We start from the raw sequence: 113,981 nt of genomic DNA on the forward strand, positions 1-113,981 counted from the left end.
GGGATTTATACAAAGTTTAAATATAGATAAGCTATCCTAAAATTCAACTTTAAGGAAATTGAACAAAGTTAGGTCCCACCAAGATTTGAAATCAGATTACTGGATTCAAAGTCCAAAGTGCTCACCATTACACCATGGAACCCATTGTTCGAGAGTCTTCCTCTACTCAATATTGCTGATCTTTGAAATACTGAATGTTCTCCTGTTTTAGGTACATTTGGCATTTTTGTGTTTGCTGATGCTTTTATGTTTGGCCGGTTAGCTCAGTTGGTTAGAGTGTGGGTTCATGGGTTCGATCCCCATACGGGCCATGTGCTTTTTCTTGTTGTCCTACAAGAAATGCCAAGAAGGGATTTTATCCAGTGCATGAAGTGTGGGATGAATGCATTGGCTACAGTTAGCAGCCATTGAAGCTTGCTAGAGAACATCATAGACACATACAAAACAGAGAATTTTTAAATCCATGTTAGGAATAAACAAAAATGTCATCTTTTGGCTGATGCAGCATTTCTCTATATGGCATACATAGAAAACTTTTTCTCAAATATAGCAATATGGCAAATCTAAGAAATGCTATGGCAAATTAATCAATCAGGACATTTATTTGGTGATTGAATCTACTATGGGGGACTAAGTTTTAAGAAGAGAAGAAGAACAGACCTTTATGCTCATTAGTGCACACTGAAGAAGAAAATTCTAAAAACCAGAATATCTTAAAACCATAGCACAAGTGATGGATCACTGCATTCTTATTGCAACTTTTCCTATTTCCAAATGTTTGACAAACATCTCTCCAGTTGAAAACTGACTTGAAACAGCTTCAAAATTAGTTTGGAGTAAAAAAAAAACTGAAGATGATGGGATTTATACAAAGTTTAAATATAGATAAGCTATCCTAAAATTCAACTTTAAGGAAATTGAACAAAGTTAGGTCCCACCAAGATTTGAAATCAGATTACTGGATTCAAAGTCCAAAGTGCTCACCATTACACCATGGAACCCATTATTAGAGAGTCTTCCTCTACTCAATATTGCTGATCTTTGAAATACTGAATGTTCTCCTATTTTAGGTACATTTGGCATTTTTGTGTTTGCTGATGCTTTTATGTTTGGCCGGTTAGCTCAGTTGGTTAGAGTGTGGTCCTAATAACGCCAAGGTCATGGGTTCGATCCCCATATGGACCTTGTGCTTTTTCTTGTTGTCCTACAAGAAATGCCAAGAAGGGATTTTATCCAGTGCATGAAGTGTGGGATGATTGCATTGGCTACAGTTAGCAGCCCTTGAAGCTTGCTAGAGAACATCATAGACACATACAAAACAGAGAATTTTTAAATCCATGTTAGGAATAAACAAAAATGTCATCCTTTGGCTGATGCAGCATTTCTCTATATGGCATACATAGAAAACTTTTTCTCAAATATAGCAATATGGCAAATCTAAGAAATGCTAAGGCAAATTAATCAATCAGGACATTTATTTGGTGATTGAATCTACTATGGGGGACTAAGTTTTAAGAAGAGAAGAAGAACAGACCTTTACTCTCATTAGTGCAAACTGAAGAAGAAAATTCTTAAAACCAGAATATCTTAAAACCATAGCACAAGTGATGGATCACTGCATTCTTATTGCAACTTTTCCTATTTCCAAATGTTTGACAAACATCTCTCCAGTTGAAAACTGATTTGAAACAGTTTAAAAATTAGTTTGGAGTAAAGAAACCACTGAAGATGATGGGATTTATACAAAGTTTAAATATAGATAAGCTATCCTAAAATTCAACTTTAAGGAAATTGAACAAAGTTAGGTCCCACCAAGATTTGAAATCAGATTACTGGATTCAAAGTCCAAAGTGCTTACCATTACACCATGGAACCCATAGTTCGAGAGTCTTCCTCTACTCAATATTGCTGATCTTTGAAATACTGAATGTTCTCCTGTTTTATGTACATTTGGCATTTTTGTGTTTGCTGATGCCTTTATGTTTGGCCGGTTAGCTCAGTTGGTTAGAGCGTGGTGCTAATAACGCCAAGGTCATGTGTTCGATCCCCATATGGGCCATGTGCTTTTTCTTGTTGTCCTACAAGAAATGCCAAGAAGGGATTTTATCCAGCGGCAAAGTGCATGAAGTCTGGGATGAATGCATTGGCTACAGTTAGCAGCCCTTGAAACTTGCTAGAGAACATCATAAACACATACAAAACAGAGAAATTTTAAACCCATGTTAGGAATAAACAAAAATGTCATCCTTTGGCTGATGCAGCATTTCTCTATATGGCATACATAGAAAACTTTTTCTCAAATATAGCAATATGGCAAATCTAAGAAATGCTAAGGCAAATTAATCAATCAGGACATTTATTTGGTGATTGAATCTACTATGGGGGACTAAGTTTTAAGAAGAGAAGAAGAACAGACCTTTACTCTCATTAGTGCTCTCTGAAGAAGAAAATTCTTAAAACCAGAATATCTTAAAACCATAGCACAAGTGATGGATCACTGCATTCTTATTGCAACTTTTCCTATTTCCAAATGTTTGACAAACATCTCTCCAGTTGAAAACTGATTTGAAACAGTTTCAAAATTAGTTTGGAGTAAAGAAACCACTGAAGATGATGGGATTTATACAAAGTTTAAATATAGATAAGCTATCCTAAAATTCAACTTTAAGGAAATTGAACAAAGTTAGGTCCCACCAAGATTTGAAATCAGATTACTGGATTCAAAGTCCAAAGTGCTCACCATTACACCATGGAACCCATTGTTCGAGAGTCTTCCTCTACTCAATATTGCTGATCTTTGAAATACTGAATGTTCTCCTGTTTTATGTACATTTGGCATTTTTGTGTTTGCTGATGCCTTTATGTTTGGCCGGTTAGCTCAGTTGGTTAGAGCGTGGTGCTAATAACGCCAAGGTCATTTGTTCGATCCCCATATGGGCCATGTGCTTTTTCTTGTTGTCCTACAAGAAATGCCAAGAAGGGATTTTATCCAGCGGCAAAGTGCATGAAGTCTGGGATGAATGCATTGGCTACAGTTAGCAGCCCTTGAAACTTGCTAGAGAACATCATAGACACATACAAAACAGAGAATTTTTAAATCCATGTTAGGAATAAACAAAAATGTCATCCTTTGGCTGATGCAGCATTTCTCTATATGGCATACATAGAAAACTTTTTCTCAAATATAGCAATATGGCAAATCTAAGAAATGCTAAGGTAAATTAATCAATCAGGACATTTATTTGGTGATTGAATCTACTATGGGGGACTAAGTTTTAAGAAGAGAAGAAGAACAGACCTTTACTCTCATTAGTGCTCTCTGAAGAAGAAAATTCTTAAAACCAGAATATCTTAAAACCATAGCACAAGTGATGGATCACTGCATTCTTATTGCAACTTTTCCTATTTCCAAATGTTTGACAAACATCTCTCCAGTTGAAAACTGATTTGAAACAGTTTCAAAATTAGTTTGGAGTAAAGAAACCACTGAAGATGATGGGATTTATACAAAGTTTAAATATAGATAAGCTATCCTAAAATTCAACTTTAAGGAAATTGAACAAAGTTAGGTCCCACCAAGATTTGAAATCAGATTACTGGATTCAAAGTCCAAAGTGCTCACCATTACACCATGGAACCCATTGTTCGAGAGTCTTCCTCTACTCAATATTGCTGATCTTTGAAATACTGAATGTTCTCCTGTTTTATGTACATTTGGCATTTTTGTGTTTGCTGACGCCTTTATGTTTGGCCGGTTAGCTCAGTTGGTTAGAGCGTGGTGCTAATAACGCCAAGGTCATGTGTTCGATCCCCATATGGGCCATGTGCTTTTTCTTGTTGTCCTACAAGAAATGCCAAGAAGGGATTTTATCCAGCGGCAAAGTGCATGAAGTCTGGGATGAATGCATTGGCTACAGTTAGCAGCCCTTGAAACTTGCTAGAGAACATCATAAACACATACAAAACAGAGAAATTTTAAACCCATGTTAGGAATAAACAAAAATGTCATCCTTTGGCTGATGCAGCATTTCTCTATATGGCATACATAGAAAACTTTTTCTCAAATATAGCAATATGGCAAATCTAAGAAATGCTAAGGCAAATTAATCAATCAGGACATTTATTTGGTGATTGAATCTACTATGGGGGACTAAGTTTTAAGAAGAGAAGAAGAACAGACCTTTACTCTCATTAGTGCACACTGAAGAAGAAAATTCTTAAAACCAGAATATCTTAAAACCATAGCACAAGTGATGGATCACTGCATTCTTATTGCAACTTTTCCTATTTTCAAATGTTTGACAAACATCTCTCCAGTTGAAAACTGATTTGAAACAGTTTCAAAATTAGTTTGGAGTAAAGAAACCACTGAAGATGATGGGATTTATACAAAGTTTAAATATAGATAAGCTATCCTAAAATTCAACTTTAAGGAAATTGAACAAAGTTAGGTCCCACCAAGATTTGATATCAGATTACTGGATTCAAAGTCCAAAGTGCTTACCATTACACCATGGAACCCATAGTTCGAGAGTCTTCCTCTACTCAATATTGCTGATCTTTGAAATACTGAATGTTCTCCTGTTTTATGTACATTTGGCATTTTTGTGTTTGCTGATGCCTTTATGTTTGGCCGGTTAGCTCAGTTGGTTAGAGCGTGGTGCTAATAACGCCAAGGTCATGTGTTCGATCCCCATACGGGCCATGTGCTTTTTCTTGTTGTCCTACAAGAAATGCCAAGAAGGGATTTTATCCAGCGGCAAAGTGCATGAAGTCTGGGATGAATGCATTGGCTACAGTTAGCAGCCCTTGAAACTTGCTAGAGAACATCATAAACACATACAAAACAGAGAAATTTTAAACCCATGTTAGGAATAAACAAAAATGTCATCCTTTGGCTGATGCAGCATTTCTCTATATGGCATACATAGAAAACTTTTTCTCAAATATAGCAATATGGCAAATCTAAGAAATGCTAAGGCAAATTAATCAATCAGGACATTTATTTGGTGATTGAATCTACTATGGGGGACTAAGTTTTAAGAAGAGAAGAAGAACAGACCTTTACTCTCATTAGTGCACACTGAAGAAGAAAATTCTTAAAACCAGAATATCTTAAAACCATAGCACAAGTGATGGATCACTGCATTCTTATTGCAACTTTTCCTATTTTCAAATGTTTGACAAACATCTCTCCAGTTGAAAACTGATTTGAAACAGTTTAAAAATTAGTTTGGAGTAAAGAAACCACTGAAGATGATGGGATTTATACAAAGTTTAAATATAGATAAGCTATCCTAAAATTCAACTTTAAGGAAATTGAACAAAGTTAGGTCCCACCAAGATTTGATATCAGATTACTGGATTCAAAGTCCAAAGTGCTCACCATTACACCATGGAACCCATTGTTCGAGAGTCTTCCTCTACTCAATATTGCTGATCTTTGAAATACTGAATGTTCTCCTGTTTTAGGTACATTTGGCATTTTTGTGTTTGCTGATGCTTTTATGTTGGCCGGTTAGCTCAGTTGGTTAGAGTGTGGTGCTAATAACGCCAAGGTCATTTGTTCGATCCCCATATGGGCCATGTGCTTTTTCTTGTTGTCCTACAAGAAATGCCAAGAAGGGATTTTATCCAGCGGCAAAGTGCATGAAGTCTGGGATGAATGCATTGGCTACAGTTAGCAGCCCTTGAAACTTGCTAGAGAACATCATAGACACATACAAAACAGAGAATTTTTAAATCCATGTTAGGAATAAACAAAAATGTCATCCTTTGGCTGATGCAGCATTTCTCTATATGGCATACATAGAAAACTTTTTCTCAAATATAGCAATATGGCAAATCTAAGAAATGCTAAGGTAAATTAATCAATCAGGACATTTATTTGGTGATTGAATCTACTATGGGGGACTAAGTTTTAAGAAGAGAAGAAGAACAGACCTTTACTCTCATTAGTGCTCTCTGAAGAAGAAAATTCTTAAAACCAGAATATCTTAAAACCATAGCACAAGTGATGGATCACTGCATTCTTATTGCAACTTTTCCTATTTTCAAATGTTTGACAAACATCTCTCCAGTTGAAAACTGATTTGAAACAGTTTCAAAATTAGTTTGGAGTAAAGAAACCACTGAAGATGATGGGATTTATACAAAGTTTAAATATAGATAAGCTATCCTAAAATTCAACTTTAAGGAAATTGAACAAAGTTAGGTCCCACCAAGATTTGATATCAGATTACTGGATTCAAAGTCCAAAGTGCTCACCATTACACCATGGAACCCATTGTTCGAGAGTCTTCCTCTACTCAATATTGCTGATCTTTGAAATACTGAATGTTCTCCTGTTTTAGGTACATTTGGCATTTTTGTGTTTGCTGATGCTTTTATGTTGGCCGGTTAGCTCAGTTGGTTAGAGTGTGGTGCTAATAACGCCAAGGTCATTTGTTCGATCCCCATATGGGCCATGTGCTTTTTCTTGTTGTCCTACAAGAAATGCCAAGAAGGGATTTTATCCAGCGGCAAAGTGCATGAAGTCTGGGATGAATGCATTGGCTACAGTTAGCAGCCCTTGAAACTTGCTAGAGAACATCATAGACACATACAAAACAGAGAATTTTTAAATCCATGTTAGGAATAAACAAAAATGTCATCCTTTGGCTGATGCAGCATTTCTCTATATGGCATACATAGAAAACTTTTTCTCAAATATAGCAATATGGCAAATCTAAGAAATGCTAAGATAAATTAATCAATCAGGACATTTATTTGGTGATTGAATCTACTATGGGGGACTAAGTTTTAAGAAGAGAAGAAGAACAGACCTTTACTCTCATTAGTGCTCTCTGAAGAAGAAAATTCTTAAAACCAGAATATCTTAAAACCATAGCACAAGTGATGGATCACTGCATTCTTATTGCAACTTTTCCTATTTCCAAATGTTTGACAAACATCTCTCCAGTTGAAAACTGATTTGAAACAGTTTCAAAATTAGTTTGGAGTAAAGAAACCACTGAAGATGATGGGATTTATACAAAGTTTAAATATAGATAAGCTATCCTAAAATTCAACTTTAAGGAAATTGAACAAAGTTAGGTCCCACCAAGATTTGAAATCAGATTACTGGATTCAAAGTCCAAAGTGCTCACCATTACACCATGGAACCCATTGTTCGAGAGTCTTCCTCTACTCAATATTGCTGATCTTTGAAATACTGAATGTTCTCCTGTTTTAGGTACATTTGGCATTTTTGTGTTTGCTGATGCTTTTATGTTTGGCCGGTTAGCTCAGTTGGTTAGAGTGTGGGTTCATGGGTTCGATCCCCATACGGGCCATGTGCTTTTTCTTGTTGTCCTACAAGAAATGCCAAGAAGGGATTTTATCCAGTGCATGAAGTGTGGGATGAATGCATTGGCTACAGTTAGCAGCCATTGAAGCTTGCTAGAGAACATCATAGACACATACAAAACAGAGAATTTTTAAATCCATGTTAGGAATAAACAAAAATGTCATCTTTTGGCTGATGCAGCATTTCTCTATATGGCATACATAGAAAACTTTTTCTCAAATATAGCAATATGGCAAATCTAAGAAATGCTAAGGCAAATTAATCAATCAGGACATTTATTTGGTGATTGAATCTACTATGGGGGACTAAGTTTTAAGAAGAGAAGAAGAACAGACCTTTATGCTCATTAGTGCACACTGAAGAAGAAAATTCTAAAAACCAGAATATCTTAAAACCATAGCACAAGTGATGGATCACTGCATTCTTATTGCAACTTTTCCTATTTCCAAATGTTTGACAAACATCTCTCCAGTTGAAAACTGACTTGAAACAGCTTCAAAATTAGTTTGGAGTAAAAAAAAAACTGAAGATGATGGGATTTATACAAAGTTTAAATATAGATAAGCTATCCTAAAATTCAACTTTAAGGAAATTGAACAAAGTTAGGTCCCACCAAGATTTGAAATCAGATTACTGGATTCAAAGTCCAAAGTGCTCACCATTACACCATGGAACCCATTATTAGAGAGTCTTCCTCTACTCAATATTGCTGATCTTTGAAATACTGAATGTTCTCCTATTTTAGGTACATTTGGCATTTTTGTGTTTGCTGATGCTTTTATGTTTGGCCGGTTAGCTCAGTTGGTTAGAGTATGGTCCTAATAACGCCAAGGTCATGGGTTCGATCCCCATATGGACCTTGTGCTTTTTCTTGTTGTCCTACAAGAAATGCCAAGAAGGGATTTTATCCAGTGCATGAAGTGTGGGATGATTGCATTGGCTACAGTTAGCAGCCCTTGAAGCTTGCTAGAGAACATCATAGACACATACAAAACAGAGAATTTTTAAATCCATGTTAGGAATAAACAAAAATGTCATCCTTTGGCTGATGCAGCATTTCTCTATATGGCATACATAGAAAACTTTTTCTCAAATATAGCAATATGGCAAATCTAAGAAATGCTAAGGCAAATTAATCAATCAGGACATTTATTTGGTGATTGAATCTACTATGGGGGACTAAGTTTTAAGAAGAGAAGAAGAACAGACCTTTACTCTCATTAGTGCAAACTGAAGAAGAAAATTCTTAAAACCAGAATATCTTAAAACCATAGCACAAGTGATGGATCACTGCATTCTTATTGCAACTTTTCCTATTTCCAAATGTTTGACAAACATCTCTCCAGTTGAAAACTGATTTGAAACAGTTTAAAAATTAGTTTGGAGTAAAGAAACCACTGAAGATGATGGGATTTATACAAAGTTTAAATATAGATAAGCTATCCTAAAATTCAACTTTAAGGAAATTGAACAAAGTTAGGTCCCACCAAGATTTGAAATCAGATTACTGGATTCAAAGTCCAAAGTGCTTACCATTACACCATGGAACCCATAGTTCGAGAGTCTTCCTCTACTCAATATTGCTGATCTTTGAAATACTGAATGTTCTCCTGTTTTATGTACATTTGGCATTTTTGTGTTTGCTGATGCCTTTATGTTTGGCCGGTTAGCTCAGTTGGTTAGAGCGTGGTGCTAATAACGCCAAGGTCATGTGTTCGATCCCCATACGGGCCATGTGCTTTTTCTTGTTGTCCTACAAGAAATGCCAAGAAGGGATTTTATCCAGCGGCAAAGTGCATGAAGTCTGGGATGAATGCATTGGCTACAGTTAGCAGCCCTTGAAACTTGCTAGAGAACATCATAAACACATACAAAACAGAGAAATTTTAAACCCATGTTAGGAATAAACAAAAATGTCATCCTTTGGCTGATGCAGCATTTCTCTATATGGCATACATAGAAAACTTTTTCTCAAATATAGCAATATGGCAAATCTAAGAAATGCTAAGGCAAATTAATCAATCAGGACATTTATTTGGTGATTGAATCTACTATGGGGGACTAAGTTTTAAGAAGAGAAGAAGAACAGACCTTTACTCTCATTAGTGCACACTGAAGAAGAAAATTCTTAAAACCAGAATATCTTAAAACCATAGCACAAGTGATGGATCACTGCATTCTTATTGCAACTTTTCCTATTTTCAAATGTTTGACAAACATCTCTCCAGTTGAAAACTGATTTGAAACAGTTTCAAAATTAGTTTGGAGTAAAGAAACCACTGAAGATGATGGGATTTATACAAAGTTTAAATATAGATAAGCTATCCTAAAATTCAACTTTAAGGAAATTGAACAAAGTTAGGTCCCACCAAGATTTGATATCAGATTACTGGATTCAAAGTCCAAAGTGCTCACCATTACACCATGGAACCCATTGTTCGAGAGTCTTCCTCTACTCAATATTGCTGATCTTTGAAATACTGAATGTTCTCCTGTTTTAGGTACATTTGGCATTTTTGTGTTTGCTGATGCTTTTATGTTGGCCGGTTAGCTCAGTTGGTTAGAGTGTGGTGCTAATAACGCCAAGGTCATTTGTTCGATCCCCATATGGGCCATGTGCTTTTTCTTGTTGTCCTACAAGAAATGCCAAGAAGGGATTTTATCCAGCGGCAAAGTGCATGAAGTCTGGGATGAATGCATTGGCTACAGTTAGCAGCCCTTGAAACTTGCTAGAGAACATCATAGACACATACAAAACAGAGAATTTTTAAATCCATGTTAGGAATAAACAAAAATGTCATCCTATGGCTGATGCAGCATTTCTCTATATGGCATACATAGAAAACTTTTTCTCAAATATAGCAATATGGCAAATCTAAGAAATGCTAAGGTAAATTAATCAATCAGGACATTTATTTGGTGATTGAATCTACTATGGGGGACTAAGTTTTAAGAAGAGAAGAAGAACAGACCTTTACTCTCATTAGTGCTCTCTGAAGAAGAAAATTCTTAAAACCAGAATATCTTAAAACCATAGCACAAGTGATGGATCACTGCATTCTTATTGCAACTTTTCCTATTTCCAAATGTTTGACAAACATCTCTCCAGTTGAAAACTGATTTGAAACAGTTTCAAAATTAGTTTGGAGTAAAGAAACCACTGAAGATGATGGGATTTATACAAAGTTTAAATATAGATAAGCTATCCTAAAATTCAACTTTAAGGAAATTGAACAAAGTTAGGTCCCACCAAGATTTGAAATCAGATTACTGGATTCAAAGTCCAAAGTGCTCACCATTACACCATGGAACCCATTGTTCGAGAGTCTTCCTCTACTCAATATTGCTGATCTTTGAAATACTGAATGTTCTCCTGTTTTATGTACATTTGGCATTTTTGTGTTTGCTGATGCCTTTATGTTTGGCCGGTTAGCTCAGTTGGTTAGAGCGTGGTGCTAATAACGCCAAGGTCATGTGTTCGATCCCCATACGGGCCATGTGCTTTTTCTTGTTGTCCTACAAGAAATGCCAAGAAGGGATTTTATCCAGCGGCAAAGTGCATGAAGTCTGGGATGAATGCATTGGCTACAGTTAGCAGCCCTTGAAACTTGCTAGAGAACATCATAAACACATACAAAACAGAGAAATTTTAAACCCATGTTAGGAATAAACAAAAATGTCATCCTTTGGCTGATGCAGCATTTCTCTATATGGCATACATAGAAAACTTTTTCTCAAATATAGCAATATGGCAAATCTAAGAAATGCTAAGGCAAATTAATCAATCAGGACATTTATTTGGTGATTGAATCTACTATGGGGGACTAAGTTTTAAGAAGAGAAGAAGAACAGACCTTTACTCTCATTAGTGCACACTGAAGAAGAAAATTCTTAAAACCAGAATATCTTAAAACCATAGCACAAGTGATGGATCACTGCATTCTTATTGCAACTTTTCCTATTTTCAAATGTTTGACAAACATCTCTCCAGTTGAAAACTGATTTGAAACAGTTTCAAAATTAGTTTGGAGTAAAGAAACCACTGAAGATGATGGGATTTATACAAAGTTTAAATATAGATAAGCTATCCTAAAATTCAACTTTAAGGAAATTGAACAAAGTTAGGTCCCACCAAGATTTGATATCAGATTACTGGATTCAAAGTCCAAAGTGCTCACCATTACACCATGGAACCCATTGTTCGAGAGTCTTCCTCTACTCAATATTGCTGATCTTTGAAATACTGAATGTTCTCCTGTTTTAGGTACATTTGGCATTTTTGTGTTTGCTGATGCTTTTATGTTGGCCGGTTAGCTCAGTTGGTTAGAGTGTGGTGCTAATAACGCCAAGGTCATTTGTTCGATCCCCATATGGGCCATGTGCTTTTTCTTGTTGTCCTACAAGAAATGCCAAGAAGGGATTTTATCCAGCGGCAAAGTGCATGAAGTCTGGGATGAATGCATTGGCTACAGTTAGCAGCCCTTGAAACTTGCTAGAGAACATCATAGACACATACAAAACAGAGAATTTTTAAATCCATGTTAGGAATAAACAAAAATGTCATCCTTTGGCTGATGCAGCATTTCTCTATATGGCATACATAGAAAACTTTTTCTCAAATATAGCAATATGGCAAATCTAAGAAATGCTAAGGTAAATTAATCAATCAGGACATTTATTTGGTGATTGAATCTACTATGGGGGACTAAGTTTTAAGAAGAGAAGAAGAACAGACCTTTACTCTCATTAGTGCTCTCTGAAGAAGAAAATTCTTAAAACCAGAATATCTTAAAACCATAGCACAAGTGATGGATCACTGCATTCTTATTGCAACTTTTCCTATTTCCAAATGTTTGACAAACATCTCTCCAGTTGAAAACTGATTTGAAACAGTTTCAAAATTAGTTTGGAGTAAAGAAACCACTGAAGATGATGGGATTTATACAAAGTTTAAATATAGATAAGCTATCCTAAAATTCAACTTTAAGGAAATTGAACAAAGTTAGGTCCCACCAAGATTTGAAATCAGATTACTGGATTCAAAGTCCAAAGTGCTCACCATTACACCATGGAACCCATTGTTCGAGAGGTTTCCTCTACTCAATATTGCTGATCTTTGAAATACTGAATGTTCTCCTGTTTTAGGTACATTTGGCATTTTTGTGTTTGCTGATGCTTTTATGTTTGGCCGGTTAGCTCAGTTGGTTAGAGTGTGGGTTCATGGGTTCGATCCCCATACGGGCCATGTGCTTTTTCTTGTTGTCCTACAAGAAATGCCAAGAAGGGATTTTATCCAGTGCATGAAGTGTGGGATGAATGCATTGGCTACAGTTAGCAGCCATTGAAGCTTGCTAGAGAACATCATAGACACATACAAAACAGAGAATTTTTAAATCCATGTTAGGAATAAACAAAAATGTCATCTTTTGGCTGATGCAGCATTTCTCTATATGGCATACATAGAAAACTTTTTCTCAAATATAGCAATATGGCAAATCTAAGAAATGCTAAGGCAAATTAATCAATCAGGACATTTATTTGGTGATTGAATCTACTATGGGGGACTAAGTTTTAAGAAGAGAAGAAGAACAGACCTTTACGCTCATTAGTGCACACTGAAGAAGAAAATTCTAAAAACCAGAATATCTTAAAACCATAGCACAAGTGATGGATCACTGCATTCTTATTGCAACTTTTCCTATTTCCAAATGTTTGACAAACATCTCTCCAGTTGAAAACTGACTTGAAACAGCTTCAAAATTAGTTTGGAGTAAAAAAAAAACTGAAGATGATGGGATTTATACAAAGTTTAAATATAGATAAGCTATCCTAAAATTCAACTTTAAGGAAATTGAACAAAGTTAGGTCCCACCAAGATTTGAAATCAGATTACTGGATTCAAAGTCCAAAGTGCTCACCATTACACCATGGAACCCATTATTAGAGAGTCTTCCTCTACTCAATATTGCTGATCTTTGAAATACTGAATGTTCTCCTATTTTAGGTACATTTGGCATTTTTGTGTTTGCTGATGCTTTTATGTTTGGCCGGTTAGCTCAGTTGGTTAGAGTGTGGTCCTAATAACGCCAAGGTCATGGGTTCGATCCCCATATGGACCTTGTGCTTTTTCTTGTTGTCCTACAAGAAATGCCAAGAAGGGATTTTATCCAGTGCATGAAGTGTGGGATGATTGCATTGGCTACAGTTAGCAGCCCTTGAAGCTTGCTAGAGAACATCATAGACACATACAAAACAGAGAATTTTTAAATCCATGTTAGGAATAAACAAAAATGTCATCCTTTGGCTGATGCAGCATTTCTCTATATGGCATACATAGAAAACTTTTTCTCAAATATAGCAATATGGCAAATCTAAGAAATGCTAAGGCAAATTAATCAATCAGGACATTTATTTGGTGATTGAATCTACTATGGGGGACTAAGTTTTAAGAAGAGAAGAAGAACAGACCTTTACTCTCATTAGTGCAAACTGAAGAAGAAAATTCTTAAAACCAGAATATCTTAAAACCATAGCACAAGTGATGGATCACTGCATTCTTATTGCAACTTTTCCTATTTCCAAATGTTTGACAAACATCTCTCCAGTTGAAAACTGATTTGAAACAGTTTAAAAATTAGTTTGGAGTAAAGAAACCACTGAAGATGATGGGATTTATACAAAGTTTAAATATAGATAAGCTATCCTAAAATTCAACTTTATGGAAATTGAACAAAGTTAGGTCCCACCAAGATTTGAAATCAGATTACTGGATTCAAAGTCCAAAGTGCTCACCATTACACCATGGAACCCATTGTTCTAGAGTCTTCCTCTACTCAATATTGCTGATCTTTGAAATACTGAATGTTCTCCTGTTTTAGGTACATTTGGCATTTTTGAGTTTGCTGATGCTTTTATGTTTGGCCGGTTAGCTCAGTTGGTTAGAGTGTGGTGCTAATAACGCCAAGGTCATTTGTTCGACCCCCATATGGGCCATGTGCTTTTTCTTGTTGTCCTACAAGAAATGCCAAGAAGGGATTTTATCCAGCGGCAAAGTGCATGAAGTCTGGGATGAATGCATTGGCTACAGTTAGCAGCCCTTGAAACTTGCTAGAGAACATCATAGACACATACAAAACAGAGAATTTTTAAATCCATGTTAGGAATAAACAAAAATGTCATCCTTTGGCTGATGCAGCATTTCTCTATATGGCATACATAGAAAACTTTTTCTCAAATATAGCAATATGGCAAATCTAAGAAATGCTAAGGCAAATTAATCAATCAGGACATTTATTTGGTGATTGAATCTACTATGGGGGACTAAGTTTTAAGAAGAGAAGAAGAACAGACCTTTACTCTCATTAGTGCACACTGAAGAAGAAAATTCTTAAAACCAGAATATCTTAAAACCATAGCACAAGTGATGGATCACAGCATTCTTATTGCAACTTTTCCTATTTCCAGATGTTTGACAAACATATCTCCAGTTGAAAACTGACTTGAAACAGCTTCAAAATTAGTTTGGAGTAAAGAAACCACTGAAGATGATGGGATTTATACAAAGTTTAAATATAGATAAGCTATCCTAAAATTCAACTTTAAGGAAATTGAACAAAGTTAGTTCCCACCAAGATTTGAAATCAGATTACTGGATTCAAAGTCCAAAGTGCTTACAATTACACCATGGAACCCATTATTAGAGAATCTTCCTCTACTCAATATTGCTGATCTTTGAAATACTGAATGTTCTCCTGTTTTAGGTACATTTGGCATTTTTGTGTTTGCTGATGCTTTTATGTTTGGCCGGTTAGCTCAGTTGGTTAGAGCGTGGGTTCATGGGTTCGATCCCCATACGGGCCATGTGCTTTTTCTTGTTGTCCTACAAGAAATGCCAAGAAGGGATTTTATCCAGTGCATGAAGTGTGGGATGAATGCATTGGCTACAGTTAGCAGCCATTGAAGCTTGCTAGAGAACATCATAGACACATACAAAACAGAGAATTTTTAAATCCATGTTAGGAATAAACAAAAATGTCATCCTTTGGCTGATGCAGCATTTCTCTATATGGCATACATAGAAAACTTTTTCTCAAATATAGCAATATGGCAAATCTAAGAAATGCTAAGGCAAATTAATCAATCAGGACATTTATTTGGTGATTGAATCTACTATGGGGGACTAAGTTTTAAGAAGAGAAGAAGAACAGACCTTTACTCTCATTAGTGCACACTGAAAAAGAAAATTCTTAAAACCAGAATATCTTAAAACCATAGCACAAGTGATGGATCACTGCATTCTTATTGCAACTTTTCCTATTTCCAAATGTTTGACAAACATCTCTCCAGTTGAAAACTGATTTGAAACAGCTTCAAAATTAGTTTGGAGTAAAGAAACCACTGAAGATGATGGGATTTATACAAAGTTTAAATATAGATAAGCTATCCTAAAATTCAACTTTAAGGAAATTGAACAAAGTTAGGTCCCACCAAGATTTGAAATCAGATTACTGGATTCAAAGTCCAAAGTGCTCACCATTACACCATGGAACCCATTATTAGAGAGTCTTCCTCTACTCAATATTGCTGATCTTTGAAATACTGAATGTTCTCCTGTTTTAGCTACATTTGGCATTTTTGTGTTTGCTGATGCTTTTATGTTTGGCCGGTTAGCTCAGTTGGTTAGAGTGTGGTGCTAATAACGCCAAGGTCATGGGTTCGATCCCCATATTGGCCTTGTGCTTTCTCTTGTTGTCCTACAAGAAATGCCAAGAAGGGATTTTATCCAGCGGCAAAGTGCATGAAGTCTGGGATGAATGCATTGGCTACAGTTAGCAGCCCTTGAAACTTGCGAGAGAACATCATAAACACATACAAAACAGAGAATTTTTAAATCCATGTTAGGAATAAACAAAAATGTCATCCTTTGGCTGATGCAGCAATTCTCTATATGGCATACATAGAAAACTTTTTCTCAAATATAGCAATATGGCAAATCTAAGAAATGCTAAGGCAAATTAATCAATCAGGACATTTATTTGGTGATTGAATCTACTATGGGGGACTAAGTTTTAAGAAGAGAAGAAGAACAGACCTTTACGCTCATTAGTGCACACTGAAGAAGAAAATTCTAAAAACCAGAATATCTTAAAACCATAGCACAAGTGATGGATCACTGCATTCTTATTGCAACTTTTCCTATTTCCAAATGTTTGACAAACATCTCTCCAGTTGAAAACTGACTTGAAACAGCTTCAAAATTAGTTTGGAGTAAAAAAACACTGAAGATGATGGGATTTATACAAAGTTTAAATATAGATAAGCTATCCTAAAATTCAACTTTAAGGAAATTGAACAAAGTTAGGTCCCACCAAGATTTGAAATCAGATTACTGGATTCAAAGTCCAAAGTGGTCACCATTACACCATGGAACCCATTATTAGAGAGTCTTCCTCTACTCAATATTGCTGATCTTTGAAATACTGAATGTTCTCCTGTTTTAGGTACATTTGGCATTTTTGTGTTTGCTGACGCTTTTATGTTTGGCCGGTTAGCTCAGTTGGTTAGAGTGTGGTGCTAATAACGCCAAGGTCATGGGTTCGATCCCCATATGGACCTTGTGCTTTTTCTTGTTGTCCTACAAGAAATGCCAAGAAGGGATTTTATCCAGTGCATGAAGTGTGGGATGATTGCATTGGCTACAGTTAGCAGCCCTTGAAGCTTGCTAGAGAACATCATAGACACATACAAAACAGAGAATTTTTAAATCCATGTTAGGAATAAAGAAAAATGTCATCCTTTGGCTGATGCAGCATTTCTCTATATGGCATACATAGAAAACGTTTTCTCAAATATAGCAATATGGCAAATCTAAGAAATGCTATGGCAAATTAATCAATCAGGACATTTATTTGGTGATTGAATCTACTATGGGGGACTAAGTTTTAAGAAGAGAAGAAGAACAGACCTTTACTCTCATTAGTGCACACTGAAGAAGAAAATTCTTAAAACCAGAATATCTTAAAACCATAGCACAAGTGATGGATCACTGCATTCTTATTGCAACTTTTCCTATTTCCAAATGTTTGACAAACATCTCTCCAGTTGAAAACTGACTTGAAACAGCTTCAAAATTAGTTTGGAGTAAAGAAACCACTGAAGATGATGGGATTTATACAAAGTTTAAATATAGATAAGCTATCCTAAAATTCAACTTTAAGGAAATTGAACAAAGTTAGTTCCCACCAAGATTTGAAATCAGATTACTGGATTCAAAGTCCAAAGTGCTTACAATTACACCATGGAACCCATTATTAGAGAATCTTCCTCTACTCAATATTGCTGATCTTTGAAATACTGAATGTTCTCCTGTTTTAGGTACATTTGGCATTTTTGTGTTTGCTGATGCTTTTATGTTTGGCCGGTTAGCTCAGTTGGTTAGAGCGTGGGTTCATGGGTTCGATCCCCATACGGGCCATGTGCTTTTTCTTGTTGTCCTACAAGAAATGCCAAGAAGGGATTTTATCCAGTGCATGAAGTGTGGGATGAATGCATTGGCTACAGTTAGCAGCCATTGAAGCTTGCTAGAGAACATCATAGACACATACAAAACAGAGAATTTTTAAATCCATGTTAGGAATAAACAAAAATGTCATCCTTTGGCTGATGCAGCATTTCTCTATATGGCATACATAGAAAACTTTTTCTCAAATATAGCAATATGGCAAATCTAAGAAATGCTAAGGCAAATTAATCAATCAGGACATTTATTTGGTGATTGAATCTACTATGGGGGACTAAGTTTTAAGAAGAGAAGAAGAACAGACCTTTACGCTCATTAGTGCACACTGAAGAAGAAAATTCTAAAAACCAGAATATCTTAAAACCATAGCACAAGTGATGGATCACTGCATTCTTATTGCAACTTTTCCTATTTCCAAATGTTTGACAAACATCTCTCCAGTTGAAAACTGACTTGAAACAGCTTCAAAATTAGTTTGGAGTAAAAAAAACACTGAAGATGATGGGATTTATACAAAGTTTAAATATAGATAAGCTATCCTAAAATTCAACTTTAAGGAAATTGATCAAAGTTAGGTCCCACCAAGATTTGAAATCAGATTACTGGATTCAAAGTCCAAAGTGCTCACCATTACACCATGGAACCCATTATTAGAGAGTCTTCCTCTACTCAATATTGCTGATCTTTGAAATACTGAATGTTCTCCTGTTTTAGGTACATTTGGCATTTTTGAGTTTGCTGATGCTTTTATGTTTGGCCGGTTAGCTCAGTTGGTTAGAGTGTGGTGCTAATAACGCCAAGGTCATGGGTTCGATCCCCATATGGACCTTGTGCTTTTTCTTGTTGTCCTACAAGAAATGCCAAGAAGGGATTTTATCCAGTGCATGAAGTGTGGGCTGATTGCATTGGCTACAGTTAGCAGCCCTTGAAGCTTGCTAGAGAACATCATAGACACATACAAAACAGAGAATTTTTAAATCCATGTTAGGAATAAACAAAAATGTCATCCTTTGGCTGATGCAGCATTTCTCTATATGGCATACATAGAAAACTTTTTCTCAAATATAGCAATATGGCAAATCTAAGAAATGCTAAGGCAAATTAATCAATCAGGACATTTATTTGGTGATTGAATCTACTATGGGGGACTAAGTTTTAAGAAGAGAAGAAGAACAGACCTTTACTCTCATTAGTGCACACTGAAGAAGAAAATTCTTAAAACCAGAATATCTTAAAACCATAGCACAAGTGATGGATCACTGCATTCTTATTGCAACTTTTCCTATTTCCAAATGTTTGACAAACATCTCTCCAGTTGAAAACTGATTTGAAACAGTTTCAAAATTAGTTTGGAGTAAAGAAACCACTGAAGATGATGGGATTTATACAAAGTTTAAATATAGATAAGCTATCCTAAAATTCGACTTTAAGGAAATTGAACAAAGTTAGGTCCCACCAAGATTTGAAATCAGATTACTGGATTCAAAGTCCAAAGTGCTCACCATTACACCATGGAACCCATAGTTCGAGAGTCTTCCTCTACTCAATATTGCTGATCTTTGAAATACTGAATGTTCTCCTGTTTTAGGTACATTTGGCATTTTTGAGTTTGCTGATGCTTTTATGTTTGGCCGGTTAGCTCAATTGGTTAGAGTGTGGTGCTAATAACGCCAAGGTCATGGGTTCGATCCCCATATGGACCTTGTGCTTTTTCTTGTTGTCCTACAAGAAATGCCAAGAAGGGATTTTATCCAGTGCATGAAGTGTGGGATGATTGCATTGGCTACAGTTAGCAGCCCTTGAAGCTTGCTAGAGAACATCATAGACACATACAAAACAGAGAATTTTTAAATCCATGTTAGGAATAAACAAAAATGTCATCCTTTGGCTGATGCAGCATTTCTCTATATGGCATACATAGAAAACTTTTTCTCAAATATAGCAATATGGCAAATCTAAGAAATGCTAAGGCAAATTAATCAATCAGGACATTTATTTGGTGATTGAATCTACTATGGGGGACTAAGTTTTAAGAAGAGAAGAAGAACAGACCTTTACTCTCATTAGTGCACACTGAAAAAGAAAATTCTTAAAACCAGAATATCTTAAAACCATAGCACAAGTGATGGATCACTGCATTCTTATTGCAACTTTTCCTATTTCCAAATGTTTGACAAACATCTCTCCAGTTGAAAACTGATTTGAAACAGCTTCAAAATTAGTTTGGAGTAAAGAAACCACTGAAGATGATGGGATTTATACAAAGTTTAAATATAGATAAGCTATCCTAAAATTCAACTTTAAGGAAATTGAACAAAGTTAGGTCCCACCAAGATTTGAAATCAGATTACTGGATTCAAAGTCCAAAGTGCTCACCATTACACCATGGAACCGATTATTAGAGAGTCTTCCTCTACTCAATATTGCTGATCTTTGAAATACTGAATGTTCTCCTGTTTTAGCTACATTTGGCATTTTTGTGTTTGCTGATGCTTTTATGTTTGGCCGGTTAGCTCAGTTGGTTAGAGTGTGGTGCTAATAACGCCAAGGTCATGGGTTCGATCCCCATATTGGCCTTGTGCTTTCTCTTGTTGTCCTACAAGAAATGCCAAGAAGGGATTTTATCCAGTGCATGAAGTGTGGGATGAATGCATTGGCTACAGTTAGCAGCCATTGAAGCTTGCTAGAGAACATCATAGACACATACAAAACAGAGAATTTTTAAATCCATGTTAGGAATAAACAAAAATGTCATCCTTTGGCTGATGCAGCATTTCTCTATATGGCATACATAGAAAACTTTTTCTCAAATATAGCAATATGGCAAATCTAAGAAATGCTAAGGCAAATTAATCAATCAGGACATTTATTTGGTGATTGAATCTACTATGGGGGACTAAGTTTTAAGAAGAGAAGAAGAACAGACCTTTACGCTCATTAGTGCACACTGAAGAAGAAAATTCTAAAAACCAGAATATCTTAAAACCATAGCACAAGTGATGGATCACTGCATTCTTATTGCAACTTTTCCTATTTCCAAATGTTTGACAAACATCTCTCCAGTTGAAAACTGACTTGAAACAGCTTCAAAATTAGTTTGGAGTAAAAAAAACACTGAAGATGATGGGATTTATACAAAGTTTAAATATAGATAAGCTATCCTAAAATTCAACTTTAAGGAAATTGAACAAAGTTAGGTCCCACCAAGATTTGAAATCAGATTACTGGATTCAAAGTCCAAAGTGCTCACCATTACACCATGGAACCCATTATTAGAGAGTCTTCCTCTACTCAATATTGCTGATCTTTGAAATACTGAATGTTCTCCTGTTTTAGGTACATTTGGCATTTTTGTGTTTGCTGATGCTTTTATGTTTGGCCGGTTAGCTCAGTTGGTTAGAGTGTGGTGCTATTAACGCCAAGGTCATGGGTTCGATCCCCATATGGACCTTGTGCTTTTTCTTGTTGTCCTACAAGAAATGCCAAGAAGGGATTTTATCCAGTGCATGAAGTGTGGGATGATTGCATTGGCTACAGTTAGCAGCCCTTGAAGCTTGCTAGAGAACGTCATAGACACATACAAAACAGAGAATTTTTAAATCCATGTTAGGAATAAACAAAAATGTCATCCTTTGGCTGATGCAGCATTTCTCTATATGGCATACATAGAAAACGTTTTCTCAAATATAGCAATATGGCAAATCTAAGAAATGCTAAGGCAAATTAATCAATCAGGACATTTATTTGGTGATTGAATCTACTATGGGGGACTAAGTTTTAAGAAGAGAAGAAGAACAGACCTTTACTCTTATTAGTGCACACTGAAGAAGAAAATTCTTAAAACCAGAATATCTTAAAACCATAGCACAAGTGATGGATCACTGCATTCTTATTGCAACTTTTCCTATTTCCAAATGTTTGACAAACATCTCTCCAGTTGAAAACTGATTTGAAACAGCTTCAAAATTAGTTTGGAGTAAAAAAACCACTGAAGATGATGGGATTTATACAAAGTTTAAATATAGATAAGCTATCCTAAAATTCAACTTTAAGGAAATTGAACAAAGTTAGGTCCCACCAAGATTTGAAATCAGATTACTGGATTCAAAGTCCAAAGTGCTCACCATTACACCATGGAACCCATAGTTCGAGAGTCTTCCTCTACTCAATATTGCTGATCTTTGAAATACTGAATGTTCTCCTGTTTTAGGTACATTTGGCATTTTTGAGTTTGCTGATGCTTTTATGTTTGGCCGGTTAGCTCAATTGGTTAGAGTGTGGTGCTAATAACGCCAAGGTCATGGGTTCGATCCCCATATGGACCTTGTGCTTTTTCTTGTTGTCCTACAAGAAATGCCAAGAAGGGATTTTATCCAGTGCATGAAGTGTGGGATGATTGCATTGGCTACAGTTAGCAGCCCTTGAAGCTTGCTAGAGAACATCATAGACACATACAAAACAGAGAATTTTTAAATCCATGTTAGGAATAAAGAAAAATGTCATCCTTTGGCTGATGCAGCATTTCTCTATATGGCATACATAGAAAACGTTTTCTCAAATATAGCAATATGGCAAATCTAAGAAATGCTAAGGCAAATTAATCAATCAGGACATTTATTTGGTGATTGAATCTACTATGGGGGACTAAGTTTTAAGAAGAGAAGAAGAACAGACCTTTACGCTCATTAGTGCACACTGAAGAAGAAAATTCTAAAAACCAGAATATCTTAAAACCATAGCACAAGTGATGGATCACTGCATTCTTATTGCAACTTTTCCTATTTCCAAATGTTTGACAAACATCTCTCCAGTTGAAAACTGACTTGAAACAGCTTCAAAATTAGTTTGGAGTAAAAAAAACACTGAAGATGATGGGATTTATACAAAGTTTAAATATAGATAAGCTATCCTAAAATTCAACTTTAAGGAAATTGAACAAAGTTAGGTCCCACCAAGATTTGAAATCAGATTACTGGATTCAAAGTCCAAAGTGCTCACCATTACACCATGGAACCCATTATTAGAGAGTCTTCCTCTACTCAATATTGCTGATCTTTGAAATACTGAATGTTCTCCTGTTTTAGGTACATTTGGCATTTTTGTGTTTGCTGATGCTTTTATGTTTGGCCGGTTAGCTCAGTTGGTTAGAGTGTGGTGCTATTAACGCCAAGGTCATGGGTTCGATCCCCATATGGACCTTGTGCTTTTTCTTGTTGTCCTACAAGAAATGCCAAGAAGGGATTTTATCCAGTGCATGAAGTGTGGGATGATTGCATTGGCTACAGTTAGCAGCCCTTGAAGCTTGCTAGAGAACGTCATAGACACATACAAAACAGAGAATTTTTAAATCCATGTTAGGAATAAACAAAAATGTCATCCTTTGGCTGATGCAGCATTTCTCTATATGGCATACATAGAAAACGTTTTCTCAAATATAGCAATATGGCAAATCTAAGAAATGCTAAGGCAAATTAATCAATCAGGACATTTATTTGGTGATTGAATCTACTATGGGGGACTAAGTTTTAAGAAGAGAAGAAGAACAGACCTTTACTCTTATTAGTGCACACTGAAGAAGAAAATTCTTAAAACCAGAATATCTTAAAACCATAGCACAAGTGATGGATCACTGCATTCTTATTGCAACTTTTCCTATTTCCAAATGTTTGACAAACATCTCTCCAGTTGAAAACTGATTTGAAACAGCTTCAAAATTAGTTTGGAGTAAAGAAACCACTGAAGATGATGGGATTTATACAAAGTTTAAATATAGATAAGCTATCCTAAAATTCAACTTTAAGGAAATTGAACAAAGTTAGGTCCCACCAAGATTTGAAATCAGATTACTGGATTCAAAGTCCAAAGTGCTCACCATTACACCATGGAACCCATTATTAGAGAGTCTTCCTCTACTCAATATTGCTGATCTTTGAAATACTGAATGTTCTCCTGTTTTAGCTACATTTGGCATTTTTGTGTTTGCTGATGCTTTTATGTTTGGCCGGTTAGCTCAGTTGGTTAGAGTGTGGTGCTAGTAACGCCAAGGTCATGGGTTCGATCCCCATATTGGCCTTGTGCTTTCTCTTGTTGTCCTACAAGAAATGCCAAGAAGGGATTTTATCCAGCGGCAAAGTGCATGAAGTCTGGGATGAATGCATTGGCTACAGTTAGCAGCCCTTGAAGCTTGCTAGAGAACATCATAGACACATACAAAACAGAGAATTTTTAAATCCATGTTAGGAATAAACAAAAATGTCATCCTTTGGCTGATGCAGCATTTCTCTATATGGCATACATAGAAAACTTTTTCTCAAATATAGCAATATGGCAAATCTAAGAAATGCTAAGGCAAATTAATCAATCAGGACATTTATTTGGTGATTGAATCTACTATGGGGGACTAAGTTTTAAGAAGAGAAGAAGAACAGACCTTTACTCTCATTAGTGCACACTGAAGAAGAAAATTCTTAAAACCAGAATATCTTAAAACCATAGCACAAGTGATGGATCACTGCATTCTTATTGCAACTTTTCCTATTTCCAAATGTTTGACAAACATCTCTCCAGTTGAAAACTGATTTGAAACAGTTTCAAAATTAGTTTGGAGTAAAGAAACCACTGAAGATGATGGGATTTATACAAAGTTTAAATATAGATAAGCTATCCTAAAATTCAACTTTAAGGAAATTGAACAAAGTTAGTTCCCACCAAGATTTGAAATCAGATTACTGGATTCAAAGTCCAAAGTGCTTACAATTACACCATGGAACCCATTATTAGAGAATCTTCCTCTACTCAATATTGCTGATCTTTGAAATACTGAATGTTCTCCTGTTTTAGGTACATTTGGCATTTTTGTGTTTGCTGATGCTTATATGTTTGGCCGGTTAGCTCAGTTGGTTAGAGCGTGGTGCTAATAACGCCAATTTCATGGGTTCGATCCCCATATGGGCCTTGTGCTTTTTCTTGTTGTCCTACAAGAAATGCCAAGAAGGGATTTTATCCAGCGGCAAAGTGCATGAAGTCTGGGATGAATGCATTGGCTACAGTTAGCAGCCCTTGAAACTTGCTAGAGAACATCATAAACACATACAAAACAGAGAATTTTTAAATCCATGTTAGGAATAAACAAAAATGTCATCCTTTGGCTGATGCAGCATTTCTCTATATGGCATACATAGAAAACTTTTTCTCAAATATAGCAATATGGCAAATCTAAGAAATGCTAAGGCAAATTAATCAATCAGGACATTTATTTGGTGATTGAATCTACTATGGGGGACTAAGTTTTAAGAAGAGAAGAAGAACAGACCTTTACTCTCATTAGTGCACACTGAAGAAGAAAATTATTAAAACCAGAATATCTTAAAACCATAGCACAAGTGATGGATCACTGCATTCTTATTGCAACTTTTCCTATTTTCAAATGTTTGACAAACATCTCTCCAGTTGAAAACTGATTTGAAACAGTTTCAAAATTAGTTTGGAGTAAAGAAACCACTGAAGATGATGGGATTTATACAAAGTTTAAATATAGATAAGCTATCCTAAAATTCAACTTTAAGGAAATTGAACAAAGTTAGGTCCCACCAAGATTTGAAATCAGATTACTGGATTCAAAGTCCAAAGTGCTCACCATTACACCATGGAACCCATTGTTCGAGAGTCTTCCTCTACTCAATATTGCTGATCTTTGAAATACTGAATGTTCTCCTGTTTTAGGTACATTTGGCATTTTTGTGTTTGCTGATGCTTTTATGTTGGCCGGTTAGCTCAGTTGGTTAGAGTGTGGTGCTAATAACGCCAAGGTCATTTGTTCGATCCCCATATGGGCCATGTGCTTTTTCTTGTTGTCCTACAAGAAATGCCAAGAAGGGATTTTATCCAGCGGCAAAGTGCATGAAGTCTGGGATGAATGCATTGGCTACAGTTAGCAGCCCTTGAAACTTGCTAGAGAACATCATAGACACATACAAAGCAGAGAATTTTTAAATCCATGTTAGGAATAAACAAAAATGTCATCCTTTGGCTGATGCAGCATTTCTCTATATGGCATACATAGAAAACTTTTTCTCAAATATAGCAATATGGCAAATCTAAGAAATGCTAAGGCAAATTAATCAATCAGGACATTTATTTGGTGATTGAATCTACTATGGGGGACTAAGTTTTAAGAAGAGAAGAAGAACAGACCTTTACTCTCATTAGTGCACACTGAAGAAGAAAATTCTTAAAACCAGAATATCTTAAAACCATAGCACAAGTGATGGATCACTGCATTCTTATTGCAACTTTTCCTATTTCCAAATGTTTGACAAACATCTCTCCAGTTGAAAACTGACTTGAAACAGCTTCAAAATTAGTTTGGAGTAAAGAAACCACTGAAGATGATGGGATTTATACAAAGTTTAAATATAGATAAGCTATCCTAAAATTCAACTTTAAGGAAATTGAACAAAGTTAGTTCCCACCAAGATTTGAAATCAGATTACTGGATTCAAAGTCCAAAGTGCTTACAATTACACCATGGAACCCATTATTAGAGAATCTTCCTCTACTCAATATTGCTGATCTTTGAAATACTGAATGTTCTCCTGTTTTAGGTACATTTGGCATTTTTGTGTTTGCTGATGCTTTTATGTTTGGCGGTTAGCTCAGTTGGTTAGAGCGTGGTGCTAATAACGCCAATTTCATGGGTTCGATCCCCATATGGGCCTTGTGCTTTTTCTTGTTGTCCTACAAGAAATGCCAAGAAGGGATTTTATCCAGCGGCAAAGTGCATGAAGTCTGGGATGAATGCATTGGCTACAGTTAGCAGCCCTTGAAACTTGCTAGAGAACATCATAAACACATACAAAACAGAGAATTTTTAAATCCATGTTAGGAATAAACAAAAATGTCATCCTTTGGCTGATGCAGCATTTCTCTATATGGCATACATAGAAAACTTTTTCTCAAATATAGCAATATGGCAAATCTAAGAAATGCTAAGGCAAATTAATCAATCAGGACATTTATTTGGTGATTGAATCTACTATGGGGGACTAAGTTTTAAGAAGAGAAGAAGAACAGACCTTTACTCTCATTAGTGCACACTGAAGAAGAAAATTATTAAAACCAGAATATCTTAAAACCATAGCACAAGTGATGGATCACTGCATTCTTATTGCAACTTTTCCTATTTTCAAATGTTTGACAAACATCTCTCCAGTTGAAAACTGATTTGAAACAGTTTCAAAATTAGTTTGGAGTAAAGAAACCACTGAAGATGATGGGATTTATACAAAGTTTAAATATAGATAAGCTATCCTAAAATTCAACTTTAAGGAAATTGAACAAAGTTAGGTCCCACCAAGATTTGAAATCAGATTACTGGATTCAAAGTCCAAAGTGCTCACCATTACACCATGGAACCCACTGTTCGAGAGTCTTCCTCTACTCAATATTGCTGATCTTTGAAATACTGAATGTTCTCCTGTTTTAGGTACATTTGGCATTTTTGTGTTTGCTGATGCTTTTATGTTGGCCGGTTAGCTCAGTTGGTTAGAGTGTGGTGCTAATAACGCCAAGGTCATTTGTTCGATCCCCATATGGGCCATGTGCTTTTTCTTGTTGTCCTACAAGAAATGCCAAGAAGGGATTTTATCCAGCGGCAAAGTGCATGAAGTCTGGGATGAATGCATTGGCTACAGTTAGCAGCCCTTGAAACTTGCTAGAGAACATCATAGACACATACAAAACAGAGAATTTTTAAATCCATGTTAGGAATAAACAAAAATGTCATCCTTTGGCTGATGCAGCATTTCTCTATATGGCATACATAGAAAACTTTTTCTCAAATATAGCAATATGGCAAATCTAAGAAATGCTAAGGCAAATTAATCAATCAGGACATTTATTTGGTGATTGAATCTACTATGGGGGACTAAGTTTTAAGAAGAGAAGAAGAACAGACCTTTACTCTCATTAGTGCACACTGAAGAAGAAAATTCTTAAAACCAGAATATCTTAAAACCATAGCACAAGTGATGGATCACTGCATTCTTATTGCTACTTTTCCTATTTCCAAATGTTTGACAAACATCTCTCCAGTTGAAAACAGACTTGAAACAGCTTCAAAATTAGTTTGGAGTAAAAAAAACACTGAAGATGATGGGATTTATACAAAGTTTAAATATAGATAAGCTATCCTAAAATTCAACTTTAAGGAAATTGAACAAAGTTAGGTCCCACCAGGATTTGAAATCAGATTACTGGATTCAAAGTCCAAAGTGCTTACAATTACACCATGGAACCCATTATTAGAGAATCTTCCTCTACTCAATATTGCTGATCTTTGAAATACTGAATGTTCTCATGTTTTAGGTACATTTGGCATTTTTGAGTTTGCTGATGCTTTTATGTTTGGCCGGTTAGCTCAGTTGGTTAGAGCGTGGTGCTCATAACGTCAAGGTCATGAGTTTGATCCCTATACGGGCCATGTGCTTTTTCTTGTTGTCCTACAAGAAATGCCAAGAAGGGATTTTATCCAGCGGCAAAGTGCATGAAGTCTGGGATGAATGCATTGGCTACAGTTAGCAGCCCTTGAAACTTGCTAGAGAACATCATAGACCCATACAAAACAGAGAATTTTTAAATCCATGTTAGGAATAAACAAAAATGTCATCCTTTGGCTGATGCAGCATTTCTCTATATGGCATACATAGAAAACTTTTTCTCAAATATAGCAATATGGCAAATCTAAGAAATGCTAAGGCAAATTAATCAATCAGGACATTTATTTGGTGATTGAATCTACTATGGGGGACTAAGTTTTAAGAAGAGAAGAAGAACAGACCTTTACTCTCATTAGTGCACACTGAAGAAGAAAATTCTTAAAACCAGAATATCTTAAAACCATAGCACAAGTGATGGATCACTGCATTCTTATTGCAACTTTTCCTATTTCCAAATGTTTGACAAACATCTCTCCAGTTGAAAACTGACTTGAAACAGCTTCAAAATTAGTTTGGAGTAAAGAAACCACTGAAGATGATGGGATTTATACAAAGTTTAAATATAGATAAGCTATCCTAAAATTCAACTTTAAGGAAATTGAACAAAGTTAGTTCCCACCAAGATTTGAAATCAGATTACTGGATTCAAAGTCCAAAGTGCTTACAATTACACCATGGAACCCATTATTAGAGAATCTTCCTCTACTCAATATTGCTGATCTTTGAAATACTGAATGTTCTCCTGTTTTAGGTACATTTGGCATTTTTGTGTTTGCTGATGCTTTTATGTTTGGCCGGTTAGCTCAGTTGGTTAGAGCGTGGTGCTAATAACGCCAATTTCATGGGTTCGATCCCCATATGGGCCTTGTGCTTTTTCTTGTTGTCCTACAAGAAATGCCAAGAAGGGATTTTATCCAGCGGCAAAGTGCATGAAGTCTGGGATGAATGCATTGGCTACAGTTAGCAGCCCTTGAAACTTGCTAGAGAACATCATAAACACATACAAAACAGAGAATTTTTAAATCCATGTTAGGAATAAACAAAAATGTCATCCTTTGGCTGATGCAGCATTTCTCTATATGGCATACATAGAAAACTTTTTCTCAAATATAGCAATATGGCAAATCTAAGAAATGCTAAGGCAAATTAATCAATCAGGACATTTATTTGGTGATTGAATCTACTATGGGGGACTAAGTTTTAAGAAGAGAAGAAGAACAGACCTTTACTCTCATTAGTGCACACTGAAGAAGAAAATTATTAAAACCAGAATATCTTAAAACCATAGCACAAGTGATGGATCACTGCATTCTTATTGCAACTTTTCCTATTTTCAAATGTTTGACAAACATCTCTCCAGTTGAAAACTGATTTGAAACAGTTTCAAAATTAGTTTGGAGTAAAGAAACCACTGAAGATGATGGGATTTATACAAAGTTTAAATATAGATAAGCTATCCTAAAATTCAACTTTAAGGAAATTGAACAAAGTTAGGTCCCACCAAGATTTGAAATCAGATTACTGGATTCAAAGTCCAAAGTGCTCACCATTACACCATGGAACCCACTGTTCGAGAGTCTTCCTCTACTCAATATTGCTGATCTTTGAAATACTGAATGTTCTCCTGTTTTAGGTACATTTGGCATTTTTGTGTTTGCTGATGCTTTTATGTTGGCCGGTTAGCTCAGTTGGTTAGAGTGTGGTGCTAATAACGCCAAGGTCATTTGTTCGATCCCCATATGGGCCATGTGCTTTTTCTTGTTGTCCTACAAGAAATGCCAAGAAGGGATTTTATCCAGCGGCAAAGTGCATGAAGTCTGGGATGAATGCATTGGCTACAGTTAGCAGCCCTTGAAACTTGCTAGAGAACATCATAGACACATACAAAACAGAGAATTTTTAAATCCATGTTAGGAATAAACAAAAATGTCATCCTTTGGCTGATGCAGCATTTCTCTATATGGCATACATAGAAAACTTTTTCTCAAATATAGCAATATGGCAAATCTAAGAAATGCTAAGGCAAATTAATCAATCAGGACATTTATTTGGTGATTGAATCTACTATGGGGGACTAAGTTTTAAGAAGAGAAGAAGAACAGACCTTTACTCTCATTAGTGCACACTGAAGAAGAAAATTCTTAAAACCAGAATATCTTAAAACCATAGCACAAGTGATGGATCACTGCATTCTTATTGCAACTATTCCTATTTCCAAATGTTTGACAAACATCTCTCCAGTTGAAAACAGACTTGAAACAGCTTCAAAATTAGTTTGGAGTAAAAAAAACACTGAAGATGATGGGATTTATACAAAGTTTAAATATAGATAAGCTATCCTAAAATTCAACTTTAAGGAAATTGAACAAAGTTAGGTCCCACCAGGATTTGAAATCAGATTACTGGATTCAAAGTCCAAAGTGCTTACAATTACACCATGGAACCCATTATTAGAGAATCTTCCTCTACTCAATATTGCTGATCTTTGAAATACTGAATGTTCTCCTGTTTTAGGTACATTTGGCATTTTTGTGTTTGCTGATGCTTTTATGTTTGGCCGGTTAGCTCAGTTGGTTAGAGCGTGGTGCTAATAACGCCAAGGTCATGGGTTCGATCCCCATACGCGCCTTGTGCTTTTTCTTGTTGTCCTACAAGAAATGCCAAGAAGGGATTTTATCCAGCGGCAAAGTGCATGAAGTCTGGGATGAATGCATTGGCTACAGTTAGCAGCCCTTGAAACTTGCTAGAGAACATCATAGACACATACAAAACAGAGAATTTTTAAATCCATGTTAGGAATAAACAAAAATGTCATCCTTTGGCTGATGCAGCATTTCTCTATATGGCATACATAGAAAACTTTTTCTCAAATATAGCAATATGGCAAATCTAAGAAATGCTAAGGCAAATTAATCAATCAGGACATTTATTTGGTGATTGAATCTACTATGGGGGACTAAGTTTTAAGAAGAGAAGAAGAACAGACCTTTACTCTCATTAGTGCACACTGAAGAAGAAAATTCTTAAAACCAGAATATCTTAAAACCATAGCACAAGTGATGGATCACTGCATTCTTATTGCAACTTTTCCTATTTTCAAATGTTTGACAAACATCTCTCCAGTTGAAAACTGATTTGAAACAGTTTCAAAATTAGTTTGGAGTAAAGAAACCACTGAAGATGATGGGATTTATACAAAGTTTAAATATAGATAAGCTATCCTAAAATTCAACTTTAAGGAAATTGAACAAAGTTAGGTCCCACCAAGATTTGAAATCAGATTACTGGATTCAAAGTCCAAAGTGCTCACCATTACACCATGGAACCCATTATTAGAGAGTCTTCCTCTACTCAATAATGCTGATCTTTGAAATACTGAATGTTCTCCTGTTTTAGGTACAATTGACATTTTTGAGTTTGCTGATGCTTTTATGTTTGGCCGGTTAGCTCAGTTGGTTAGAGCATGGTGCTAATAACGCCAAGGTCATGGGTTTGATCCCCATACGGGCCATGTGCTTTTTCTTGTTGTCCTACAAGAAATGCCAAGAAGGGATTTTATCCAGCGGCAAAGTGCATGAAGTCTGGGATGAATGCATTGGCTACAGTTAGCAGCCCTTGAAACTTGCTAGAGAACATCATAGACACATACAAAACAGAGAATTTTTAAATCCATGTTAGGAATAAACAAAAATGTCATCCTTTGTCTGATGCAGCATTTCTCTATATGGCATACATAGAAAACTTTTTCTCAAATATAGCAATATGGCAAATCTAAGAAATGCTAAGGCAAATTAATCAATCAGGACATTTATTTGGTGATTGAATCTACTATGGGGGACTAAGTTTTAAGAAGAGAAGAAGAACAGACCTTTACTCTCATTAGTGCACACTGAAGAAGAAAATTCTTAAAAACAGAATATCTTAAAACCATAGCACAAGTGATGGATCACTGCATTCTTATTGCAACTTTTCCTATTTTCAAATGTTTGACAAACATCTCTCCAGTTGAAAACTGATTTGAAACAGTTTCAAAATTAGTTTGGAGTAAAGAAACCACTGAAGATGATGGGATTTATACAAAGTTTAAATATAGATAAGCTATCCTAAAATTCAACTTTAAGGAAATTGAACAAAGTTAGGTCCCACCAAGATTTGAAATCAGATTACTGGATTCAAAGTCCAAAGTGCTCACCATTACACCAGGGAACCCATTATTAGAGAGTCTTCCTCTACTCAATAATGCTGATCTTTGAAATACTGAATGTTCTCCTGTTTTAGCTACATTTGGCATTTTTGTGTTTGCTGATGCTTTTATGTTTGGCCGGTTAGCTCAGTTGGTTAGAGTGTGGTGCTATTAACGCCAAGGTCATGGGTTCGATCCCCATATGGGCCTTGTGCTTTCTCTTGTTGTCCTACAAGAAATGCCAAGAAGGGATTTTATCCAGCGGCAAAGTGCATGAAGTCTGGGATGAATGCATTGGCTACAATTAGCAGCCCTTGAAGCTTGCTAGAGAACATCATAGACACATACAAAACAGAGAATTTTTAAATCCATGTTAGGAATAAACAAAAATGTCATCCTTTGGCTGATGCAGCATTTCTCTATATGGCATACATAGAAAACTTTTTCCCAAATATAGCAATATGGCAAATCTAAGAAATGCTAAGGCAAATTAATCAATCAGGACATTTATTTGGTGATTGAATCTACTATGGGGGACTAAGTTTTAAGAAGAGAAGAAGAACAGACCTTTACTCTCATTAGTGCACACTGAAGAAGAAAATTCTTAAAACCAGAATATCTTAAAACCATAGCACAAGTGATGGATCACTGCATTCTTATTGCAACTTTTCCTATTTCCAAATGTTTGACAAACATCTCTCCAGTTGAAAACTGATTTGAAACAGTTTCAAAATTAGTTTGGAGTAAAGAAACCACTGAAGATGATGCGATTTATACAAAGTTTAAATATAGATAAGCTATCCTAAAATTCAACTTTAAGGAAATTGAACAAAGTTAGGTCCCACCAAGATTTGAAATCAGATTACTGGATTCAAAGTCCAAAGTGCTCACCATTACACCATGGAACCCATTATTAGAGAGTCTTCCTCTACTCAATAATGCTGATCTTTGAAATACTGAATGTTCTCCTGTTTTAGCTACATTTGGCATTTTTGTGTTTGCTGATGCTTTTATGTTTGGCCGGTTAGCTCAGTTGGTTAGAGTGTGGTGCAATTAACGCCAAGGTCATGGGTTCGATCTCCATATGGGCCTTGTGCTTTCTCTTGTTGTCCTACAAGAAATGCCAAGAAGGGATTTTATCCAGCGGCAAAGTGCATGAAGTCTGGGATGAATGCATTGGCTACAGTTAGCAGCCCTTGAAACTTGCTAGAGAACATCATAGACACATACAAAACAGAGAATTTTTAAATCCATTTTAGGAATAAACAAAAATGTCATCCTTTGGCTGATGCAGCATTTCTCTATATGGCATACATAGAAAACTTTTTCTCAAATATAGCAATATGGCAAATCTAAGAAATGCTAAGGCAAATTAATCAATCAGGACATTTATTTGGTGATTGAATCTACTATGGGGGACTAAGTTTTAAGAAGAGAAGAAGAACAGACCTTTACTCTCATTAGTGCACACTGAAGAAGAAAATTCTTAAAACCAGAATATCTTAAAACCATAGCACAAGTGATGGATCACTGCATTCTTATTGCAACTTTTCCTATTTCCAAATGTTTGACAAACATCTCTCCAGTTGAAAACTGATTTGAAACAGTTTCAAAATTAGTTTGGAGTAAAGAAACCACTGAAGATGATGGGATTTATACAAAGTTTAAATATAGATAAGCTATCCTAAAATTCAACTTTAAGGAAATTGAACAAAGTTAGGTCCCACCAAGATTTGAAATCAGATTACTGGATTCCAAGTCCAAAGTGCTCACCATTACACCATGGAACCCATAGTTCGAGAGTCTTCCTCTACTCAATATTGCTGATCTTTGAAATACTGAATGTTCTCCTGTTTTAGCTACATTTGGCATTTTTGTGTTTGCTGATGCTTTTATGTTGGCCGGTTAGCTCAGTTGGTTAGAGTGTGGTGCTAATAACGCCAAGGTCATTTGTTCGATCCCCATATGGGCCATGTGCTTTTTCTTGTTGTCCTACAAGAAATGCCAAGAAGGGATTTTATCCAGCGGCAAAGTGCATGAAGTCTGGGATGAATGCATTGGCTACAGTTAGCAGCCCTTGAAGCTTGCTAGAGAACATCATAGACACATACAAAACAGAGAATTTTTAAATCCATGTTAGGAATAAACAAAAATGTCATCCTTTGGCTGATGCAGCATTTCTCTATATGGCATACATAGAAAACTTTTTCTCAAATATAGCAATATGGCAAATCTAAGAAATGCTAAGGCAAATTAATCAATCAGGACATTTATTTGGTGATTGAATCTACTACGGGGGACTAAGTTTTAAGAAGAGAAGAAGAACAGACCTTTACTCTCATTAGTGCACACTGAAGAAGAAAATTCTTAAAACCAGAATATCTTAAAACCATAGCACAAGTGATGGATCACTGCATTCTTATTGCAACTTTTCCTATTTCCAAATGTTTGACAAACATCTCTCCAGTTGAAAACTGATTTGAAACAGCTTCAAAATTAGTTTGGAGTAAAGAAACCACTGAAGATGATGGGATTTATACAAAGTTTAAATATAGATAAGCTATCCTAAAATTCAACTTTAAGGAAATTGAACAAAGTTAGTTCCCACCAAGATTTGAAATCAGATTACTGGATTCAAAGTCCAAAGTGCTTACAATTACACCATGGAACCCATTATTAGAGAATCTTCCTCTACTCAATATTGCTGATCTTTGAAATACTGAATGTTCTCCTGTTTTAGGTACATTTGGCATTTTTGTGTTTGCTGATGCTTTTATGTTTGGCCGGTTAGCTCAGTTGGTTAGAGCGTGGTGCTAATAACGCCAATTTCATGGGTTCGATCCCCATATGGGCCTTGTGCTTTTTCTTGTTGTCCTACAAGAAATGCCAAGAAGGGATTTTATCCAGCGGCAAAGTGCATGAAGTCTGGGATGAATGCATTGGCTACAGTTAGCAGCCCTTGAAACTTGCTAGAGAACATCATAAACACATACAAAACAGAGAATTTTTAAATCCATGTTAGGAATAAACAAAAATGTCATCCTTTGGCTGATGCAGCATTTCTCTATATGGCATACATAGAAAACTTTTTCTCAAATATAGCAATATGGCAAATCTAAGAAATGCTAAGGCAAATTAATCAATCAGGACATTTATTTGGTGATTGAATCTACTATGGGGGACTAAGTTTTAAGAAGAGAAGAAGAACAGACCTTTACTCTCATTAGTGCTCTCTGAAGAAGAAAATTCTTAAAACCAGAATATCTAAAAACCATAGCACAAGTGATGGATCACTGCATTCTTATTGCAACTTTTCCTATTTCCAAATGTTTGACAAACATCTCTCCAGTTGAAAACTGATTTGAAACAGTTTCAAAATTAGTTTGGAGTAAAGAAACCACTGAAGATGATGGGATTTATACAAAGTTTAAATATAGATAAGCTATCCTAAAATTCAACTTTAAGGAAATTGAACAAAGTTAGGTCCCACCAAGATTTGAAATCAGATTACTGGATTCAAAGTCCAAAGTGCTCACCATTACACCATGGAACCCATTATTAGAGAGTCTTCCTCTACTCAATATTGCTGATCTTTGAAATACTGAATGTTCTCCTGTTTTAGCTACATTTGGCATTTTTGTGTTTGCTGATGCTTTTATGTTTGACCGGTTAGCTCAGTTGGTTAGAGTGTGGTGCTATCTACGCCAAGGTCATGGGTTCGATCCCCATATGGGCCTTGTGCTTTCTCTTGTTGTCCTACAAGAAATGCCAAGAAGGGATTTTATCCAGCGGCAAAGTGCATGAAGTCTGGGATGAATGCATTGGCTACAGTTAGCAGCCCTTGAAACTTGCTAGAGAACATCATAGACACATACAAAACAGAGAATTTTTAAATCCATGTTAGGAATAAACAAAAATGTCATCCTTTGGCTGATGCAGCATTTCTCTATATGGCATACATAGAAAACTTTTTCTCAAATATAGCAATATGGCAAATCTAAGAAATGCTAAGGCAAATTAATCAATCAGGACATTTATTTGGTGATTGAATCTACTATGGGGGACTAAGTTTTAAGAAGAGAAGAAGAACAGACCTTTACTCTCATTAGTGCACACTGAAGAAGAAAATTCTTAAAACCAGAATATCTTAAAACCATAGCACAAGTGATGGATCACTGCATTCTTATTGCAACTTTTCCTATTTTCAAATGTTTGACAAACATCTCTCCAGTTGAAAACTGATTTGAAACAGTTTCAAAATTAGTTTGGAGTAAAGAAACCACTGAAGATGATGGGATTTATACAAAGTTTAAATATAGATAAGCTATCCTAAAATTCAACTTTAAGGAAATTGAACAAAGTTAGGTCCCACCAAGATTTGAAAACAGATTACTGGATTCAAAGTCCAAAGTGCTCACCATTACACCATGGAACCCATTGTTCGAGAGTCTTCCTCTACTCAATATTGCTGATCTTTGAAATACTGAATGTTCTCCTGTTTTAGGTACATTTGGCATTTTTGTGTTTGCTGATGCTTTTATGTTGGCCGGTTAGCTCAGTTGGTTAGAGTGTGGTGCTAATAACGCCAAGGTCATTTGTTCGATCCCCATATGGGCCATGTGCTTTTTCTTGTTGTCCTACAAGAAATGCCAAGAAGGGATTTTATCCAGCGGCAAAGTGCATGAAGTCTGGGATGAATGCATTGGCTACAGTTAGCAGCCCTTGAAGCTTGCTAGAGAACATCATAGACACATACAAAACAGAGAATTTTTAAATCCATGTTAGGAATAAACAAAAATGTCATCCTTTGGCTGATGCAGCATTTCTCTATATGGCATACATAGAAAACTTTTTCTCAAATATAGCAATATGGCAAATCTAAGAAATGCTAAGGCAAATTAATCAATCAGGACATTTATTTGGTGATTGAATCTACTATGGGGGACTAAGTTTTAAGAAGAGAAGAAGAACAGACCTTTACTCTCATTAGTGCACACTGAAGAAGAAAATTCTTAAAACCAGAATATCTTAAAACCATAGCACAAGTGATGGATCACTGCATTCTTATTGCAACTTTTCCTATTTTCAAATGTTTGACAAACATCTCTCCAGTTGAAAACTGATTTGAAACAGTTTCAAAATTAGTTTGGAGTAAAGAAACCACTGAAGATAATGGGATTTATACAAAGTTTAAATATAGATAAGCTATCCTAAAATTCAACTTTAAGGAAATTGAACAAAGTTAGGTCCCACCAAGATTTGAAATCAGATTACTGGATTCAAAGTCCAAAGTGCTCACCATTACACCATGGAACCCATAGTTCGAGAGTCTTCCTCTACTCAATATTGCTGATCTTTGAAATACTGAATGTTCTCCTGTTTTAGGTACATTTGGCATTTTTGAGTTTGCTGATGCTTTTATGTTTGGCCGGTTAGCTCAGTTGGTTAGAGCGTGGTGCTAATAACGCCAAGGTCATGGGTTTGATCCCTATACGGGCCATGTGCTTTTTTTTGTTGTCCTACAAGAAATGCCAAGAAGGGATTTTATCCAGCGGCAAAGTGCATGAAGTCTGGGATGAATGCATTGGCTACAATTAGCAGCCCTTGAAGCTTGCTAGAGAACATCATAGACACATACAAAACAGAGAATTTTTAAATCCATGTTAGGAATAAACAAAAATGTCATCCTTTGGCTGATGCAGCATTTCTCTATATGGCATACATAGAAAACTTTTTCTCAAATATAGCAATATGGCAAATCTAAGAAATGCTAAGGCAAATTAATCAATCAGGACATTTATTTGGTGATTGAATCTACTATGGGGGACTAAGTTTTAAGAAGAGAAGAAGAACAGACCTTTACTCTCATTAGTGCACACTGAAGAAGAAAATTCTTAAAACCAGAATATCTTAAAACCATAGCACAAGTGATGGATCACTGCATTCTTATTGCAACTTTTCCTATTTCCAAATGTTTGACAAACATCTCTCCAGTTGAAAACTGATTTGAAACAGTTTCAAAATTAGTTTGGAGTAAAGAAACCACTGAAGATGATGGGATTTATACAAAGTTTAAATATAGATAAGCTATCCTAAAATTCAACTTTAAGGAAATTGAACAAAGTTAGGTCCCACCAAGATTTGAAATCAGATTACTGGATTCAAAGTCCAAAGTGCTCACCATTACACCATGGAACCCATAGTTCGAGAGTCTTCCTCCTCTCAATATTGCTGATCTTTGAAATACTGAATGTTCTCCTGTTTTAGCTACATTTGGCATTTTTGTGTTTGCTGATGCTTTTATGTTGGCCGGTTAGCTCAGTTGGTTAGAGTGTGGTGCTAATAACGCCAAGGTCATTTGTTCGATCCCCATATGGGCCATGTGCTTTTTCTTGTTGTCCTACAAGAAATGCCAAGAAGGGATTTTATCCAGCGGCAAAGTGCATGAAGTGTGGGATGAATGCATTGGCTACAGTAAGCAGCCCTTGAAACTTGCTAGAGAACATCATAGACACATACAAAACAGAGAATTTTTAAATCCATGTTAGGAATAAACAAAAATGTCATCCTTTGGCTGATGCAGCATTTCTCTATATGGCATACATAGAAAACTTTTTCTCAAATATAGCAATATGGCAAATCTAAGAAATGCTAAGGCAAATTAATCAATCAGGACATTTATTTGGTGATTGAATCTACTATGGGGGACTAAGTTTTGAGAAGAGAAGAAGAACAGACCTTTACTCTCATTAGTGCACACTGAAGAAGAAAATTCTTAAAACCAGAATATCTTAAAACCATAGCACAAGTGATGGATCACTGCACTCTTATTGCAAGTTTTCCTATTTTCAAATGTTTGACAAACATCTCTCCAGTTGAAAACTGATTTGAAACAGTTTCAAAATTAGTTTGGAGTAAAGAAACCACTGAAGATGATGGGATTTATACAAAGTTTAAATATAGATAAGCTATCCTAAAATTCAACTATAAGGAAATTGAACAAAGTTAGGTCCCACCAAGATTTGAAATCAGATTACTGGATTCAAAGTCCAAAGCGCTCACCATTACACCATGGAACCCATTGTTTGAGAGTCTTCCTCTACTCAATATTGCTGCTCTTTGAAATACTGAATGTTCTCCTGTTTTAGGTACATTTGGCATTTTTGTGTTTGCTGATGCTTTTATGTTTGGCTGGTTAGCTCAGTTGGTTAGAGCGTGGTGCTAATAACGCCAAGGTCATGTGTTCGATCCCCATACGGGCAATGTGCTTTTTCTTGTTGTCCTACAAGAAATGCCAAGAATGGATTTTATCCAGCGGCAAAGTGCATGAAGTGTGTGATGAATGCATTGGCTACAGTAAGCAGCCCTTGAAACTTGCTAGAGAACATCATAGACACATACAAAACAGAGAATTTTTAAATCCATGTTAGGAATAAAGAAAAATGTCATCCTTTGGCAGATGAAGCATTTCTCTATATGGCATACATAGAAAACTTTTTCTCAAATATAGCAATATGGCAAATCTAAGAAATGCTAAGGCAAATTAATCAATCAGGACATTTATTTGGTGATTGAATCTACTATGGGGGACTAAGTTTTAAGAAGAGAAGAAGAACAGACCTTTACTCTCATTAGTGCACACTGAAGAAGAAAATTCTTAAAACCAGAATATCTTAAAACCATAGCACAAGTGATGGATCACTGCATTCTTATTGCAACTTTTCCTATTTTCAAATGTTTGACAAACATCTCTCCAGTTGAAAACTGATTTGAAACAGTTTCAAAATTAGTTTGGTGTAAAGAAACCACTGAAGATGATGGGATTTATACAAAGTTTAAATATAGATAAGCTATCCTAAAATTCAACTTTAAGCAAATTGAACAAAGTTAGGTCCCACCAAGATTTGAAATCAGATTACTGGATTCAAAGTCCAAAGTGCTCACCATTACACCATGGAACCCATTGTTCGAGAGTCTTCCTCTACTCAATATTGCTGATCTTTGAAATACTGAATGTTCTCCTGTTTTAGGTACATTTGGCATTTTTGTGTTTGCTGATGCTTTTATGTTTGGCCGGTTAGCTCAGTTTGTTAGAGCGTGGTGCTAATAAAGCCAAGGTCATGTGTTCGATCCCCATACGGGCCATGTGCTTTTTCTTGTTGTCCTACAAGAAATGCCAAGAAGGGATTTTATCCAGCGGCAAAGTGCATGAAGTCTGGGATGAATGCATTGGCTACAGTTAGCAGCCCTTGAAACTTGCTAGAGAACATCATAGACACATACAAAACAGAGAATTTTTAAATCCATGTTAGGAATAAACAAAAATGTCATCCTTTGGCTGATGCAGCATTTCTCTATATGGCATACATAGAAAACTTTTTCTCAAATATAGCAATATGGCAAATCTAAGAAATGCTAAGGCTAATTAATCAATCAGGACATTTATTTGGTGATTGAATCTACTATGGGGGACTAAGTTTTAAGAAGAGAAGAAGAACAGACCTCTACTCTCATTAGTGCACACTGAAGAAGAAAATTCTTAAAACCAGAATATCTTAAAACCATAGCACAAGTGATGGATCACTGCATTCTTATTGCAACTTTTCCTATTTTCAAATGTTTGACAAACATCTCTCCAGTTGAAAACTGATTTGAAACAGCTTCAAAATTAGTTTGGAGTAAAGAAACCACTGAAGATGATGGGATTTATACAAAGTTTAAATATAGATAAGCTATCCTAAAATTCAACTTTAAGGAAATTGAACAAAGTTAGGTCCCACCAAGATTTGAAATCAGATTACTGGATTCAAAGTCCAAAGTGCTCACCATTACACCATCGAACCCATTGTTCGAGAGTCTTCCTCTACTCAATATTGCTGATCTTTGAAATACTGAATGTTCTCCTGTTTTAGGTACATTTGGCATTTTTGAGTTTGCTGATGCTTTTATATTTGGCCGGTTAGCTCAGTTGGTTAGAGCGTGGTGCTAATAACACCAAGGTCATGGGTTCGATCCCCATACGGGCCATGTGCTTTTTCTTGTTGTCCTACAAGAAATGCCAAGAAGGGATTTTATCCAGTGCATGAAGTGTGGGATGAATGCATTGGCTACAGTTAGCAGCCCTTGAAGCTTGCTAGAGAACATCATAGACACATACAAAACAGAGAATTTTTAAATCCATGTTAGGAATAAAGAAAAATGTCATCCTTTGGCTTATGCAGCATTTCTCTATATGGCATACATAGAAAACTTTTTCTCAAATATAGCAATATGGCAAATCTAAGAAATGCTAAGGCTAATTAATCAATCAGGACATTTATTTGGTGATTGAATCTACTATGGGGGACTAAGTTTTAAGAAGAGAAGAAGAACAGACCTTTACTCTCATTAGTGCACACTGAAGAAGAAAATTCTTAAAACCAGAATATCTTAAAACCATAGCACAAGTGATGGATCACTGCATTCTTATTGCAACTTTTCCTATTTTCAAATGTTTGACAAACATCTCTCCAGTTGAAAACTGATTTGAAACAGCTTCAAAATTAGTTTGGAGTAAAGAAACCACTGAAGATGATGGGATTTATACAAAGTTTAAATATAGATAAGCTATCCTAAAATTCAACTTTAAGGAAATTGATCAAAGTTAGGTCCCACCAAGATTTGAAATCAGATTACTGGATTCAAAGTCCAAAGTGCTCACCATTACACCATGGAACCCATTGTTCGAGAGTCTTCCTCTACTCAATATTGCTGATCTTTGAAATACTGAATGTTCTCCTGTTTTAGGTACATTTGGCATTTTTGTGTTTGCTGATGCCTTTATGTTTGGCCGGTTAGCTCAGTTGGTTAGAGCGTGGTGCTAATAATGCCAAGGTCATGGGTTCGATCCCCATACGGGCCATGTGCTTTTTCTTGTTGTCCTACAAGAAATGCCAAGAAGGGATTTTATCCAGCGGCAAAGTGCATGAAGTGTGGGATGAATGCATTGGCTACAGTTAGCAGCCCTTGAAACTTGCTAGAGAACATCATAGACACATACAAAACAGAGAATTTTTAAATCCATGTTAGGAATAAAGAAAAATGTCATCCTTTGGCTTATGCAGCATTTCTCTATATGGCATACATAGAAAACTTTTTCTCAAATATAGCAATATGGCAAATCTAAGAAATGCTAAGGCTAATTAATCAATCAGGACATTTATTTGGTGATTGAATCTACTATGGGGGACTAAGTTTTAAGAAGAGAAGAAGAACAGACCTTTACTCTCATTAGTGCACACTGAAGAAGAAAATTCTTAAAACCAGAATATCTTAAAACCATAGCACAAGTGATGGATCACTGCATTCTTATTGCAACTTTTCCTATTTTCAAATGTTTGACAAACATCTCTCCAGTTGAAAACTGATTTGAAACAGCTTCAAAATTAGTTTGGAGTAAAGAAACCACTGAAGATGATGGGATTTATACAAAGTTTAAATATAGATAAGCTATCCTAAAATTCAACTTTAAGGAAATTGAACAAAGTTAGGTCCCACCAAGATTTGAAATCAGATTACTGGATTCAAAGTCCAAAGTGCTCACCATTACACCATGGAACCCATTGTTCGAGAGTCTTCCTCTACTCAATATTGCTGATCTTTGAAATACTGAATGTTCTCCTGTTTTATGTACATTTGGCATTTTTGTGTTTGCTGATGCCTTTATGTTTGGCCGGTTAGCTCAGTTGGTTAGAGCGTGGTGCTAATAATGGCAAGGTCATGTGTTCGATCCCCATACGGGCCATGTGCTTTTTCTTGTTGTCCTACAAGAAATGCCAAGAAGGGATTTTATCCAGTGCATGAAGTGTGGGATGAATGCATTGGCTACAGTTAGCAGCCCTTGAAGCTTGCTAGAGAACATCATAGACACATACAAAACAGAGAATTTTTAAATCCATGTTAGGAATAAAGAAAAATGTCATCCTTTGGCTGATGCAGCATTTCTCTATATGGCATACATAGAAAACTTTTTCTCAAATATAGCAATATGGCAAATCTAAGAAATGCTAAGGCTAATTAATCAATCAGGACATTTATTTGGTGATTGAATCTACTATGGGGGACTAAGTTTTAAGAAGAGAAGAAGAACAGACCTTTACTCTCATTAGTGCACACTGAAGAAGAAAATTCTTAAAACCAGAATATCTTAAAACCATAGCACAAGTGATGGATCACTGCATTCTTATTGCAACTTTTCCTATTTTCAAATGTTTGACAAACATCTCTCCAGTTGAAAACTGATTTGAAACAGCTTCAAAATTAGTTTGGAGTAAAGAAACCACTGAAGATGATGGGATTTATACAAAGTTTAAATATAGATAAGCTATCCTAAAATTCAACTTTAAGGAAATTGAACAAAGTTAGGTCCCACCAAGATTTGAAATCAGATTACTGGATTCAAAGTCCAAAGTGCTCACCATTACACCATGGAACCCATTGTTCGAGAGTCTTCCTCTACTCAATATTGCTGATCTTTGAAATACTGAATGTTCTCCTGTTTTAGGTACATTTGGCATTTTTGAGTTTGCTGATGCTTTTATGTTTGGCCGGTTAGCTCAGTTGGTTAGAGCGTGGTGCTAATAACACCAAGGTCATGGGTTCGATCCCCATATGGGCCATGTGCATTTTCTTGTTGTCCTACAACAAGAACATCATAGACACAGACAAAACAGAGAATTTTTAAATCCATGTTAGGAATAAAGAAAAATGTCATCCTTTGGCTTATGCAGCATTTCTCTATATGGCATACATAGAAAACTTTTTCTCAAATATAGCAATATGGCAAATCTAAGAAATGCTAAGGCTAATTAATCAATCAGGACATTTATTTGGTGATTGAATCTACTATGGGGGACTAAGTTTTAAGAAGAGAAGAAGAACAGACCTTTACTCTCATTAGTGCACACTGAAGAAGAAAATTCTTAAAACCAGAATATCTTAAAACCATAGCACAAGTGATGGATCACTGCATTCTTATTGCAACTTTTCCTATTTTCAAATGTTTGACAAACATCTCTCCAGTTGAAAACTGATTTGAAACAGTTTCAAAATTAGTTTGGAGTAAAGAAACCACTGAAGATGATGGGATTTATACAAAGTTTAAATATAGATAAGCTATCCTAAAATTCAACTTTAAGGAAATTGAACAAAGTTAGGTCCCACCAAGATTTGAAATCAGATTACTGGATTCAAAGTCCAAAGTGCTCACCATTACACCATGGAACCCATGGTTCGAGAGTCTTCCTCTACTCAATATTGCTGATCTTTGAAATACTGAATGTTCTCCTGTTTTAGGTACATTTGGCATTTTTGAGTTTGCTGATGCTTTTATGTTTGGCCGGTTAGCTCAGTTGGTTAGAGCGTGGTGCTAATAACGCCAAGGTCATGTGTTCGATCCCCATATGGGCAATGTGCTTTTTCTTGTTGTCCTACAAGAAATGCCAAGTAGGGATTTTATCCAGCGGCAAAGTGCATGAAGTGTGGGATGAATGCATTGGCTACAGTTAGCAGCCCTTGAAGCTTGCTAGAGAACATCATAGACACATACAAAACAGAGAATTTTTAAATCCATGTTAGGAATAAACAAAAATGTCATCCTTTGGCTGATGCAGCATTTCTCTATATGGCATACATAGAAAACTTTTTCTCAAATATAGCAATATGGCAAATCTAAGAAATGCTAAGGCTAATTAATCAATCAGGACATTTATTTGGTGATTGAATCTACTATGGGGGACTAAGTTTTAAGAAGAGAAGAAGAACAGACCTTTACTCTCATTAGTGCACACTGAAGAAGAAAATTCTTAAAACCAGAATATCTTAAAACCATAGCACAAGTGATGGATCACTGCATTCTTATTGCAACTTTTCCTATTTTCAAATGTTTGACAAACATCTCTCCAGTTGAAAACTGATTTGAAACAGCTTCAAAATTAGTTTGGAGTAAAGAAACCACTGAAGATGATGGGATTTATACAAAGTTTAAATATAGATAAGCTATCCTAAAATTCAACTTTAAGGAAATTGAACAAAGTTAGGTCCCACCAAGATTTGAAATCAGATTACTGGATTCAAAGTCCAAAGTGCTCACCATTACACCATGGAACCCATTGTTCGAGAGTCTTCCTCTACTCAATATTGCTGATCTTTGAAATACTGAATGTTCTCCTGTTTTAGGTACATTTGGCATTTTTGAGTTTGCTGATGCTTTTATATTTGGCCGGTTAGCTCAGTTGGTTAGAGCGTGGTGCTAATAACACCAAGGTCATGGGTTCGATCCCCATACGGGCCATGTGCTTTTTCTTGTTGTCCTACAAGAAATGCCAAGAAGGGATTTTATCCAGTGCATGAAGTGTGGGATGAATGCATTGGCTACAGTTAGCAGCCCTTGAAGCTTGCTAGAGAACATCATAGACACATACAAAACAGAGAATTTTTAAATCCATGTTAGGAATAAAGAAAAATGTCATCCTTTGGCTTATGCAGCATTTCTCTATATGGCATACATAGAAAACTTTTTCTCAAATATAGCAATATGGCAAATCTAAGAAATGCTAAGGCTAATTAATCAATCAGGACATTTATTTGGTGATTGAATCTACTATGGGGGACTAAGTTTTAAGAAGAGAAGAAGAACAGACCTTTACTCTCATTAGTGCACACTGAAGAAGAAAATTCTTAAAACCAGAATATCTTAAAACCATAGCACAAGTGATGGATCACTGCATTCTTATTGCAACTTTTCCTATTTTCAAATGTTTGACAAACATCTCTCCAGTTGAAAACTGATTTGAAACAGCTTCAAAATTAGTTTGGAGTAAAGAAACCACTGAAGATGATGGGATTTATACAAAGTTTAAATATAGATAAGCTATCCTAAAATTCAACTTTAAGGAAATTGATCAAAGTTAGGTCCCACCAAGATTTGAAATCAGATTACTGGATTCAAAGTCCAAAGTGCTCACCATTACACCATGGAACCCATTGTTCGAGAGTCTTCCTCTACTCAATATTGCTGATCTTTGAAATACTGAATGTTCTCCTGTTTTAGGTACATTTGGCATTTTTGTGTTTGCTGATGCCTTTATGTTTGGCCGGTTAGCTCAGTTGGTTAGAGCGTGGTGCTAATAATGCCAAGGTCATGGGTTCGATCCCCATACGGGCCATGTGCTTTTTCTTGTTGTCCTACAAGAAATGCCAAGAAGGGATTTTATCCAGCGGCAAAGTGCATGAAGTGTGGGATGAATGCATTGGCTACAGTTAGCAGCCCTTGAAACTTGCTAGAGAACATCATAGACACATACAAAACAGAGAATTTTTAAATCCATGTTAGGAATAAAGAAAAATGTCATCCTTTGGCTTATGCAGCATTTCTCTATATGGCATACATAGAAAACTTTTTCTCAAATATAGCAATATGGCAAATCTAAGAAATGCTAAGGCTAATTAATCAATCAGGACATTTATTTGGTGATTGAATCTACTATGGGGGACTAAGTTTTAAGAAGAGAAGAAGAACAGACCTTTACTCTCATTAGTGCACACTGAAGAAGAAAATTCTTAAAACCAGAATATCTTAAAACCATAGCACAAGTGATGGATCACTGCATTCTTATTGCAACTTTTCCTATTTTCAAATGTTTGACAAACATCTCTCCAGTTGAAAACTGATTTGAAACAGCTTCAAAATTAGTTTGGAGTAAAGAAACCACTGAAGATGATGGGATTTATACAAAGTTTAAATATAGATAAGCTATCCTAAAATTCAACTTTAAGGAAATTGAACAAAGTTAGGTCCCACCAAGATTTGAAATCAGATTACTGGATTCAAAGTCCAAAGTGCTCACCATTACACCATGGAACCCATTGTTCGAGAGTCTTCCTCTACTCAATATTGCTGATCTTTGAAATACTGAATGTTCTCCTGTTTTATGTACATTTGGCATTTTTGTGTTTGCTGATGCCTTTATGTTTGGCCGGTTAGCTCAGTTGGTTAGAGCGTGGTGCTAATAATGGCAAGGTCATGTGTTCGATCCCCATACGGGCCATGTGCTTTTTCTTGTTGTCCTACAAGAAATGCCAAGAAGGGATTTTATCCAGTGCATGAAGTGTGGGATGAATGCATTGGCTACAGTTAGCAGCCCTTGAAGCTTGCTAGAGAACATCATAGACACATACAAAACAGAGAATTTTTAAATCCATGTTAGGAATAAAGAAAAATGTCATCCTTTGGCTGATGCAGCATTTCTCTATATGGCATACATAGAAAACTTTTTCTCAAATATAGCAATATGGCAAATCTAAGAAATGCTAAGGCTAATTAATCAATCAGGACATTTATTTGGTGATTGAATCTACTATGGGGGACTAAGTTTTAAGAAGAGAAGAAGAACAGACCTTTACTCTCATTAGTGCACACTGAAGAAGAAAATTCTTAAAACCAGAATATCTTAAAACCATAGCACAAGTGATGGATCACTGCATTCTTATTGCAACTTTTCCTATTTTCAAATGTTTGACAAACATCTCTCCAGTTGAAAACTGATTTGAAACAGCTTCAAAATTAGTTTGGAGTAAAGAAACCACTGAAGATGATGGGATTTATACAAAGTTTAAATATAGATAAGCTATCCTAAAATTCAACTTTAAGGAAATTGAACAAAGTTAGGTCCCACCAAGATTTGAAATCAGATTACTGGATTCAAAGTCCAAAGTGCTCACCATTACACCATGGAACCCATTGTTCGAGAGTCTTCCTCTACTCAATATTGCTGATCTTTGAAATACTGAATGTTCTCCTGTTTTAGGTACATTTGGCATTTTTGAGTTTGCTGATGCTTTTATGTTTGGCCGGTTAGCTCAGTTGGTTAGAGCGTGGTGCTAATAACACCAAGGTCATGGGTTCGATCCCCATATGGGCCATGTGCATTTTCTTGTTGTCCTACAACAAGAACATCATAGACACAGACAAAACAGAGAATTTTTAAATCCATGTTAGGAATAAAGAAAAATGTCATCCTTTGGCTTATGCAGCATTTCTCTATATGGCATACATAGAAAACTTTTTCTCAAATATAGCAATATGGCAAATCTAAGAAATGCTAAGGCTAATTAATCAATCAGGACATTTATTTGGTGATTGAATCTACTATGGGGGACTAAGTTTTAAGAAGAGAAGAAGAACAGACCTTTACTCTCATTAGTGCACACTGAAGAAGAAAATTCTTAAAACCAGAATATCTTAAAACCATAGCACAAGTGATGGATCACTGCATTCTTATTGCAACTTTTCCTATTTTCAAATGTTTGACAAACATCTCTCCAGTTGAAAACTGATTTGAAACAGTTTCAAAATTAGTTTGGAGTAAAGAAACCACTGAAGATGATGGGATTTATACAAAGTTTAAATATAGATAAGCTATCCTAAAATTCAACTTTAAGGAAATTGAACAAAGTTAGGTCCCACCAAGATTTGAAATCAGATTACTGGATTCAAAGTCCAAAGTGCTCACCATTACACCATGGAACCCATGGTTCGAGAGTCTTCCTCTACTCAATATTGCTGATCTTTGAAATACTGAATGTTCTCCTGTTTTAGGTACATTTGGCATTTTTGAGTTTGCTGATGCTTTTATGTTTGGCCGGTTAGCTCAGTTGGTTAGAGCGTGGTGCTAATAACGCCAAGGTCATGTGTTCGATCCCCATATGGGCAATGTGCTTTTTCTTGTTGTCCTACAAGAAATGCCAAGTAGGGATTTTATCCAGCGGCAAAGTGCATGAAGTGTGGGATGAATGCATTGGCTACAGTTAGCAGCCCTTGAAGCTTGCTAGAGAACATCATAGACACATACAAAACAGAGAATTTTTAAATCCATGTTAGGAATAAACAAAAATGTCATCCTTTGGCTGATGCAGCATTTCTCTATATGGCATACATAGAAAACTTTTTCTCAAATATAGCAATATGGCAAATCTAAGAAATGCTAAGGCTAATTAATCAATCAGGACATTTATTTGGTGATTGAATCTACTATGGGGGACTAAGTTTTAAGAAGAGAAGAAGAACAGACCTTTACTCTCATTAGTGCACACTGAAGAAGAAAATTCTTAAAACCAGAATATCTTAAAACCATAGCACAAGTGATGGATCACTGCATTCTTATTGCAACTTTTCCTATTTTCAAATGTTTGACAAACATCTCTCCAGTTGAAAACTGATTTGAAACAGTTTCAAAATTAGTTTGGAGTAAAGAAACCACTGAAGATGATGGGATTTATACAAAGTTTAAATATAGATAAGCTATCCTAAAATTCAACTTTAAGGAAATTGAACAAAGTTAGGTCCCACCAAGATTTGAAATCAGATTACTGGATTCAAAGTCCAAAGTGCTCACCATTACACCATGGAACCCATTGTTCGAGAGTCTTCCTCTACTCAATATTGCTGATCTTTGAAATACTGAATGTTCTCCTGTTTTAGGTACATTTGGCATTTTTGAGTTTGCTGATGCTTTTATGTTTGGCCGGTTAGCTCAGTTGGTTAGAGCATGGTGCTAATAACGCCAAGGTCATGTGTTCGATCCCCATACGGGCAATGTGCTTTTTCTTGTTGTCCTACAAGAAATGCCAAGAAGGGATTTTATCCAGCGGCAAAGTGCATGAAGTGTGGGATGAATGCATTGGCTACAGTTAGCAGCCCTTGAAGCTTGCTAGAGAACATCATAGACACATACAAAACAGAGAATTTTTAAATCCATGTTAGGAATAAAGAAAAATGTCATCCTTTGCTTATGCAGCATTTCTCTATATGGCATACATAGAAAACTTTTTCTCAAATATAGGAATATGGCAAATCTAAGAAATGCTAAGGCTAATTAATCAATCAGGACATTTATTTGGTGATTGAATCTACTATGGGGGACTAAGTTTTAAGAAGAGAAGAAGAACAGACCTTTACTCTCATTAGTGCACACTGAAGAAGAAAATTCTTAAAACCAGAATATCTTAAAACCATAGCACAAGTGATGGATCACTGCATTCTTATTGCAACTTTTCCTATTTTCACATGTTTGACAAACATCTCTCCAGTTGAAAACTGATTTGAAACAGCTTCAAAATTAGTTTGGAGTAAAGAAACCACTGAAGATGATGGGATTTATACAAAGTTTAAATATAGATAAGCTATCCTAAAATTCTACTTTAAGGAAATTGAACAAAGTTAGGTCCCACCAAGATTTGAAATCAGATTACTGGATTCAAAGTCCAAAGTGCTCACCATTACACCATGGAACCCATTGTTCGAGAGTCTTCCTCTACTCAATATTGCTGATCTTTGAAATACTGAATGTTCTCCTGTTTTAGGTACATTTGGCATTTTTGTGTTTGCTGATGCTTTTATGTTTGGCCGGTTAGCTCAGTTGGTTAGAGCATGGTGCTAATAACGCCAAGGTCATTTGTTCGATCCCCATACGGGCCATGTGCTTTTTCTTGTTGTCCTACAAGAAATGCCAAGAAGGGATTTTATCCAGCGGCAAAGTGCATGAAGTGTGGGATGAATGCATTGGCTACAGTTAGCAGCCCTTGAAACTTGCTAGAGAACATCATAGACACATACAAAACAGAGAATTTTTAAATCCATGTTAGGAATAAACAAAAATGTCATCCTTTGGCTGATGCAGCATTTCTCTATATGGCATACATAGAAAACTTTTTCTCAAATATAGCAATATGGCAAATCTAAGAAATGCTAAGGCAAATTAATCAATCAGGACATTTAATTGGTGATTGAATCTACTATGGGGGACTAAGTTTTAAGAAGAGAAGAAGAACAGACCTTTACTCTCATTAGTGCTCTCTGAAGAAGAAAATTCTTAAAACCAGAATATCTTAAAACCATAGCACAAGTGATGGATCACTGCATTCTTATTGCAACTTTTCCTATTTCCAAATGTTTGACAAACATCTCTCCAGTTGAAAACTGATTTGAAACAGTTTCAAAATTAGTTTGGAGTAAAGAAACCACTGAAGATGATGGGATTTATACAAAGTTTAAATATAGATAAGCTATCCTAAAATTCAACTTTAAGGAAATTGAACAAAGTTAGGTCCCACCAAGATTTGAAATCAGATTACTGGATTCAAAGTCCAAAGTGCTCACCATTACACCATGGAACCCATTGTTTGAGAGTCTTCCTCTACTCAATATTGCTGCTCTTTGAAATACTGAATGTTCTCCTGTTTTAGGTACATTTGGCATTTTTGTGTTTGCTGATGCTTTTAAGTTTGGCTGGTTAGCTCAATTGGTTAGAGCGTGGTGCTAATAACGCCAAGGTCATGGGTTTGATCCCCATACGGGCCATGTGCTTTTTCTAGTTGTCCTACAAGAAATGCCAAGAAGGGATTTTATCCAGCGGCAAAGTGCATGAAGTGTGGGATGAATGCATTGGCTACAGTAAGCAGCCCTTGAAACTTGCTAGAGAACATCATAGACACATACAAAACAGAGAATTTTTAAATCCATGTTAGGAATAAACAAAAATGTCATCCTTTGGCTGATGCAGCATTTCTCTATATGGCATACATAGAAAACTTTTTCTCAATTATAGCAATATGGCAAATCTAAGAAATGCTAAGGCTAATTAATCAATCAGGACATTTATTTGGTGATTGAATCTACTATGGGGGACTAAGTTTTAAGAAGAGAAGAAGAACAGACCTTTACTCTCATTAGTGCACACTGAAGAAGAAAATTCTTAAAACCAGAATATCTTAAAACCATAGCACAAGTGATGGATCACTGCATTCTTATTGCAACTTTTCCTATTTTCAAATGTTTGACAAACATCTTTCCAGTTGAAAACTGATTTGAAAGCTTCAAAATTAGTTTGGAGTAAAGAAACCACTGAAGATGATGGGATTTATACAAAGTTTAAAAATAGATAAGCTATCCTAAAATTCAACTTTAAGGAAATTGAACAAAGTTAGGTCCCTCCAAGATTTGAAATCAGATTACTGGATTCAAAGTCCTTAGTGCTCACCATTACACCATGGAACCCATTATTAGAGAGTCTTCCTCTACTCAATATTGCTGATCTTTGAAATACTGAATGTTCTCCTGTTTTAGGTACATTTGGCATTTTTGTGTTTGCTGATGCTTTTATGTTTGGCTGGTTAGCTCAGTTGGTTAGAGCGTGGTGCTAATAACGCCAAGGTCATGTGTTCGATCCCCATACAGGCAATGTGCTTTTTCTTGTTGTCCTACAAGAAATGCCAAGAATGGATTTTATCCAGCGGCAAAGTGCTTGAAGTGTGTGATGAATGCATTGGCTACAGTAAGCAGCCCTTGAAACTTGCTAGAGAACATCATAGACACATACAAAACAGAGAATTTTTAAATCCATGTTAGGAATAAAGAAAAATGTCATCCTTTGGCAGATGAAGCATTTCTCTATATGGCATACATAGAAAACTTTTTCTCAGATATAGCAATATGGCAAATCTAAGAAATGCTAAGGCAAATTAATCAATCAGGACATTTATTTGGTGATTGAATCTACTATGGGGGACTAAGTTTTAAGAAGAGAAGAAGAACAGACCTTTACTCTCATTAGTGCACACTGAAGAAGAAAATTCATAAAACCAGAATATCTTAAAACCATAGCACAAGTGATGGATCACTGCATTCTTATTGCAACTTTTCCTATTTCCAAATGTTTGACAAACATCTCTCCAGTTGAAAACTGATTTGAAACAGTTTCAAAATTAGTTTGGTGTAAAGAAACCACTGAAGATGATGGGATTTATACAAAGTTTAAATATAGATAAGCTATCCTAAAATTCAACTTTAAGGAAATTGAACAAAGTTAGGTCCCACCAAGATTTGAAATCAGATTACTGGATTCAAAGTCCAAAGTGCTCACCATTACACCATGGAACCCATTGTTCGAGAGTCTTCCTCTACTCAATATTGCTGATCTTTGAAATACTGAATGTTCTCCTGTTTTAGGTACATTTGGCATTTTTGTGTTTGCTGATGCTTTTATGTTTGGCCGGTTAGCTCAGTTTGTTAGAGCGTGGTGCTAATAAAGACAAGGTCATGTGTTCGATCCCCATACGGGCCGTGTGCTTTTTCTTGTTGTCCTACAAGAAATGCCAAGAAGGGATTTTATCCAGCGGCAAAGTGCATGAAGTCTGGGATGAATGCATTGGCTACAGTTAGCAGCCCTTGAAGCTTGCTAGAGAACATCATAGACACATACAAAACAGAGAATTTTTAAATCCATGTTAGGAATAAACAAAAATGTCATCCTTTGGCTGATGCAGCATTTCTCTATATGGCATACATAGAAAACTTTTTCTCAAATATAGCAATATGGCAAATCTAAGAAATGCTAAGGCTAATTAATCAATCAGGACATTTATTTGGTGATTGAATCTACTATGGGGGACTAAGTTTTAAGAAGAGAAGAAGAACAGACCTTTACTCTCATTAGTGCACACTGAAGAAGAAAATTCTTAAAACCAGAATATCTTAAAACCATAGCACAAGTGATGGATCACTGCATTCTTATTGCAACTTTTCCTATTTTCAAATGTTTGACAAACATCTCTCCAGTTGAAAACTGATTTGAAACAGCTTCAAAATTAGTTTGGAGTAAAGAAACCACTGAAGATGATGGGATTTATACAAAGTTTAAATATAGATAAGCTATCCTAAAATTCAACTTTAAGGAAATTGAACAAAGTTAGGTCCCACCAAGATTTGAAATCAGATTACTGGATTCAAAGTCCAAAGTGCTCACCATTACACCATGGAACCCATTGTTCGAGAGTCTTCCTCTACTCAATATTGCTGATCTTTGAAATACTGAATGTTCTCCTGTTTTATGTACATTTGGCATTTTTGTGTTTGCTGATGCCTTTATGTTTGGCCGGTTAGCTCAGTTGGTTAGAGCGTGGTGCTAACAATGCCAAGGTCATGTGTTCGATCCCCATACGGGCCATGTGCTTTTTCTTGTTGTCCTACAAGAAATGCCAAGAAGGGATTTTATCCAGCGGCAAAGTGCATGAAGTGTGGGATGAATGCATTGGCTACAGTTAGCAGCCCTTGAAACTTGCTAGAGAACATCATAGACACATACAAAACAGAGAATTTTTAAATCCATGTTAGGAATAAAGAAAAATGTCATCCTTTGGCTTATGCAGCATTTCTCTATATGGCATACATAGAAAACTTTTTCTCAAATATAGCAATATGGCAAATCTAAGAAATGCTAAGGCTAATTAATCAATCAGGACATTTATTTGGTGATTGAATCTACTATGGGGGACTAAGTTTTAAGAAGAGAAGAAGAACAGACCTTTACTCTCATTAGTGCACACTGAAGAAGAAAATTCTTAAAACCAGAATATCTTAAAACCATAGCACAAGTGATGGATCACTGCATTCTTATTGCAACTTTTCCTATTTTCAAATGTTTGACAAACATCTCTCCAGTTGAAAACTGATTTGAAACAGCTTCAAAATTAGTTTGGAGTAAAGAAACCACTGAAGATGATGGGATTTATACAAAGTTTAAATATAGATAAGCTATCCTAAAATTCAACTTTAAGGAAATTGAACAAAGTTAGGTCCCACCAAGATTTGAAATCAGATTACTGGATTCAAAGTCCAAAGTGCTCACCATTACACCATGGAACCCATTGTTCGAGAGTCTTCCTCTACTCAATATTGCTGATCTTTGAAATACTGAATGTTCTCCTGTTTTATGTACATTTGGCATTTTTGTGTTTGCTGATGCCTTTATGTTTGGCTGGTTAGCTCAGTTGGTTAGAGCGTGGTGCTAATAATGGCAAGGTCATGTGTTCGATCCCCATACGGGCCATGTGCTTTTTCTTGTTGTCCTACAAGAAATGCCAAGAAGGGATTTTATCCAGTGCATGAAGTGTGGGATGAATGCATTGGCTACAGTTAGCAGCCCTTGAAGCTTGCTAGAGAACATCATAGACACATACAAAACAGAGAATTTTTAAATCCATGTTAGGAATAAAGAAAAATGTCATCCTTTGGCTGATGCAGCATTTCTCTATATGGCATACATAGAAAACTTTTTCTCAAATATAGCAATATGGCAAATCTAAGAAATGCTAAGGCTAATTAATCAATCAGGACATTTATTTGGTGATTGAATCTACTATGGGGGACTAAGTTTTAAGAAGAGAAGAAGAACAGACCTTTACTCTCATTAGTGCACACTGAAGAAGAAAATTCTTAAAACCAGAATATCTTAAAACCATAGCACAAGTGATGGATCACTGCATTCTTATTGCAACTTTTCCTATTTTCAAATGTTTGACAAACATCTCTCCAGTTGAAAACTGATTTGAAACAGCTTCAAAATTAGTTTGGAGTAAAGAAACCACTGAAGATGATGGGATTTATACAAAGTTTAAATATAGATAAGCTATCCTAAAATTCAACTTTAAGGAAATTGAACAAAGTTAGGTCCCACCAAGATTTGAAATCAGATTACTGGATTCAAAGTCCAAAGTGCTCACCATTACACCATGGAACCCATTGTTCGAGAGTCTTCCTCTACTCAATATTGCTGATCTTTGAAATACTGAATGTTCTCCTGTTTTAGGTACATTTGGCATTTTTGAGTTTGCTGATGCTTTTATGTTTGGCCGGTTAGCTCAGTTGGTTAGAGCGTGGTGCTAATAACGCCAAGGTCATGTGTTCGATCCCCATACGGGCAATGTGCTTTTTCTTGTTGTCCTACAAGAAATGCCAAGAAGGGATTTTATCCAGTGGCAAAGTGCATGAAGTGTGGGATGAATGCATTGGCTACAGTTAGCAGCCCTTGAAGCTTGCTAGAGAACATCATAGACACATACAAAACAGAGAATTTTTAAATCCATGTTAGGAATAAAGAAAAATGTCATCCTTTGCTTATGCAGCATTTCTCTATATGGCATACATAGAAAACTTTTTCTCAAATATAGCAATATGGCAAATCTAAGAAATGCTAAGGCTAATTAATCAATCAGGACATTTATTTGGTGATTGAATCTACTATGGGGGACTAAGTTTTAAGAAGAGAAGAAGAACAGACCTTTACTCTCATTAGTGCACACTGAAGAAGAAAATTCTTAAAACCAGAATATCTTAAAACCATAGCACAAGTGATGGATCACTGCATTCTTATTGCAACTTTTCCTATTTTCAAATGTTTGACAAACATCTCTCCAGTTGAAAACTGATTTGAAACAGCTTCAAAATTAGTTTGGAGTAAAGAAACCACTGAAGATGATGGGATTTATACAAAGTTTAAATATAGATAAGCTATCCTAAAATTCAACTTTAAGGAAATTGAACAAAGTTAGGTCCCACCAAGATTTGAAATCAGATTACTGGATTCAAAGTCCAAAGTGCTCACCATTACACCATGGAACCCATTGTTCGAGAGTCTTCCTCTACTCAATATTGCTGATCTTTGAAATACTGAATGTTCTCCTGTTTTATGTACATTTGGCATTTTTGTGTTTGCTGATGCCTTTATGTTTGGCCGGTTAGCTCAGTTGGTTAGAGCGTGGTGCTAATAATGGCAAGGTCATGTGTTCGATCCCCATACGGGCCATGTGCTTTTTCTTGTTGTCCTACAAGAAATGCCAAGAAGGGATTTTATCCAGTGCATGAAGTGTGGGATGAATGCATTGGCTACAGTTAGCAGCCCTTGAAGCTTGCTAGAGAACATCATAGACACATACAAAACAGAGAATTTTTAAATCCATGTTAGGAATAAAGAAAAATGTCATCCTTTGGCTGATGCAGCATTTCTCTATATGGCATACATAGAAAACTTTTTCTCAAATATAGCAATATGGCAAATCTAAGAAATGCTAAGGCTAATTAATCAATCAGGACATTTATTTGGTGATTGAATCTACTATGGGGGACTAAGTTTTAAGAAGAGAAGAAGAACAGACCTTTACTCTCATTAGTGCACACTGAAGAAGAAAATTCTTAAAACCAGAATATCTTAAAACCATAGCACAAGTGATGGATCACTGCATTCTTATTGCAACTTTTCCTATTTTCAAATGTTTGACAAACATCTCTCCAGTTGAAAACTGATTTGAAACAGCTTCAAAATTAGTTTGGAGTAAAGAAACCACTGAAGATGATGGGATTTATACAAAGTTTAAATATAGATAAGCTATCCTAAAATTCAACTTTAAGGAAATTGAACAAAGTTAGGTCCCACCAAGATTTGAAATCAGATTACTGGATTCAAAGTCCAAAGTGCTCACCATTACACCATGGAACCCATTGTTCGAGAGTCTTCCTCTACTCAATATTGCTGATCTTTGAAATACTGAATGTTCTCCTGTTTTAGGTACATTTGGCATTTTTGAGTTTGCTGATGCTTTTATGTTTGGCCGGTTAGCTCAGTTGGTTAGAGCGTGGTGCTAATAACGCCAAGGTCATGTGTTCGATCCCCATACGGGCAATGTGCTTTTTCTTGTTGTCCTACAAGAAATGCCAAGAAGGGATTTTATCCAGTGGCAAAGTGCATGAAGTGTGGGATGAATGCATTGGCTACAGTTAGCAGCCCTTGAAGCTTGCTAGAGAACATCATAGACACATACAAAACAGAGAATTTTTAAATCCATGTTAGGAATAAAGAAAAATGTCATCCTTTGCTTATGCAGCATTTCTCTATATGGCATACATAGAAAACTTTTTCTCAAATATAGCAATATGGCAAATCTAAGAAATGCTAAGGCTAATTAATCAATCAGGACATTTATTTGGTGATTGAATCTACTATGGGGGACTAAGTTTTAAGAAGAGAAGAAGAACAGACCTTTACTCTCATTAGTGCACACTGAAGAAGAAAATTCTTAAAACCAGAATATCTTAAAACCATAGCACAAGTGATGGATCACTGCATTCTTATTGCAACTTTTCCTATTTTCAAATGTTTGACAAACATCTCTCCAGTTGAAAACTGATTTGAAACAGCTTCAAAATTAGTTTGGAGTAAAGAAACCACTGAAGATGATGGGATTTATACAAAGTTTAAATATAGATAAGCTATCCTAAAATTCTACTTTAAGGAAATTGAACAAAGTTAGGTCCCACCAAGATTTGAAATCAGATTACTGGATTCAAAGTCCAAAGTGCTCACCATTACACCATGGAACCCATTGTTCGAGAGTCTTCCTCTACTCAATATTGCTGATCTTTGAAATACTGAATGTTCTCCTGTTTTAGGTACATTTGGCATTTTTGTGTTTGCTGATGCGTTTATGTTTGGCCGGTTAGCTCAGTTGGTTAGAGCATGGTGCTAATAACGCCAAGGTCATTTGTTCGATCCCCATACGGGCCATGTACTTTTTCTTGTTGTCCTACAAGAAATGCCAAGAAGGGATTTTATCCAGCGGCAAAGTGCATGAAGTGTGGGATGAATGCATTGGCTACAGTTAGCAGCCCTTGAAACTTGCTAGAGAACATCATAGACACATACAAAACAGAGAATTTTTAAATCCATGTTAGGAATAAACAAAAATGTCATCCTTTGGCTGATGCAGCATTTCTCTATATGGCATACATAGAAAACTTTTTCTCAAATATAGCAATATGGCAAATCTAAGAAATGCTAAGGCAAATTAATCAATCAGGACATTTATTTGGTGATTGAATCTACTATGGGGGTCTAAGTTTTAAGAAGAGAAGAAGAACAGACCTTTACTCTCATTAGTGCACACTGAAGAAGAAAATTCTTAAAACCAGAATATCTTAAAACCATAGCACAAGTGATGGATCACTGCATTCTTATTGCAACTTTTCCTATTTTCAAATGTTTGACAAACATCTCTCCAGTTGAAAACTGATTTGAAACAGTTTCAAAATTAGTTTGGAGTAAAGAAACCACTGAAGATGATGGGATTTATACAAAGTTTAAATATAGATAAGCTATCCTAAAATTCAACTTTAAGGAAATTGAACAAAGTTAGGTCCCACCAAGATTTGAAATCAGATTACTGGATTCAAAGTCCAAAGTGCTCACCATTACACCATGGAACCTATTGTTCGAGAGTCTTCCTCTACTCAATATTGCTGATCTTTGAAATACTGAATGTTCTCCTGTTTTAGGTACATTTGGCATTTTTGTGTTTGCTGATGCTTTTATGTTTGGCCGGTTAGATCAGTTGGTTAGAGCATGGTGCTAATAACGCCAAGGTCATTTGTTCGATCCCCATACGGGCCATGTGCTTTTTCTTGTTGTCCTACAAGAAATGCCAAGAAGGTATTTTATCCAGCGGCAAAGTGCATGAAGTGTGGGATGAATGCATTGGCTACAGTAAGCAGCCCTTGAAACTTGCTAGAGAACATCATAGACACATACAAAACAGAGAATTTTTAAATCCATGTTAGGAATAAACAAAAATGTCATCCTTTGGCTGATGCAGCATTTCTCTATATGGCATACATAGAAAACTTTTTCTCAAATATAGCAATATGGCAAATCTAAGAAATGCTAAGGCAAATTAATCAATCAGGACATTTATTTGGTGATTGAATCTACTATGGGGGACTAAGTTTTAAGAAGAGAAGAAGAAGAACAGACCTTTACTCTCATTAGTGCACACTGAAGAAGAAAATTCTTAAAACCAGAATATCTTAAAACCATAGCACAAGTGATGGATCACTGCATTCTTATTGCAACTTTTCCTATTTCCAAATGTTTGACAAACATCTCTCCAGTTGAAACCTGATTTGAAACAGCTTCAAAATTAGTTTGGAGTAAAAAAACCACTGAAGATGATGGGATTTATACAAAGTTTAAATATAGATAAGCTATCCTAAAATTCAACTTTAAGGAAATTGAACAAAGTTAGGTCCCACAAAGATTTGAAATCAGATTACTGGATTCAAAGTCCAAAGTGCTCACCATTACACCATGGAACCCATTATTCGAGAGTCTTCCTCTACTCAATATTGCTGATCTTTGAAATACTGAATGTTCTCCTGTTTTAGGTACATTTGGCATTTTTGAGTTTGCTGATGCTTTTATGTTTGGCCGGTTAGCTCAGTTGGTTAGAGCGTGGTGCTAATAACACCAAGGTCATGGGTTCGATCCCCATACGGGCCATGTGCTTTTTCTTGTTGTCCTACAAGAAATGCCAAGAAGGGATTTTATCCAGTGCATGAAGTGTGGGATGAATGCATTGGCTACAGTTAGCAGCCCTTGAAGCTTAGACACATACAAAACAGAGAATTTTTAAATCCATGTTAGGAATAAAGAAAAATGTCATCCTTTGGCTGATGCAGCATTTCTCTATATGGCATACATAGAAAACTTTTTCTCAAATATAGCAATATGGCAATTCTAAGAAATGCTAAGGCTAATTAATCAATCAGGACATTTATTTGGTGATTGAATCTACTATGGGGGACTAAGTTTTAAGAAGAGAAGAAGAACAGACCTTTACTCTCATTAGTGCACACTGAAGAAGAAAATTCTTAAAACCAGAATATCTTAAAACCATAGCACAAGTGATGGATCACTGCATTCTTATTGCAACTTTTCCTATTTTCAAATGTTTGACAAACATCTCTCCAGTTGAAAACTGATTTGAAACAGCTTCAAAATTAGTTTGGAGTAAAGAAACCACTGAAGATGATGGGATTTATACAAAGTTTAAATATAGATAAGCTATCCTAAAATTCAACTTTAAGGAAATTGAACAAAGTTAGGTCCCACCAAGATTTGAAATCAGATTACTGGATTCAAAGTCCAAAGTGCTCACCATTACACCATGGAACCCATTGTTCGAGAGTCTTCCTCTACTCAATATTGCTGATCTTTGAAATACTGAATGTTCTCCTGTTTTAGGTACATTTGGCATTTTTGAGTTTGCTGATGCTTTTATGTTTGGCCGGTTAGCTCAGTTGGTTAGAGCGTGGTGCTAATAACACCAAGGTCATGGGTTCGATCCCCATACGGGCCATGTGCTTTTTCTTGTTGTCCTACAAGAAATGCCAAGAAGGGATTTTATCCAGTGCATGAAGTGTGGGATGAATGCATTGGCTACAGTTAGCAGCCCTTGAAGCTTGCTAGAGAACATCATAGACACATACAAAACAGAGAATTTTTAAATCCATGTTAGGAATAAAGAAAAATGTCATCCTTTGGCTGATGCAGCATTTCTCTATATGGCATACATAGAAAACTTTTTCTCAAATATAGCAATATGGCAAATCTAAGAAATGCTAAGGCTAATTAATCAATCAGGACATTTATTTGGTGATTGAATCTACTATGGGGGACTAAGTTTTAAGAAGAGAAGAAGAACAGACCTTTACTCTCATTAGTGCACACTGAAGAAGAAAATTCTTAAAACCAGAATATCTTAAAACCATAGCACAAGTGATGGATCACTGCATTCTTATTGCAACTTTTCCTATTTTCAAATGTTTGACAAACATCTCTCCAGTTGAAAACTGATTTGAAACAGCTTCAAAATTAGTTTGGAGTAAAGAAACCACTGAAGATGATGGGATTTATACAAAGTTTAAATATAGATAAGCTATCCTAAAATTCAACTTTAAGGAAATTGAACAAAGTTAGGTCCCACCAAGATTTGAAATCAGATTACTGGATTCAAAGTCCAAAGTGCTCACCATTACACCATGGAACCCATTGTTCGAGAGTCTTCCTCTACTCAATATTGCTGATCTTTGAAATACTGAATGTTCTCCTGTTTTAGGTACATTTGGCATTTTTGAGTTTGCTGATGCTTTTATGTTTGGCCGGTTAGCTCAGTTGGTTAGAGCGTGGTGCTAATAACACAACAAGAAAAAGCACATGGGTTCGATCCCCATACGGGCCATGTGCTTTTTCTTGTTGTCCTACAAGAAATGCCAAGAAGGGATTTTATCCAGCGGCAAAGTGCATGAAGTGTGGGATGAATGCATTGGCTACAGTAAGCAGCCCTTGAAACTTGCTAGAGAACATCATAGACACATACAAAACAGAGAATTTTTAAATCCATGTTAGGAATAAACAAAAATGTCATCCTTTGGCTGATGCAGCATTTCTCTATATGGCATACATAGAAAACTTTTTCTCAAATATAGCAATATGGCAAATCTAAGAAATGCTAAGGCAAATTAATCAATCAGGACATTTATTTGGTGATTGAATCTACTATGGGGGACTAAGTTTTAAGAAGAGAAGAAGAACAGACCTTTACTCTCATTAGTGCACACTGAAGAAGAAAATTCTTAAAACCAGAATATCTTAAAACCATAGCACAAGTGATGGATCACTGCATTCTTATTGCAACTTTTCCTATTTTCAAATGTTTGACAAACATCTCTCCAGTTGAAAACTGATTTGAAACAGTTTCAAAATTAGTTTGGAGTAAAGAATCCACTGAAGATGATGGGATTTATACAAAGTTTAAATATAGATAAGCTATCCTAAAATTCAACTTTAAGGAAATTGAACAAAGTTAGGTCCCACCAAGATTTGAAATCAGATTACTGGATTCAAAGTCCAAAGTGCTCACCATTACACCATGGAACCTATTGTTCGAGAGTCTTCCTCTACTCAATATTGCTGATCTTTGAAATACTGAATGTTCTCCTGTTTTAGGTACATTTGGCATTTTTGTGTTTGCTGATGCTTTTATGTTTGGCCGGTTAGCTCAGTTGGTTAGAGCATGGTGCTAATAACGCCAAGGTCATTTGTTCGATCCCCATACGGGCCATGTGCTTTTTCTTGTTGTCCTACAAGAAATGCCAAGAAGGGATTTTATCCAGCGGCAAAGTGCATGAAGTGTGGGATGAATGCATTGGCTACAGTAAGCAGCCCTTGAAACTTGCTAGAGAACATCATAGACACATACAAAACAGAGAATTTTTAAATCCATGTTAGGAATAAACAAAAATGTCATCCTTTGGCTGATGCAGCATTTCTCTATATGGCATACATAGAAAACTTTTTCTCAAATATAGCAATATGGCAAATCTAAGAAATGCTAAGGCAAATTAATCAATCAGGACATTTATTTGGTGATTGAATCTACTATGGGGGACTAAGTTTTAAGAAGAGAAGAAGAACAGACCTTTACTCTCATTAGTGCACACTGAAGAAGAAAATTCTTAAAACCAGAATATCTTAAAACCATAGCACAAGTGATGGATCACTGCATTCTTATTGCAACTTTTCCTATTTCCAAATGTTTGACAAACATCTCTCCAGTTGAAACCTGATTTGAAACAGCTTCAAAATTAGTTTGGAGTAAAAAAACCACTGAAGATGATGGGATTTATACAAAGTTTAAATATAGATAAGCTATCCTAAAATTCAACTTTAAGGAAATTGAACAAAGTTAGGTCCCACCAAGATTTGAAATCAGATTACTGGATTCAAAGTCCAAAGTGCTCACCATTACACCATGGAACCCATTATTCGAGAGTCTTCCTCTACTCAATATTGCTGATCTTTGAAATACTGAATGTTCTCCTGTTTTAGGTACATTTGGCATTTTTGTGTTTGCTGATGCTTTTATGTTTGGCCGGTTAGCTCAGTTGGTTAGAGCATGGTGCTAATAACGCCAAGGTCATTTGTTCGATCCCCATACGGGCCATGTGCTTTTTCTTGTTGTCCTACAAGAAATGCCAAGAAGGGATTTTATCCAGCGGCAAAGTGCATGAAGTGTGGGATGAATGCATTGGCTACAGTAAGCAGCCCTTGAAACTTGCTAGAGAACATCATAGACACATACAAAACAGAGAATTTTTAAATCCATGTTAGGAATAAACAAAAATGTCATCCTTTGGCTGATGCAGCATTTCTCTATATGGCATACATAGAAAACTTTTTCTCAAATATAGCAATATGGCAAATCTAAGAAATGCTAAGGCAAATTAATCAATCAGGACATTTATTTGGTGATTGAATCTACTATGGGGGACTAAGTTTTAAGAAGAGAAGAAGAACAGACCTTTACTCTCATTAGTGCACACTGAAGAAGAAAATTCTTAAAACCAGAATATCTTAAAACCATAGCACAAGTGATGGATCACTGCATTCTTATTGCAACTTTTCCTATTTCCAAATGTTTGACAAACATCTCTCCAGTTGAAACCTGATTTGAAACAGCTTCAAAATTAGTTTGGAGTAAAAAAACCACTGAAGATGATGGGATTTATACAAAGTTTAAATATAGATAAGCTATCCTAAAATTCAACTTTAAGGAAATTGAACAAAGTTAGGTCCCACCAAGATTTGAAATCAGATTACTGGATTCAAAGTCCAAAGTGCTCACCATTACACCATGGAACCCATTATTCGAGAGTCTTCCTCTACTCAATATTGCTGATCTTTGAAATACTGAATGTTCTCCTGTTTTAGGTACATTTGGCATTTTTGAGTTTGCTGATGCTTTTATGTTTGGCCGGTTAGCTCAGTTGGTTAGAGCGTGGTGCTAATAACACCAAGGTCATGGGTTCGATCCCCATACGGGCCATGTGCTTTTTCTTGTTGTCCTACAAGAAATGCCAAGAAGGGATTTTATCCAGTGCATGAAGTGTGGGATGAATGCATTGGCTACAGTTAGCAGCCCTTGAAGCTTGATAGAGAACATCATAGACACAGACAAAACAGAGAATTTTTAAATCCATGTTAGGAATAAACAAAAATGTCATCCTTTGGCTGATGCAGCATTTCTCTATATGGCATACATAGAAAATTTTTTCTCAAATATAGCAATATGGCAAATCTAAGAAATGCTAAGGCTAATTAATCAATCAGGACATTTATTTGGTGATTGAATCTACTATGGGGGACTAAGTTTTAAGAAGAGAAGAAGAACAGACCTTTACTCTCATTAGTGCACACTGAAGAAGAAAATTCTTAAAACCAGAATATCTTAAAACCATAGCACAAGTGATGGATCACTGCATTCTTATTGCAACTTTTCCTATTTTCAAATGTTTGACAAACATCTCTCCAGTTGAAAACTGATTTGAAACAGTTTCAAAATTAGTTTGGAGTAAAGAAACCACTGAAGATGATGGGATTTATACAAAGTTTAAATATAGATAAGCTATCCTAAAATTCAACTTTAAGGAAATTGAACAAAGTTAGGTCCCACCAAGATTTGAAATCAGATTACTGGATTCAAAGTCCAAAGTGCTCACCATTACACCATGGAACCTATTGTTCGAGAGTCTTCCTCTACTCAATATTGCTGATCTTTGAAATACTGAATGTTCTCCTGTTTTAGGTACATTTGGCATTTTTGTGTTTGCTGATGCTTTTATGTTTGGCCGGTTAGCTCAGTTGGTTAGAGCGTGGTGCTAATAACGCCAAGGTCATGTGTTTGATCCCCATACGGGCCATGTGCTTTTTCTTGTTGTCCTACAAGAAATGCCAAGAAGGGATTTTATCCAGCGGCAAAGTGCATGAAGTGTGGGATGAATGCATTGGCTACAGTAAGCAGCCCTTGAAACTTGCTAGAGAACATCATAGACACATACAAAACAGAGAATTTTTAAATCCATGTTAGGAATAAACAAAAATGTCATCCTTTGGCTGATGCAGCATTTCTCTATATGGCATACATAGAAAACTTTTTCTCAAATATAGCAATATGGCAAATCTAAGAAATGCTAAGGCAAATTAATCAATCAGGACATTTATTTGGTGATTGAATCTACTATGGGGGACTAAGTTTTAAGAAGAGAAGAAGAAGAACAGACCTTTACTCTCATTAGTGCACACTGAAGAAGAAAATTCTTAAAACCAGAATATCTTAAAACCATAGCACAAGTGATGGATCACTGCATTCTTATTGCAACTTTTCCTATTTCCAAATGTTTGACAAACATCTCTCCAGTTGAAACCTGATTTGAAACAGCTTCAAAATTAGTTTGGAGTAAAAAAACCACTGAAGATGATGGGATTTATACAAAGTTTAAATATAGATAAGCTATCCTAAAATTCAACTTTAAGGAAATTGAACAAAGTTAGGTCCCACAAAGATTTGAAATCAGATTACTGGATTCAAAGTCCAAAGTGCTCACCATTACACCATGGAACCCATTATTCGAGAGTCTTCCTCTACTCAATATTGCTGATCTTTGAAATACTGAATGTTCTCCTGTTTTAGGTACATTTGGCATTTTTGAGTTTGCTGATGCTTTTATGTTTGGCCGGTTAGCTCAGTTGGTTAGAGCGTGGTGCTAATAACACCAAGGTCATGGGTTCGATCCCCATACGGGCCATGTGCTTTTTCTTGTTGTCCTACAAGAAATGCCAAGAAGGGATTTTATCCAGTGCATGAAGTGTGGGATGAATGCATTGGCTACAGTTAGCAGCCCTTGAAGCTTAGACACATACAAAACAGAGAATTTTTAAATCCATGTTAGGAATAAAGAAAAATGTCATCCTTTGGCTGATGCAGCATTTCTCTATATGGCATACATAGAAAACTTTTTCTCAAATATAGCAATATGGCAATTCTAAGAAATGCTAAGGCTAATTAATCAATCAGGACATTTATTTGGTGATTGAATCTACTATGGGGGACTAAGTTTTAAGAAGAGAAGAAGAACAGACCTTTACTCTCATTAGTGCACACTGAAGAAGAAAATTCTTAAAACCAGAATATCTTAAAACCATAGCACAAGTGATGGATCACTGCATTCTTATTGCAACTTTTCCTATTTTCAAATGTTTGACAAACATCTCTCCAGTTGAAAACTGATTTGAAACAGCTTCAAAATTAGTTTGGAGTAAAGAAACCACTGAAGATGATGGGATTTATACAAAGTTTAAATATAGATAAGCTATCCTAAAATTCAACTTTAAGGAAATTGAACAAAGTTAGGTCCCACCAAGATTTGAAATCAGATTACTGGATTCAAAGTCCAAAGTGCTCACCATTACACCATGGAACCCATTGTTCGAGAGTCTTCCTCTACTCAATATTGCTGATCTTTGAAATACTGAATGTTCTCCTGTTTTAGGTACATTTGGCATTTTTGAGTTTGCTGATGCTTTTATGTTTGGCCGGTTAGCTCAGTTGGTTAGAGCGTGGTGCTAATAACACCAAGGTCATGGGTTCGATCCCCATACGGGCCATGTGCTTTTTCTTGTTGTCCTACAAGAAATGCCAAGAAGGGATTTTATCCAGTGCATGAAGTGTGGGATGAATGCATTGGCTACAGTTAGCAGCCCTTGAAGCTTGCTAGAGAACATCATAGACACATACAAAACAGAGAATTTTTAAATCCATGTTAGGAATAAAGAAAAATGTCATCCTTTGGCTGATGCAGCATTTCTCTATATGGCATACATAGAAAACTTTTTCTCAAATATAGCAATATGGCAAATCTAAGAAATGCTAAGGCTAATTAATCAATCAGGACATTTATTTGGTGATTGAATCTACTATGGGGGACTAAGTTTTAAGAAGAGAAGAAGAACAGACCTTTACTCTCATTAGTGCACACTGAAGAAGAAAATTCTTAAAACCAGAATATCTTAAAACCATAGCACAAGTGATGGATCACTGCATTCTTATTGCAACTTTTCCTATTTTCAAATGTTTGACAAACATCTCTCCAGTTGAAAACTGATTTGAAACAGCTTCAAAATTAGTTTGGAGTAAAGAAACCACTGAAGATGATGGGATTTATACAAAGTTTAAATATAGATAAGCTATCCTAAAATTCAACTTTAAGGAAATTGAACAAAGTTAGGTCCCACCAAGATTTGAAATCAGATTACTGGATTCAAAGTCCAAAGTGCTCACCATTACACCATGGAACCCATTGTTCGAGAGTCTTCCTCTACTCAATATTGCTGATCTTTGAAATACTGAATGTTCTCCTGTTTTAGGTACATTTGGCATTTTTGAGTTTGCTGATGCTTTTATGTTTGGCCGGTTAGCTCAGTTGGTTAGAGCGTGGTGCTAATAACACCAAGGTCATGGGTTCGATCCCCATACGGGCCATGTGCTTTTTCTTGTTGTCCTACAAGAAATGCCAAGAAGGGATTTTATCCAGTGCATGAAGTGTGGGATGAATGCATTGGCTACAGTTAGCAGCCCTTGAAGCTTGCTAGAGAACATCATAGACACATACAAAACAGAGAATTTTTAAATCCATGTTAGGAATAAAGAAAAATGTCATCCTTTGGCTTATGCAGCATTTCTCTATATGGCATACATAGAAAACTTTTTCTCAAATATAGCAATATGGCAAATCTAAGAAATGCTAAGGCTAATTAATCAATCAGGACATTTATTTGGTGATTGAATCTACTATGGGGGACTAAGTTTTAAGAAGAGAAGAAGAACAGACCTTTACTCTCATTAGTGCACACTGAAGAAGAAAATTCTTAAAACCAGAATATCTTAAAACCATAGCACAAGTGATGGATCACTGCATTCTTATTGCAACTTTTCCTATTTTCAAATGTTTGACAAACATCTCTCCAGTTGAAAACTGATTTGAAACAGCTTCAAAATTAGTTTGGAGTAAAGAAACCACTGAAGATGATGGGATTTATACAAAGTTTAAATATAGATAAGCTATCCTAAAATTCAACTTTAAGGAAATTGAACAAAGTTAGGTCCCACCAAGATTTGAAATCAGATTACTGGATTCAAAGTCCAAAGTGCTCACCATTTCACCATGGAACCTATTGTTCGAGAGTCTTCCTCTACTCAATATTGCTGATCTTTGAAATACTGAATGTTCTCCTGTTTTAGGTACATTTGGCATTTTTGTGTTTGCTGATGCTTTTATGTTTGGCCGGTTAGCTCAGTTGGTTAGAGCATGGTGCTAATAACGCCAAGGTCATTTGTTCGATCCCCATACGGGCCATGTGCTTTTTCTTGTTGTCCTACAAGAAATGCCAAGAAGGGATTTTATCCAGCGGCAAAGTGCATGAAGTGTGGGATGAATGCATTGGCTACAGTAAGCAGCCCTTGAAACTTGCTAGAGAACATCATAGACACATACAAAACAGAGAATTTTTAAATCCATGTTAGGAATAAACAAAAATGTCATCCTTTGGCTGATGCAGCATTTCTCTATATGGCATACATAGAAAACTTTTTCTCAAATATAGCAATATGGCAAATCTAAGAAATGCTAAGGCAAATTAATCAATCAGGACATTTATTTGGTGATTGAATCTACTATGGGGGACTAAGTTTTAAGAAGAGAAGAAGAACAGACCTTTACTCTCATTAGTGCACACTGAAGAAGAAAATTCTTAAAACCAGAATATCTTAAAACCATAGCACAAGTGATGGATCACTGCATTCTTATTGCAACTTTTCCTATTTCCAAATGTTTGACAAACATCTCTCCAGTTGAAACCTGATTTGAAACAGCTTCAAAATTAGTTTGGAGTAAAAAAACCACTGAAGATGATGGGATTTATACAAAGTTTAAATATAGATAAGCTATCCTAAAATTCAACTTTAAGGAAATTGAACAAAGTTAGGTCCCACCAAGATTTGAAATCAGATTACTGGATTCAAAGTCCAAAGTGCTCACCATTACACCATGGAACCCATTATTCGAGAGTCTTCCTCTACTCAATATTGCTGATCTTTGAAATACTGAATGTTCTCCTGTTTTAGGTACATTTGGCATTTTTGTGTTTGCTGATGCTTTTATGTTTGGCCGGTTAGCTCAGTTGGTTAGAGCATGGTGCTAATAACGCCAAGGTCATTTGTTCGATCCCCATACGGGCCATGTGCTTTTTCTTGTTGTCCTACAAGAAATGCCAAGAAGGGATTTTATCCAGCGGCAAAGTGCATGAAGTGTGGGATGAATGCATTGGCTACAGTAAGCAGCCCTTGAAACTTGCTAGAGAACATCATAGACACATACAAAACAGAGAATTTTTAAATCCATGTTAGGAATAAACAAAAATGTCATCCTTTGGCTGATGCAGCATTTCTCTATATGGCATACATAGAAAACTTTTTCTCAAATATAGCAATATGGCAAATCTAAGAAATGCTAAGGCAAATTAATCAATCAGGACATTTATTTGGTGATTGAATCTACTATGGGGGACTAAGTTTTAAGAAGAGAAGAAGAACAGACCTTTACTCTCATTAGTGCACACTGAAGAAGAAAATTCTTAAAACCAGAATATCTTAAAACCATAGCACAAGTGATGGATCACTGCATTCTTATTGCAACTTTTCCTATTTCCAAATGTTTGACAAACATCTCTCCAGTTGAAACCTGATTTGAAACAGCTTCAAAATTAGTTTGGAGTAAAAAAACCACTGAAGATGATGGGATTTATACAAAGTTTAAATATAGATAAGCTATCCTAAAATTCAACTTTAAGGAAATTGAACAAAGTTAGGTCCCACCAAGATTTGAAATCAGATTACTGGATTCAAAGTCCAAAGTGCTCACCATTACACCATGGAACCCATTATTCGAGAGTCTTCCTCTACTCAATATTGCTGATCTTTGAAATACTGAATGTTCTCCTGTTTTAGGTACATTTGGCATTTTTGAGTTTGCTGATGCTTTTATGTTTGGCCGGTTAGCTCAGTTGGTTAGAGCGTGGTGCTAATAACACCAAGGTCATGGGTTCGATCCCCATACGGGCCATGTGCTTTTTCTTGTTGTCCTACAAGAAATGCCAAGAAGGGATTTTATCCAGTGCATGAAGTGTGGGATGAATGCATTGGCTACAGTTAGCAGCCCTTGAAGCTTGATAGAGAACATCATAGACACAGACAAAACAGAGAATTTTTAAATCCATGTTAGGAATAAACAAAAATGTCATCCTTTGGCTGATGCAGCATTTCTCTATATGGCATACATAGAAAATTTTTTCTCAAATATAGCAATATGGCAAATCTAAGAAATGCTAAGGCTAATTAATCAATCAGGACATTTATTTGGTGATTGAATCTACTATGGGGGACTAAGTTTTAAGAAGAGAAGAAGAACAGACCTTTACTCTCATTAGTGCACACTGAAGAAGAAAATTCTTAAAACCAGAATATCTTAAAACCATAGCACAAGTGATGGATCACTGCATTCTTATTGCAACTTTTCCTATTTTCAAATGTTTGACAAACATCTCTCCAGTTGAAAACTGATTTGAAACAGTTTCAAAATTAGTTTGGAGTAAAGAAACCACTGAAGATGATGGGATTTATACAAAGTTTAAATATAGATAAGCTATCCTAAAATTCAACTTTAAGGAAATTGAACAAAGTTAGGTCCCACCAAGATTTGAAATCAGATTACTGGATTCAAAGTCCAAAGTGCTCACCATTACACCATGGAACCTATTGTTCGAGAGTCTTCCTCTACTCAATATTGCTGATCTTTGAAATACTGAATGTTCTCCTGTTTTAGGTACATTTGGCATTTTTGTGTTTGCTGATGCTTTTATGTTTGGCCGGTTAGCTCAGTTGGTTAGAGCGTGGTGCTAATAACGCCAAGGTCATGTGTTTGATCCCCATACGGGCCATGTGCTTTTTCTTGTTGTCCTACAAGAAATGCAAAGAAGGGATTTTATCCAGCGGCAAAGTGCATGAAGTGTGGGATGAATGCATTGGCTACAGTTAGCAGCCCTTGAAACTTGCTAGAGAACATCATAGACACATACAAAACAGAGAATTTTTAAATCCATGTTAGGAATAAACAAAAATGTCATCCTTTGGCTGATGCAGCATTTCTCTATATGGCATACATAGAAAACTTTTTCTCAAATATAGCAATATGGCAAATCTAAGAAATGCTAAGGCAAATTAATCAATCAGGACATTTATTTGGTGATTGAATCTACTATGGGGGACGAAGTTTTAAGAAGAGAAGAAGAACAGACCTTTACTCTCATTAGTGCACACTGAAGAAGAAAATTCTTAAAACCAGAATATCTTAAAACCATAGCACAAGTGATGGATCACTGCATTCTTATTGCAACTTTTCCTATTTTCAAATGTTTGACAAACATCTCTCCAGTTGAAAACTGATTTGAAACAGTTTCAAAATTAGTTTGGAGTAAAGAATCCACTGAAGATGATGGGATTTATACAAAGTTTAAATATAGATAAGCTATCCTAAAATTCAACTTTAAGGAAATTGAACAAAGTTAGGTCCCACCAAGATTTGAAATCAGATTACTGGATTCAAAGTCCAAAGTGCTCACCATTACACCATGGAACCTATTGTTCGAGAGTCTTCCTCTACTCAATATTGCTGATCTTTGAAATACTGAATGTTCTCCTGTTTTAGGTACATTTGGCATTTTTGTGTTTGCTGATGCTTTTATGTTTGGCCGGTTAGCTCAGTTGGTTAGAGCATGGTGCTAATAACGCCAAGGTCATTTGTTCGATCCCCATACGGGCCATGTGCTTTTTCTTGTTGTCCTACAAGAAATGCCAAGAAGGGATTTTATCCAGCGGCAAAGTGCATGAAGTGTGGGATGAATGCATTGGCTACAGTAAGCAGCCCTTGAAACTTGCTAGAGAACATCATAGACACATACAAAACAGAGAATTTTTAAATCCATGTTAGGAATAAACAAAAATGTCATCCTTTGGCTGATGCAGCATTTCTCTATATGGCATACATAGAAAACTTTTTCTCAAATATAGCAATATGGCAAATCTAAGAAATGCTAAGGCAAATTAATCAATCAGGACATTTATTTGGTGATTGAATCTACTATGGGGGACTAAGTTTTAAGAAGAGAAGAAGAACAGACCTTTACTCTCATTAGTGCACACTGAAGAAGAAAATTCTTAAAACCAGAATATCTTAAAACCATAGCACAAGTGATGGATCACTGCATTCTTATTGCAACTTTTCCTATTTCCAAATGTTTGACAAACATCTCTCCAGTTGAAACCTGATTTGAAACAGCTTCAAAATTAGTTTGGAGTAAAAAAACCACTGAAGATGATGGGATTTATACAAAGTTTAAATATAGATAAGCTATCCTAAAATTCAACTTTAAGGAAATTGAACAAAGTTAGGTCCCACCAAGATTTGAAATCAGATTACTGGATTCAAAGTCCAAAGTGCTCACCATTACACCATGGAACCCATTATTCGAGAGTCTTCCTCTACTCAATATTGCTGATCTTTGAAATACTGAATGTTCTCCTGTTTTAGGTACATTTGGCATTTTTGTGTTTGCTGATGCTTTTATGTTTGGCCGGTTAGCTCAGTTGGTTAGAGCATGGTGCTAATAACGCCAAGGTCATTTGTTCGATCCCCATACGGGCCATGTGCTTTTTCTTGTTGTCCTACAAGAAATGCCAAGAAGGGATTTTATCCAGCGGCAAAGTGCATGAAGTGTGGGATGAATGCATTGGCTACAGTAAGCAGCCCTTGAAACTTGCTAGAGAACATCATAGACACATACAAAACAGAGAATTTTTAAATCCATGTTAGGAATAAACAAAAATGTCATCCTTTGGCTGATGCAGCATTTCTCTATATGGCATACATAGAAAACGTTTTCTCAAATATAGCAATATGGCAAATCTAAGAAATGCAAATTAATCAATCAGGACATTTATTTGGTGATTGAATCTACTATGGGGGACTAAGTTTTAAGAAGAGAAGAAGAACAGACCTTTACTCTCATTAGTGCACACTGAAGAAGAAAATTCTTAAAACCAGAATATCTTAAAACCATAGCACAAGTGATGGATCACTGCATTCTTATTGCAACTTTTCCTATTTCCAAATGTTTGACAAACATCTCTCCAGTTGAAACCTGATTTGAAACAGCTTCAAAATTAGTTTGGAGTAAAAAAACCACTGAAGATGATGGGATTTATACAAAGTTTAAATATAGATAAGCTATCCTAAAATTCAACTTTAAGGAAATTGAACAAAGTTAGGTCCCACCAAGATTTGAAATCAGATTACTGGATTCAAAGTCCAAAGTGCTCACCATTACACCATGGAACCCATTATTCGAGAGTCTTCCTCTACTCAATATTGCTGATCTTTGAAATACTGAATGTTCTCCTGTTTTAGGTACATTTGGCATTTTTGAGTTTGCTGATGCTTTTATGTTTGGCCGGTTAGCTCAGTTGGTTAGAGTGTGGTGCTAATAACACCAAGGTCATGGGTTCGATCCCCATACGGGCCATGTGCTTTTTCTTGTTGTCCTACAAGAAATGCCAAGAAGGGATTTTATCCAGTGCATGAAGTGTGGGATGAATGCATTGGCTACAGTTAGCAGCCCTTGAAGCTTGATAGAGAACATCATAGACACAGACAAAACAGAGAATTTTTAAATCCATGTTAGGAATAAACAAAAATGTCATCCTTTGGCTGATGCAGCATTTCTCTATATGGCATACATAGAAAATTTTTTCTCAAATATAGCAATATGGCAAATCTAAGAAATGCTAAGGCTAATTAATCAATCAGGACATTTATTTGGTGATTGAATCTACTATGGGGGACTAAGTTTTAAGAAGAGAAGAAGAACAGACCTTTACTCTCATTAGTGCACACTGAAGAAGAAAATTCTTAAAACCAGAATATCTTAAAACCATAGCACAAGTGATGGATCACTGCATTCTTATTGCAACTTTTCCTATTTTCAAATGTTTGACAAACATCTCTCCAGTTGAAAACTGATTTGAAACAGTTTCAAAATTAGTTTGGAGTAAAGAAACCACTGAAGATGATGGGATTTATACAAAGTTTAAATATAGATAAGCTATCCTAAAATTCAACTTTAAGGAAATTGAACAAAGTTAGGTCCCACCAAGATTTGAAATCAGATTACTGGATTCAAAGTCCAAAGTGCTCACCATTACACCATGGAACCTATTGTTCGAGAGTCTTCCTCTACTCAATATTGCTGATCTTTGAAATACTGAATGTTCTCCTGTTTTAGGTACATTTGGCATTTTTGTGTTTGCTGATGCTTTTATGTTTGGCCGGTTAGCTCAGTTGGTTAGAGCATGGTGCTAATAACGCCAAGGTCATTTGTTTGATCCCCATACAGGCCATGTGCTTTTTCTTGTTGTCCTACAAGAAATGCCAAGAAGGGATTTTATCCAGCGGCAAAGTGCATGAAGTGTGGGATGAATGCATTGGCTACAGTAAGCAGCCCTTGAAACTTGCTAGAGAACATCATAGACACATACAAAACAGAGAATTTTTAAATCCATGTTAGGAATAAACAAAAATGTCATCCTTTGGCTGATGCAGCATTTCTCTATATGGCATACATAGAAAACTTTTTCTCAAATATAGCAATATGGCAAATCTAAGAAATGCTAAGGCAAATTAATCAATCAGGACATTTATTTGGTGATTGAATCTACTATGGGGGACTAAGTTTTAAGAAGAGAAGAAGAACAGACCTTTACTCTCATTAGTGCTCTCTGAAGAAGAAAATTCTTAAAACCAGAATATCTTAAAACCATAGCACAAGTGATGGATCACTGCATTCTTATTGCAAATTTTCCTATTTCCAAATGTTTGACAAACATCTCTCCAGTTGAAAACTGATTTGAAACAGTTTCAAAATTAGTTTGGAGTAAAGAAACCACTGAAGATGATTGGATTTATACAAAGTTTAAATATAGATAAGCTATCCTAAAATTCAACTTTAAGGAATTTGAACAAAGTTAGGTCCCACCAAGATTTGAAATCAGATTACTGGATTCAAAGTCCAAAGTGCTCACCATTACACCATGGAACCTATTGTTCGAGAGTCTTCCTCTACTCAATATTGCTGATCTTTGAAATACTGAATGTTCTCCTGTTTTAGGTACATTTGGCATTTTTGTGTTTGCTGATGCTTTTATGTTTGGGCGGTTAGCTCAGTTGGTTAGAGCGTGGTGCTAATAACGCCAAGGTCATGTGTTTGATCCCCATACGGGCCATGTGCTTTTTCTTGTTGTCCTACAAGAAATGCCAAGAAGGGATTTTATCCAGTGCATGAAGTGTGGGATGAATGCATTGGCTACAGTTAGCAGCCCTTGAAGCTTGATAGAGAACATCATAGACACAGACAAAACAGAGAATTTTTAAATCCATGTTAGGAATAAACAAAAATGTCATCCTTTGGCTGATGCAGCATTTCTCTATATGGCATACATAGAAAACTTTTTCTCAAATATAGCAATATGGCAAATCTAAGAAATGCTAAGGCTAATTAATCAATCAGGACATTTATTTGGTGATTGAATCTACTATGGGGGACTAAGTTTTAAGAAGAGAAGAAGAACAGACCTTTACTCTCATTAGTGCACACTGAAGAAGAAAATTCTTAAAACCAGAATATCTTAAAACCATAGCACAAGTGATGGATCACTGCATTCTTATTGCAACTTTTCCTATTTTCAAATGTTTGACAAACATCTCTCCAGTTGAAAACTGATTTGAAACAGTTTCAAAATTAGTTTGGAGTAAAGAAACCACTGAAGATGATGGGATTTATACAAAGTTTAAATATAGATAAGCTATCCTAAAATTCAACTTTAAGGAAATTGAACAAAGTTAGGTCCCACCAAGATTTGAAATCAGATTACTGGATTCAAAGTCCAAAGTGCTCACCATTACACCATGGAACCTATTGTTCGAGAGTCTTCCTCTACTCAATATTGCTGATCTTTGAAATACTGAATGTTCTCCTGTTTTAGGTACATTTGGCATTTTTGTGTTTGCTGATGCTTTTATGTTTGGCCGGTTAGCTCAGTTGGTTAGAGCATGGTGCTAATAACGCCAAGGTCATTTGTTTGATCCCCATACAGGCCATGTGCTTTTTCTTGTTGTCCTACAAGAAATGCCAAGAAGGGATTTTATCCAGCGGCAAAGTGCATGAAGTGTGGGATGAATGCATTGGCTACAGTAAGCAGCCCTTGAAACTTGCTAGAGAACATCATAGACACATACAAAACAGAGAATTTTTAAATCCATGTTAGGAATAAACAAAAATGTCATCCTTTGGCTGATGCAGCATTTCTCTATATGGCATACATAGAAAACTTTTTCTCAAATATAGCAATATGGCAAATCTAAGAAATGCTAAGGCAAATTAATCAATCAGGACATTTATTTGGTGATTGAATCTACTATGGGGGACTAAGTTTTAAGAAGAGAAGAAGAACAGACCTTTACTCTCATTAGTGCACACTGAAGAAGAAAATTCTTAAAACCAGAATATCTTAAAACCATAGCACAAGTGATGGATCACTGCATTCTTATTGCAACTTTTCCTATTTCCAAATGTTTGACAAACATCTCTCCAGTTGAAACCTGATTTGAAACAGCTTCAAAATTAGTTTGGAGTAAAAAAACCACTGAAGATGATGGGATTTATACAAAGTTTAAATATAGATAAGCTATCCTAAAATTCAACTTTAAGGAAATTGAACAAAGTTAGGTCCCACAAAGATTTGAAATCAGATTACTGGATTCAAAGTCCAAAGTGCTCACCATTACACCATGGAACCCATTATTCGAGAGTCTTCCTCTACTCAATATTGCTGATCTTTGAAATACTGAATGTTCTCCTGTTTTAGGTACATTTGGCATTTTTGAGTTTGCTGATGCTTTTATGTTTGGCCGGTTAGCTCAGTTGGTTAGAGCGTGGTGCTAATAACACCAAGGTCATGGGTTCGATCCCCATACGGGCCATGTGCTTTTTCTTGTTGTCCTACAAGAAATGCCAAGAAGGGATTTTATCCAGTGCATGAAGTGTGGGATGAATGCATTGGCTACAGTTAGCAGCCCTTGAAGCTTGCTAGAGAACATCATAGACACATACAAAACAGAGAATTTTTAAATCCATGTTAGGAATAAACAAAAATGTCATCCTTTGGCTGATGCAGCATTTCTCTATATGGCATACATAGAAAACTTTTTCTCAAATATAGCAATATGGCAATTCTAAGAAATGCTAAGGCTAATTAATCAATCAGGACATTTATTTGGTGATTGAATCTACTATGGGGGACTAAGTTTTAAGAAGAGAAGAAGAACAGACCTTTACTCTCATTAGTGCACACTGAAGAAGAAAATTCTTAAAACCAGAATATCTTAAAACCATAGCACAAGTGATGGATCACTGCATTCTTATTGCAACTTTTCCTATTTTCAAATGTTTGACAAACATCTCTCCAGTTGAAAACTGATTTGAAACAGCTTCAAAATTAGTTTGGAGTAAAGAAACCACTGAAGATGATGGGATTTATACAAAGTTTAAATATAGATAAGCTATCCTAAAATTCAACTTTAAGGAAATTGAACAAAGTTAGGTCCCACCAAGATTTGAAATCAGATTACTGGATTCAAAGTCCAAAGTGCTCACCATTACACCATGGAACCCATTGTTCGAGAGTCTTCCTCTACTCAATATTGCTGATCTTTGAAATACTGAATGTTCTCCTGTTTTAGGTACATTTGGCATTTTTGAGTTTGCTGATGCTTTTATGTTTGGCCGGTTAGCTCAGTTGGTTAGAGCATGGTGCTAATAACGCCAAGGTCATTTGTTCGATCCCCATACAGGCCATGTGCTTTTTCTTGTTGTCCTACAAGAAATGCCAAGAAGGGATTTTATCCAGCGGCAAAGTGCATGAAGTCTGGGATGAATGCATTGGCTACAGTTAGCAGCCCTTGAAACTTGCTAGAGAACATCATAGACACATACAAAACAGAGAATTTTTAAATCCATGTTAGGAATAAACAACAATGTCATCCTTTGGCTGATGCAGCATTTCTCTATATGGCATACATAGAAAACTTTTTCTCAAATATAGCAATATGGCAAATCTAAGAAATGCTAAGGCAAATTAATCAATCAGGACATTTATTTGGTGATTGAATCTACTATGGGGGACTAAGTTTTAAGAAGAGAAGAAGAACAGACCTTTACTCTCATTAGTGCTCTCTGAAGAAGAAAATTCTTAAAACCAGAATATCTTAAAACCATAGCACAAGTGATGGATCACTGCATTCTTATTGCAACTTTTCCTATTTCCAAATGTTTGACAAACATCTCTCCAGTTGAAAACTGATTTGAAACAGTTTCAAAATTAGTTTGGAGTAAAGAAACCACTGAAGATGATGGGATTTATACAAAGTTTAAATATAGATAAGCTATCCTAAAATTCAACTTTAAGGAAATTGAACAAAGTTAGGTCCCACCAAGATTTGAAATCAGATTACTGGATTCAAAGTCCAAAGTGCTCACCATTACACCATGGAACCTATTGTTCGAGAGTCTTCCTCTACTCAATATTGCTGATCTTTGAAATACTGAATGTTCTCCTGTTTTAGGTACATTTGGCATTTTTGTGTTTGCTGATGCTTTTATGTTTGGCCGGTTAGCTCAGTTGGTTAGAGCATGGTGCTAATAACGCCAAGGTCATTTGTTCGATCCCCATACAGGCCATGTGCTTTTTCTTGTTGTCCTACAAGAAATGCCAAGAAGGGATTTTATCCAGCGGCAAAGTGCATGAAGTCTGGGATGAATGCATTGGCTACAGTTAGCAGCCCTTGAAACTTGCTAGAGAACATCATAGACACATACAAAACAGAGAATTTTTAAATCCATGTTAGGAATAAACAACAATGTCATCCTTTGGCTGATGCAGCATTTCTCTATATGGCATACATAGAAAACTTTTTCTCAAATATAGCAATATGGCAAATCTAAGAAATGCTAAGGCAAATTAATCAATCAGGACATTTATTTGGTGATTGAATCTACTATGGGGGACTAAGTTTTAAGAAGAGAAGAAGAACAGACCTTTACTCTCATTAGTGCTCTCTGAAGAAGAAAATTCTTAAAACCAGAATATCTTAAAACCATAGCACAAGTGATGGATCACTGCATTCTTATTGCAACTTTTCCTATTTCCAAATGTTTGACAATCATCTCTCCAGTTGAAAACTGATTTGAAACAGTTTCAAAATTAGTTTGGAGTAAAGAAACCACTGAAGATGATGGGATTTATACAAAGTTTAAATATAGATAAGCTATCCTAAAATTCAACTTTAAGGAAATTGAACAAAGTTAGGTCCCACCAAGATTTGAAATCAGATTACTGGATTCAAAGTCCAAAGTGCTCACCATTACACCATGGAACCCATTGTTTGAGAGTCTTCCTCTACTCAATATTGCTGCTCTTTGAAATACTGAATGTTCTCCTGTTTTAGGTACATTTGGCATTTTTGAGTTTGCTGATGCTTTTATGTTTGGCCGGTTAGCTCAGTTGGTTAGAGCGTGGTGCTAATAACGCCAAGGTCATGTGTTTGATCCCCATACGGGCCATGTGCTTTTTCTTGTTGTCCTACAAGAAATGCAAAGAAGGGATTTTATCCAGCGGCAAAGTGCATGAAGTGTGGGATGAATGCATTGGCTACAGTTAGCAGCCCTTGAAACTTGCTAGAGAACATCATAGACACATACAAAACAGAGAATTTTTAAATCCATGTTAGGAATAAACAAAAATGTCATCCTTTGGCTGATGCAGCATTTCTCTATATGGCATACATAGAAAACTGTTTTTTTCAAAAATAGCAATATGGCAAATCTAAGAAATGCTAAGGCAAATTAATCAATCAGGACATTTATTTGGTGATTGAATCTACTATGGGGGACTAAGTTTTAAGAAGAGAAGAAGAACAGACCTTTACTCTCATTAGTGCACACTGAAGAAGAAAATTCTTAAAACCAGAATATCTTAAAACCATAGCACAAGTGATGGATCACTGCATTCTTATTGCAACTTTTCCTATTTTCAAATGTTTGACAAACAGCTCTCCAGTTGAAAACTGATTTGAAACAGTTTCAAAATTAGTTTGGAGTAAAGAAACCACTGAAGATGATGGGATTTATACAAAGTTTAAATATAGATAAGCTATCCTAAAATTCAACTTTAAGGAAATTGAACAAAGTTAGGTCCCACCAAGATTTGAAATCAGATTACTGGATTCAAAGTCCAAAGTGCTCACCATTACACCATGGAACCTATTGTTCGAGAGTCTTCCTCTACTCAATATTGCTGATCTTTGAAATACTGAATGTTCTCCTGTTTTAGGTACATTTGGCATTTTTGTGTTTGCTGATGCTTTTATGTTTGGCCGGTTAGCTCAGTTGGTTAGAGCATGGTGCTAATAACGCCAAGGTCATTTGTTCGATCCCCATACAGGCCATGTGCTTTTTCTTGTTGTCCTACAAGAAATGCCAAGAAGGGATTTTATCCAGCGGCAAAGTGCATGAAGTCTGGGATGAATGCATTGGCTACAGTTAGCAGCCCTTGAAGCTTGCTAGAGAACATCATAGACACATACAAAACAGAGAATTTTTAAATCCATGTTAGGAATAAACAAAAATGTCATCCTTTGGCTGATGCAGCATTTCTCTATATGGCATACATAGAAAACTTTTTCTCAAATATAGCAATATGGCAATTCTAAGAAATGCTAAGGCTAATTAATCAATCAGGACATTTATTTGGTGATTGAATCTACTATGGGGGACTAAGTTTTAAGAAGAGAAGAAGAACAGACCTTTACTCTCATTAGTGCACACTGAAGAAGAAAATTCTTAAAACCAGAATATCTTAAAACCATAGCACAAGTGATGGATCACTGCATTCTTATTGCAACTTTTCCTATTTTCAAATGTTTGACAAACATCTCTCCAGTTGAAAACTGATTTGAAACAGCTTCAAAATTAGTTTGGAGTAAAGAAACCACTGAAGATGATGGGATTTATACAAAGTTTAAATATAGATAAGCTATCCTAAAATTCAACTTTAAGGAAATTGAACAAAGTTAGGTCCCACCAAGATTTGAAATCAGATTACTGGATTCAAAGTCCAAAGTGCTCACCATTACACCATGGAACCCATTGTTCGAGAGTCTTCCTCTACTCAATATTGCTGATCTTTGAAATACTGAATGTTCTCCTGTTTTAGGTACATTTGGCATTTTTGAGTTTGCTGATGCTTTTATGTTTGGCCGGTTAGCTCAGTTGGTTAGAGCATGGTGCTAATAACGCCAAGGTCATTTGTTCGATCCCCATACAGGCCATGTGCTTTTTCTTGTTGTCCTACAAGAAATGCCAAGAAGGGATTTTATCCAGCGGCAAAGTGCATGAAGTCTGGGATGAATGCATTGGCTACAGTTAGCAGCCCTTGAAACTTGCTAGAGAACATCATAGACACATACAAAACAGAGAATTTTTAAATCCATGTTAGGAATAAACAAAAATGTCATCCTTTGGCTGATGCAGCATTTCTCTATATGGCATACATAGAAAACTTTTTCTCAAATATAGCAATATGGCAAATCTAAGAAATGCTAAGGCAAATTAATCAATCAGGACATTTATTTGGTGATTGAATCTACTATGGGGGACTAAGTTTTAAGAAGAGAAGAAGAACAGACCTTTACTCTCATTAGTGCTCTCTGAAGAAGAAAATTCTTAAAACCAGAATATCTTAAAACCATAGCACAAGTGATGGATCACTGCATTCTTATTGCAACTTTTCCTATTTCCAAATGTTTGACAAACATCTCTCCAGTTGAAAACTGATTTGAAACAGTTTCAAAATTAGTTTGGAGTAAAGAAACCACTGAAGATGATGGGATTTATACAAAGTTTAAATATAGATAAGCTATCCTAAAATTCAACTTTAAGGAAATTGAACAAAGTTAGGTCCCACCAAGATTTGAAATCAGATTACTGGATTCAAAGTCCAAAGTGCTCACCATTACACCATGGAACCTATTGTTCGAGAGTCTTCCTCTACTCAATATTGCTGATCTTTGAAATACTGAATGTTCTCCTGTTTTAGGTACATTTGGCATTTTTGTGTTTGCTGATGCTTTTATGTTTGGCCGGTTAGCTCAGTTGGTTAGAGCATGGTGCTAATAACGCCAAGGTCATTTGTTCGATCCCCATACAGGCCATGTGCTTTTTCTTGTTGTCCTACAAGAAATGCCAAGAAGGGATTTTATCCAGCGGCAAAGTGCATGAAGTCTGGGATGAATGCATTGGCTACAGTTAGCAGCCCTTGAAACTTGCTAGAGAACATCATAGACACATACAAAACAGAGAATTTTTAAATCCATGTTAGGAATAAACAAAAATGTCATCCTTTGGCTGATGCAGCATTTCTCTATATGGCATACATAGAAAACTTTTTCTCAAATATAGCAATATGGCAAATCTAAGAAATGCTAAGGCAAATTAATCAATCAGGACATTTATTTGGTGATTGAATCTACTATGGGGGACTAAGTTTTAAGAAGAGAAGAAGAACAGACCTTTACTCTCATTAGTGCTCTCTGAAGAAGAAAATTCTTAAAACCAGAATATCTTAAAACCATAGCACAAGTGATGGATCACTGCATTCTTATTGCAACTTTTCCTATTTCCAAATGTTTGACAATCATCTCTCCAGTTGAAAACTGATTTGAAACAGTTTCAAAATTAGTTTGGAGTAAAGAAACCACTGAAGATGATGGGATTTATACAAAGTTTAAATATAGATAAGCTATCCTAAAATTCAACTTTAAGGAAATTGAACAAAGTTAGGTCCCACCAAGATTTGAAATCAGATTACTGGATTCAAAGTCCAAAGTGCTCACCATTACACCATGGAACCCATTGTTTGAGAGTCTTCCTCTACTCAATATTGCTGCTCTTTGAAATACTGAATGTTCTCCTGTTTTAGGTACATTTGGCATTTTTGAGTTTGCTGATGCTTTTATGTTTGGCCGGTTAGCTCAGTTGGTTAGAGCGTGGTGCTAATAACGCCAAGGTCATGTGTTTGATCCCCATACGGGCCATGTGCTTTTTCTTGTTGTCCTACAAGAAATGCAAAGAAGGGATTTTATCCAGCGGCAAAGTGCATGAAGTGTGGGATGAATGCATTGGCTACAGTTAGCAGCCCTTGAAACTTGCTAGAGAACATCATAGACACATACAAAACAGAGAATTTTTAAATCCATGTTAGGAATAAACAAAAATGTCATCCTTTGGCTGATGCAGCATTTCTCTATATGGCATACATAGAAAACTGTTTTTTTCAAAAATAGCAATATGGCAAATCTAAGAAATGCTAAGGCAAATTAATCAATCAGGACATTTATTTGGTGATTGAATCTACTATGGGGGACTAAGTTTTAAGAAGAGAAGAAGAACAGACCTTTACTCTCATTAGTGCACACTGAAGAAGAAAATTCTTAAAACCAGAATATCTTAAAACCATAGCACAAGTGATGGATCACTGCATTCTTATTGCAACTTTTCCTATTTTCAAATGTTTGACAAACAGCTCTCCAGTTGAAAACTGATTTGAAACAGTTTCAAAATTAGTTTGGAGTAAAGAAACCACTGAAGATGATGGGATTTATACAAAGTTTAAATATAGATAAGCTATCCTAAAATTCAACTTTAAGGAAATTGAACAAAGTTAGGTCCCACCAAGATTTGAAATCAGATTACTGGATTCAAAGTCCAAAGTGCTCACCATTACACCATGGAACCTATTGTTCGAGAGTCTTCCTCTACTCAATATTGCTGATCTTTGAAATACTGAATGTTCTCCTGTTTTAGGTACATTTGGCATTTTTGTGTTTGCTGATGCTTTTATGTTTGGCCGGTTAGCTCAGTTGGTTAGAGCATGGTGCTAATAACGCCAAGGTCATTTGTTCGATCCCCATACAGGCCATGTGCTTTTTCTTGTTGTCCTACAAGAAATGCCAAGAAGGGATTTTATCCAGCGGCAAAGTGCATGAAGTCTGGGATGAATGCATTGGCTACAGTTAGCAGCCCTTGAAACTTGCTAGAGAACATCATAGACACATACAAAACAGAGAATTTTTAAATCCATGTTAGGAATAAACAAAAATGTCATCCTTTGGCTGATGCAGCATTTCTCTATATGGCATACATAGAAAACTTTTTCTCAAATATAGCAATATGGCAAATCTAAGAAATGCTAAGGCAAATTAATCAATCAGGACATTTATTTGGTGATTGAATCTACTATGGGGGACTAAGTTTTAAGAAGAGAAGAAGAACAGACCTTTACTCTCATTAGTGCTCTCTGAAGAAGAAAATTCTTAAAACCAGAATATCTTAAAACCATAGCACAAGTGATGGATCACTGCATTCTTATTGCAACTTTTCCTATTTCCAAATGTTTGACAAACATCTCTCCAGTTGAAAACTGATTTGAAACAGTTTCAAAATTAGTTTGGAGTAAAGAAACCACTGAAGATGATGGGATTTATACAAAGTTTAAATATAGATAAGCTATCCTAAAATTCAACTTTAAGGAAATTGAACAAAGTTAGGTCCCACCAAGATTTGAAATCAGATTACTGGATTCAAAGTCCAAAGTGCTCACCATTACACCATGGAACCTATTGTTCGAGAGTCTTCCTCTACTCAATATTGCTGATCTTTGAAATACTGAATGTTCTCCTGTTTTAGGTACATTTGGCATTTTTGTGTTTGCTGATGCTTTTATGTTTGGCCGATTAGCTCAGTTGGTTAGAGCATGGTGCTAATAACGCCAAGGTCATTTGTTCGATCCCCATACAGGCCATGTGCTTTTTCTTGTTGTCCTACAAGAAATGCCAAGAAGGGATTTTATCCAGCGGCAAAGTGCATGAAGTCTGGGATGAATGCATTGGCTACAGTTAGCAGCCCTTGAAACTTGCTAGAGAACATCATAGACACATACAAAACAGAGAATTTTTAAATCCATGTTAGGAATAAACAAAAATGTCATCCTTTGGCTGATGCAGCATTTCTCTATATGGCATACATAGAAAACTTTTTCTCAAATATAGCAATATGGCAAATCTAAGAAATGCTAAGGCAAATTAATCAATCAGGACATTTATTTGGTGATTGAATCTACTATGGGGGACTAAGTTTTAAGAAGAGAAGAAGAACAGACCTTTACTCTCATTAGTGCTCTCTGAAGAAGAAAATTCTTAAAACCAGAATATCTTAAAACCATAGCACAAGTGATGGATCACTGCATTCTTATTGCAACTTTTCCTATTTCCAAATGTTTGACAATCATCTCTCCAGTTGAAAACTGATTTGAAACAGTTTCAAAATTAGTTTGGAGTAAAGAAACCACTGAAGATGATGGGATTTATACAAAGTTTAAATATAGATAAGCTATCCTAAAATTCAACTTTAAGGAAATTGAACAAAGTTAGGTCCCACCAAGATTTGAAATCAGATTACTGGATTCAAAGTCCAAAGTGCTCACCATTACACCATGGAACCCATTGTTTGAGAGTCTTCCTCTACTCAATATTGCTGCTCTTTGAAATACTGAATGTTCTCCTGTTTTAGGTACATTTGGCATTTTTGAGTTTGCTGATGCTTTTATGTTTGGCCGGTTAGCTCAGTTGGTTAGAGCGTGGTGCTAATAACGCCAAGGTCATGTGTTTGATCCCCATACGGGCCATGTGCTTTTTCTTGTTGTCCTACAAGAAATGCAAAGAAGGGATTTTATCCAGCGGCAAAGTGCATGAAGTGTGGGATGAATGCATTGGCTACAGTTAGCAGCCCTTGAAACTTGCTAGAGAACATCATAGACACATACAAAACAGAGAATTTTTAAATCCATGTTAGGAATAAACAAAAATGTCATCCTTTGGCTGATGCAGCATTTCTCTATATGGCATACATAGAAAACTGTTTTTTTCAAAAATAGCAATATGGCAAATCAAAGAAATGCTAAGGCAAATTAATCAATCAGGACATTTATTTGGTGATTGAATCTACTATGGGGGACTAAGTTTTAAGAAGAGAAGAAGAACAGACCTTTACTCTCATTAGTGCACACTGAAGAAGAAAATTCTTAAAACCAGAATATCTTAAAACCATAGCACAAGTGATGGATCACTGCATTCTTATTGCAACTTTTCCTATTTTCAAATGTGTGACAAACAGCTCTCCAGTTGAAAACTGATTTGAAACAGTTTCAAAATTAGTTTGGAGTAAAGAAACCACTGAAGATGATGGGATTTATACAAAGTTTAAATATAGATAAGCTATCCTAAAATTCAACTTTAAGGAAATTGAACAAAGTTAGGTCCCACCAAGATTTGAAATCAGATTACTGGATTCAAAGTCCAAAGTGCTCACCAGTACACCATGGAACCTATTGTTCGAGAGTCTTCCTCTACTCAATATTGCTGATCTTTGAAATACTGAATGTTCTCCTGTTTTAGGTACATTTGGCATTTTTGTGTTTGCTGATGCTTTTATGTTTGGCCGGTTAGCTCAGTTGGTTAGAGCATGGTGCTAATAACGCCAAGGTCATTTGTTCGATCCCCATACAGGCCATGTGCTTTTTCTTGTTGTCCTACAAGAAATGCCAAGAAGGGATTTTATCCAGCGGCAAAGTGCATGAAGTCTGGGATGAATGCATTGGCTACAGTTAGCAGCCCTTGAAACTTGCTAGAGAACATCATAGACACATACAAAACAGAGAATTTTTAAATCCATGTTAGGAATAAACAAAAATGTCATCCTTTGGCTGATGCAGCATTTCTCTATATGGCATACATAGAAAACTTTTTCTCAAATATAGCAATATGGCAAATCTAAGAAATGCTAAGGCAAATTAATCAATCAGGACATTTATTTGGTGATTGAATCTACTATGGGGGACTAAGTTTTAAGAAGAGAAGAAGAACAGACCTTTACTCTCATTAGTGCTCTCTGAAGAAGAAAATTCTTAAAACCAGAATATCTTAAAACCATAGCACAAGTGATGGATCACTGCATTCTTATTGCAACTTTTCCTATTTCCAAATGTTTGACAAACATCTCTCCAGTTGAAAACTGATTTGAAACAGTTTCAAAATTAGTTTGGAGTAAAGAAACCACTGAAGATGATGGGATTTATACAAAGTTTAAATATAGATAAGCTATCCTAAAATTCAACTTTAAGGAAATTGAACAAAGTTAGGTCCCACCAAGATTTGAAATCAGATTACTGGATTTAAAGTCCAAAGTGCTCACCATTACACCATGGAACCCATTGTTCGAGAGTCTTCCTCTACTCAATATTGCTGATCTTTGAAATACTGAATGTTCTCCTGTTGTAGGTACATTTGGCATTTTTGAGTTTGCTGATGCTTTTATGTTTGGCCGGTTAGCTCAGTTGGTTAAAGCGTGGTGCTAATAACACCAAGGTCATGGGTTCGATCCCCATATGGGCCATGTGCTTTTTCTTGTTGTCCTACAAGAAATGCCAAGAAGGGATTTTATCCAGCGGCAAAGTGCATGAAGTCTGGGATGAATGCATTGGCTACAGTTAGCAGCCCTTGAAACTTGCTAGAGAACATCATAGACACAGACAAAACAGAGAATTTTTAAATCCATGTTAGGAATAAACAAAAATGTCATCCTTTGGCTGATGCAGCATTTCTCTATATGGCATACATAGAAAACTTTTTCTCAAATATAGCAATATGGCAAATCTAAGAAATGCTAAGGTTAATTAATCAATCAGGACATTTATTTGGTGATTGAATCTACTATGGGGGACTAAGTTTTAAGAAGAGAAGAAGAACAGACCTTTACTCTCATTAGTGCACACTGAAGAAGAAAATTCTTAAGACCAGAATATCTTAAAACCATAGCACAAGTGATGGATCACTGCATTCTTATTGCAACTTTTCCTATTTTCAAATGTTTGACAAACATCTCTCCAGTTGAAAACTGATTTGAAACAGTTTCAAAATTAGTTTGGAGTAAAGAAACCACTGAAGATGATGGGATTTATACAAAGTTTAAATATAGATAAGCTATCCTAAAATTCAACTTTAAGGAAATTGAACAAAGTTAGGTCCCACCAAGATTTGAAATCAGATTACTGGATTCAAAGTCCAAAGTGCTCACCATTACACCATGGAACCTATTGTTCGAGAGTCTTCCTCTACTCAATATTGCTGATCTTTGAAATACTGAATGTTCTCCTGTTTTAGGTACATTTGGCATTTTTGTGTTTGCTGATGCTTTTATGTTTGGCCGGTTAGCTCAGTTGGTTAGAGCATGATGCTAATAACGCCAAGGTCATTTGTTCGATCCCCATACAGGCCATGTGCTTTTTCTTGTTGTCCTACAAGAAATGCCAAGAAGGGATTTTATCCAGCGGCAAAGTGCATGAAGTCTGGGATGAATGCATTGGCTACAGTTAGCAGCCCTTGAAACTTGCTAGAGAACATCATAGACACATACAAAACAGAGAATTTTTAAATCCATGTTAGGAATAAACAAAAATGTCATCCTTTGGCTGATGCAGCATTTCTCTATATGGCATACATAGAAAACTTTTTCTCAAATATAGCAATATGGCAAATCTAAGAAATGCTAAGGCAAATTAATCAATCAGGACATTTATTTGGTGATTGAATCTACTATGGGGGACTAAGTTTTAAGAAGAGAAGAAGAACAGACCTTTACTCTCATTAGTGCTCTCTGAAGAAGAAAATTCTTAAAACCAGAATATCTTAAAACCATAGCACAAGTGATGGATCACTGCATTCTTATTGCAACTTTTCCTATTTCCAAATGTTTGACAAACATCTCTCCAGTTGAAAACTGATTTGAAACAGTTTCAAAATTAGTTTGGAGTAAAGAAACCACTGAAGATGATGGGATTTATACAAAGTTTAAATATAGATAAGCTATCCTAAAATTCAACTTTAAGGAAATTGAACAAAGTTAGGTCCCACCAAGATTTGAAATCAGATTACTGGATTCAAAGTCCAAAGTGCTCACCATTACACCATGGAACCTATTGTTCGAGAGTCTTCCTCTACTCAATATTGCTGATCTTTGAAATACTGAATGTTCTCCTGTTTTAGGTACATTTGGCATTTTTGTGTTTGCTGATGCTTTTATGTTTGGCCGGTTAGCTCAGTTGGTTAGAGCATGATGCTAATAACGCCAAGGTCATTTGTTCGATCCCCATACAGGCCATGTGCTTTTTCTTGTTGTCCTACAAGAAATGCCAAGAAGGGATTTTATCCAGCGGCAAAGTGCATGAAGTCTGGGATGAATGCATTGGCTACAGTTAGCAGCCCTTGAAACTTGCTAGAGAACATCATAGACACATACAAAACAGAGAATTTTTAAATCCATGTTAGGAATAAACAAATATGTCATCCTTTGGCTGATGCAGCATTTCTCTATATGGCATACATAGAAAACTTTTTCTCAAATATAGCAATATGGCAAATCTAAGAAATGCTAAGGCAAATTAATCAATCAGGACATTTATTTGGTGATTGAATCTACTATGGGGGACTAAGTTTTAAGAAGAGAAGAAGAACAGACCTTTACTCTCATTAGTGCTCTCTGAAGAAGAAAATTCTTAAAACCAGAATATCTTAAAACCATAGCACAAGTGATGGATCACTGCATTCTTATTGCAACTTTTCCTATTTCCAAATGTTTGACAAACATCTCTCCAGTTGAAAACTGATTTGAAACAGTTTCAAAATTAGTTTGGAGTAAAGAAACCACTGAAGATGATGGGATTTATACAAAGTTTAAATATAGATAAGCTATCCTAAAATTCAACTTTAAGGAAATTGAACAAAGTTAGGTCCCACCAAGATTTGAAATCAGATTACTGGATTCAAAGTCCAAAGTGCTCACCATTACACCATGGAACCTATTGTTCGAGAGTCTTCCTCTACTCAATATTGCTGATCTTTGAAATACTGAATGTTCTCCTGTTTTAGGTACATTTGGCATTTTTGTGTTTGCTGATGCTTTTATGTTTGGCCGGTTAGCTCAGTTGGTTAGAGCATGGTGCTAATAACGCCAAGGTCATTTGTTCGATCCCCATACAGGCCATGTGCTTTTTCTTGTTGTCCTACAAGAAATGCCAAGAAGGGATTTTATCCAGCGGCAAAGTGCATGAAGTCTGGGATGAATGCATTGGCTACAGTTAGCAGCCCTTGAAACTTGCTAGAGAACATCATAGACACATACAAAACAGAGAATTTTTAAATCCATGTTAGGAATAAACAAAAATGTCATCCTTTGGCTGATGCAGCATTTCTCTATATGGCATACATAGAAAACTTTTTTTTTCAAAAATAGCAATATGGCAAATCTAAGAAATGCTAAGGCAAATTAATCAATCAGGACATTTATTTGGTGATTGAATCTACTATGGGGGACTAAGTTTTAAGAAGAGAAGAAGAACAGACCTTTACTCTCATTAGTGCACACTGAAGAAGAAAATTCTTAAAACCAGAATATCTTAAAACCATAGCACAAGTGATGGATCACTGCATTCTTATTGCAACTTTTCCTATTTTCAAATGTTTGACAAACATCTCTCCATTTGAAAACTGATTTGAAACAGTTTCAAAATTAGTTTGGAGTAAAGAAACCACTGAAGATGATGGGATTTATACAAAGTTTAAATATAGATAAGCTATCCTAAAATTCAACTTTAAGGAAATTGAACAAAGTTAGGTCTCACCAAGATTTGAAATCAGATTACTGGATTCAAAGTCCAAAGTGCTCACCATTACACCATGGAACCTATTGTTCGAGAGTCTTCCTCTACTCAATATTGCTGATCTTTGAAATACTGAATGTTCTCCTGTTTTAGGTACATTTGGCATTTTTGTGTTTGCTGATGCTTTTATGTTTGGCCGGTTAGCTCAGTTGGTTAGAGCATGGTGCTAATAACGCCAAGGTCATTTGTTCGATCCCCATACAGGCCATGTGCTTTTTCTTGTTGTCCTACAAGAAATGCCAAGAAGGGATTTTATCCAGCGGCAAAGTGCATGAAGTCTGGGATGAATGCATTGGCTACAGTTAGCAGCCCTTGAAACTTGCTAGAGAACATCATAGACACATACAAAACAGAGAATTTTTAAATCCATGTTAGGAATAAACAAAAATGTCATCCTTTGGCTGATGCAGCATTTCTCTATATGGCATACATAGAAAACTTTTTCTCAAATATAGCAATATGGCAAATCTAAGAAATGCTAAGGCAAATTAATCAATCAGGACATTTATTTGGTGATTGAATCTACTATGGGGGACTAAGTTTTAAGAAGAGAAGAAGAACAGACCTTTACTCTCATTAGTGCACACTGAAGAAGAAAATTCTTAAAACCAGAATATCTTAAAACCATAGCACAAGTGATGGATCACTGCATTCTTATTGCAACTTTTCCTATTTCCAAATGTTTGACAAACATCTCTCCAGTTGAAAACTGATTTGAAACAGTTTCAAAATTAGTTTGGAGTAAAGAAACCACTGAAGATGATGGGATTTATACAAAGTTTAAATATAGATAAGCTATCCTAAAATTCAACTTTAAGGAAATTGAACAAAGTTAGGTCCCACCAAGATTTGAAATCAGATTACTGGATTTAAAGTCCAAAGTGCTCACCATTACACCATGGAACCCATTGTTCGAGAGTCTTCCTCTACTCAATATTGCTGATCTTTGAAATACTGAATGTTCTCCTGTTTTAGGTACATTTGGCATTTTTGTGTTTGCTGATGCTTTTATGTTTGGCCGGTTAGCTCAGTTGGTTAGAGCATGGTGCTAATAACGCCAAGGTCATTTGTTCGATCCCCATACAGGCCATGTGCTTTTTCTTGTTGTCCTACAAGAAATGCCAAGAAGGGATTTTATCCAGCGGCAAAGTGCATGAAGTCTGGGATGAATGCATTGGCTACAGTTAGCAGCCCTTGAAACTTGCTAGAGAACATCATAGACACATACAAAACAGAGAATTTTTAAATCCATGTTAGGAATAAACAAAAATGTCATCCTTTGGCTGATGCAGCATTTCTCTATATGGCATACATAGAAAACTTTTTCTCAAATATAGCAATATGGCAAATCTAAGAAATGCTAAGGCAAATTAATCAATCAGGACATTTATTTGGTGATTGAATCTACTATGGGGGACTAAGTTTTAAGAAGAGAAGAAGAACAGACCTTTACTCTCATTAGTGCTCTCTGAAGAAGAAAATTCTTAAAACCAGAATATCTTAAAACCATAGCACAAGTGATGGATCACTGCATTCTTATTGCAACTTTTCCTATTTCCAAATGTTTGACAATCATCTCTCCAGTTGAAAACTGATTTGAAACAGTTTCAAAATTAGTTTGGAGTAAAGAAACCACTGAAGATGATGGGATTTATACAAAGTTTAAATATAGATAAGCTATCCTAAAATTCAACTTTAAGGAAATTGAACAAAGTTAGGTCCCACCAAGATTTGAAATCAGATTACTGGATTCAAAGTCCAAAGTGCTCACCATTACACCATGGAACCCATTGTTTGAGAGTCTTCCTCTACTCAATATTGCTGCTCTTTGAAATACTGAATGTTCTCCTGTTTTAGGTACATTTGGCATTTTTGAGTTTGCTGATGCTTTTATGTTTGGCCGGTTAGCTCAGTTGGTTAGAGCGTGGTGCTAATAACGCCAAGGTCATGTGTTTGATCCCCATACGGGCCATGTGCTTTTTCTTGTTGTCCTACAAGAAATGCAAAGAAGGGATTTTATCCAGCGGCAAAGTGCATGAAGTGTGGGATGAATGCATTGGCTACAGTTAGCAGCCCTTGAAACTTGCTAGAGAACATCATAGACACATACAAAACAGAGAATTTTTAAATCCATGTTAGGAATAAACAAAAATGTCATCCTTTGGCTGATGCAGCATTTCTCTATATGGCATACATAGAAAACTGTTTTTTTCAAAAATAGCAATATGGCAAATCTAAGAAATGCTAAGGCAAATTAATCAATCAGGACATTTATTTGGTGATTGAATCTACTATGGGGGACTAAGTTTTAAGAAGAGAAGAAGAACAGACCTTTACTCTCATTAGTGCACACTGAAGAAGAAAATTCTTAAAACCAGAATATCTTAAAACCATAGCACAAGTGATGGATCACTGCATTCTTATTGCAACTTTTCCTATTTTCAAATGTTTGACAAACAGCTCTCCAGTTGAAAACTGATTTGAAACAGTTTCAAAATTAGTTTGGAGTAAAGAAACCACTGAAGATGATGGGATTTATACAAAGTTTAAATATAGATAAGCTATCCTAAAATTCAACTTTAAGGAAATTGAACAAAGTTAGGTCCCACCAAGATTTGAAATCAGATTACTGGATTCAAAGTCCAAAGTGCTCACCATTACACCATGGAACCTATTGTTCGAGAGTCTTCCTCTACTCAATATTGCTGATCTTTGAAATACTGAATGTTCTCCTGTTTTAGGTACATTTGGCATTTTTGTGTTTGCTGATGCTTTTATGTTTGGCCGGTTAGCTCAGTTGGTTAGAGCATGGTGCTAATAACGCCAAGGTCATTTGTTCGATCCCCATACGGGCCATGTGCTTTTTCTTGTTGTCCTACAAGAAATACCAAGAAGGGATTTTATCCAGCGGCAAAGTGCATGAAGTCTGGGATGAATGCATTGGCTACAGTTAGCAGCCCTTGAAACTTGCTAGAGAACATCATAGACACATACAAAACAGAGAATTTTTAAATCCATGTTAGGAATAAACAAAAATGTCATCCTTTGGCTGATGCAGCATTTCTCTATATGGCATACATAGAAAACTTTTTTTTTCAAAAATAGCAATATGGCAAATCTAAGAAATGCTAAGGCAAATTAATCAATCAGGACATTTATTTGGTGATTGAATCTACTATGGGGGACTAAGTTTTAAGAAGAGAAGAAGAACAGACCTTTACTCTCATTAGTGCACACTGAAGAAGAAAATTCTTAAAACCAGAATATCTTAAAACCATAGCACAAGTGATGGATCACTGCATTCTTATTGCAACTTTTCCTATTTCCAAATGTTTGACAATCATCTCTCCAGTTGAAAACTGATTTGAAACAGTTTCAAAATTAGTTTGGAGTAAAGAAACCACTGAAGATGATGGGATTTATACAAAGTTTAAATATAGATAAGCTATCCTAAAATTCAACTTTAAGGAAATTGAACAAAGTTAGGTCCCACCAAGATTTGAAATCAGATTACTGGATTCAAAGTCCAAAGTGCTCACCATTACACCATGGAACCCATTGTTTGAGAGTCTTCCTCTACTCAATATTGCTGCTCTTTGAAATACTGAATGTTCTCCTGTTTTAGGTACATTTGGCATTTTTGAGTTTGCTGATGCTTTTATGTTTGGCCGGTTAGCTCAGTTGGTTAGAGCGTGGTGCTAATAACGCCAAGGTCATGTGTTTGATCCCCATACGGGCCATGTGCTTTTTCTTGTTGTCCTACAAGAAATGCAAAGAAGGGATTTTATCCAGCGGCAAAGTGCATGAAGTGTGGGATGAATGCATTGGCTACAGTTAGCAGCCCTTGAAACTTGCTAGAGAACATCATAGACACATACAAAACAGAGAATTTTTAAATCCATGTTAGGAATAAACAAAAATGTCATCCTTTGGCTGATGCAGCATTTCTCTATATGGCATACATAGAAAACTGTTTTTTTCAAAAATAGCAATATGGCAAATCTAAGAAATGCTAAGGCAAATTAATCAATCAGGACATTTATTTGGTGATTGAATCTACTATGGGGGACTAAGTTTTAAGAAGAGAAGAAGAACAGACCTTTACTCTCATTAGTGCACACTGAAGAAGAAAATTCTTAAAACCAGAATATCTTAAAACCATAGCACAAGTGATGGATCACTGCATTCTTATTGCAACTTTTCCTATTTTCAAATGTTTGACAAACAGCTCTCCAGTTGAAAACTGATTTGAAACAGTTTCAAAATTAGTTTGGAGTAAAGAAACCACTGAAGATGATGGGATTTATACAAAGTTTAAATATAGATAAGCTATCCTAAAATTCAACTTTAAGGAAATTGAACAAAGTTAGGTCCCACCAAGATTTGAAATCAGATTACTGGATTCAAAGTCCAAAGTGCTCACCATTACACCATGGAACCTATTGTTCGAGAGTCTTCCTCTACTCAATATTGCTGATCTTTGAAATACTGAATGTTCTCCTGTTTTAGGTACATTTGGCATTTTTGTGTTTGCTGATGCTTTTATGTTTGGCCGGTTAGCTCAGTTGGTTAGAGCATGGTGCTAATAACGCCAAGGTCATTTGTTCGATCCCCATACGGGCCATGTGCTTTTTCTTGTTGTCCTACAAGAAATACCAAGAAGGGATTTTATCCAGCGGCAAAGTGCATGAAGTCTGGGATGAATGCATTGGCTACAGTTAGCAGCCCTTGAAACTTGCTAGAGAACATCATAGACACATACAAAACAGAGAATTTTTAAATCCATGTTAGGAATAAACAAAAATGTCATCCTTTGGCTGATGCAGCATTTCTCTATATGGCATACATAGAAAACTTTTTTTTTCAAAAATAGCAATATGGCAAATCTAAGAAATGCTAAGGCAAATTAATCAATCAGGACATTTATTTGGTGATTGAATCTACTATGGGGGACTAAGTTTTAAGAAGAGAAGAAGAACAGACCTTTACTCTCATTAGTGCACACTGAAGAAGAAAATTCTTAAAACCAGAATATCTTAAAACCATAGCACAAGTGATGGATCACTGCATTCTTATTGCAACTTTTCCTATTTCCAAATGTTTGACAATCATCTCTCCAGTTGAAAACTGATTTGAAACAGTTTCAAAATTAGTTTGGAGTAAAGAAACCACTGAAGATGATGGGATTTATACAAAGTTTAAATATAGATAAGCTATCCTAAAATTCAACTTTAAGGAAATTGAACAAAGTTAGGTCCCACCAAGATTTGAAATCAGATTACTGGATTCAAAGTCCAAAGTGCTCACCATTACACCATGGAACCCATTGTTTGAGAGTCTTCCTCTACTCAATATTGCTGCTCTTTGAAATACTGAATGTTCTCCTGTTTTAGGTACATTTGGCATTTTTGAGTTTGCTGATGCTTTTATGTTTGGCCGGTTAGCTCAGTTGGTTAGAGCGTGGTGCTAATAACGCCAAGGTCATGTGTTTGATCCCCATACGGGCCATGTGCTTTTTCTTGTTGTCCTACAAGAAATGCAAAGAAGGGATTTTATCCAGCGGCAAAGTGCATGAAGTGTGGGATGAATGCATTGGCTACAGTTAGCAGCCCTTGAAACTTGCTAGAGAACATCATAGACACATACAAAACAGAGAATTTTTAAATCCATGTTAGGAATAAACAAAAATGTCATCCTTTGGCTGATGCAGCATTTCTCTATATGGCATACATAGAAAACTGTTTTTTTCAAAAATAGCAATATGGCAAATCTAAGAAATGCTAAGGCAAATTAATCAATCAGGACATTTATTTGGTGATTGAATCTACTATGGGGGACTAAGTTTTAAGAAGAGAAGAAGAACAGACCTTTACTCTCATTAGTGCACACTGAAGAAGAAAATTCTTAAAACCAGAATATCTTAAAACCATAGCACAAGTGATGGATCACTGCATTCTTATTGCAACTTTTCCTATTTTCAAATGTTTGACAAACAGCTCTCCAGTTGAAAACTGATTTGAAACAGTTTCAAAATTAGTTTGGAGTAAAGAAACCACTGAAGATGATGGGATTTATACAAAGTTTAAATATAGATAAGCTATCCTAAAATTCAACTTTAAGGAAATTGAACAAAGTTAGGTCCCACCAAGATTTGAAATCAGATTACTGGATTCAAAGTCCAAAGTGCTCACCATTACACCATGGAACCTATTGTTCGAGAGTCTTCCTCTACTCAATATTGCTGATCTTTGAAATACTGAATGTTCTCCTGTTTTAGGTACATTTGGCATTTTTGTGTTTGCTGATGCTTTTATGTTTGGCCGGTTAGCTCAGTTGGTTAGAGCATGGTGCTAATAACGCCAAGGTCATTTGTTCGATCCCCATACGGGCCATGTGCTTTTTCTTGTTGTCCTACAAGAAATACCAAGAAGGGATTTTATCCAGCGGCAAAGTGCATGAAGTCTGGGATGAATGCATTGGCTACAGTTAGCAGCCCTTGAAACTTGCTAGAGAACATCATAGACACATACAAAACAGAGAATTTTTAAATCCATGTTAGGAATAAACAAAAATGTCATCCTTTGACTGATGCAGCATTTCTCTATATGGCATACATAGAAAACTTTTTTTTTCAAAAATAGCAATATGGCAAATCTAAGAAATGCTAAGGCAAATTAATCAATCAGGACATTTATTTGGTGATTGAATCTACTATGGGGGACTAAGTTTTAAGAAGAGAAGAAGAACAGACCTTTACTCTCATTAGTGCACACTGAAGAAGAAAATTCTTAAAACCAGAATATCTTAAAACCATAGCACAAGTGATGGATCACTGCATTCTTATTGCAACTTTTCCTATTTTCAAATGTTTGACAAACATCTCTCCATTTGAAAACTGATTTGAAACAGTTTCAAAATTAGTTTGGAGTAAAGAAACCACTGAAGATGATGGGATTTATACAAAGTTTAAATATAGATAAGCTATCCTAAAATTCAACTTTAAGGAAATTGAACAAAGTTAGGTCTCACCAAGATTTGAAATCAGATTACTGGATTCAAAGTCCAAAGTGCTCACCATTACACCATGGAACCTATTGTTCGAGAGTCTTCCTCTACTCAATATTGCTGATCTTTGAAATACTGAATGTTCTCCTGTTTTAGGTACATTTGGCATTTTTGTGTTTGCTGATGCTTTTATGTTTGGCCGGTTAGCTCAGTTGGTTAGAGCATGGTGCTAATAACGCCAAGGTCATTTGTTCGATCCCCATACAGGCCATGTGCTTTTTCTTGTTGTCCTACAAGAAATGCCAAGAAGGGATTTTATCCAGCGGCAAAGTGCATGAAGTCTGGGATGAATGCATTGGCTACAGTTAGCAGCCCTTGAAACTTGCTAGAGAACATCATAGACACATACAAAACAGAGAATTTTTAAATCCATGTTAGGAATAAACAAAAATGTCATCCTTTGGCTGATGCAGCATTTCTCTATATGGCATACATAGAAAACTTTTTCTCAAATATAGCAATATGGCAAATCTAAGAAATGCTAAGGCAAATTAATCAATCAGGACATTTATTTGGTGATTGAATCTACTATGGGGGACTAAGTTTTAAGAAGAGAAGAAGAACAGACCTTTACTCTCATTAGTGCACACTGAAGAAGAAAATTCTTAAAACCAGAATATCTTAAAACCATAGCACAAGTGATGGATCACTGCATTCTTATTGCAACTTTTCCTATTTCCAAATGTTTGACAAACATCTCTCCAGTTGAAAACTGATTTGAAACAGTTTCAAAATTAGTTTGGAGTAAAGAAACCACTGAAGATGATGGGATTTATACAAAGTTTAAATATAGATAAGCTATCCTAAAATTCAACTTTAAGGAAATTGAACAAAGTTAGGTCCCACCAAGATTTGAAATCAGATTACTGGATTTAAAGTCCAAAGTGCTCACCATTACACCATGGAACCCATTGTTCGAGAGTCTTCCTCTACTCAATATTGCTGATCTTTGAAATACTGAATGTTCTCCTGTTTTAGGTACATTTGGCATTTTTGTGTTTGCTGATGCTTTTATGTTTGGCCGGTTAGCTCAGTTGGTTAGAGCATGGTGCTAATAACGCCAAGGTCATTTGTTCGATCCCCATACAGGCCATGTGCTTTTTCTTGTTGTCCTACAAGAAATGCCAAGAAGGGATTTTATCCAGCGGCAAAGTGCATGAAGTCTGGGATGAATGCATTGGCTACAGTTAGCAGCCCTTGAAACTTGCTAGAGAACATCATAGACACATACAAAACAGAGAATTTTTAAATCCATGTTAGGAATAAACAAAAATGTCATCCTTTGGCTGATGCAGCATTTCTCTATATGGCATACATAGAAAACTTTTTCTCAAATCTAGCAATATGGCAAATCTAAGAAATGCTAAGGCAAATTAATCAATCAGGACATTTATTTGGTGATTGAATCTACTATGGGGGACTAAGTTTTAAGAAGAGAAGAAGAACAGACCTTTACTCTCATTAGTGCTCTCTGAAGAAGAAAATTCTTAAAACCAGAATATCTTAAAACCATAGCACAAGTGATGGATCACTGCATTCTTATTGCAACTTTTCCTATTTCCAAATGTTTGACAATCATCTCTCCAGTTGAAAACTGATTTGAAACAGTTTCAAAATTAGTTTGGAGTAAAGAAACCACTGAAGATGATGGGATTTATACAAAGTTTAAATATAGATAAGCTATCCTAAAATTCAACTTTAAGGAAATTGAACAAAGTTAGGTCCCACCAAGATTTGAAATCAGATTACTGGATTCAAAGTCCAAAGTGCTCACCATTACACCATGGAACCCATTGTTTGAGAGTCTTCCTCTACTCAATATTGCTGCTCTTTGAAATACTGAATGTTCTCCTGTTTTAGGTACATTTGGCATTTTTGAGTTTGCTGATGCTTTTATGTTTGGCCGGTTAGCTCAGTTGGTTAGAGCGTGGTGCTAATAACGCCAAGGTCATGTGTTTGATCCCCATACGGGCCATGTGCTTTTTCTTGTTGTCCTACAAGAAATGCAAAGAAGGGATTTTATCCAGCGGCAAAGTGCATGAAGTGTGGGATGAATGCATTGGCTACAGTTAGCAGCCCTTGAAACTTGCTAGAGAACATCATAGACACATACAAAACAGAGAATTTTTAAATCCATGTTAGGAATAAACAAAAATGTCATCCTTTGGCTGATGCAGCATTTCTCTATATGGCATACATAGAAAACTGTTTTTTTCAAAAATAGCAATATGGCAAATCTAAGAAATGCTAAGGCAAATTAATCAATCAGGACATTTATTTGGTGATTGAATCTACTATGGGGGACTAAGTTTTAAGAAGAGAAGAAGAACAGACCTTTACTCTCATTAGTGCACACTGAAGAAGAAAATTCTTAAAACCAGAATATCTTAAAACCATAGCACAAGTGATGGATCACTGCATTCTTATTGCAACTTTTCCTATTTTCAAATGTTTGACAAACAGCTCTCCAGTTGAAAACTGATTTGAAACAGTTTCAAAATTAGTTTGGAGTAAAGAAACCACTGAAGATGATGGGATTTATACAAAGTTTAAATATAGATAAGCTATCCTAAAATTCAACTTTAAGGAAATTGAACAAAGTTAGGTCCCACCAAGATTTGAAATCAGATTACTGGATTCAAAGTCCAAAGTGCTCACCATTACACCATGGAACCTATTGTTCGAGAGTCTTCCTCTACTCAATATTGCTGATCTTTGAAATACTGAATGTTCTCCTGTTTTAGGTACATTTGGCATTTTTGTGTTTGCTGATGCTTTTATGTTTGGCCGGTTAGCTCAGTTGGTTAGAGCATGGTGCTAATAACGCCAAGGTCATTTGTTCGATCCCCATACGGGCCATGTGCTTTTTCTTGTTGTCCTACAAGAAATACCAAGAAGGGATTTTATCCAGCGGCAAAGTGCATGAAGTCTGGGATGAATGCATTGGCTACAGTTAGCAGCCCTTGAAACTTGCTAGAGAACATCATAGACACATACAAAACAGAGAATTTTTAAATCCATGTTAGGAATAAACAAAAATGTCATCCTTTGGCTGATGCAGCATTTCTCTATATGGCATACATAGAAAACTTTTTCTCAAATATAGCAATATGGCAAATCTAAGAAATGCTAAGGCAAATTAATCAATCAGGACATTTATTTGGTGATTGAATCTACTATGGGGGACTAAGTTTTTAGAAGAGAAGAAGAACAGACCTTTACTCTCATTAGTGCTCTCTGAAGAAGAAAATTCTTAAAACCAGAATATCTTAAAACCATAGCACAAGTGATGGATCACTGCATTCTTATTGCAACTTTTCCTATTTCCAAATGTTTGACAAACATCTCTCCAGTTGAAAACTGATTTGAAACAGTTTCAAAATTAGTTTGGAGTAAAGAAACCACTGAAGATGATGGGATTTATACAAAGTTTAAATATAGATAAGCTATCCTAAAATTCAACTTTAAGGAAATTGAACAAAGTTAGGTCCCACCAAGATTTGAAATCAGATTACTGGATTCAAAGTCCAAAGTGCTCACCATTACACCATGGAACCTATTGTTCGAGAGTCTTCCTCTACTCAATATTGCTGATCTTTGAAATACTGAATGATCTCCTGTTTTAGGTACATTTGGCATTTTTGTGTTTGCTGATGCTTTTATGTTTGGCCGGTTAGCTCAGTTGGTTAGAGCATGGTGCTAATAACGCCAAGGTCATTTGTTCGATCCCCATACAGGCCATGTGCTTTTTCTTGTTGTCCTACAAGAAATGCCAAGAAGGGATTTTATCCAGCGGCAAAGTGCATGAAGTCTGGGATGAATGCATTGGCTACAGTTAGCAGCCCTTGAAACTTGCTAGAGAACATCATAGACACATACAAAACAGAGAATTTTTAAATCCATGTTAGGAATAAACAAAAATGTCATCCTTTGGCTGATGCAGCATTTCTCTATATGGCATACATAGAAAACTTTTTCTCAAATATAGCAATATGGCAAATCTAAGAAATGCTAAGGCAAATTAATCAATCAGGACATTTATTTGGTGATTGAATCTACTATGGGGGACTAAGTTTTAAGAAGAGAAGAAGAACAGACCTTTACTCTCATTAGTGCTCTCTGAAGAAGAAAATTCTTAAAACCAGAATATCTTAAAACCATAGCACAAGTGATGGATCACTGCATTCTTATTGCAACTTTTCCTATTTCCAAATGTTTGACAAACATCTCTCCAGTTGAAAACTGATTTGAAACAGTTTCAAAATTAGTTTGGAGTAAAGAAACCACTGAAGATGATGGGATTTATACAAAGTTTAAATATAGATAAGCTATCCTAAAATTCAACTTTAAGGAAATTGAACAAAGTTAGGTCCCACCAAGATTTGAAATCAGATTACTGGATTCAAAGTCCAAAGTGCTCACCATTACACCATGGAACCTATTGTTCGAGAGTCTTCCTCTACTCAATATTGCTGATCTTTGAAATACTGAATGTTCTCCTGTTTTAGGTACATTTGGCATTTTTGTGTTTGCTGATGCTTTTATGTTTGGCCGGTTAGCTCAGTTGGTTAGAGCGTGGTGCTAATAACGCCAAGGTCATGTGTTTGATCCCCATACGGGCCATGTGCTTTTTCTTGTTGTCCTACAAGAAATGCAAAGAAGGGATTTTATCCAGCGGCAAAGTGCATGAAGTGTGGGATGAATGCATTGGCTACAGTTAGCAGCCCTTGAAACTTGCTAGAGAACATCATAGACACATACAAAACAGAGAATTTTTAAATCCATGTTAGGAATAAACAAAAATGTCATCCTTTGGCTGATGCAGCATTTCTCTATATGGCATACATAGAAAACTTTTTTTTTCAAAAATAGCAATATGGCAAATCTAAGAAATGCTAAGGCAAATTAATCAATCAGGACATTTATTTGGTGATTGAATCTACTATGGGGGACTAAGTTTTAAGAAGAGAAGAAGAACAGACCTTTACTCTCATTAGTGCACACTGAAGAAGAAAATTCTTAAAACCAGAATATCTTAAAACCATAGCACAAGTGATGGATCACTGCATTCTTATTGCAACTTTTCCTATTTTCAAATGTTTGACAAACATCTCTCCATTTGAAAACTGATTTGAAACAGTTTCAAAATTAGTTTGGAGTAAAGAAACCACTGAAGATGATGGGATTTATACAAAGTTTAAATATAGATAAGCTATCCTAAAATTCAACTTTAAGGAAATTGAACAAAGTTAGGTCTCACCAAGATTTGAAATCAGATTACTGGATTCAAAGTCCAAAGTGCTCACCATTACACCATGGAACCTATTGTTCGAGAGTCTTCCTCTACTCAATATTGCTGATCTTTGAAATACTGAATGTTCTCCTGTTTTAGGTACATTTGGCATTTTTGTGTTTGCTGATGCTTTTATGTTTGGCCGGTTAGCTCAGTTGGTTAGAGCATGGTGCTAATAACGCCAAGGTCATTTGTTCGATCCCCATACAGGCCATGTGCTTTTTCTTGTTGTCCTACAAGAAATGCCAAGAAGGGATTTTATCCAGCGGCAAAGTGCATGAAGTCTGGGATGAATGCATTGGCTACAGTTAGCAGCCCTTGAAACTTGCTAGAGAACATCATAGACACATACAAAACAGAGAATTTTTAAATCCATGTTAGGAATAAACAAAAATGTCATCCTTTGGCTGATGCAGCATTTCTCTATATGGCATACATAGAAAACTTTTTCTCAAATATAGCAATATGGCAAATCTAAGAAATGCTAAGGCAAATTAATCAATCAGGACATTTATTTGGTGATTGAATCTACTATGGGGGACTAAGTTTTAAGAAGAGAAGAAGAACAGACCTTTACTCTCATTAGTGCACACTGAAGAAGAAAATTCTTAAAACCAGAATATCTTAAAACCATAGCACAAGTGATGGATCACTGCATTCTTATTGCAACTTTTCCTATTTCCAAATGTTTGACAAACATCTCTCCAGTTGAAAACTGATTTGAAACAGTTTCAAAATTAGTTTGGAGTAAAGAAACCACTGAAGATGATGGGATTTATACAAAGTTTAAATATAGATAAGCTATCCTAAAATTCAACTTTAAGGAAATTGAACAAAGTTAGGTCCCACCAAAATTTGAAATCAGATTACTGGATTTAAAGTCCAAAGTGCTCACCATTACACCATGGAACCCATTGATCGAGAGTCTTCCTCTACTCAATATTGCTGATCTTTGAAATACTGAATGTTCTCCTGTTTTAGGTACATTTGGCATTTTTGAGTTTGCTGATGCTTTTATGTTTGGCCGGTTAGCTCAGTTGGTTAGAGCGTGGTGCTAATAACACCAAGGTCATGGGTTCGATCCCCATACGGGCCATGTGCTTTTTCTTGTTGTCCTACAAGAAATGCCAAGAAGGGATTTTATCCAGCGGCAAAGTGCATGAAGTCTGGGATGAATGCATTGGCTACAGTTAGCAGCCCTTGAAACTTGCTAGAGAACATCATAGACACATACAAAACAGAGAATTTTTAAATCCATGTTAGGAATAAACAAAAATGTCATCCTTTGGCTGATGCAGCATTTCTCTATATGGCATACATAGAAAACTTTTTCTCAAATATAGCAATATGGCAAATCTAAGAAATGCTAAGGCTAATTAATCAATCAGGACATTTATTTGGTGATTGAATCTACTATGGGGGACTAAGTTTTAAGAAGAGAAGAAGAACAGACCTTTACTCTCATTAGTGCACACTGAAGAAGAAAATTCTTAAAACCAGAATATCTTAAAACCATAGCACAAGTGATGGATCACTGCATTCTTATTGCAACTTTTCCTATTTTCAAATGTTTGACAAACATCTCTCCAGTTGAAAACTGATTTGAAACAGTTTCAAAATTAGTTTGGAGTAAAGAAACCACTGAAGATGATGGGATTTATACAAAGTTTAAATATAGATAAGCTATCCTAAAATTCAACTTTAAGGAAATTGAACAAAGTTAGGTCCCACCAAGATTTGAAATCAGATTACTGGATTCAAAGTCCAAAGTGCTCACCATTACACCATGGAACCTATTGTTCGAGAGTCTTCCTCTACTCAATATTGCTGATCTTTGAAATACTGAATGTTCTCCTGTTTTAGGTACATTTGGCATTTTTGTGTTTGCTGATGCTTTTATGTTTGGCCGGTTAGCTCAGTTGGTTAGAGCATGGTGCTAATAACGCCAAGGTCATTTGTTCGATCCCCATACAGGCCATGTGCTTTTTCTTGTTGTCCTACAAGAAATGCCAAGAAGGGATTTTATCCAGCGGCAAAGTGCATGAAGTCTGGGATGAATGCATTGGCTACAGTTAGCAGCCCTTGAAACTTGCTAGAGAACATCATAGACACATACAAAACAGAGAATTTTTAAATCCATGTTAGGAATAAACAAAAATGTCATCCTTTGGCTGATGCAGCATTTCTCTATATGGCATACATAGAAAACTTTTTCTCAAATATAGCAATATGGCAAATCTAAGAAATGCTAAGGCAAATTAATCAATCAGGACATTTATTTGGTGATTGAATCTACTATGGGGGACTAAGTTTTAAGAAGAGAAGAAGAACAGACCTTTACTCTCATTAGTGCACACTGAAGAAGAAAATTCTTAAAACCAGAATATCTTAAAACCATAGCACAAGTGATGGATCACTGCATTCTTATTGCAACTTTTCCTATTTCCAAATGTTTGACAAACATCTCTCCAGTTGAAAACTGATTTGAAACAGTTTCAAAATTAGTTTGGAGTAAAGAAACCACTGAAGATGATGGGATTTATACAAAGTTTAAATATAGATAAGCTATCCTAAAATTCAACTTTAAGGAAATTGAACAAAGTTAGGTCCCACCAAGATTTGAAATCAGATTACTGGATTTAAAGTCCAAAGTGCTCACCATTACACCATGGAACCCATTGTTCGAGAGTCTTCCTCTACTCAATATTGCTGATCTTTGAAATACTGAATGTTCTCCTGTTTTAGGTACATTTGGCATTTTTGAGTTTGCTGATGCTTTTATGTTTGGCCGGTTAGCTCAGTTGGTTAGAGCGTGGTGCTAATAACACCAAGGTCATGGGTTCGATCCCCATACGGGCCATGTGCTTTTTCTTGTTGTCCTACAAGAAATGCCAAGAAGGGATTTTATCCAGCGGCAAAGTGCATGAAGTCTGGGATGAATGCATTGGCTACAGTTAGCAGCCCTTGAAACTTGCTAGAGAACATCATAGACACATACAAAACAGAGAATTTTTAAATCCATGTTAGGAATAAACAAAAATGTCATCCTTTGGCTGATGCAGCATTTCTCTATATGGCATACATAGAAAACTTTTTCTCAAATATAGCAATATGGCAAATCTAAGAAATGCTAAGGCTAATTAATCAATCAGGACATTTATTTGGTGATTGAATCTACTATGGGGGACTAAGTTTTAAGAAGAGAAGAAGAACAGACCTTTACTCTCATTAGTGCACACTGAAGAAGAAAATTCTTAAAACCAGAATATCTTAAAACCATAGCACAAGTGATGGATCACTGCATTCTTATTGCAACTTTTCCTATTTTCAAATGTTTGACAAACATCTTTCCAGTTGAAAACTGATTTGAAACAGTTTCAAAATTAGTTTGGAGTAAAGAAACCACTGAAGATGATGGGATTTATACAAAGTTTAAATATAGATAAGCTATCCTAAAATTCAACTTTAAGGAAATTGAACAAAGTTAGGTCCCACCAAGATTTGAAATCAGATTACTGGATTCAAAGTCCAAAGTGCTCACCATTACACCATGGAACCCATTATTAGAGAATCTTCCTCTACTCAATATTGCTGATCTTTGAAATACTGAATGTTCTCCTGTTTTAGGTACATTTGGCATTTTTGTGTTTGCTGATGCTTTTATGTTTGGCCGGTTAGCTCAGTTGGTTAGAGCATGGTGCTAATAACGCCAAGGTCATTTGTTCGATCCCCATACAGGCCATGTGCTTTTTCTTGTTGTCCTACAAGAAATGCCAAGAAGGGATTTTATCCAGCGGCAAAGTGCATGCAGTGTGGGATGAATGCATTGGCTACAGTTAGCAGCCCTTGAAACTTGCTAGAGAACATCATAGACACATACAAAACAGAGAATTTTTAAATCCATGTTAGGAATAAAGAAAAATGTCATCCTTTGGCTGATGCAGCATTTCTCTATATGGCATACATAGAAAACTTTTTCTCAAATATAGCAATATGGCAAATCTAAGAAATGCTAAGGCAAATTAATCAATCAGGACATTTATTTGGTGATTGAATCTACTATGGGGGACTAAGTTTTAAGAAGAGAAGAAGAACAGACCTTTACTCTCATTAGTGCACACTGAAGAAAAAAATTCTTAAAACCAGAATATCTTAAAACCATAGCACAAGTGATGGATCACTGCATTCTTATTGCAACTTTTCCTATTTCCAAATGTTTGACAAACATCTCTCCAGTTGAAAACTGATTTGAAACAGTTTCAAAATTAGTTTGGAGTAAAGAAACCACTGAAGATGATGGGATTTATACAAAGTTTAAATATAGATAAGCTATCCTAAAATTCAACTTTAAGGAAATTGAACAAAGTTAGGTCCCACCAAGATTTGAAATCAGATTACTGGATTCAAAGTCCAAAGTGCTCACCATTACACCATGGAACCTATTGTTCGAGAGTCTTCCTCTACTCAATATTGCTGATCTTTGAAATACTGAATGTTCTCCTGTTTTAGGTACATTTGGCATTTTTGTGTTTGCTGATGCTTTTATGTTTGGCCGGTTAGCTCAGTTGGTTAGAGCATGGTGCTAATAACGCCAAGGTCATTTGTTCGATCCCCATACGGGCCATGTGCTTTTTCTTGTTGTCCTACAAGAAATGCCAAGAAGGGATTTTATCCAGCGGCAAAGTGCATGAAGTCTGGGATGAATGCATTGGCTACAGTTAGCAGCCCTTGAAACTTGCTAGAGAACATCATAGACACATACAAAACAGAGAATTTTTAAATCCATGTTAGGAATAAACAAAAATGTCATCCTTTGGCTGATGCAGTATTTCTCTATATGGCATACATAGAAAACTTTTTCTCAAATATAGCAATATGGCAAATCTAAGAAATGCTAAGGCAAATTAATCAATCAGGACATTTATTTGGTGATTGAATCTACTATGGGGGACTAAGTTTTAAGAAGAGAAGAAGAACAGACCTTTACTCTCATTAGTGCTCTCTGAAGAAGAAAATTCTTAAAACCAGAATATCTTAAAACCATAGCACAAGTGATGGATCACTGCATTCTTATTGCAACTTTTCCTATTTCCAAATGTTTGACAAACATCTCTCCAGTTGAAAACTGATTTGAAACAGTTTCAAAATTAGTTTGGAGTAAAGAAACCACTGAAGATGATGGGATTTATACAAAGTTTAAATATAGATAAGCTATCCTAAAATTCAACTTTAAGGAAATTGAACAAAGTTAGGTCCCACCAAGATTTGAAATCAGATTACTGGATTCAAAGTCCAAAGTGCTCACCATTACACCATGGAACCTATTGTTCGAGAGTCTTCCTCTACTCAATATTGCTGATCTTTGAAATACTGAATGTTCTCCTGTTTTAGGTACATTTGGCATTTTTGTGTTTGCTGATGCTTTTATGTTTGGCCGGTTAGCTCAGTTGGTTAGAGCATGGTGCTAATAACGCCAAGGTCATTTGTTCGATCCCCATACGGGCCATGTGCTTTTTCTTGTTGTCCTACAAGAAATGCCAAGAAGGGATTTTATCCAGCGGCAAAGTGCATGAAGTCTGGGATGAATGCATTGGCTACAGTTAGCAGCCCTTGAAACTTGCTAGAGAACATCATAGACACATACAAAACAGAGAATTTTTAAATCCATGTTAGGAATAAACAAAAATGTCATCCTTTGGCTGATGCAGCATTTCTCTATATGGCATACATAGAAAACTTTTTCTCAAATATAGCAATATGGCAAATCTAAGAAATGCTAAGGCTAATTAATCAATCAGGACATTTATTTGGTGATTGAATCTACTATGGGGGACTAAGTTTTAAGAAGAGAAGAAGAACAGACCTTTACTCTCATTAGTGCACACTGAAGAAGAAAATTCTTAAAACCAGAATATCTTAAAACCATAGCACAAGTGATGGATCACTGCATTCTTATTGCAACTTTTCCTATTTTCAAATGTTTGACAAACATCTTTCCAGTTGAAAACTGATTTGAAACAGTTTCAAAATTAGTTTGGAGTAAAGAAACCACTGAAGATGATGGGATTTATACAAAGTTTAAATATAGATAAGCTATCCTAAAATTCAACTTTAAGGAAATTGAACAAAGTTAGGTCCCACCAAGATTTGAAATCAGATTACTGGATTCAAAGTCCAAAGTGCTCACCATTACACCATGGAACCCATTATTAGAGAATCTTCCTCTACTCAATATTGCTGATCTTTGAAATACTGAATGTTCTCCTGTTTTAGGTACATTTGGCATTTTTGTGTTTGCTGATGCTTTTATGTTTGGCCGGTTAGCTCAGTTGGTTAGAGCATGGTGCTAATAACGCCAAGGTCATTTGTTCGATCCCCATACAGGACATGTGCTTTTTCTTGTTGTCCTACAAGAAATGCCAAGAAGGGATTTTATCCAGCGGCAAAGTGCATGCAGTGTGGGATGAATGCATTGGCTACAGTTAGCAGCCCTTGAAACTTGCTAGAGAACATCATAGACACATACAAAACAGAGAATTTTTAAATCCATGTTAGGAATAAAGAAAAATGTCATCCTTTGGCTGATGCAGCATTTCTCTATATGGCATACATAGAAAACTTTTTCTCAAATATAGCAATATGGCAAATCTAAGAAATGCTAAGGCAAATTAATCAATCAGGACATTTATTTGGTGATTGAATCTACTATGGGGGACTAAGTTTTAAGAAGAGAAGAAGAACAGACCTTTACTCTCATTAGTGCACACTGAAGAAAAAAATTCTTAAAACCAGAATATCTTAAAACCATAGCACAAGTGATGGATCACTGCATTCTTATTGCAACTTTTCCTATTTCCAAATGTTTGACAAACATCTCTCCAGTTGAAAACTGATTTGAAACAGTTTCAAAATTAGTTTGGAGTAAAGAAACCACTGAAGATGATGGGATTTATACAAAGTTTAAATATAGATAAGCTATCCTAAAATTCAACTTTAAGGAAATTGAACAAAGTTAGGTCCCACCAAGATTTGAAATCAGATTACTGGATTCAAAGTCCAAAGTGCTCACCATTACACCATGGAACCTATTGTTCGAGAGTCTTCCTCTACTCAATATTGCTGATCTTTGAAATACTGAATGTTCTCCTGTTTTAGGTACATTTGGCATTTTTGTGTTTGCTGATGCTTTTATGTTTGGCCGGTTAGCTCAGTTGGTTAGAGCATGGTGCTAATAATGCCAAGGTCATTTGTTCGATCCCCATACGGGCCATGTGCTTTTTCTTGTTGTCCTACAAGAAATGCCAAGAAGGGATTTTATCCAGCGGCAAAGTGCATGAAGTCTGGGATGAATGCATTGGCTACAGTTAGCAGCCCTTGAAACTTGCTAGAGAACATCATAGACACATACAAAACAGAGAATTTTTAAATCCATGTTAGGAATAAACAAAAATGTCATCCTTTGGCTGATGCAGTATTTCTCTATATGGCATACATAGAAAACTTTTTCTCAAATATAGCAATATGGCAAATCTAAGAAATGCTAAGGCAAATTAATCAATCAGGACATTTATTTGGTGATTGAATCTACTATGGGGGACTAAGTTTTAAGAAGAGAAGAAGAACAGACCTTTACTCTCATTAGTGCACACTGAAGAAAAAAATTCTTAAAACCAGAATATCTTAAAACCATAGCACAAGTGATGGATCACTGCATTCTTATTGCAACTTTTCCTATTTCCAAATGTTTGACAAACATCTCTCCAGTTGAAAACTGATTTGAAACAGTTTCAAAATTAGTTTGGAGTAAAGAAACCACTGAAGATGATGGGATTTATACAAAGTTTAAATATAGATAAGCTATCCTAAAATTCAACTTTAAGGAAATTGAACAAAGTTAGGTCCCACCAAGATTTGAAATCAGATTACTGGATTCAAAGTCCAAAGTGCTCACCATTACACCATGGAACCTATTGTTCGAGAGTCTTCCTCTACTCAATATTGCTGATCTTTGAAATACTGAATGTTCTCCTGTTTTAGGTACATTTGGCATTTTTGTGTTTGCTGATGCTTTTATGTTTGGCCGGTTAGCTCAGTTGGTTAGAGCATGGTGCTAATAACGCCAAGGTCATTTGTTCGATCCCCATACGGGCCATGTGCTTTTTCTTGTTGTCCTACAAGAAATGCCAAGAAGGGATTTTATCCAGCGGCAAAGTGCATGAAGTCTGGGATGAATGCATTGGCTACAGTTAGCAGCCCTTGAAACTTGCTAGAGAACATCATAGACACATACAAAACAGAGAATTTTTAAATCCATGTTAGGAATAAACAAAAATGTCATCCTTTGGCTGATGCAGTATTTCTCTATATGGCATACATAGAAAACTTTTTCTCAAATATAGCAATATGGCAAATCTAAGAAATGCTAAGGCAAATTAATCAATCAGGACATTTATTTGGTGATTGAATCTACTATGGGGGACTAAGTTTTAAGAAGAGAAGAAGAACAGACCTTTACTCTCATTAGTGCTCTCTGAAGAAGAAAATTCTTAAAACCAGAATATCTTAAAACCATAGCACAAGTGATGGATCACTGCATTCTTATTGCAACTTTTCCTATTTCCAAATGTTTGACAAACATCTCTCCAGTTGAAAACTGATTTGAAACAGTTTCAAAATTAGTTTGGAGTAAAGAAACCACTGAAGATGATGGGATTTATACAAAGTTTAAATATAGATAAGCTATCCTAAAATTCAACTTTAAGGAAATTGAACAAAGTTAGGTCCCACCAAGATTTGAAATCAGATTACTGGATTCAAAGTCCAAAGTGCTCACCATTACACCATGGAACCTATTGTTCGAGAGTCTTCCTCTACTCAATATTGCTGATCTTTGAAATACTGAATGTTCTCCTGTTTTAGGTACATTTGGCATTTTTGTGTTTGCTGATGCTTTTATGTTTGGCCGGTTAGCTCAGTTGGTTAGAGCATGGTGCTAATAATGCCAAGGTCATTTGTTCGATCCCCATACGGGCCATGTGCTTTTTCTTGTTGTCCTACAAGAAATGCCAAGAAGGGATTTTATCCAGCGGCAAAGTGCATGAAGTCTGGGATGAATGCATTGGCTACAGTTAGCAGCCCTTGAAACTTGCTAGAGAACATCATAGACACATACAAAACAGAGAATTTTTAAATCCATGTTAGGAATAAACAAAAATGTCATCCTTTGGCTGATGCAGTATTTCTCTATATGGCATACATAGAAAACTTTTTCTCAAATATAGCAATATGGCAAATCTAAGAAATGCCAAGGCAAATTAATCAATCAGGACATTTATTTGGTGATTGAATCTACTATGGGGGACTAAGTTTTAAGAAGAGAAGAAGAACAGACCTTTACTCTCATTAGTGCTCTCTGAAGAAGAAAATTCTTA

General features: G+C 35.9%; 39 non-coding genes across 39 annotated transcripts; all 39 read left to right on the forward strand.

Annotated features, from left to right (window-relative positions):
* Positions 1-1,985: 1,985 nt before the first annotated feature.
* On the forward strand, positions 1,986-2,059 carry TRNAI-AAU (transfer RNA isoleucine (anticodon AAU)). Its single transcript has one exon. It is a non-coding gene; the product is annotated as a tRNA-Ile (tRNA).
* Positions 2,060-3,749: 1,690 nt separating this feature from the next.
* On the forward strand, positions 3,750-3,823 carry TRNAI-AAU (transfer RNA isoleucine (anticodon AAU)). The gene has a single exon. It is a non-coding gene; the product is annotated as a tRNA-Ile (tRNA).
* An 808-nt stretch (positions 3,824-4,631) lies between these two features.
* On the forward strand, positions 4,632-4,705 carry TRNAI-AAU (transfer RNA isoleucine (anticodon AAU)). The gene has a single exon. It is a non-coding gene; the product is annotated as a tRNA-Ile (tRNA).
* A 4,303-nt stretch (positions 4,706-9,008) lies between these two features.
* On the forward strand, positions 9,009-9,082 carry TRNAI-AAU (transfer RNA isoleucine (anticodon AAU)). The gene has a single exon. It is a non-coding gene; the product is annotated as a tRNA-Ile (tRNA).
* A 1,689-nt stretch (positions 9,083-10,771) lies between these two features.
* TRNAI-AAU (transfer RNA isoleucine (anticodon AAU)) lies at positions 10,772-10,845 on the forward strand. The gene has a single exon. It is a non-coding gene; the product is annotated as a tRNA-Ile (tRNA).
* Positions 10,846-16,008: 5,163 nt separating this feature from the next.
* On the forward strand, positions 16,009-16,082 carry TRNAI-AAU (transfer RNA isoleucine (anticodon AAU)). The gene has a single exon. It is a non-coding gene; the product is annotated as a tRNA-Ile (tRNA).
* Positions 16,083-20,370: 4,288 nt separating this feature from the next.
* Positions 20,371-20,444, forward strand: TRNAI-AAU (transfer RNA isoleucine (anticodon AAU)). Its single transcript has one exon. It is a non-coding gene; the product is annotated as a tRNA-Ile (tRNA).
* Positions 20,445-21,244: 800 nt separating this feature from the next.
* TRNAN-AUU (transfer RNA asparagine (anticodon AUU)) lies at positions 21,245-21,318 on the forward strand. Its single transcript has one exon. It is a non-coding gene; the product is annotated as a tRNA-Asn (tRNA).
* A 1,674-nt stretch (positions 21,319-22,992) lies between these two features.
* TRNAN-AUU (transfer RNA asparagine (anticodon AUU)) lies at positions 22,993-23,066 on the forward strand. Its single transcript has one exon. It is a non-coding gene; the product is annotated as a tRNA-Asn (tRNA).
* An 800-nt stretch (positions 23,067-23,866) lies between these two features.
* Positions 23,867-23,940, forward strand: TRNAT-AGU (transfer RNA threonine (anticodon AGU)). Its single transcript has one exon. It is a non-coding gene; the product is annotated as a tRNA-Thr (tRNA).
* An 808-nt stretch (positions 23,941-24,748) lies between these two features.
* TRNAI-AAU (transfer RNA isoleucine (anticodon AAU)) lies at positions 24,749-24,822 on the forward strand. Its single transcript has one exon. It is a non-coding gene; the product is annotated as a tRNA-Ile (tRNA).
* A 4,333-nt stretch (positions 24,823-29,155) lies between these two features.
* Positions 29,156-29,229, forward strand: TRNAI-AAU (transfer RNA isoleucine (anticodon AAU)). The gene has a single exon. It is a non-coding gene; the product is annotated as a tRNA-Ile (tRNA).
* Positions 29,230-30,918: 1,689 nt separating this feature from the next.
* On the forward strand, positions 30,919-30,992 carry TRNAI-AAU (transfer RNA isoleucine (anticodon AAU)). The gene has a single exon. It is a non-coding gene; the product is annotated as a tRNA-Ile (tRNA).
* An 808-nt stretch (positions 30,993-31,800) lies between these two features.
* On the forward strand, positions 31,801-31,874 carry TRNAI-AAU (transfer RNA isoleucine (anticodon AAU)). Its single transcript has one exon. It is a non-coding gene; the product is annotated as a tRNA-Ile (tRNA).
* Positions 31,875-32,682: 808 nt separating this feature from the next.
* TRNAN-AUU (transfer RNA asparagine (anticodon AUU)) lies at positions 32,683-32,756 on the forward strand. The gene has a single exon. It is a non-coding gene; the product is annotated as a tRNA-Asn (tRNA).
* An 808-nt stretch (positions 32,757-33,564) lies between these two features.
* Positions 33,565-33,638, forward strand: TRNAN-AUU (transfer RNA asparagine (anticodon AUU)). The gene has a single exon. It is a non-coding gene; the product is annotated as a tRNA-Asn (tRNA).
* A 1,689-nt stretch (positions 33,639-35,327) lies between these two features.
* Positions 35,328-35,401, forward strand: TRNAI-AAU (transfer RNA isoleucine (anticodon AAU)). The gene has a single exon. It is a non-coding gene; the product is annotated as a tRNA-Ile (tRNA).
* Positions 35,402-36,209: 808 nt separating this feature from the next.
* TRNAD-AUC (transfer RNA aspartic acid (anticodon AUC)) lies at positions 36,210-36,283 on the forward strand. Its single transcript has one exon. It is a non-coding gene; the product is annotated as a tRNA-Asp (tRNA).
* A 1,689-nt stretch (positions 36,284-37,972) lies between these two features.
* On the forward strand, positions 37,973-38,046 carry TRNAI-AAU (transfer RNA isoleucine (anticodon AAU)). Its single transcript has one exon. It is a non-coding gene; the product is annotated as a tRNA-Ile (tRNA).
* Positions 38,047-41,499: 3,453 nt separating this feature from the next.
* Positions 41,500-41,573, forward strand: TRNAI-AAU (transfer RNA isoleucine (anticodon AAU)). The gene has a single exon. It is a non-coding gene; the product is annotated as a tRNA-Ile (tRNA).
* Positions 41,574-42,373: 800 nt separating this feature from the next.
* On the forward strand, positions 42,374-42,447 carry TRNAI-AAU (transfer RNA isoleucine (anticodon AAU)). The gene has a single exon. It is a non-coding gene; the product is annotated as a tRNA-Ile (tRNA).
* Positions 42,448-44,129: 1,682 nt separating this feature from the next.
* On the forward strand, positions 44,130-44,203 carry TRNAI-AAU (transfer RNA isoleucine (anticodon AAU)). The gene has a single exon. It is a non-coding gene; the product is annotated as a tRNA-Ile (tRNA).
* A 1,599-nt stretch (positions 44,204-45,802) lies between these two features.
* Positions 45,803-45,876, forward strand: TRNAI-AAU (transfer RNA isoleucine (anticodon AAU)). Its single transcript has one exon. It is a non-coding gene; the product is annotated as a tRNA-Ile (tRNA).
* Positions 45,877-46,676: 800 nt separating this feature from the next.
* TRNAI-AAU (transfer RNA isoleucine (anticodon AAU)) lies at positions 46,677-46,750 on the forward strand. The gene has a single exon. It is a non-coding gene; the product is annotated as a tRNA-Ile (tRNA).
* Positions 46,751-48,432: 1,682 nt separating this feature from the next.
* Positions 48,433-48,506, forward strand: TRNAI-AAU (transfer RNA isoleucine (anticodon AAU)). The gene has a single exon. It is a non-coding gene; the product is annotated as a tRNA-Ile (tRNA).
* Positions 48,507-51,868: 3,362 nt separating this feature from the next.
* TRNAI-AAU (transfer RNA isoleucine (anticodon AAU)) lies at positions 51,869-51,942 on the forward strand. The gene has a single exon. It is a non-coding gene; the product is annotated as a tRNA-Ile (tRNA).
* A 2,570-nt stretch (positions 51,943-54,512) lies between these two features.
* On the forward strand, positions 54,513-54,586 carry TRNAV-AAC (transfer RNA valine (anticodon AAC)). The gene has a single exon. It is a non-coding gene; the product is annotated as a tRNA-Val (tRNA).
* A 6,085-nt stretch (positions 54,587-60,671) lies between these two features.
* TRNAI-AAU (transfer RNA isoleucine (anticodon AAU)) lies at positions 60,672-60,745 on the forward strand. Its single transcript has one exon. It is a non-coding gene; the product is annotated as a tRNA-Ile (tRNA).
* A 785-nt stretch (positions 60,746-61,530) lies between these two features.
* TRNAI-AAU (transfer RNA isoleucine (anticodon AAU)) lies at positions 61,531-61,604 on the forward strand. Its single transcript has one exon. It is a non-coding gene; the product is annotated as a tRNA-Ile (tRNA).
* Positions 61,605-65,058: 3,454 nt separating this feature from the next.
* On the forward strand, positions 65,059-65,132 carry TRNAI-AAU (transfer RNA isoleucine (anticodon AAU)). Its single transcript has one exon. It is a non-coding gene; the product is annotated as a tRNA-Ile (tRNA).
* Positions 65,133-66,817: 1,685 nt separating this feature from the next.
* Positions 66,818-66,891, forward strand: TRNAI-AAU (transfer RNA isoleucine (anticodon AAU)). Its single transcript has one exon. It is a non-coding gene; the product is annotated as a tRNA-Ile (tRNA).
* Positions 66,892-67,676: 785 nt separating this feature from the next.
* Positions 67,677-67,750, forward strand: TRNAI-AAU (transfer RNA isoleucine (anticodon AAU)). Its single transcript has one exon. It is a non-coding gene; the product is annotated as a tRNA-Ile (tRNA).
* Positions 67,751-68,550: 800 nt separating this feature from the next.
* Positions 68,551-68,624, forward strand: TRNAI-AAU (transfer RNA isoleucine (anticodon AAU)). Its single transcript has one exon. It is a non-coding gene; the product is annotated as a tRNA-Ile (tRNA).
* A 2,564-nt stretch (positions 68,625-71,188) lies between these two features.
* TRNAI-AAU (transfer RNA isoleucine (anticodon AAU)) lies at positions 71,189-71,262 on the forward strand. The gene has a single exon. It is a non-coding gene; the product is annotated as a tRNA-Ile (tRNA).
* A 3,440-nt stretch (positions 71,263-74,702) lies between these two features.
* TRNAI-AAU (transfer RNA isoleucine (anticodon AAU)) lies at positions 74,703-74,776 on the forward strand. Its single transcript has one exon. It is a non-coding gene; the product is annotated as a tRNA-Ile (tRNA).
* A 3,438-nt stretch (positions 74,777-78,214) lies between these two features.
* TRNAI-AAU (transfer RNA isoleucine (anticodon AAU)) lies at positions 78,215-78,288 on the forward strand. Its single transcript has one exon. It is a non-coding gene; the product is annotated as a tRNA-Ile (tRNA).
* A 10,508-nt stretch (positions 78,289-88,796) lies between these two features.
* TRNAI-AAU (transfer RNA isoleucine (anticodon AAU)) lies at positions 88,797-88,870 on the forward strand. Its single transcript has one exon. It is a non-coding gene; the product is annotated as a tRNA-Ile (tRNA).
* A 16,702-nt stretch (positions 88,871-105,572) lies between these two features.
* TRNAI-AAU (transfer RNA isoleucine (anticodon AAU)) lies at positions 105,573-105,646 on the forward strand. The gene has a single exon. It is a non-coding gene; the product is annotated as a tRNA-Ile (tRNA).
* A 1,690-nt stretch (positions 105,647-107,336) lies between these two features.
* Positions 107,337-107,410, forward strand: TRNAI-AAU (transfer RNA isoleucine (anticodon AAU)). Its single transcript has one exon. It is a non-coding gene; the product is annotated as a tRNA-Ile (tRNA).
* Positions 107,411-113,981: the final 6,571 nt, after the last annotated feature.

Source organism: Taudactylus pleione, unplaced genomic scaffold (genome assembly GCF_031769625.1).
Source record: "Taudactylus pleione unplaced genomic scaffold, aTauple2 ptg000085l, whole genome shotgun sequence".
In the NCBI taxonomy this organism is placed as follows: domain Eukaryota; kingdom Metazoa; phylum Chordata; class Amphibia; order Anura; family Myobatrachidae; genus Taudactylus; species Taudactylus pleione.